The sequence below is a fragment of the Vipera ursinii genome (genome assembly GCF_947247035.1).
Source record: "Vipera ursinii genome assembly, chromosome: 1".
NCBI lineage: Eukaryota > Metazoa > Chordata > Lepidosauria > Squamata > Viperidae > Vipera > Vipera ursinii.
Window position 1 is genome coordinate 319,015,724 of NC_139512.1, and position 144,179 is coordinate 319,159,902.

Sequence of the window (144,179 nt, forward strand, 5' to 3'; positions counted from 1 at the left end):
AGACAAGTAACAGCATAACAGCCTGAATGATCTGAACCAGTCTATCTAATCTCTCAACCTCCTTTTCCGGAAGTTTCATTCCCTCAACTGAAGGGAATCAGTTTGGGAAAAACTGTCCTAGGTCATTGGCTAGCCCATGATTTTTTAACAGTGTATTCCCTAAATTCAGCATTAAATGTTGTAACTTCAAGGTTTTGTGGACTGTACAGAGGGGAATTGCATGTGCTTAACAATAGAAAAATTATCACAATAGTGAAAGCTGTAAAATACAATGTCAAGAGTTATCATCACCATGTATTAATATACCACATTTCCAGTCCAGTTGCTGATGGTGGAAATAAAGAGTATTTAAACATTGAGCCCTGCACATAGAATTTTTTTTGTCATTGTTCTTGCTTAAATTTGACAATATGTTGCAAAGCAAGTATATTTAACTGGCTTTCACAACTCCAGATAATACTGTTCTGTCTCATCACATGAGGCTTAAACATTACTGTATATCTTCCGATTATACAAACCAGTTCATGAGTTGAAGAATTTACATTTGTATCCACTGTAAATATGGTGAAAGAAGAGCAACATGTGTCAAAGTAATTCTTATCTCTTCTTTCTCCTTCTGCTTTGTTTTTTCATACCTGTTGCCTAAGTTAGCAGTTTCTTAGAAAAAGAGTTCCAGGTGGATGAAATAAATCAAATTTGAACAAAGCTATCTTGGGTATAGGTATCTCAGAAGTCCACAATTCTCTGGTTTTTACAGTTTCCTCTGCCAATCACATTTCCCTGAGACATTTGGTTAGAACTGTTTCTAAGGCTTGAAGTTCATGAAAGGTTAAAAATCTATATTCTATTAGTCTAGAAAAGTGATGGCGAACCTTTTAGGGGGCCGAATGCCCAAACTGCAACCCAAAACCCACTTATGTATCATCGGGTGCCAGGTGGGCTGGCCCATTGGGTGGGTGTGGCTGTGGTGGTAACACCAGACTGGGTGGGACTAAAAAGTTCAATCAATCAATTCCAACTTTGCGAGATCTTTTTTTTTCCCCACAAGGAAGTTGAAATTGATTGATTGATTGAACCTTTTTTTTTGCACATGGTGGCGGAGGTCTAAAGCGAAAAGGTTTTATAAAACCCAGCTGAAGGCCTAGGACTGGGGCGACAGTGCACGTGCCCCACAGAGAGGGCTCTGCATGCCACCTGTGGCACATGTGCCATAGGTTCGCCATCACAGGTCTAGAAAGAGCAATGCACCACAGCCATACAGTAGATATGATCAAAGTAGCAAACAATCACAGCTAATAAGCCTGTGATTCTGGACCACTGAACCTCTTTTTTTTTTTTTTGTAAGACATGAATCAACCCTGGCAGTCCTCATGAAACTAGTTCTGATGGTTTGGAGGATGGATGGATGGACAGACAGACGCTGGGACTGATATAATGAAATGGGGCTTTCCCCCTTAACTTTACTTGATATACTCCCAATAGAATCCGTTGTTGAGTAAACAGTCATACATCTGTTGCAGATGGACAAGCTACATCTATTCAAATTGCCTACTGCTACAATTTCAGCTTTAAACTTTAATGCCCAAAACATGAATAACTTTTTACAAACAAGGCACAGATCTGATTAATGATGCTGGCTTGCCAATTGCCATATTTAACAACTACTCCCCACCCTGGCTCTTACACTAACAAAATAAGCAAATTTCAGCACTAAATTATAGAAGAGCGTCAGATCTTAACAAACTGTAGTCTATAAAGGATGTGGTAAATAAGCTTTCATAGCCCCACTGGATGAAGAGATTCAACAGACATGTTCATTTTGCTTTCTACTCTGTAGTATTTGCCAATGTTTCATTTGTTAATTCAAACGCAGAAGGAATGAGTGTGGTTACTTAGTTAATTAACCATCTAAAGCACTGCTTCTTTTATACGCAGATGGGTTCTCCCAAACATGTCAGAATGACTAAAAATTGTGCAAACCTGGATTAACAGTTCTATTAAACATGCTGTATAATGGTGGTGCACTTAATGTTGTAATTATGGGAGAATATGAATGTGGCAGCATAATTGCTTGACTATTTTAGCAATAGCACTTAGACTTATACTACTGCTTCACAGTGCTTTACAGCTCTCCCTAAGCAGCTTACAGAGTCAACATATTGCCCCCAACAATCTGGGTCCTCATTTTACCAACCTCAGAAGGATGGAAGGTTGAGTCAACCTTGAGCCGCTCAGAATTGAACTCCTGGCAGTTGGCAGAATCAACCTGCAATACTGCATTCTAACCACTGCGCCACCAGGGCTCTTTAGCTCAGCTAAAGACGTTTTTTTTCTTCTGACAGAATCCTTATAATTACAAAGTAAGCAAAAACAGGTCTGTTTAAAATCTGTCTTTATGTATGTTTCCATCATAGCTGTCCTCCTCTAAAATATGTTTAGGAGCAAAATATATGAGATAATAACAACAATAATAATGTTGGAAGGGACCTTGGAGGTCATCTAGTCCAACCCCCTGCTCAGGCAGGAAACCCTGTACCATTTCAGACAAATGGCTGTCCAGTCTCTTCTTAAAAACTTCCAGTGTTGGAGCATTCACCTCTTCTTAAAAACTTCCAGTGTTGGAGCATTCACCGCTTCTGGAGGCAGGTTGTTCCACTGGTTAATTGTTCTAACTATTATTATTATCACAACCAACTGAACCCAGTTCTGTTGGGCTGGAATTACTAAAAGGTCCAAAACTATGCTGTGAGCTACTTATCAGAGCAAGGAGCTATATTCATTTCTCCCTGATACAAATGTAATCACCTCCCCATTAGTCTCCCCCATGCTGACTTCCCAGCTGACATACTATATTCAACAACTACTCATCACACAGCGAGCAGTTTTCCAAGTATGGAGAAACTTTACATTTGACTAGGTGACCTCTCAATTCCCTTTTGATTCATGTTATAATTCTGCCTGTTGCCTTCCTATCAGGAGCTTTGAGATCCTTGTAATGATCAATCTTGCTGGATTAGCCTAATGACCCATCCTTTCCTTGCATTTTGTTTCTTACATTGGCCAACAGGGTGCTAACTGAAACATTCAAAATAAGACTGAAGCATCATAGCCTATCTAATCTTCTTGTTATAATGATAGGCCTTATTATTTGTAATAGCAATACCAGTAGCTTATAGGAATCAGCAATAAATCAAAGTGAAGGTAAACTTTCTACAAATTGAGATTGTAGATATCTATGTAGGGCGTGAAGTTTGATAATAGTATTGATGAAGCTTAGTCTCTTACCTCCCTCCCCAACCTTTTGGGCACCAGGGACTGGTTCCATGGAGAAAAGTTTTTCCACAGACCGGAGAGTGTGTAGTTTTGTTTGCTGTCTGCATCCCACGGATGGGGCTTTGCTTGTTTCTGTGGACCGGTTGCTGGCATGCCACAGCCCAGTACCAATCCACGGACCGGGGTTTGGGGACCCCTGCTCTAGGCTATTCATTTTATTTCTTAGTCTACCCTATAGTTCTGGTGGTCTCCCATCTAAATACTAATCACAGTCAAAGTTTCTTAGTTTTTTTGCATTAAGTAAATTATTTCTTAAAGCACCATAATTACAATTGCTATACTATTACCAATTTCCTTTTTCTTTAAGTCTTCTTTCATTTTTAGTCTTTGATGTTTCCTATTATTCTTTACTTATCTGTTCCATGTTAACAGCAAATGTTCTAGCTGTTGCTTTGTCATTTTGTATCTACATCAAACTGACATATATGTAGTACAATTTTAATATTAAAAGTAACCCCAACTATCCATATTCTAGTTGGCTAAATTAGCTTTGACATTGCTTATGACAAATGTTCTATGTGCTCTTGCAGAGTTGTAATTTATGTTCCCTTAGGACTAGTTTACATTCCAAAATTGGCTCTACATTTAAACTGTTACTTTATTATAAAATATATTCCCCAGATAAAAAGTGATCTGAGCAACACCATGTACAAAATATAGTGTGGATATCTTAGAGAAAGACCAACAGAGGCCTTCTCAAAAATGTTTTAATGCTTGCTATAGCATATTGAAAGTATTTACTTATAGACAGGATATGAGAAAGAAACTGTTATGTACATAAAAATTAGGATTGAGATTATTTTAGAGTCATGTCTTTGTACTTGTACTTTAATTTGCAATTGCTTGGGACAGTCAACTCTCTAATTGTTAAGTTTTAAGTTTTCATTTGTGATTTATTTTTCTCCTAGAGCAGGGGTAGGCAACCTCGGCTCTTTTATGACTCATGGACTTCAACTCCCAGAATTCCTGAGTCAGCATGGCTGACTCAGGAATTCTGGGAATTGAAGTCCATGAGTCATAAAAGAGCCGAGGTTGCCTACCCCTGTCCTAGAGTGTTCGAGTGAATACGAACCAGTTGAATTAATTCCAAGGGAAAGGAAGCTGGTTCAGATCTCTGGAGATCAGCTTCTTTTTCCCCGTGGGGAAGCAACCTTTCCATTTGAGAAATGTACCTCTTCCTCGATGCATTTTTCATGCATTGCATGTTAGCAAATTAAAAGGCAGCAGATTTATAGTTGTTTGCAAGAAGAAAATACATAACAGAAGTCAGTTAGTTTATGTCCATGTTTGTTTGGGAATGGTAATTGGTTAATAAAGATGCAGTAATCCAGCTGGCAAGCTGGTTGCATGACAAGTCTCCAAAATATTGAAGCGTGTCTTTTTTGTTCTGCCAAGCCCTCATCTCTAATCTCCAACACATGTTATAGTAATAAAAATCTTATCCACTGAACACAAAGCCATAATGCAGCCTTCCCTAAGCTTGTGCCTTCTAGATGTGTTGGGAGCACAATTCTCACTAATCTTGAATAATGGATGTTGTAGTCCCAACACATCTGGAAGGGACAAACCTGGGAAACTTGGCACTGCATTTTAACTTACCTGCAGGTTTTTTTTTTGGGGGGGGGAGGGTGTCCTTAGCACCAATGTCTAATCTTATACATGGAAGCTGATAAATGATCTGTGATACACAGCATCTTTATTGAAGGTGTTAAAGATTATTCCTTTAGATTAATTGAAAATACATTTTTGCTCACTGTAAGAACTGGGGCCAGCCTACTCATGCGATACTGGGAAATAGTCTCCAGTCCATTTGTTTAATTGATTGAAAATATTGCTCCCACATTGTTTCCACACCTGCACTCTATTCAATGAGTTTGTAAAATACTTTAACAACAGAAGAAATACAAAATAAATGCAACATCTATACTACATTTATTACAACTGCATTCTGTGATTTCAGACAGTGCTTTTGATTGGAACTGATGTGATGGTGAAATTCAAGAGCCGTGGTAGCTCAGTGGTTAGAATGCAATATTGCAGACAAACTCCAATGCTTTGATTGGTACTGATGTGATGGAGTTCAAGAACCATGGTGGCTCACTTGTTATAATACAGTATTGCAGGCAAACTCTGCCCATTGCCAGGAGTTTGATCCTGACAGGTTCAAGATTGACTTTGCCTTCCATCCTTCCCAGATCAGTAAAATGAGGACCCAGATTGTTGGGGGCAAAATGCTGACATTGTAAACTGCCCAAAGAGTACTATAAAACACTGGAGCAGTATATAAGTCTAAGTCCTATTGCTATTGCTATTGTTAAGTCCATAGTGAAGTGATGGAGTACTTTGCCTGCTAATAGGGGCAGGTTTCCAGTTCTGGCACTAATTACTAAAAGAATCTCAGGGAGAGTCTAAACACCAGTAAAATTGCTACCAGTTATGGCTGAGTACAGCGATCTAAATAGTTTAATGATCTCACATAAGAAAACGATCATTATATGTACTTCTGATTGACAGTTTTTTAGGATTTTTATGTGGCTGCTCATTATTTTGTTTGCTTATTTACCACAAAAAGTGGACAAGAAATACAATAAATATAATTTTAAAATATCTCATAATTATTTATTTCAAAATGTATATCTCTCAAAATTGATTTAGTTAAAAACAGAAGCTTATGAACCTGTGTCAGAATTTTTTTTATAAAATCAATAGCAAGCAATTAAAACTATTATTCTAAAAGATTTTCCGGGCAGCAGAGATGAGATACAAAGATTCAGGCTGTAAAATCTAGATAAACGTGGAACAACAGGAAAGGGATTAAGAAATTTTTTAGTCTTTGTTGTCATTTGATGGTCATCCAGATGTTTGCAAACCAGATCTGGTAGCTGTAGATGAGATTAATTAAGAAGCATCATGGCAACCTAAATAAAGGTTGATTTTTTTATTAGTTTCAACCATAAAACCCTGTTACGTTATTCTCTTATATAATTTCCTCTAAGTAACCATGGTTAAGCAATCTTACTAATATTTATTTCAGAATAAGAGAAAAAAAATTGATAGGTCTTCTGTATAAGAGAAAACACCCAGGAACAGTCAACTGTATTTTGTTATAATGTAGAACCCATCAGCTGCTCATGTTTAGTTTATCATGAGCAATGCTCTTACTGGTTAGAATGTTTTTCCTCCAATCCATCTATTTAATCTGACATTTGAAAACACATACAAGTACTTTATTTACTATGGAAACATAAATCAAAAGTACATGAAGTTTCTGAACCAAAGTTACTTAGCTTCCATTGGAAGTGTTGATAAACCCTTGTATTTAATGGATCTTTAGTACCTATGTTGATGCACTTCTAGTTTTGGTCCTTGAAAGTTGAAATTGCAGACTTTAAACAATTTAGAGGTTAGACAGAACACCTTCTGTAAGTTGCAATACAGTAATAATATGATGATTTAATAATACAAACTGCTCTGTGATTGTTTTATTACTTAATTTAATGCAAGTCTGTTGTAATGCAACGTAAATAATGGAAAACTGATTTGAAATTTGAATGAATATTCTGACCGTGGTAGATTTTGCATTACCCCTTCCCCAGTGTATGAAAATATGCTAAGCTAGAACAGATACTAAAACAGTGTATTAAAGTTTATTTAGTTTGGTGAATTTATAAATTAAAAGCTTGCAGATAGATATAGATATATACTTATATACTTCCAAATAGTGTTGTGTATGCAGCTGGACATAAAATAATACACTGGACGTACATTATCTGTGCCAGAGAAATAATAATGCCTCCATTATCCATTTTGGGATAATGAAAAGTTTACTCTTGGCATAGACTCGCAATGTTCTTTGCTTGCCCCTCCCACAAGTGTTTTCCATTTCCCCACCATTACAGTGAAGCAGCATAGGACTACAGGGTGGTGGTTTTAATGTCATCACAGAATGGCTCCTGTCAATCATTCCTACCATCATATTGTAGTTCCAGTACAGGGCTGACAAAGATCAAACAACTAGAACTTATTGGTGAGGGGAGAGATAATCTTTTTCATGCCCTCAGGAAAAACTAGTTAGGGACACAGGGCTATTGGGAAATAGACTGCAGCAAACCATGAAATAAAACCATCCACAATTGGGCAGTGTTACCTATTCTCTCTCTTCCTAATGCACCATATGACACCCCTTGTTCTCACCCTCTTTCTGACTCCTCCACAACAGGTTGCTCATAAAAAAAACCTCTTACCAAAGATCACAGTTGCTTTTGTTGTTAGACCAATAGTTGCAGGCAATTAAGTCAAGGACCGCAAGTAAGCCAAGGGGTCACAGGTTGTTGACCCCTGTCCTAGGGTCTGAGGAGCTTGATTGTGACAGAGCTAGTTTTTCATCTGCTACCTACATTAAATCCTGAAATCTGAAAACTCTGTCTCATATAAAACATAGAATGGGTGTAATGGCAGTTCATTCCAAAGTGTCTGAGAAATATCGACCAGGATACTTAGCTATATATTAAAAAGGATTTAGAGACAGGACACAACTTGTGCTATCTCTAGCAAGAAGACCAACAGAAAGCCTGAAAGAAAGACTTTCAGTTTTTTCTCTTCTTTTCTGCCAGGAGTTGGCAGACCTGTTCTAGATCAGCCCTCAGAGGCAGAGTCCTGCCAGGGATCAAAGTGAGCTCATCTGCCTGTCATACTATAGGTGTCAGTGTCACCTCCAAAAGGTCATTGAAATAGGAAAGTGCTCATGATTTTTGCAAATAAGAGTAAGCAAGCAAATAAGTCAAAATAAAAGTAAGCAGGCAAATATGCCAAAATTGTCTCTATGTGTGAGGGGGATTGTAGTGGAGACAGCTACAAATTATTCTATATATTTTGTCTTAAGTGTATATTTTTAGCATTTGAGGTCCTAGTGTTTTGGAGTTAACCACAGTGACAGTTTCACATCATAACTCAGATGAGCTAAAATATTCATATTTGTAGCAAGGTAAGTCCCTCCCAAGAGCTTTGTAGGCCTGAGAGGTAGACGTCATATAAAGGTAGCTTATCCTTGGATCAGATAGAGAATTGTCTGGATTTAATAAATTAATTACTTTCTACATATGGGAGGGGAAGAGCTTGATACCTTTGACTCAAACATCTCACATAACATTTGAACGTTGGCAGCTTAATTTTACTACCTGTCTGTTACAGGTAATCCTCGACTTACATAAGTTCATTTAGTGACCGTTCAAAGTTACAATGGCACTGAAAAAAAGTGACTTATGACCGTTTTACACACGTATGACTGTTGCGGCATCCTCAGGGTCACATGATCAAAATTCAGAGGCTTGGCAACTGGTTCATATTTATGATGGTTGTAGTGTCCTGGGGTCACGTGATCAGCTTTTGCGACCTTCAGACAAACAAAGTAAATGGGGAATCCAAATGCACTTAATAAGCATGTTGCTAACTTAAGAAATGCAATGACTCACCTAACAATATGGCAAGAAAAGTCGTAAAATGTGGCAAGACTCACTTAACAAGTGTTTCACTTAGCAACATAAATTTTGGGCTCATTTGTGGTTGTAACGTGAGGACTACCTGGACTGTGTTACTGTTTTATATTTGCAGCTAATATTGGTGTTAATTAACTAATTTATTTGGTATGAAGTCATTTTGTAATGGTCCTCAAAATGTTGTCAAGAGTATTTTTAAGCTAATCTAGAGCAGGGTCACTACTTCAACATGGCCACTTCAGGTCAAATAACAGAACTTTTTGTTGGATCCATCTTTGATTCATGTGTGCAGGAAACACCCACTATCATACCTACATTGGTGCATATCTACACAGTAATCAATTCTCTACTTCAACTATATAGGCTTGCTCCAAATATACCTGTCAATTGTTACTACTCTGCTTTGGAGGGGGGCAGTATAGACAATTTTCTGTTAATATTTATCTCCTCCACCCTTCCCAAATCCAGTTTCCTGGGAAATGGATTTAGTTTTAAGCTAGCAAGTCTGTGTGCAGACATGTCTTTTGTGTCTCTATGAAAGAGGAGATTTGTTATGCTTTCCTGCAACAGGAGATACTCAACTGTGTCTTTTATTTTTGTCATTTTTTTAATTCTGTAACCCCCTCCCCAAAAAACCTAAAACATTGAGAAAGTTGATTTCATGAAAACTGTTTTTAATACTCACCTGAAAAGGGTGTAATTAGGGGGGAAAGCATAACCATTTCTTAACCAGCGTACAAGCTTACTTTCAATCTCTAAACAAAATTTGATTTTTGAAAAGATAATCTCTTCTACATTATCTGAGGGTTTATTTTATGTTTGGCAGAAAAATCCTGATGCACATAATAACACAGGGAGAGAAAGAGACAGAATATGATTTACAACTCTGGCTGCTTTCCACAATTGTAGGGCTAAACGCCAGCCCAGATTACCCACTGCCAAAAAGCTTTCTACTACCTTTCTTAGCCCTCAGATCTGACATTTCAGGATAGGGAGAATCTAAGACAAGCTTTTTTGGATTTGGTAATTCCTGGCTCACTTGGTAACTTTCAGACTCAAACAAAAGTCCCTTGAGTTCAGAGAGATTGACTTGCCAACCTGGTGATTTGGGGAGCAAATGGGCAAAACGATGAGCCCACAGTTCTAAGATGGGATGGCAAGGCTGCACACGTGCATTCGGTCCTTACTTTGTATCAGAAGAGGAAGAAAAAAACAACCTTCAGAAAGTCACTCTGGTTAATCATTCCTATTAAAAATAGAAGAAAGAGTTTGCACACTGAAATTAAAAAGGGTTTTATTTTAATCAGCCAAACAGGAGTTCAGCCAGAAGTGTCATGCTCAAGAGTACTTGTATGATGTCATTGAGCTAACAAAGAAAAAAAATGCAAAATTAATGGCACAGAGTATATGTTGCAACATGTAAAAGTGTTGTTGGGGGAGGGGGTTATCATACTTCTTGTGAGCTGAGTTGATGGTAGGGAAAAGGCTGCACATTTTAGCTTGTGAATATTTACTCTGTCTCTCCCAAAGGAAGGTTTGGAATTGTTATATGTTAAGGCTTACCTGAGACAAACAAAGAACATTTTCATAGTTGTAACATCACAGTGTTAATAGAATGGGAAGAGGTCTCAAAGTCCATCTAGTCCAATCCTCTGCTCAGCATATTATCAGCTAATCACATTGTTGTTGTTATTGCTAATACTGTAATAGTTATTTGGCCATGTGATAAAAGTGATTGGAATGTCAGATACAGAATCTGTGCTTGAATCCCATTTTAGATACGAAGGCACCTTGTTTGTTTATTTCTTAGCATGATCTACCTCACAGGTTTGTTGTGGGAAGGAAGAGGTTGAACAACCAATATTATGTTATGGCCTAATCATCTTCATGAAGATAGAATGTAAATCAATAATGTAGAATAACAAAGGCAAAAATTAATTGATTAATTGATTGATTTTCTTTTGAATTTAATTGATTTTCTTTTGAATTTTCTATGGTTTTCTTGTCTCCCATTTCTCGGATTATTTGATTCATACATCATTCATGTAGAGTCATCCCATCAAGCTCACCTTTGTGACCAATAACAATAGATTGTGGGAGTTGTAGCTCAAATAATCTGGAAGCTGCCAAATTGCAATTTGCAAGTTCAAACATGATAACTACTGATTTCTGAGTTGTTATTTACAGAGGACAGCTTTCTGTGTTAAGAAATATTTTTAGGCAATTAAGACTTGCTTGTGCCATATCTGATTTAAAAATTAAGCAGAAAAAGTTGTTGATCAGTACTTACTCAGGTGTAGTTGAGCAGGTATCCAGATTATCTGAGCATGCTACTCTCAAAGTTTATATTTCTGTTTTTATATTTTCGTATATAGTTTTCATCCAGAGGTATATAACTTGGCCTATTCCATTTTCTGTAAGTGCCCTGCTTTTTTTGTTGCTGAATTTTGTTTTTCTTGGAAGTTGAGATATAGCCATTGTACTCCACTTTCTGTGCATAATCTCATGATGCTGTCAGGTTTTATATTAACTTTCTCAGCAGTTAAGTGTATTCACCATCCTATCTTTGCACTTCAGCCACTTAAATCCTCAAGAAAGGATTGCCAATACTGAGAGATTTCAAAATCTGCACATGCATTTAATTCAAGATTATTCACACATACTCCCTCCTCCAGGTTAATCTGCTATTGGAGATAAATTGGCAAATGAAAATGTTCTAATTAATTCCAGTACTTTTCTTTCCAAGTACAATGTGACCTAAAAGTTTATAAAAAGTTATATTTTATATAATAGTAATACAAAATCAAACTTCATTTATACACACCTTTTGGATCAACCTCCTTGTTTTCTATGACATCCACCAGAACTGGATCAGTTTTATTTAACTTTTGTTCTTCTAATTTGTAACTAAACAATTTAGATGTCTGTCAAGGAGGGCCTTTCCCTTTCACATCAGAGTGCTCGGCAAAGAAGATGGGTGAGAGTGACAGGGAAGAGAGAAAAGGGATTGTCCACTCATCACTTTAGCTCTACCATCCATCATCGTGTATGTCCTCTCTGTTGGAATCTCTGTGTAGTACTTCAGATGGGAGTTTTCTGCAAGTAAATAGGAGAACGATAAGGTATCCTTATCCCATTGGAAAGCCACCTGTGCCCTGCAATCCTGGAACAATTGTGCATGTCTAAGAGACCTAGTGGACTAGACCCTGTGCATATACTCTAACTCAGGGGTCCCCAACGCCTGGTCCGTGACCCGGTATCAGGCCATGGAATGCCAGCAACTGGGCCACACAAATAAGCAAAGCAGGCAGCATACAAAACCATGTGGAATGCAGGCAGCATACAAAACCATGCACTCTCCAGTTTGTGGAACAACCTGTCTCCATGGAACCGGTCCCTGGTGCCCAAAAGGTTGGGGACCTCTGCTCTAACTGCCTTCCCAAGCTTGTCACCATCCAGACAGTTTGCTGGAAGGAAGGGAAATATTGTCCCAACACATATGGGAAGATGTCAGTTTCAGGATGTCTAGGCCAGATCCCTTATAAAACATGTAAACTTGTTCCCAAAAACCAAAAGAATTGTAATCCAAAGACTTAATGCTTTTCACATTATCATTTTTGATATGTATTTAAGATCCCTCTAATCTAGTTTTTATTGCTAGTTTTATTTTTGTTTCTGACGGTTTTGCTATTTCTAATGTGTTTATTATTTGACTTTATGCTGAAGTTTCTAATTATATTTGTTTTTAAGCTAATCTAGCAAAGTTTCTCCTATATATATTTAATTTGGACGTTTTTAGAGTTTTATTGTTTTTATTGTTTTAAAATGTTTTTAATTTTAACTGTAATATATTTTTTGTATTGCAAGCTGCCCGGAGTCATTGACTGAGATGGATGGTCATAGAAATTGAATGAATGAATAAATGGGTGAATGAATGAATGAATGAATGGTATAGGGTTTCTGAGCAGGGAGTTGGACTAGAAGATAGGCAAATGCTGCTGCTGCTTCTTGCTGCTTCCCTAGACCTGACAAAGATCACACTTAGTCAAATAGATGGAATTGGATGTGCACTTCTAATATACCAATAGCAATAGCACTTAGACTTATATACCACTTCATAGGCAGTTAACAGAGTCAGTATATTGCCCCCAACAATCTGAGTCCTTATTTTACCAACCTCAAAGGATGGAAGCCTGAGTCAGCCTTGAATTGGCCAGGAACAAACTGCTGGCAGTTGGCAGAATTAGCCTGCAATACTGCGCTCTCACCACTGCGCCACGAGAATCATGATATGGTCGTCATTCACTTGTCCTCCCTTTTCTCTCCACCCCATGTTAGAAAGAGTCTATCTATATAAGACAATGAAATGGTGACTGAAAATGAGAGTAGTGTATGATTTATGCTCCCTCCCTTATGTCTTCATTTCATGAATTTTCTAACATTAGTAGGGAGAAGTGAGGTCAAGAGGGCAGAAGTTGCAAGTATATTTTTCAAGGAAGGAAGGAAAAATTGAATCAAACCATAGGGAAAAAAAGAACCTTTACTGTATCCTGAGTGTCTCTTAGAAATTGACATTTTTTTTATTGCAAACATATGTTGGGCCAATATTTGCCCAGCCAAAAGGCCCCAATTTCACACCTGCAGGTGGTCAGGTTGCGGGAGAATTAACATTTGCTAGGACTAAGGCCTTTGTGACCGGCAACCACCATTCTTGTAATTCAGAATTCTGCTCAGAATGGCATATTGAGCTGCTACCATTCTGAGAACAGCAATCTCCAGGAAAAAGATTGCTGTTGCTCTGAACTAGCCGAAAGTAAATTTGAGACATGTTTTGCACTCCCAGTTGCTGAGCCAGAGAACTTACAGCTGTGCTTTAAGTTTTGATCTCCAGAGACTGGAGGACACATGGCTTGCTTAAGAAGACTTAGGAATTAAAACTAAAATTAGAACAAGGCTTAAAAGTGTGTGTGTGGGGGGAATATAACTATCAGAAGGAATAGTGATTGGTCTAAACTAAATCAATACTTCCCAAAGTTGTGTGGACTTCAATTCACAGAATTCAGAAGTCTAAATCATTCCTGGTGAGGACCATGGAAGTAGCTGCTGCAGGGAGGAATTGCTGAAGCCCTTTTTCCAATAGCTTAATTAAGCCATTGGTCTTTATTCAGCTCTCATCTCTTTTTCCCCCTCCAGTGCCTGCTACATGTTAGAAAAATATTGTGGTGTCATTTTTATGATTTAGGTATGTGATCAAATGCTTGCCAAACACAGGGCAGCGATATTCCTTTTGCCCATTGAATGTAAATACGGCATATTTAATTATATATCTAGCTCAGTGAAAAGACAAAAGCCTCTCATTCAAAAATGCCAACAAAGAAACTAGAGGGAGAGGAACAGCCAAACCAGGTAGGAGAGAAACAAGCAGTGGGATGGAGGGATCGAGCAGCTACATATTTTCTCAGATGCATTAAATTTTGGAAGAAAAAATTTTCAGGTGAAAATTTGGAACTTTACATCTGTGCCTCTTGCGTGAATTATAACCAGCTAATTTATAAGAAGAGGGGTTCCAAGTGGGGAAGGTTATGAATTATGGACTGAGAATCTCCCTCTTCCCTCCTCCTGACTCCCACCCCCTCCACATGCTACACGAGATCCAAGGCTATCTGTTCTGTTTCCATGGCCAGACTTGGCGCTTAGCTGTACATTTTGTAACTCATGTCCTTTTAATTACACTTGGCAAAAGCCTTTTTCTCCACAGGTCTGCACGGTGAGTACGTTGTTTGTGTAGCTGTCAACTATGGGAATGCTTCATATGGCCTACAGAGCCATCTCTAGTCCACCTCAACACATCTTGTAATCACTGCTAGCCGTGATGGAGCCCTACCCTGCCAGGCTAACAGCCACCCCTCAGGTGTGCTTCCTCATTAAAAGGCAGGAATGTGATTTGCTTTAATCTGTTGGTTGGTTTGCTCACATATGTCTTTGTGTGTGCAAGATTTCCTTCGCGCTCGCTGTTCTTTTGCCACATTTCAAGTTCCAGACTAAAAGCAGCTCCAGTTGATTAGTTTGGGTTTGGACATTTAGTGTGCTATTTGTTCTATTGATAGATTGGTCTACTTATGGTTTTGAGCTATAGGCTATTTCTAATAGGCTATTGACTCTCCTAATATCCTAATCCCCAAGGAAATCCAACAGCCTGTAGTATGACTGAGGCAAGGTACCCTACCTTGTTCTGAGCAATGTTTTCAAATGATAGGGAGAGGAGATGTTGAATTCAGAATAAGAACGTATTCTGCTCACACCCCAAAGAGGAAATCGGCTTTACCAATACATATGGGTACACCTTTTTGCCACAAAACCATGGGAGTGGATCAATTCAAGAACGCTATATGGTGTGAGCATATTCTTTTTCCTCTCTGTCTCTCTCCCTCCCTCTCTTCCTCCAGTGTGGGTGTGCAAATGTGTGACACAGAGACCAAATTTATGACCTGATAAACAGGCTGCCTGTTTACAGTACATAGTCTGGTTTGAAGTGCTTTAAGTGGAAAATAAATTCAGATGTACAGAGAACAATTTTTAGATAAGCCATTGCATGGCATTTCAGACATAAAAAAGATTTTTTTATTATTGTCCTGCAGTTCTGGAATGATCTTTCTGACTCTGGTTGATTCAGTAGGCATTAGTTAGACCCATGGAGATTTGACTTCACTGGTCATCTAAGCTGGGTATTAACTGAATTATCAATTGGAGATCCTCTGAATAGGAACCATACCATTTTTATGTTCCATATATCACTTGACTTTTTGTTCAAACTGTGTTTATGAACAAGTAATATTTTAAAAGTATAGAATTGGGTGGAGTTAGGGCATTTATGTCTATTCTATTAATGTTACTCAGTTATTAGGGATGTTACACAGATTCTATTATTAGGAATGTACATTTCCAATATTAGAAATGTAGAAAGCTGAATAGTGATAATAGTAAGATGATTTTCCCTAGGCACTAGAATTTATATATTCTCCTTTGGATACTTATGTGTTATGCTATGTGTTGCTTTTAATTGTACGTGGTCTGAATGTATGTAACCTGCAGCTTTTCCTAATCTGATACCATGGAGATGTGTTGAATTACATTTGGAGATTCACATTGTTCAGGAAAGACTATACTATTTTTTTAAAGATTAAAGATGCATACTAACTCTGCTCTGGAAGTGAGAGTGAGCTGATTGTGCATAATAACACCTCTTTTATGCCTCTTTTGGCACTCTGATTGGCACAGAGGAAAGATCAGCTTGCATCTCTTAACCGCAACATCTGAATATCAGTAATTTATGTATGTCCTCCAAGTTGCCTTAAGTAAGATCAGAGGTGCATAAGCTAAGGCACCAGGCTCTGTGTGAGTCATAAAAGCTTTGGATTCATGTCCTTCCCTGCATAGTGATTTCCATTTTAAATATTCATTCTTCAGTAATCAGCGCATGGAAGGTAACATGGATGGGGGTTGAGAGTAAAAAATGTTTGTTTTCATTCTACATGGATAGGTACTTGGGGGTCTCGTCTTCCCATACACAAAGAACAATTAATTGTGGCACATCTATCAGAAGAACCTAAACCTCATGCTGAAAGACTTTAGAATTTTGGTTACTTTAAAGCAGTGCTTCTTAACTTTGGCAACTCTCAAGTGTAGACTTCAACTCCCAGAATTCCACAGCCATCATGCTTGGCTGGGGAATTTTGGGAGTTGAAGTCTATACATCTTAAGGGTTGCCAAGGGTGAGAAATACTGCTTTAAAGAGTGTCCTATTTGGATGCTTAAGCGTGAAACGATCCCATTTGGCACAGGATGGACACTTTCTGCTGAGTGAGAAAAAATGGCTAAAGCTCTGCAAGCTGGAACTCTGAAGAGAATACTCAGATCTGTATAAGCTGAATAAACTCTGCAATCTCTTCCTCAATACCCCCACCCCCCCACCCCTCAACCACAGGCTATACTTTTTGATATGAACCATGTGTTTCAAATATTGAAAACAATACAGATCACGTCTGTATCAACAAGAAGAATGTTGCTTTATACTACTTCAATTAGTGCAAAAGAGAAGCAGTTCCAAAACTGGCAGAGCACTTTTTAAAATGCAGAAATAAACTAGGTGTCACCTGGCAGGTGGCCAAAGCAATGACTGGTTAACATCATTGGTGTGTGTTTGCGTTATCCTAATCTGACCTGTTTTACAACATTGGGGGGAGCTCAGCAGTGCCTTGTGCTTGGAGCAGCCAGTGCTATCCTGGCCTCCGTGTTATCTCAATGAGTTGCTCTGTACTGACAGAGGCTCTGGGCCAAAATATAGCATGTGGAGAACCAGAGCTTTGAAGAACAAATACAGTCTGGTTTGAGCAGTAGAAGCACAGGGGGCTATGAGGGCCATGGAAGTCATCGAACCACTGGCTTGATGGGAAGGTCATTCCCACTGATCCCTAAAAAGTTCTACATGGGCAGAAACAGCTGGGGAATGGCTTTACCTTGAATCACTCAAGCCCACCATTATGGAGAGGACTTTTGGGGAGATGGGGGGAAGAAAAAAATAGCTCTAAGGGAATATAGATGCTTCTTCTTCTTCTTCTTCTTCTTCTTCTTCTTCTTCTTCTTCTTCTTCTTCTTCTTCTTCTTCTTCTTCTTCTTCTTCTTCTTCTTCTCCTCCTCCTCCTCCTCCTCCTCCTCCTCCTCCTCCTCCTCCTCCTCCTGTTTCTGCTTTTTCTGCTTCTCCATTTTCTGCTTCTGCTTCTTCTGCTTCTCTTTTTGCTTTTTCTGCTTCTTCTACTTCTATTTTTTCTCCTTGTGCTGCTTCTGCTTCTGGTTCTTCTGCTTTCTCTGCTTCTTCTATTTTTTCTGTTTCTGCTTTTTCTTCTTCTTCTCCTTCTCCTCCTCCTCCTCCTTCTTCTCCGCTTTTTCTTCTGCTTTTTCTGCTTCTTCTGCTTCTGCTGCTTTTTCTGCTTCTGCATTTTCTGCTTCTCCTTTTGCTTCTTCTGCTTCTTCTACTTCTATTTTTTCTGTTTCTGCTGCTTCTGCTTCAGGTTCTTCTGCTTTCTTTGCTTCTTCTATTTTTTTTCTGCTTCTGCTTCTCCTTGTGCTGCTGCTGTTTCTACTTCTGCTGCTTCTGCTTCTTCTGTTCCTGCTTTTTCTTCTGCTTCTGCTTCTTTTGCTTCTGCTTTTTCTCCTTTGCCTTTTCTGCTTCTGCTTCCTCTTCCTCTTCTGCTTCCTTTTCTTCCTCCTCCTCCTCCTCCTCCTCCTCCTCCTCTTCTTCTTCTTCTTCTTCTTCTTCTTCTTCTTCTTCTTCTTCTTCTTCTTCTTCTTCTTCTTCTTCTTCTTCTTCTGCTTTTTCTGCTTCTGCTTTTTCTGTGTTTTCTACTTTTACTTCCACTTTTTCTGCTTCTGCTTCTTCCTCTGCTATTGCCTCTCTTCATCCTACTACTACTACTACTACTACTACTATTTGGCCTTCAACAAGAGCCAGATGTGTAAAAGTAGAACTAGATTAAGCTTTCTCCATCCACATTTTCCCATAGCCTAGTAGAAAAAAATTCACATTCTGAGGCAGAGAACTTTGAGGGTGCACATGGGGAAGGGAGGAAAGAAATATTTGCACATCTGAATATTTCAAATTTGGGGGAGTTAGGGCTAAGGTTTGGGAACACCAGGGCTTTTTCTGTCATAGAACGCCCAGAACGGAGTTCCGGCACCTTTTTTGGATGGAACCTTGTAGGGTAGGCAAGGCGGGTTGCATGACATTTGTGAGTTCCGGCACCTTTTTCTTTTACAAAAAAAGCACTGGTGAACACCCTTGTTTCCTTTATATAGTTCTCTCTCTGGTTCAATTGCTCTTTAATTTTGCTGCCTTTGCTTGTTGTTTGTTAAATATATATCCTTCCATGACTTTGGTTAAGCTGTTTGCTTGCTGTGGCAGACTTAACATGCAATGCAGATAAATGGAAGGTATGACTGTAGATTATGGAGCCATTGTAATTATCATCTGGCAACTGGGGAAATGCCAGCATTTGCAGAGTTAAACCAGCAATCTGCTGTAAGTGAGAATGTGTTCAAAATGCCAGTGGTCACGGGACATTTAAAATCTGCCCTTCGTCTTGACCTAAATCCATTTGTGTAAATATTCAACTTGTAAACTGAAGGCAATAGTGCTGTAAAATTCAGAGTCAAGGCAATAAATTGTGAAGGAGACGATTGTGCAAAAATCTAGTTTTCTGACTGTTCCTTTATTGCAAAATATACTTGGGTCAGAAGAAAGCTCACTTATCCAGAAATGTAGTAATCCTTTGGCATTAGGTACCTCTTGACAGCTTTTTAGCACTGCCAATCAGAACACCTATAGAGGTATCGGCTTTTCAAAAACAAAAAAAAAAGATGGCAGAAGGATCAGGAAAAACCAAGATAGTTACAGGTTCACAAGATATTCACATAGGAGTGCACACATACAATTCTGTATGTAATTCCATGAACTTGCAAAGAAGCCCTGGTATTTCCAAGGAATCGTGCTAAGAATTAAAATATTAGGCCTTTAGTTTGACATAGTTCATTTGAACCATTGTGAAATTAGTTTTAAAAATGAGGATACGCATTAATTCATTTGTTTTGCATTGATCCAGTTTGTATTCCTAAAGGGCTGCTATATGCAAAAATACAAGGAAACTTTAGAGACTGGCTAAACAGCAAGTTAGGTCTCTTTGTCCACCCATATACCGATATATTCTGATCTAGACATTTTTTGGCTTGGCTCATCAGCAAAGAGATAGTGAAAGGAATTCTACTGGCAAGACTTTAAATTAGAGAACTGAATTAGTAGTAATGAAGAGGCCCATACCAATGCGGCCTTTTCTTTCCTCTTTATTTTTTTGCTTAGAAAATACAACAGAGTACAAAACAATCGCTGCTGTAACCTCATTGTGCCAATTCATTCCCTGTCTTCTGCCATACTTCATTGGCTGCAAGAGACAAGCCTGACGAAATGAGCAGAACATTCACTTGATACTGTATCATTCACTTGATACTGTGACATAACATGTTGATGGTGTCATGCCATAACATCAAGATGTGGAGAGGGCATATTGGTCTGCCTCAGACCAACATGAAAAAAAAACTGTTGTCTTGCAAGGAACTGCATTTTTATGAATCATCCAAAACATTTTATGGCATTGCATCATGATTACTTTATGGAGAACTGATCACATACATACAGATAGAAATTGAATTCAAGTAATGTGACTGCAGAACCAAGATATATAATCTGGTCACTATTCAGGAAACAATGCCCATTATGTCCTGAATGGCAAATGAGGGCTGGAAGCCTTGCCTTGGAGACTCCAGTTTGCCACTTGCTGATCATTATTTGCACTCTGTGCAGCCATATTTGGAGAAAACCTCCCTCAGCTGAAATCTATGGCAAAACTCCAGTTAAGTCACCCATTAAGTCTAGACAACAAGATTGAGATCTCTTCTACAAATAAAGTATGAGCAGCCACTAATGAAAGCATTTACTTCTAACAAAGGCAGCACAAAGCGCAACAGTGAATGGCATTGGGATTCTGCAAGCAGCAACAGCAGACGTTCCACAGAGATTTGTGGGGGGAGAAAGGCTGCCATAGTTATTAGAGTGGTTAGTGGAATGGAACAGGGAACATGAGGAGGTTATGACATCACCATCTCAACTTGACATGCATCATCTATCAGGGATGGCTTAAGGATAATGAAATAAATCATAGCCTGATGCAATGAGATGGACAAGATGACCCTGCTGCTGCTTGCTTTCAGCAGTAACGAGTCCACAACTAGAAAAGAGTAGCTGCGTTTATCAGACGTGTAGAAATCTGGTGAGCTACAGTTCATCGTTCTGAGAGCACTGTTCTCACAGGGACACAGTTACTTAGTGCCTTGAGACAAAAAGATTGTTATCAATCCTTTTTGACCCACTTTTTCCAATTTTTACATTTTTAAAGTGTCTTTCAGATTTTACTCTTCCCCCGCGTATTTTCTGAAATGATTGTCTGCAGAGACATTATATACAATGGATTCAGGCAGTAACTATCCGAAATAAGGAAAGTGGTTTCAGAGTGCGTACTAATTGTGATAAACATGAGTTTTCTCTCTTGCTACCAAATTCAACTAAACAGGTTTGGCAGGGTTTTTTTTTAAACAACACTAAAACTTAGAACCTTTTTCACTCAGAAGGAAAGTGAGCTACATTTTTTTAAAAAAACAAACATGCTTATTTCCCAACTAGCTCTAAGTTCCAGAGCATGGGATGGGAAGTAGTCCTGTTTCCAAAGAAAAGTGCTCTTATGTTGTTGTTGGGAATTATTTGAACTCAACTGCAATTTTTTTTCTAAAAGCAAAATAAAACTATACCATCGAACAAATATTACTGAGTGGGGAAAAATACCAAAATTAACTCTGTAAAAAAGGAAATAATATACACTTTCTACGCTCTGGTTGCATCAGAAAAAAAAATTCCAAATCTAATGAAACTTGTCATTCATTATTGTTTTCTGCTGGTTCACTTATTAAAAAGGGACTTTATGATTTAATAAAACAGGTGAAGATACGCAGCAGGGTGTAGTGGGAAATGAAAAATCTGCTGTGGTTATGTCAGACCTCCTTAAAGGGTTTGTTGGATGGCAATTTAATTTATTGTCTCTGATAGCACAATTTTAATACCTCTTGCTTCATGTGGTGAATTTGTATTTTGCAGTGCCAAGTTCTCTATCTCAAGACAGAACGTTATATTAAACCATAGTTTTGGTAGAGGATGATCTAAGACGGTGAAAGGGAAGCAGCATCTTAACCCATATAACAGTGGGGGCTTCGTCACAAACAGCCATGAAATTCATAATTTGGGGACAGGATACAAAAAAGTCTTTGTTGAAGAACATTTCAAGCTGCTTTTCCTCAGCAGGGTGCCCTGCAGATATGTTGAGTGACAACCCCTTTTTACTCTTAGAATAAATAACCAATGGGGATTATGGGAGTTATCACACGTACCTTAAGGGTACCAGGTCCAAGGAAGTCATTAATCCAAGCAGGCTGCTTAAGCATATTTGATAAGCTACTTAAACAGAGTATAAAACTGTAGAGAATTGGAAGCAAGAACCAGGATCTTTCAAGACAACCAAAATAATTGTTTTTCAGCAATCCCTTGAAACTATAGTCCCCCTTGAATTGAGCTCAACTCGTAGTGATGACATGGACATAGTCATGGTATTTTCTTGACAACAGTTCAGAAGTGAATTGCTATTTCCTTTTAATGGGATGTTTTCAATTTCCCAGTTTAGCATGCTGTCCTAGAATTTCCTGGTGTCTTTCAAGTAATCATCCAATCCAAATTTAGTTTTTAAAATTCAATTAAAATTACTTAGGCGCCCTAAAATGCTAGTTCTGGTCTTGGGAGGGGGGGGGTGTCTAGTATCCCCCTTAAGATTTTCAGTCATTCCAGTAACCTTTACAATGCAGAATATAATACTTTATATATTCTGAAGTTCTACATGTCACATTGCTACTTTCAGGGCTATCTCCTCCAGTAGAATCAATCTGTTCAATCTGACCTGTAGATGCCCATCCCAAGTCAAATTAAGGTATCTGAACATGAAAATGGCCTTCTCACTGGCAGCTCCCTCATTCTGGAACAATTCAACCACTGAAGTTAAACTTTTGTCTTTGCGGGCTTTTGGGTGAGTGAGAATTATGTTTTAATGTCGCTTTAACTGCCTGAGTTTTATGAAAGACCACAGCATTTTTAAAAGATAATATTTTTTAGTATTTTGGATTTAATTGATTTTAGTGCATTGTTGCAGAATTGTTCAGGTAGGCAGCATACAAATAAATGTAATGCATAAATGCATTTCTAGAAACAGGCTCTTCCACCCAGCAGCATCCAAGGGAGGAATGGAATGAGAGGGAGAGGCAGAATAATGAAATCAGTGTAAGGCTGCTATGATACTATCCACTCTCATTGTGTAAAAAAGCCAACATAGCACTAGGCTGCATTAACAGAGGGATAGAATTAAGATCATGTGAAGTGTTAATAACATTTTATAATACCCTGGAATATTGCATCTAGTTTTGGTCATCACAATATAAAAAAGATGTTGAGTATCTAGAAAGAGTGCAGAGAAGATCAACAGATGATTAGGGGACTGGAAGCTAAAACATAGGAAGAACAGTTGCTGGAATTGGATATTTCTAGTCTAGTCAAAAGAAGGACTGGGAGTGACATGCTATCAGTGTTCCAATATCTGAGGGACTGCCACAAAGAAGAGAGGGTCAACCTATTCTCCAAAGCATCAGAAGGCAGGACAAGAAGTAAAGAGTGGAAACTATTCAAGGAGAGAACCAACTTAGAACTAAGGAAAAATTTCCTGACTGTTAGAATAATTAATCAGTGGAACAACTTGCCTCCAGAAGTTGTGGGTGCTCCAACACTAGAGGTTTTAAAAAGAGATTGGACAACTATTCGTCTGAAATGTTACAGGGTTTCCTATTTGAGCAGAAGATCCCTTCCAACTTATTCTGTACGTGCATTTGGAATATCACATACAAGCTCATTAAGGGTGGAGCTTGTGATGCAACACACAGGGCTGCTTATGCAATTTTGATGAAAACAGAAAGTTTCTCTAGACACCCAGACATTCTTCTTTGCAGCTGCTCAACCCAGTACCTATTACATTAATTCTATGGGCTTTCTTCAGTTGTACAGAGATATATTTTTTTGCCATGATGGTTATCATTAAATAATACACTACAATCTACATCTAACCCATACGGAACATCTGAGATATTTACAGGCCCTAAAACAATATACCGTATATACTTGAGTATAAGCCGAATTTTTCAGCCCACTTTTTGGGCTGAAAAACTCCACTTCGGCTTATACTCAAGTCAACAAAAAAAAAGAACTGTCCCTTCGTTCGGAACAGGCTGCTGAGAGAAGGGAGCGGCAGAGCCTTGCAGAGCTGGCGGCAGTCCAGCGTTGTTTCTCCCCCTCGTGGGTGCGTGTGTGTGTCAGACCCACGGGAATGGCTGGTAGGGAAGCGGCATTCCGGCATTCCCCCCCCTTCCTGTGTGTCGAGCCCACGGGGCTTGACACACAGAGAAACGCAAATGCCGGACTGCCGCCACCTTTACTAGCCATTCCTGCGGGTCTGACACATACACACACACACACACACACACACGCACGCACGCACGAAGGGGAGAAACAACGCTGGACTGCCGCCACCTCTGCCAGCCCTGCAAGCCTCTGCCGCCCCGGCGTTGGTGGTCGAGCTCTTCGGAGCCGGCAGAGAATCTCCCGCAGGAGGAGGTCGCGGCTTTCTCTCTTGCTTCGGACTGCAAGGATTTAAACTCCAGGAACAAATCCCGATGGAAGTTTTTTTTAAAAAAAATACTCCTCCGGGTCGGACAGGGGACCCAGGCTGAGGTCTAGGGGTAGTGGGGGGGGGCTCGCAGACATAGATGGGCTCAAGTGGAAGCCAAGCAGCCCTCCCGAACCTGGGCTTCTGGACGGAGCAGCCGGTGGTGCGTTTCAAAAAGCAGAAAAGTTGGATTTTGAACTTTTCAGCAGCGCATCTGCACCCGCTGCTTTTATGACCGACCTGCCGTTTCCCCCCCCTCCCGGTCCTTTCCCCCGTCCAAGCGGACGCTCCAGGCTCTTTGGGGGGGACGGGCAGGCGGGGGGGGAAGGAAGCGTGCCGAGGCGCCGCTCACCTGCGATCGGCGAGTGCGCTGGACTCGGCTGCGTGTCCGGCGGAGGGTTCAGATCATTCCGGGCCAGAGCGGCTTGGCGGGCGGGGCCGTTGGGCAGGCGGCGTGGTGCAGCGGGGGAGTCAGGGCAGCTCTGCCATGGAGCAGCTGGGGTGGGTGGGTGGGGGGAGGAGGAGGAGGAGGAGGAGGAGGCGGAGAGGAGCGAGCGAACGAAAGACAGAGCTTCCGGTGGCTACCGCTGCTGAATATTGCAATGAGCCGCCGTCTCCCTATGACCGCTGGCGAGGGGATTTCATCAGAGCACGCAATCGGGGCTCCCCCTCGTGGGTGCGTGTGTGTGTCAGACCCACGGGAATGGCTGGTAGGGAAGCGGCATTCCGGCATTCCCCCCCCTTCCTGTGTGTCGAGCCCACGGGGCTTGACACACAGAGAAACGCAAATGCCGGACTGCCGCCACCTTTACTAGCCATTCCTGCGGGTCTGACACATACACACACACACACACACACACACACACACGCACGCACGCACGAAGGGGAGAAACAACGCTGGACTGCCGCCACCTCTGCCAGCCCTGCAAGCCTCTGCCGCCCCGGCGTTGGTGGTCGAGCTCTTCGGAGCCGGCAGAGAATCTCCCGCAGGAGGAGGTCGCGGCTTTCTCTCTTGCTTCGGACTGCAAGGATTTAAACTCCAGGAACAAATCCCGATGGAAGTTTTTTTTAAAAAAAATACTCCTCCGGGTCGGACAGGGGACCCAGGCTGAGGTCTAGGGGTAGTGGGGGGGGGGGCTCGCAGACATAGATGGGCTCAAGTGGAAGCCAAGCAGCCCTCCCGAACCTGGGCTTCTGGACGGAGCAGCCGGTGGTGCGTTTCAAAAAGCAGAAAAGTTGGATTTTGAACTTTTCAGCAGCGCATCTGCACCCGCTGCTTTTATGACCGACCTGCCGTTTCCCCCCCCTCCCGGTCCTTTCCCCCGTCCAAGCGGACGCTCCAGGCTCTTTGGGGGGGACGGGCAGGCGGGGGGGGGGAGGAAGCGTGCCGAGGCGCCGCTCACCTGCGATCGGCGAGTGCGCTGGACTCGGCTGCGTGTCCGGCGGAGGGTTCAGATCATTCCGGGCCAGAGCGGCTTGGCGGGCGGGGCCGTTGGGCAGGCGGCGTGGTGCAGCGGGGGAGTCAGGGCAGCTCTGCCATGGAGCAGCTGGGGTGGGTGGGTGGGGGGAGGAGGAGGAGGCGGAGGCGGAGAGGAGCGAGCGGATGAAAGACGGAGCCTCCCGTGGCTACCGCTGCTGAATATTGCAATGAGCCGCCGTCTCCCTATGACCGCCGGCGAGGGGATTTCATCAGAGCACGCAATCGGGGCTCCCCGACCCTCGGTCCTGCCCAGATGCAGCAGCAGCAGCAAGACCACCCCCCCCCCCCCACACACACACACCTCCGGTCTACCTTACGGCCCGGTGACTTGACCCCGGGTATAGATCGGAAAGAAGGCAACAGACCTGCAGAATCGCGGCGGCGCCCCCGGAGAAGCCTACCCCGAGGCTGCGGCCGATTTTTCCTTCTCCAGGCATTTTTCCTTCTCCAGGAAGTCCACCAGTCATCAAAGGGCCAAGTTTGAAGACCCCTGCGTCTACGCGGTATCTAAGAGCCACCACCACCACCACCCACTAACCTCTCCACGGTGCCCCACCCCTTGGCTCTTCTCATTGCTGGAGCTCCTTCTCAGCGAAGGGGCAGGAAGGTCTGTTGCCTTCTTTCCGATCTATCCCCGGGGTCAAGTCACCGGGCCGTAAGGTAGACCGGAGGTGTGTGTGTGTGTGGGGGGGGGGTGGTCTTGCTGCTGCTGCTGCATCTGGGCAGGACCGAGGGTCGGGGAGCCCCGATTGCGTGCTCTGATGAAATCCCCTCGCCGGCGGTCATAGGGAGAGGGCGGCTCATTGCAATATTCAGCAGCGGTAGCCACCGGAAGCTCTGTCTTTCGTTCGCTCGCTCCTCTCCGCCTCCTCCTCCTCCTCCTCCTCCTCCCCCCACCCACCCACCCCAGCTGCTCCATGGCAGAGCTGCCCTGACTCCCCCGCTGCACCACGCCGCCTGCCCAACGGCCCCGCCCGCCAAGCCGCTCTGGCCCGGAATGATCTGAACCCTCCGCCGGACACGCAGCCGAGTCCAGCGCACTCGCCGATCGCAGGTGAGCGGCGCCTCGGCACGCTTCCTTCCCCCCCCGCCTGCCCGTCCCCCCCAAAGAGCCTGGAGCGTCCGCTTGGACGGGGGAAAGGACCGGGAGGGGGGGGGAAACGGCAGGTCGGTCATAAAAGCAGCGGGTGCAGATGCGCTGCTGAAAAGTTCAAAATCCAACTTTTCTGCTTTTTGAAACGCACCACCGGCTGCTCCGTCCAGAAGCCCAGGTTCGGGAGGGCTGCTTGGCTTCCACTTGAGCCCATCTATGTCTGCGAGCCCCCCCCCCACTACCCCTAGACCTCAGCCTGGGTCCCCTGTCCGACCCGGAGGAGTATTTTTTTTAAAAAAAACTTCCATCGGGATTTGTTCCTGGAGTTTAAATCCTTGCAGTCCGAAGCAAGAGAGAAAGCCGCGACCTCCTCCTGCGGGAGATTCTCTGCCGGCTCCGAAGAGCTCGACCACCAACGCCGGGGCGGCAGAGGCTTGCAGGGCTGGCAGAGGTGGCGGCAGTCCAGCGTTGTTTCTCCCCTTCGTGCGTGCGTGCGTGTGTGTGTGTGTGTGTGTATGTGTCAGACCCGCAGGAATGGCTAGTAAAGGTGGCGGCAGTCCGGCATTTGCGTTTCTCTGTGTGTCAAGCCCCGTGGGCTCGACACACAGGAAGGGGGGGGAATGCCGGAATGCCGCTTCCCTACCAGCCATTCCCGTGGGTCTGACACACACACGCACCCACGAGGGGGAGCCCCGATTGCGTGCTCTGATGAAATCCCCTCGCCAGCGGTCATAGGGAGACGGCGGCTCATTGCAATATTCAGCAGCGGTAGCCACCGGAAGCTCTGTCTTTCGTTCGCTCGCTCCTCTCCGCCTCCTCCTCCTCCTCCTCCTCCTCCCCCCACCCACCCACCCCAGCTGCTCCATGGCAGAGCTGCCCTGACTCCCCCGCTGCACCACGCCGCCTGCCCAACGGCCCCGCCCGCCAAGCCGCTCTGGCCCGGAATGATCTGAACCCTCCGCCGGACACGCAGCCGAGTCCAGCGCACTCGCCGATCGCAGGTGAGCGGCGCCTCGGCACGCTTCCTTCCCCCCCCCGCCTGCCCGTCCCCCCCAAAGAGCCTGGAGCGTCCGCTTGGACGGGGGAAAGGACCGGGAGGGGGGGGAAACGGCAGGTCGGTCATAAAAGCAGCGGGTGCAGATGCGCTGCTGAAAAGTTCAAAATCCAACTTTTCTGCTTTTTGAAACGCACCACCGGCTGCTCCGTCCAGAAGCCCAGGTTCGGGAGGGCTGCTTGGCTTCCACTTGAGCCCATCTATGTCTGCGAGCCCCCCCCCACTACCCCTAGACCTCAGCCTGGGTCCCCTGTCCGACCCGGAGGAGTATTTTTTTTAAAAAAAACTTCCATCGGGATTTGTTCCTGGAGTTTAAATCCTTGCAGTCCGAAGCAAGAGAGAAAGCCGCGACCTCCTCCTGCGGGAGATTCTCTGCCGGCTCCGAAGAGCTCGACCACCAACGCCGGGGCGGCAGAGGCTTGCAGGGCTGGCAGAGGTGGCGGCAGTCCAGCGTTGTTTCTCCCCCTCGTGCGTGTGTGTGTGTGTGTCACACCCGCAGGAATGGCTAGTAAAGGTGGCGGCAGTCCGGCATTTGCGTTTCTCTGTGTGTCAAGCCCCGTGGGCTCGACACACAGGAAGGGGGGGAATGCCGGAATGCCGCTTCCCTACCAGCCATTCCCGTGGGTCTGACGCACACACACACACACACACACACACCAGGAAATCGAGAGCACAGCCTTAAGTTAAAGGTGGCGGACGGGCCCGAGAAAAAAGGCTGCAAAACTCCAATCTTTTAAAGCGTGCGGTGTTGTTGTGTTTTTTTTTTCCTCCCCCCGAAAGTGAATGCCAGCTTTCCGTACTAGTGTATTTGTACTGCCGCGAGTGACAACTGACAAAGCTTGCCGGTGTGATCTTGATTTTGGAACTGATGAAGTCTGTTAACAGGCTCAACTAAGATGGCAGACGTGTCGAGCTGAGCTCCGTGAGCTCCGTGAGTTTGGTGTGGTTTGGTGGTGAGCTGCTGCATTTCCCAGCCTCGGCTTATACTCAAGTCACTAACTTTTTCCAATTTTGGGGGGTAAAATTAGGGGTCTCGGCTTATATTCGAGTCGGCTTATACTCAAGTATATACGGTAATGGAGATATTTTATTAAGGATTTTTTAGTGTTAAAATTGTTTTTGCCCACATCCTTCAGGATCTTTTTGATTGAGCGAAATTGTCACTCACTAGGAGTTCAGTAGACTAAGGAGTTAAGTCTTGGCAAAAAGTTGCCGAAACATCTTGAGTTTGTTTGATGCTAATCTGGAAATGCTGAGATTTTCCTAATTCTCAACAAATTTTGGTTCCCCCCTCAGCAACATATGTGGTAAAATGTTACAGCTATGTGTAGAAAAGAAGTTTTAGCAGGCTTATTTTTTCCATAGCTAAGCCCATTGTTATCCTCCAAATTGTAATCTTATCATGTATACAAGCTGTTCCATATAAATAGCCCCATGTATATTTTCAGTAGTTTCAGCTGAAACCCGTTAAGAGCAGATGTGCCTACGGTTTCCTGGCAAGGCCTCCTCTAAAAAAGTATTTTTCCGTTAGCAGCATTCCCCTATCCCATCCCAACCCTCTTCCTTTCTGTTCTGGGAAGGAGAATAAAGGGAGGGAAAGAGTTTCATTCATCATTAGAATGATTCTTAAATGTTTTTGAAGCTGGTTTGATTTATGACACTTGAGTACTGGCCTTCAGGAACTTTGAGGGCTGGACAAATGATAACTAGAAATTTGCTAGAGAGGTCTTTTCTTCACCTTTCCCTTTCATGCTGCAGTCTCAGTATTCAAGGCCAAAAGAGATGTCATGCAAAGGAGATCATTGAAGATTTGGTTCTTTTTTTTTTTTGAGGCAGTATTGTTCTCCTTTTCCCCCCTCACCTTCATCCTTCTGCTGGATCTATTGGACCCAGCAAAGAAAAATTGCCATATTTCTCATACCTTGATTAGCTATAGTTTGTTTTAATGATATTGCACAAGCCAGAGTCATGCTTTGTTTGGGCAATTCCTAGTTTTCTTTCCTTTTAAAACTATTTTACCCTGCATCTTTGCAGATTGGTTAATGGATTAGGAGAACAGAAAACCAATCAGACAGGAAATTACACTCCAAATACCCAAGTTTGTATTCCAAATCAAACCATGATTTTAAACTGGCTTGCTATCAAAACCAAGCTAACGTTTGTTTAATTACATTATCATGCTGTGCTATGCTGAAAAAGACAATAGTTTTTAGCACAGTATATGAATTTAGTCAATGTAGATACAAAGCTGACACTTTTTCTTCACTATAAATTAAGGATTTTGCGCTGTCTTAGAGTTAAGTCTATAACATGATTTATAAACCTAATCAACAAAACAGAACAAGAGTTTAAATCCCTCTTTTCTCTAAAAAGAATGCTCCATATGTCAAGGCTTAGAGCAACAGTTCTGGCTTGTTCTCTTATTCTTACAACCTATAGCAGTTTCGAAGAGGGGGCATTTCATGTTAGAAGTGTGACTCTTTGGGGAAGTAGGTATAAGCAGAGAATTAAGGACTTATTCTTTTTGCTTTGCTTCCCCTTCACTTTTTGTCTATGTCTATGAGATTGTTATCCCTGGCTCTTCTTTCTTTGCTACCTAGAAAGGCCTGAGCCCGTGCATGCACATATACATGGAGCCTTTTGCTTGCTACTGTCCTTATAATAGGACTTACCTTACTAGGTGCTAAACTTGGCTTATTTCTCTATGTATATATAAATCTCTCTCTCTCTCTTTCTCTCTCTCTCTCTCTGTGTGTGTGTGTGTGTGTGTGTGTGTGTGTGTGCAGGGCTTTTTTCTCATAGAACGCTCAGAATGGAGTTCCGGCACCTTTTTTGGATGGAACCTTGTAGGGTAGGCAAGGCAGGTTGTATGACATGTGTGAGTTCCAGCACCTTTTTCTTTTACCAAAAAAAAACCACTCTGTGTGTGTGTGTGTGTGTGTGTGTGTGTGTGTAAAAATCCATGTGTGTGTATACACACACACACACAAAAGCTATGAGTGGCGCAAAGAGCCATAGAAAGATACATGCTCGGCATCACAAGACAAGAAAGAAAGACCTGCACATGGATTAGAGAACAAACGAAAGTATACAGGTATCTTCAAGAGAGTAAAAGAATTGAAATGAAAGTGGGTTGGTCACATAGCAAGAAGAACTGATGGCAGGTGGACCAAGGCAGTCATAGAATGGATCCCACTTGATAAAAAGCATCCACAAAAGAGACCTAAAACAAGACGGATTAACAACATCAGCAAGTATTGTGGGTCCAATTGGCAAAAGAAAGCTCAGGACCATATTTGTTGGGAACATGCGGAAGAGGTCTTCATCCTGCAGTGAATAGACAATGGCTAAAATGATGATATAAAAGTACTTCATTAATTCTTAGATTATTCCTATTTCCATGAACATTCTGCGCTCTCTCTCAAATGCACAGCAAAATAGCTGAGAATTTTACAAATAGAATTCCTTTTTTGGTGAGGGCACCAGGCTGGGGAAAATGTTGATAAAGTTACCTGTGCAAAACAAATATTGTGTAGCTTGTTCTTGAGAGGCACACTTGATTGAACAATTAGGTTGTTGTATTTAGTAAGCAAACTCTTAAAAGTGTTTTACTGCTACCCATTTGGTAAGTGAGGATAACTGGAGGAGGGGTAAAACTTCTGCATTTTTGTTGTTTTACTGCTTTCTTTAAGGTATACTATAATGTACCCTATTTAAAATAAAATTATACACATTCAGGAATTAGATTTTGTTAGGTTTGTCTTTCAGGATTGCTTCTTGTCAATTATGAAAGGTATGTTGCTTGATGTTTAAAGCTGTTGGTTCTGCTTGGGAATATGCCCACTGTCCTTTACCCTTGGCTCTCAAGCTAAAGTATGAGAGGTTTTTTTTTCCATCTGAAGGTGACAACTACAACTCTATTGGGGAAGCCAGAGCAGCAGTTTATGCTTTTGCCTCCTTTAGAGCTCCAAAGTGTCTGATAAGAGGTATCTGTCCTTTGCCCCGGGCTTCAGTTTTGATAGACAGAAGGCCTGTAAGAAGGGGGAGGGCAGGCATGGTGGTACAGAGTGTTATCTTCCTCTCCTTGCATTGGCAGAAAACTCTCTTGACATAAAAGTTACAGCCCTGCTGCCAATCCCTATCCTGCCTCTTCTGCTAATTCCACTTATTGAATCACTTGACTCAAGACAAGGTCATGAGTAACAAAGCTTAACAGATTTTCTACCCTTTGAAACTGCTGTTAGACGATATTAAAATAAAGAGAAAAACATTAGCACCGATACAACTAAGGACCCAAGGACTCTCTCACAGTTTGAGAATGGTTTAAAAGCAACATCATAGGAATAAGGCAACCTCACCAGAGGTCATCCACTACACGGTCTGTGCTGTCTTGTGTTCTGTGCCCTGGTCTAAAACCTGACTGAAAATGCCCCACATAACCTGTTTCCTCCAGGCCTTCTGAGGCTGCAACCCACCTTTTCAACCACCTTCCCTGAAAGGAAGTCTGGATGGAAATTGTGGGGTTCAACTAGGTTGGGTCCAACAATGACTTCCTGAGGAAGGATAATCTACCACCACTTCCTTCAAGGTAGCAGGACCGTTTACAGTAGGGTCACTAGAAGTACATTGTTGTAGTAACTGTGAGTGTTATTCTGTGATGCCGGTCATGGTTTTCTGTCAGTTTTCTATAATATACAGATAGCTCAGAGCCTGGCTAGTCAGTGTTTTTGTCCAAAGAGAAAGATACATTTGAAAACACAATTCAATTCATTCTTTCCCACTGAAAAATGTACCTGTAGAAAATGTTGGCTTCTATAGTTCTGTTTATTCACACAATCATTGATGGGTGTTTGATTTTGGTATTTGTTTTTTTGTACTTTTGTTTCAAAAGCACCCTTCCTGAATATTTCCAAAAGGAAAGGAAAAAAAGGATAATTCAGCAGGAGCCAAAACATCACTGTGGAACCCTCAACAGCCAATATAGGCCCCTGTAGCTTATGACAGGAATGAACAAATTACAGATTTGTTTGGCTCTCTTGTGCTGGGTTTTTAATTGGTTCCCTGAGATGCCTCAACTACAGCCAGATGAAAAGAAGCCCATTTAGAATTAAAGCCCAGAAGTTTGTTCTGAGTTCCAATAATAACACTTCCATGCAAAAAAATATATTAGTTCTCTCTGTACCTCATTAGTTTTCTTATTTTGTTCATAGTATTCTTATACAATTTACAGTCCTGGCTGATTAACCAAGGCTTTCCAATTTATCTTCTTCCCATTCTTGATACAAGAGGCATATGTAACATAAGTTTGGTCACGAATGCTAGGGGAACAAAGTTTTGGCATGTACCCATGGTTTGGGTATTTCTACAGTTCAACTAAAACTCTTCCATAAAGTGGTACTTCTCTGTAGGCCAGTGTTTCTCAACCTTAGCCACTATAAGGTATGTAAATTTCAATTCCCAGCTTGATGGCTAGGGAATTATGGGAGTTGAAGTCCACCTTAAACATACCTTAAAGCAGCTAAGTCTGATAAATACTGCTGCAGTTTATAGTGAGACCAGAAGTCTAGGATCATATTCTAAGAAGAGATTAATCACTCCGATCTTCTTTATGATAACATCCTTTCCCTCACCACATACTCAGCCTACACTTTTCTCAGATCTTGAAATGTGAAGGGCTTTTTCAATATTCAAATTAAAAGAACAAAAGAGAGGGGGAAAAACAATTAAGAGAGGAAAACCTCAGCCTGGGGTATTTAAACTCTTATTTGGTTCTTAGTTGTTGTTGTTTTTTGGTTATTCTAGCATATATGATTTCTTTAAAAAAAGTGGTTTGAGCTTTACAAATTTATTTAGTGTGTGTGTGTGTGTATCACAAATTGTAATATTTGTATACAAATATACATTGTATATATTAATTGAAATTAATGAACAGAAAGATAATAGATTTTACAAATTTTACTATTGTATCCAATAATTGAAAATATTTATAACTGAATGAAAATGGAGAATATATATTCTTTCATTTAACAGCTGCACTTTAGTGGATAGAGTTACACTGGAAGAAATATAACTTGAAAAAGATATGAATGTAGGGTACAGGAACAAGAAGAGGCAAAACATGCCAATGTTTTGTCAAGTCAAAACTACTGTTTGTTTGGGAAGCTAGCACATTGTAGGTGTCAAGGTTCTGACTGATGATCCCAATGAAGTAAGCACAGTTGAGACATTCCAATCTCTAATGCAAAACTTTATTGAGCACACCATTTCAACACAGATGAATGGAAAACCAGCTCTGGCTAAATTGGCACCAGAACAGTAAATTAAAAGTATAGAAACTCCCCTTCTCCCTGACAGTGCAAGTCACATTCCCCAATTAAAAATCAGACAATTGTTATGAGAGAAATCTTTTGTAACCTCGTAAATAATCTGAATAACCTTGATTCCCAGACTTTGCAGCTCACACCTGCAAATGCACATTCCATTCATCCCTCCTCCCCCCTGGATCTTTAGGCAAGCCAAGAAACAAAAATGGCTGAAGCCTCATGAGATTTCTTTGGAGTTTGACAGTATATGTCTTACTTTAGAGTCCTTCAAATAAATGTTGATCTCTTTTGAAGTACTGCTTATACTCTTAACTTTGCTACTTTAGGATTAGCTTCATGCGTTACCAAAAACTAGTTAGTTTCAACTGCAACACAGCCACTGTAATTTGTAAATCATGGCTTAATGGCTCAACATACTATGCATACAGTCAGGTGTAGTTTATGAGGTAAACTCTGGTTGAACAATCTGAGATTTAGCATAATTCTGTGTAGTGCTTGCTGAGATCAATCAGAATGTACTGTTTCTGACCAATACATCAGCAGAGATGTCAAAGCCAATCAGTGCTCAGACAGTTCAGTTATTGTCTAATGACTGAAATCAAAGCAAGACCATCTGCTTTTGTTGCAGCAATTTTTGTTGCCAAGGAGAATTCCCAGTCTGTTTAAAAAGATGCTCTGAACTGATATGACCATACATGCAGATTGATGGTACCAAGAGCCTTTATATGGTAGTGCCTCCAGATATAGTTAATAAATCAATCGGAAAAAAATAATAATAGTTCAGAGTTGAACTGCGGGGTCCTTAGTGCTCTCTGGACTAGGTTGTTTTCTTGCAGAAATTTCATTACCAAGCTTGGTAACTTCATCAGTGCTAGTAGGGACTGGGGTTGCTCTCATTTTATGTATATACTAGTGGTTCACCCTGTCAGTGTTGGTTGGAGGGTCTTGGTGGTTCCTTGATTGGATTGTTGTTTATCATTAGCTTGTTTGTCAGAGTTGGTAGTTTCTTGACTGGGATATTGTTTGCTTTTTGATTGTTAGACTAATGTTAATCTTTCTGTTAATCTCTGCTCATCTTGTGTTGATTGCTGGTGGGGAGATATTTTGTTTTCTTTTTTTTCTTTTTTGGCTTTTTGATAGTCTCTTTTGAATGGTATATAGATGGTGTTTATCTCAATGTGCCTGTTGATAGCCTATTTGTCAGACAGCCATGCTTTCAGGAATTCTTTAGCATTTTTGGCTTGGCTTGGTCTAGGGTGGTTAGAGTTTCCCAGTTGAAACTATGGTTAAGTCTATGTGTTGTGAAATTAAGGAGTTCTCATCATGTCTGCTGACTGACAGTTGTTGTTCATGGCCTTCTCATTTCTTTCAGATTTACTTTCATCTCTGTGTAAAGTTGCTGCTTACTCAATTTATCAGATAAATCAGCTTGCAAATATTGTGATTAAAATGATGTAAAATAGAGAAGCAAATTTCTATAAAAGCTTTAAATGATCCATGTTGACTTAAAAGAAGTATTCTTTTAAAACATCCAATATCAGTGTTTTTTGTTTTTTTTTATTGAAAAGTTTTACAATACATTTTTGAATACAAAAAACCCCCTCCCCTCTCCCCAACCCCCCCTACCCTACCCTCCCCCTCCCACGACTTCCCAGAGCTGAATACAGGGTATAATAATACAAACAAGCATAATCTAAAATATGCTAACAACAATAATAAAACATTAAATTCTATCACACTTTAACTCTCCATATTCAAAATATTAATAAAATAACTACTAACTAATTATACGTCATAAAAATCCGCTACTTATTCAAATGCTAAATGATACTTTTTAGTCCCATATTTATTCTGAATATATTCAATCCATCTTCTCCATTCCACAATGTATCTCTGTTGCGATTGATCTTTCAAATATGCTGAAAACTTTGCCATTTCCGCCAAGTTTTCAAAGTCCACTCTTCTGTAGTCGGCAGTTCTTCCTTCTTCCAATATTGTGCTACTAAAAGTCTCGCTGCCGTAATTAAATTCAACATCAACTTTATATCTATGACAGTAGTATCTGTAATAATACCCAATAAAAACAATTGCGGAGAAAACTTTATATTTTTCTTAAATATCTTTTGCATATTCCACCAAATTTTAATCCAAAAAGCTTTAACCTTTTTACAAGTCCACCATATATGAAAATACGTTGCATCCTCACAGCCACACCTCCAACATTTGGGCTGGCAATTCGGATACATACTTGCTAATTTTTTAGGATCTAAGTACCACCTATAAAACATTTTATAAAAATTCTCTCTTAAATTTTGGGCCTGTGTAAATTTTACATTTCTAACCCAAATCTTTTCCCAAGTATCCATTGTTATAACTTCTTGAAAATTCTGGGCCCACTTTATCATACAATCTTTAACAAGTTCCGTTTCTGAGTCAATTTCTATCAATGCATTATATATCCTTTTTATATGTGCTTGACCTTGATCTCTAATTTGTTTTACCAAATTTTCATCAGTCATCGAAAAGCCAACTTTATTTATTTATTTATTTATTAAATTTTTATACCGCCCTTCTCCTGAAGGACTCAGGGTGGTGTACAGGGCAATAAATACCAAAATATAAATACAAAAGTTAAAAAGAAGTTAAAAAGGATTAAATAATTATGCCCAATATAATACAATAATAAAACTGTGTTAAAACTAAATCCAACTCCAAACCCATCAGACCAGGCCAGATTGTTCAAATAGATAGGTTTTTAAATCGCGCCGGAAGGAGCGAAGGTCAGGGGCCATCCGGAGCTCAACCGGCAAGCGGTTCCATAGGTCTGGCGCGCCCACAGAGAACGCCCTCCCCCTGGGGGCCACCAATCGACATTCTCTGATCGGAGGCACCCTGAGGAGGCCCACTCTGTGGGAGCGCACTGGACGGAGGGAGGTTGATGCCGGCAGCAGGTGCTGCCGTAGGTAATCCGGACCCATGCCATGTAGGGCTTTATAGGTCATTACCAGCACCTTGAATCTCACCCGGAGGGCAACTGGCAGCCAATGCAGCTCGCGGAGCAGAGGTGTAACATGGGAGTATCGGGAGACCCCCAACACAACTTGCGCGGCTGCATTCTGCACCAGTTGAAGCCTCTGAGTGGTCCTCAAGGGCAGCCCCATGTAGAGAGCGTTGCAGTAGTCCAAACGAGAGGTCACGAGCGCATGAGTGACTGTACGCAAGGCATCCCTGTCTAGATAGGGCCGCAACTGGCGCACCAGGCGAACCTGGGCAAAGGCCCCCCCTAGTCACAGCTCCTATATGATCTTCTAAGGAGAGCTGTGAGTCTAGAAGGACCCCCAAGTTGTGAGCCCGATCTACATGGGGTAATAACTCACCCCCCATATTAAGAGATGGAAAATTCTGCGTTTCCCGAGATGCCAACTCGCACAGCCACTCAGTCTTGTCAGGGTTGAGCTGAAGCCTGTTCCTCCCCATCCAGACCCGGACCGCCTCCAGACAACGGGACATCATGTCGAGGGCATCACTGGGGTGGTTTGGGGTTGAAATAAAAAGCTGGGTATCATCAGCGTACTGATGATAACCAACTCCAAAACCACGAATGATCTCACCCAGCGGCTTCATGTAGATGTTGAACAGGAGAGGTGAGAGGACCGATCCCTGAGGAACTCCACAAACAAGGGGCCTCAAGGTCGACCTCTGCCCTCCTGCCAACACCGACTGCGAACGCCCCAGAAGGTAGGAGGAGAACCACTGAAGAACTGTGCCTCCCACTCCCAACCCCCTGAGGCGCCGCAGCAGGATACCATGGTCGATGGTATCGAAAGCCGCTGAGAGGTCTAATAGGACTAGGACAGAGGAACAACCCCTGTCCCGAGCCCGCCAGAGATCATTCACCAGCGCGACCAATGCCGTCTCCGTGCTGTACCCGGGCCTGAAACCCGATTGGTACGGGTCTAGATAATCAGCTTCCTCCAAGAACAGAGGGAGCTGATGCGCCACCACGCTCTCAACAACCTTCGCAAGAAAGTGAAGGTTGGAGACCGGACGAAAGTTATTTAATACAGCTGGGTCCAGAGCAGGCTTCTTGAGGAGGGGTCTCACCACCGCCTCCTTCAAGGCGGCGGGAAAACTACCCTCCCTCAGAGAAGCAGTTATCACTGCCTGGAGCCAGCCTCGTGTCCCATCCCGGGCTGCATAAACCAGCCAGGAGGGGCACGGGTCCAACAAACACGTGGTGGAGCTCAGCTTCCCCATGATCCTGTCCACATCTTCAGGAGTCACAGGATCAAACTCCTCCCAGATAATATCGAGAAGACTGCCCTCGTCCTCATCGTCAGACTCTGCCCAGTCGGAGTCCAAACCGGTCCGAATCCGAGCGATTTTGTCCGACAGATGTTGACTAAACTCCTTAGCACGATCCTGCAAGGGCTCCTCCCTCACCTCCTGATTAAGGAGGGAGCAAGTTACCCTAAACAGGGCGGCCGGGCGATTATCTGCGGACGCGATGAGGGCAGCAAAGTGATTAGACCTTGCCGTCCTCATCACCGCGAGATAAGATCTCGTGAAAGACCTTAGTCGCAACCGGTCGGACTCAGATCGGCTGAATCTCCAACAGCTCTCTAGGCCCCGTCTCCGACGCTTCATCTCCCGGAGCTCCATGGAAAACCATGGTGCCCATTGGGTCAAGGGCCGCATGGGTACAACTCGGTCGAGTGCCTCCATGGCCGCCTTTTCCCAGGCTTCCACTAGGGCGTCGGCCGAGCTGTGAGCAAAGGAGGCAGGTGGGGACCCAAGCGCCGCCTGGAACCGCTCAGGGTCCATTAAGCGCCTAGGGCGGAACCATCTCATTGGTTCAACCACCCCATGACGGGGAGTGGCAAAACGGAAGACCAACCGCAGGAGGTAATGATCAGTCCATGACAGGGGTATAACAATTGGAGAACCCCCACCTAGATCATGTAACCACCGTCCAGATAGGAAAACCAAATCGAGCATGTGACCCCCCCCATGAGTTGGACCCTGAATAACTTGTGTCAGGTCCATGGCCGTCATGGAAGCCATGAACTCCCGAGCTAACTCAGATGATCCCCCCAGGGATGGTAGATTAAAGTTACCCAAAACCATAAGTTTGGGGAACTCAATCACCAACCCTGAGAGGATGTCGAGAAGCTCAGGCAGGGCTGCTGCTGTGCAACTAGGCAAAAGGTACACCAGCAGCAAGCCCAACTGAGCTCTAGGGCCACATCTCAGGAGGAGGGACTCACACCTGACTATTTAGACAACGGTGGCCTCCCGCGGACATAAGGTCTCCCTCACGACTACCGCCACTCCTCCACCCCTACCCTGAGCTCGAGGCTGGTGCAGCACCCGGAAACCCGATGGACAAAGATCAACCAGAGGGACACCGCCCTCTGGGCCCAACCAGGTCTCCGTGATGCAAGCCAGGTCCGCATGCTCCTCGATCAAATCACGTATAAGAGGAGCCTTATTGGCTACGGACCTGGCATTAAAATACACAAGCCTGAGCTATGGTTCCTCGCTCCCGGAACCATAGGCTGAAACCAGGGGGTCGGAGCGCATCACCGCTCGAAGACAGCGGGGACGCACTCCCAGATATTGATAAGGCCCCCTGTTCATACGCCTGCTGCCATTCCCAACCGCCGTGGGAATAAACCCACACCCCGCTCCGGGGCCAACCCGCATCCAACCCAAGCCTCGTCACGGCGCGATCAATCCCAGGCCTGGTCTGAGAAACGGTTGGTAGAACCCCCCCAGTCTCCAACCAAACCTTTTGAAAACTCTCCCCCCTCCCTAACCCCACAAAAAATTGAGCTAAAAAGTGCACCAGGGACCTCTTATTAAATTTGTGATGGAGGCTCCTGTCCTTGCCCAACCATCTCTCAGGGTCCCAATAATTGGGCCCGTCATCAAGAGGATAGGTTGAAATAAAGGCGGGTTGCGCCCAGGAAGGGGGGGCACCCCTGAGCGCAAATAAGTCCGTGCTTGAATAAGATAAAACCATTTTTCAGGTAGATCCAGCCAGGCAGTCCCATAGTCACTCCAAAAGATGTAAAATAGAAGGTCAACAATGTCCAGTCCACCAGCTCCCTGCCACTTGAGCTGGCCAGGTGACTTCCGAGACAGATCGGGCATCTCCCTCTCACAGAGGGCCCAAACCTATCCAGAAGCGGACAGGATACCAACCCAAATAAAGCATACCTCCCTAGATCTCTCACCTCTAAGGAGATAGGAGATGGTATAGGGTGGTATAGTTGATGGTATAGGTGAGCCACCCTATCACCCTCTCACAACTTTCTGGTCGTCTTTCCATCTTGCCTGTAATTGCCCATAATGGAAGCAAGTTGGTACAATCTTTTCTTCTTTTAAAATATTATATGGCTTTAATTGCCATACATTCCTTTCTAAACTTAAGATTTCCTTATATGCAGTCTCATCATGTTTAAATCCCACATTTATATTTTCTATTGCATGTTTAGGTATTGCCCAAATTGGTATCTTATAATTTAACTTATGTCTAATATCAGTGTTTTTTATCTAAAATCAAAGGAAGCAAACATTTTTGTAAAACAGTTGTTGTTTTTCCTTCTAATTAATTTGTTACATTTAGTTGATTTTTCAGCTGGTAAAAATGATTGAAAATGGAAATTATTTGTCATTATCTGTCATATATGTTTGATGGCCAAAGAGGAACCAGCAGATTGAGAAAAGGGAACTAGTCCTTATCTTGTGGAACTTACCATTCAAGGCATGATATTCGTACTGGATTTATTCAGGGAACTAATAAAGTGAGATGATTTTACTCATTAACAAAATAACACTTTCAGAGGTACAAGAAGCTACTTTTTGACTTTTGGTTCCAGAATCAAGGCATTTTTTATTCTGGAAACTAAGTACCTATGAGGACAGGTTTGACTGGCTCCTTAAAAATGCAGAATGGTGGAAAGAAAGCTAATAGAGTGCCATCTCTAAAGCTCAATAAGAAAAAAATGGATTGCTTATTTTCAGAAAGAGAAAGGAATGAGAAAAATGTTGTATGAAGCAGAATTCATAATATAAATTCTATGTATATGTGTGCAAGTAGACATGCATGCATACACAATCACATGCTTCCATAGTATAAATATTGTTATATTTGATTTTGAAAAATTCCAGACTTGTTTTTATGTAAAAAAAATCAGTGACTAATAATTTTAGGTTTTAATAATAATGTCCATCATTCATAAATGTCTGAAGGACATACAGAACATGGTTCTTCCTTCCATAATCAATGCTATTTTTTATTATTTAAAGTAACCTTACTTAAGAACCCCAGTATATAGGGTATCTTACAAACAGTCAAAGGTTTACTTGATTTCCCTGGGTCTCAGAACTTAAAAAGCAAAATACACACTCCTCCTCCTTGTTGGTATTGTATCTCACAATTTTTAAATGTCCATGGAGATTCTCAGTCATCCAGGTCATAGTTATCGCAAAGATGCTTTTTCACGAGGCAACTGGACTTTGTTTTTCCTTTGGAGATGTTTCTCTTCTCATCCAAGAAGCTTCTTCAGTTCTGACTGGATGGTGGGGAATGGAAGGATTTATACTCCTTGCAGACAGCTGGTCATTTGCATTATTTTAGTGAGTCGTTAGTGCTACCTGGAGCCTTATCTGTGTCTTTAGGGTCACCTGAGTAGTGCAAATGGGTGTGGAGCCTTCTTGAAATTGTTGAAAGGACTGTGTTGTAGACTGGAGATAGATGATGTTGTATCCCTCCTCCTCTGTTGAGAGAGGGCTGTTCAATTTTGACATAAATGGCCTCTTTGACCCCTCTTTCAAACCAGTGGTCATCTCTGTCCAAAATGTGGACTTTGCTGTCTTCAAAAGATTGGACTTTGTCTTTTAAATGCAGACTGCTGAGTCTGATCCTGATGGGTTTCCTCTCCTATGTTGTGCCATGCATTTATGAAGTTGTTGTTTTGTTTCCCCAATGTACAGATCTTCACATGGCTCACTGCATTGTACTGCATATACCACATTGCTCAATTTGTGTCTGGGTGTTTTATACTTGGGGTAAAACACTCAGACACAATTTTTACTTTGAAAAATCTACAGTTACATTATTGACAGAAAGCAAACTGCTAAATATGAATACAGGGAATCAGGATTTTACTTTAATTTGATCCAGAAGGAGACATACAACCTTGAGTAGTGGTTCCAGAAAACAAAAAAGTCTTCATGAACTGTCAAGAAAATGTTTGGCAACCACTGCAAACCATAGTGAATCTACCCAATACTCTAGCAACACAACACAGGGAAGCTGTTTCTCTAAATGAGTAATGAAGTGCTAAATGACAGGCGGGGAGTAATTGTCAAGGTATGTGTAAGCACATGCATATGTATGTTACAGATACACATGCATAAACATATGCGTGAGTATGTGTCTATGTGTGAGCTGCGGCCAGAACTATCCTGTTCTACATGTGGAGATGCAGCTGTGATATGCTTGGCATAACTCTCCACTGGGTGTTTGCCTGAAGAAATGGATCCAAACTCCTTTTACACTTCCAGAATTCAGCCTACTCAGTTTCTGCTCGTAAATCAGGAAAGGGCTGTGCTATACGGGTTGCCAGTGGTACAAAAGAACCACTCTGACAGTTGTTGTAGAATACCGATGACTGTGCCAAAAGCCTCTTTACTCGCACCATGTTTGGACTGTTACTTAACACACTTCTAGCTGACACAGGGTTGGCTCACATCACTCACACTGCATTTACAGCACAGTTTTATCTGATTGTCATCTTCTGTTCCTGCAGCAGTTATACAATAGTGCTACTGTATTACAGGTGCATCCTGCATCACATACACTGAATTGTTCTGAAACAGCTGATCTGTCCCTATGGGCAGCACATGGTTTCAATATTTATTAAGATAAAATTAAAATGAAACAAATTGTATACTTTCCAGTAGCAAGTGGGAAAGGCCAATGCTAAGTGGTATAGACTATGTTTTGTATGTCCTGAATTCTTAGGATTATAGTGGTTGTTATTTATTTGATGTATATGTTAACATTTTGTCTGTAGCTGGTGGCAGAGCATCTAGTAAACAATGGTTATTCTCAAAAAAATCAAATTCAGTCAAACCAGGTACCATTTGGATGTGGAATCATTAAGATGATTGACCACTTCCATATTGTTGCCAAGAAGTTACATGGATGGCTCCAATACGCCACCATGATTTATGCCCAACTTGAAGGAAATGTTACTTTTTCTGCCTTTTGCAAATCTTTTGCTTTGGAGAAATAGAAGCTTTATGAATTAATTAATAAACTGTTGCATTGCATTGACTAATAACAGTTAGGGTTTAGTCTAAGAAATCACAAAATAGGAGTATTAAAAGACCTGTAAAAATACATTTTCTTAAGAACAAAATAGTTAAATTCATATCGTTCCAAACTAATTTCAAAATATTTGTGTCAAGAGTATTACTCCTTAGTAACATTCTGTTTCAGACACACTTGCTATACCGCAAATCCAAAGTCTATCTATAAACTGCCTTGATAAAGGTATTTCAAAAGGTATTAGGAAGAGCTCCAGTCTCTGCACCTGTTCCTTTTTGTGATGTCTTCTCCGTTAATTCATCAATATAGAGAGTGAATCTGTGGATAGAAAAGGCCAGGTTCTTATTCTTCTCATCCTTTTGCGTCTTGTGATTAGGACTCCATTCCTACAGGAAGACAAGTGTCAGGGAAAAGAAATGGCAAGGGTGAAGAGGTGTAGAGGAAAGCTTATGAGTAGGAGGGTTAGGATACTTTTTTGGCAATTTCATTCTTTGCTCCTGCTTGGTACTTTGCTGCCAGGTTCCTACTCTCTACTTTAGGAAAATTTTCTGGAGGCTTGAGATGGGAGGAATTGTGAGCTCTGCTTATTCAAAACCCATGCTGTATTTGCTGGCTAACAAACCTACGGCGACATCAAAGGCATCCAGAACAAGAAACTATCTCTTCCTGGGTGGGAGGGGAGTATTTGATGGAAAGCTTTTGAAGTGGGTAGCAGCCTCTGAGTAGGGGGGGAGTCCCTTTCTATTAATGTACTTTCTGTATGTAACAATACAGCCTTCCAATATTGCGTCTGGAAAGTTTGGAGGCAAGCTGGGTATATTAGTGAATTGCTGACCTTCTTGCAGCTGATCAAAGAATTCCTGCAGGGTGGTTTGGGTTGGAGCATTTATAATGATGTTATCCGCTGATACAATAGAAGAAGCGCAAAAGCATTTTTCCCTTTAGCCATAGAATCAGGTGCACCATAGATACCTCAGGAGCACCACAGATATCTGTTACACTGCATGCTGGCACATAGTAAGAGGAAATGTCCAGTTTTGTAATACTGAGCTTTTTATGAAATACCTTAACTTTCTTTTTTCTTTCTAAGAAAAAAAAGCCTGTGTGTGTGTGTGTGTGATGCCTTTCCTATAAAAGAGTGCCAGTGACATTTAAAAAAATACAGAATAAGGGAGGATTGCACGTGTGATGGGCATGAGAGCAGTTCACTGAATTGCAAAATAGAAAATCCACAACATCCTGAAGATACCTCCAAATTAATGGATATTCTAAATTTGTGCCTTCTTACCATTCAAGAACCCACTCCTGAAATGCATGGAACTTCTACAATAGTTTTTAAAATGCTAGGACCTGGAGACTGATATCATTTATTTTAATTCATTTTGCCAGTCTTCTATACTGATCCAGTCAAGCCTGACTCTGAGCAGCTCATAGACTTCCTACAACAGTTTTTTTTAAAAAAAATCACAGTATAAATATAACATAATAAAATAACAATATAATTAATGTTCCATACCTTGATAAACAACCATAATGTCATACAAATCAGGAGAAACCCAAATGAGACTTTCAGCGCCAGCACTGTGACATAGCCAGGTCTTAGGGAACACCTGCTGCCGGTATCAACTTCCCTTCGCCCTGTGCGTTCCCACAGAGAGGGCCTCCTCAGGGTGCCACCGATCAGAGAATGTCGATTGGTGGCCCCCAGGGGGAGATCCTTCTCTGTGGGCGCCCCGGAGCTATGGAATCAGTTACCGGTTGAGCTCCGGATGGCGTCCGATCTTCGCTCCTTCCGCCGCGATCTAAAGACATTCTTATTTGAACAAGCCGGCCTGGCCTGATAGGGGATTGGTGGGGTTTTTATTGTTATTTTAATATTTGTATTTACTGTTTTTAGTGGGCATATATTTAATTCTTTTTTAACTTTTGTAACTTTGTATTTTTTTATTCTTGCCCTGTTCACCGCCCTGAGTCCTTCGGGAGAAGGGCGGTATATAAATAAAAAATTATTATTATTATTATTATTATTATTATTATTATTATTATTATTATTATTATTATTATTATTATTATTATTATTATTATTGGCTTTCCAAAGATAATACTGTTGGGGCCATTCTGATATTGGGGAAACACTTTTTCAAGGGGAAAAAGGGTAAGGACTGAGAAGTCCTGATCTGCAGGGGGCCCTCTGTAAAGGACAGAGCTGAGAGGGAACTTTCATTTCTAAATCTCAACAGAGGGGGAACAACCATTGGGGAAAAAAGCGAGACCTTGGGCTGGGGCTCCTGTGTATTATTCCCTAATAATGGATAGCATGCAGGGCTGTGACTTATGCCTGTTGCATCCTAGCGACTAATTTTACAAGATAGGGTTATTTTTCTAAGACACTTTTTTCACAATTTGTGTGTAGGTATGTTCATGCTCTGAACATTGAAAATGTAACTGAGCTATAGCTCTAACTGTAGCAATAGCAGCAGAAGAATTACGTCCAGAATTTAATTAGTTCCTTGGGCAAAACCTGCTACTGTTTATCCTTAAATTGCCCATGATGGAAAATAAGTTACTGCTTTTGCACATATAATCATCACTCTACCTTAAATAATTCTATTTTCAAAGCAAGCTTTCTAAAATAGCCTTAAAAGACACAGTGTAGTTGATAATTCTCCCTGCACTCCAGTGTTCACCTCTATTTTTGACAGCTGTCCTTGGTGCAGTCATTATGCACTGTACCAATGAAATCAGAGCAAGAAATTCTTGGACTAATTTTGGTCTTCCTGAGCATATGGCATGAATGATGCCACTGTAGACTTGAAAGTGTTATCATAAAGAAGTGAACTGGGAGCTGTCATGATTGAATGAAATTTGAAAATCTTTAACTCAGCTGAATGCCAAAAAAGTGGCCTGAAATATTTTCAAAAGTTTGGATCTTGCTGTAGGCAACAAGCATTTGAAAATCTGGGCTAAAGTCCAGCCTATAGTTCTATTTGTTTAAATCCCTTTGAAACAAATGAGGTTTAAACACGATTAACCATGGCCTGGATTGCAGCCTTGGCTCGTGCAATCAAAGAGAAAAACTTATTAGTTGTTTGTTTCATGGAAAATAAAAGACTGTTCAAAGAATCTCTCAACCTATTTTTGTTGCAAGGTGAACAATCCATTTCTGTTCTCATGAAAACCACCTTCAGATAGCACAGCTGCTGTGCCTTTTCCTAGAGATCAAATATCTTTGCCCCATACCATGCCATTTTAATGTTTTCCAATCTTAGCATTATTCTTCCTCTTTCACTACATCCATTTCTATGCTGCAGACACAACTGAAATTATTTTGCCTATGGAAATGTACCTCATGCAGCGATTCCCTTGAAAACAGTCCAGAAAATCTACCAGGAATGGAATGTTGCAGTCCAAGTTTAATTAATATGAATTGGGGGGGAAAACCTTTACACCTGTGATAGAACCAAAGCACTGAGCAGAGCAGGAAATTATCACATGAGTCAGGTCTTACAGCAAGAGAGTAAAAGCTCAGTTGAAGAAATAATGATTAAAAGGGGGGGCGGGAAATAGTCCATATTCAAGAAGTTCTTAAAGAGAGGGATAAAGATTGTGAACAACTTAGTCACATATTCCACAACTGTCCTTTTGATGTCTAAATACATTTTAGGTCTTGACATTTCAGGACAAACTTTGTTACATCCCTAACATTCTTTAGATATTAGACTGCCAATCCCTTTAATGTGAAGTTTTCTCTATTCCAACTGCTTGCTATTTTATTTATTTATTTATTATTTATTTATTGATGGGATTTATATCCCGCCCTATCTCCTGAAGGACTCAGGGCGGCTCACAATAAAACATATAATAAGTGCATAAATCAAGATAAAATGAAATTGAGAACATCAGTGCAATAAAAAATTAGAGAGTTTAAAAATGAATTAAAAATACTAAATATAAATTAATTAAAATGCCTGTCAGTCTAGGTCAGCTTGGTGGAACAGGTGTGTTTTGAGGCCGCGGCGAAAGGATTGGAGGTTTTGGGCTATCCGAAGCTCAGGGGGGAGCTGATTCCATAGGGTTGGTGCTCCCACAGAGAAGGCCCTCCCCCTGGGGGTCGCCAGCCGACACTGCCTAGCTGACGGCACCCTGAGGAGGCCCTCTCTGTGTGAGCGCACTGGACGATGGGAATTTGTTCCCGGCAGCAGATGGTCCTGCAAGTATCCCGGACCTAAGCCATGTAGGGCTTTAAAGGTAAGTACCAGCACCTTAAATCTCACCCGGAGGGCAACTGGTAGCCAATGCAGCTCACGCAGGAGGGGTGTAATATGGGAGTATCGGGAAGCTCCCATCACAACCCGAGCAGCTGCATTCTGCACCAGCTGAAGCCTCCGGGTGGTCTTTAAGGGCAGCCCCATGTAGAGAGCATTACAGTAATCAATACGGGAGGTAACGAGTGCGTGGGTGACTGTACGTAGGGCATCTCGGTCCAAAAAGGGGCGCAATTGGTATATAAGACGAATCTGGGCAAATGCCCCCCTAGCCACGGTTCCAATGTGATCTTCAAAACTGAGTCGTGAATCTAGGAGGACGCCCAGATTGCGTGCTTTATCAATGGGAGGTAACATCTCTCCTCCTATAGTCAGAGATGGAACCTCTTGGACTAAACGAGATGACGGTATGTACAGCCACTCAGTCTTGGCCGGGTTGAGTCGAAGCCTGTTTTCTCCCATCCAAATCTGTACCGCTTCCAGACAACGGGACATCACATCGAGGGCATCACTGGGTTGGTTCGGGGTGGAGATGAATAGCTGGGTATCATCAGCATATTGATGATATTTCACCCCGAAGCTACGGATGATCTCTCCCAGCGGCTTCATATAGATGTTGAACAGGAGGGGCGAGAGCACCGAACCCTGAGGCACTCCACAATTAAGAGGCCTAGGGCTTGACCTCTGCCCTCCTGCCAACACCGTCTGCGAACGGTCCGAGAGGTAGGAGGAGAACCAACGCAGAACGGTGCCTCCCACTCCCAGCCCCTCAAGACGACGCAGTAAGATACCATGGTCGATGGTATCAAAAGCCGCTGATAGATCTAATAGGACCAGGACAGAAGGATAACCTCTATCTCGGGCCCGCCAGAGATCATTCACCAGCGCGACCAATGCCGTCTCCGTGCTGTGCCCTGGTCTGAAACCCGATTGGTACGGATCTAGATATTCAGCTTCCTCCAGGTTCAAAGGGAGCTGTCGTGCCACCACGCTCTCAACGACCTTCGCAAGGAAGCGAAGGTTGGAGACAGGACGGAAGTTGTTTAAAACAGCTGGGTCCAGTGCCGGTTTCTTGAGGAGGGGCCTTACCACCGCCTCTTTCAAGGCAGCAGGGAAGTACCCTTCACTCAGTGAGGCATTGATAACTGCTAGGAGCCAGCCTCGTGTAACCTCCCGAGAAGCATAGACTAGCCAGGAGGGACACGGGTCCAACAAACATGTGGCGGCACTTAGTTTCCCCATGATCTTGTCCACTTCATCCGGAGTCACAGGATCGAACTCTTCCCAAATGTACTTGGCCAACTTCATCGTTTTCCTCTCGTTAGATACTGCCCAGTCAGAGTCCAGACCAGCCCGAATCTGAGCAATTTTGTCCACCAGATATTTACTAAATTCCTCAGCCCGTCCATGTAGGGGGTCCTCTCCCGTCTCTTGACTTAAAAGGGAGCGGACCACTCTAAATAGGGCGGCCGGGCGATTATCTGCGGACGCAATGAGGGTGGTGAAGTAGGCGCGCTTTGCCACCCTCATTTTCTTAAGCAGTCCAGCCCAAATTTTAATTTTTTAAAAAAATATATAAATGCCTGAGTAATCAGTTTTTTTTGCATACAGAGTAAATAGATGACCACTCTGTCATGGTCTTTTCTTATAAAATTGCCTGTTTGGCCTTTTCAACTATGATGGCAACTTTCTATCTGAAAAACTGTCCAAGCTATGTTTCCATTAAAAATAATCAGAGGAAAGGAATACAGTATAAGGATTTCCAAGGTGCTCATCAAAAGTTAGTTCTTGAAGAGGAAGATTAAGGTGGCATAAAAGCTTCCTTACTTCAGTCTTTCTTGATACAGTGATAGGTAATTATTTATGAATTTATACAGTATTATACATACACATCAGCATTCCATTCTGTTTCTAAGAACATCTCAAGACATGTTTATGTCAGCAACTATTTGAGAACAATCAGTTGGGGGATATCTACAGTGGGGGATCATGCTATGCACTATATTCACTTTTTCTAGAGGTAAGAATATTAATATAATTGGTATTAAATAAGCTGAAAATCACTTTTCTTTGATACTGTGATTCCATTTTTTATATCCCTGCTAGCCAAGACTCTCGAAAAGTTGTCATTTATTCTAGCAGAGCACTCTCCTACTGATTCTTTTTTTTATAATGTCCTATCGATTTTTTTTTATCCCACTGTGGGGATCAAGTCTTATTGAATGCCAATATATCTGCTTTTTCTTTGAAGTGTTCTGTTTCATTAAAAATTCTGTATTTGTCAGTTATTCATTGTTGCAGTTTTCAAATATAGTCATAAAATAAAATAAATTCCACTTAGAATATCCTTTACTTTGGGGTTCAGCAAATTTTTCAACTATTTTCCAAGCTAGTTTGTATTCTTGACTGGAAAAAACCTTGGTATCCAGTAGGAAAAAAATATTTTTTTCCCCCAAAACTGTTCCAGTCTTCCCTCTAAAAGTTCCTTATTTAGTTTCTTTCCGTTAGTTGAGAAGTTATGAATACAAGGACACATAATTTAAGGAACATTATTGTCAATGAAAAGTTTATTCTAAAACTGGCCTGCTAATAACTTTCTTTTTGGTGTTCAACTCCATTTTTAAAAATTGTTGTATCCCTAAATAGCATCCTCAATACTTGCACATCCTAAATTCACAATTAAGGGTAGGGATTCTTTCTAAGCACAGAAAAGAAATAGTGAAATCTCTTTGGAACACAGTAAATACCCTTATATGAAACTGTCAGTCCATTTAGCTTCATACTCTTTACACTGATTGGTAGGGGTAGCTCTGACAAGGGTCTTTCCAAGCCATTCCTAGAGAACGCAGGTTTGGAACAGGGGCCTTATTGCGTGCATGGCTAGTAATTAATTGAATATGTTTTTACATTGATATTTTGAAGAGTTCTGAAATGGCATTCTTAATGCAACTCTAATGGGGATTGATGCAGTTTCCAAATAGTTTGTCTGAGGCGAGTTTGATACATGGCTCAAGCATTCCCCTCAGTATAATTTGGAATGTGTACTACAATAAAAGATACAGCTGGACATGTGGTTTCTGATAAAGGCAAATTTAATCCTGGATTTGAAGGATTTGTGATTATCTGAGAGCTTTAAGATTCAAGATGTTTGAAACCCCACGGAGTTATATGCAAGAAAGAATGTTAATATTGAGATGAGTTCCTAAGAATAGTTTCTTTCTGACAATGCCTGACCAGAATCCAGAAAAAGGCTATGCTCTGCACAATTTTACTCTTTTTGTTTCCTTAAACATATTTTAATATTAAGAACATAATAACTACATCACATTGCATCAATTACGTACTTACCAAGTAATATAGTAACCTGTTCTTCACAACAGACAAGCAAGCAATCCCTTGGAAAGTCTACATATTCCTGAACAGGAAAATATTGAACTGTGTTTTGGATTCATTACTAGACTGTGCTCTTATGTCTATTTTGCTAAAAATATACCAAGCTCAGGATGGATTAAATGCAATCAGTCATGTATGAATTCTATTCCATTATACTAGTGTTGAGATTAAGAAGACTGTAGAACAGGGGTGTCAAACTGCCGGCCCGCGGGCCAGATGCGTCATGAAGAAACTGCGCCCTCTCCATTGCAATGGGAAAAGCTCCGATACATTGCGTGATGTCACGTGACGTCACGAGTTTGACATGTCTGCTGTAGAGTTAGGGTAGAGGTGGAACCCTTGAATGTTGTAAAATTAGGCAATTGTGAACAAACTCTAGCACTTAATCTTTGGAAGAAGTGCAATAAGTTGATAGCGGGTTGGTTTCCCATTTTGTGTAGACAGAACTTGTAATAACTGGAGATATTTTGGAGGTTGCATTTTGATGGCTGAAAGCAAGGAAGACTTAAGGTATCTCTTGCTGAAAGAATAAAAAGGGAGTACAACACCAGTCTGTTGCTCAATATTTAAAATATTAAGCTTATATGAGGCAGTGTAAGTTTAGTGCATTTATGCAGAGGGGGAAAAATGAGGAAATTACAGACTGCCTTTTTAGGCTCAAAGATGCACAGAAATGAGGACTGTAATCATGGGATAAAGAGACATTTGCTACTTGGAGGAAAGACTGTAACAAGTCTTAGCTCCAAGACAAAATAGTAAAGCATAGAGACATCACATTGATGCATATATGATTTTTGTAGTTGTAATATATGACTAGAATAGATCATCAGAAAGTGTGAATGAATAAAATGTTATACTTTGAATTGTGATGCTGGATTTTTTTTTTAATCCCATTTATATCCCGCCCTTCTCCGAAGACTCAGGGCGGCTTACAATCTAAAGCACAAATCAATGTGCTTAGCAATAGCCTTCATTCTATGTATATGCCTGCTTATTAGGGCTTTCGCGCCCCCCCCCCCAGCAGCATTATTACAAAGTCAGCTTATTGCCCCCAACAATCTGGGTCCTCATTTTACCTACCTCGGAAGGATGGAAGGCTGAGTCAACCTTGAGCCTGGTGGGACTTGAACCTGCACTAATTGCAGGCAGCTGGTGTTACTTAAGGAGGCATTAGCCCACTGCTCCACCAAGGCTCTTGGTTTTTGTTGAGAATATCTTTGACTAGATATAGAATAAATTGTTCAGATGGATTTTTATTGATTATATAGGTAGATTTGCTCCACAAAGATATGCCCCTAACGTGGTCTTTCCATTCCTCCAGTGTTCCTCCACTCCAACCAAATCTATCCACTTGCTGCTGGTCATCCTTTTCTTCTCTTTCCTTCCAGTTTTTCCAGCATGACTCACTTTCATATGAGATGGATGGCTATTCAGATATGATAGATAGATAATAAATGCCTTCTCCACAGAGCTAAGTCCTTGCCTAATGTGTCCAAAGTGGGATAGTTTAAGCTTGGTCATTTGTCCCTAAAGTAAGAACTCTGTTCAGCACTAGACAAAGGAAAACCAGGGTGATCTCTAGAAGCACCAATAATGAACCTGAAAACAAAGTGCAAAGATAAGAGTTACCTTATGGTAAGACAGGTGGGTCAATAAAATTTAATAAATAAAATAAAATGAAAAAAGAGTTATTGGAGAAGATTCTGATATTTGGAAGAAACTGAAGGCAGTCAGAAAACTGACCAACTGTTGCCTGTTATCCCAAATGACACAAGCATGCATGAACTTAGAACTCCAGGAAGCAGTTATTAACAGAAAATCCTGGGGGAAAGCTGTCCGTTGGGTTACAGAATTGGAAGCAACTGAGGTGGTTGGAGTGTTGGACAAGGACTAGGAAAATCTGGATTCAGCTCTTGAAAGAGCCAAACAATTCACTGAATTGCTTTTTCAGTCGCTATTCTTTGGACTAACCTAAGTCTTTGGGTAACTGTGAGGCTACAGTGAAGCAGAGGAGAACATATGTGTCACCTCTGGGGGTGGGGAATGGTGGGGGATAAAGAAATAAAATCTTATTTTTCACAGGCTCCAGCTTGTGGATCTCCTAGTGAAAGAAAACAAAGCAAATCCTGCAAGACTGAACTCTGCTGATCCCTAAAGCAAACCATTGCCAATCATATGTTGCCTTTGCTGATGGCCAGATCCAAAGGAACAGGGAGGGTAGTCCTGCCAACATCTATTGGACTGAGGAGGGTGTGGCCTTGGCATTGCTAGATGGGCTTTCAATAACAAAGGAGATCAGTGCCTGAGCTTCTGGCTTCCAAGAAAGCAGCGTGCCTGACTGTGTGCTTTGTTGGATTTTATATTCAAATTGCCTCATTTTAAAGCCTTTCCATGAGCTCCTCTGGGAACCAACTTATCTTTCACCCTGTCGTGAATTTCATGGTCCTGCCATTGATGAGTCTTATTTCAGATAATAAGATAGTTTCTATAAAACTATCTAAGGATTTATACTGAGGCTGAGCCTATTGCCCTAGCTCCTGCTGTTGTTTGCTTATTAATTGCACCGAGCTTTCAAAACAGCAAGTGTTATTTTTGAAAGTTCCATGGCATTTTTAAAAAAATTCTTTCAAGCTTGTTTTGTAGCTCATTTTCTTCTACCCGGTTACTTTCCCTAGAGAAGCAAGATCGGGGGGGGGGGGAAACACTGCTGGTAACTGAGCGCCATAAAACAAGAAGCTTTCTTTAGTAAGTAACTGCTGTCTTTCAAATGAAAGCCGACTGTTGTTTCCCCAAATCTGTTGGTGATAGTTAAAGACTTTTCTAGCTTTTGAACAAATATCTGTACAATGCTACCATGATCCTCCCTGGTTCTTTCTTTCCTTCCTTTTTCTCACTAAATTCTAGGATATATATTTTTTTTTCGGTTGCAATCAACATCTATAAAAAGTGGCAGAACAAGAGGTTTTCTACAAATATACTAGTTCGCATAGTTTTGAAATAGGTTGCCACTTAAAATGCCAGGCTGGGGCACAAAACGGTAGCAATTCTACATAGATCAGCTTGCTCTTGAAATGAAAGCTTGTATGAGACTATTCCTTACAACTCTTGCCTAGATAAGAAGAAACAAAAAAAAAATCTGCAAATTTAACTTCTTACTTTCAGAGAAACAAAACTCTTGAGTTGCTTAAAGCAGCGGTCCCCAACCTTTCCGGCTCCATGGATCAGCAGTGGCAGTGAGGGGCAGCCGCTTGCCGAAATGGAGTTTCCCACGACCGGCCGCCACTTGCACGGACCGGTAGCAGTCCTTGGACTGGGAGTTGGAGACCCCTAGCCTAAAGGAAAAGCTAGAAGTTGTTCACCATCTAGGTATGAGATGCAATTGCATCAACTCTTCGGAGGAGGAATCACAGAAACTTGATTCTAATTTTCACTGTCATTTTCCCCCTTGTTCATGCCTGAATTTGTCAATCAGACTGTAGAATGATCTGGCCATCCTGTGGCTAGGGGGAAAAAAAGCAGTTAAATTTTAAGTCAAAAGGGATTAACTCTTCCCTTCTTGGAAAGAAGGGCTAACGAAACATTGTAGTTCTATCTTCAAAGATCTAAGTTCCCCCATCATCTGCCACTCTTGAAAAATTATTCTGGGGACCCTCTTAATTATAGAATCTGGATTTGAACCCTGAAGTTGAAATTGTTTTAAACTACAGAATATAAAGGTATAAAAGTACAATAACAAAGGGTCCACAAAGTAAAAATGTAGAGCTAGGATGTGCAATCTTCTTTTTTCCAAAAAGAATTAGAATAAAACCACAAAGTATGTGCTTAGTCCATTCCGTCTGCTCAGGGACATTGGCCCTGAGCATATCATATCTTAGTAGGATCTATGCTTTAGGGACTGCATTACAACTAAGAAATAGAATAAGGTCCTAGTGAAAAAGAGCAGACTCTTCTGTGCAGAACATAATATTGTGTGGATTTATAGGACTGCTCAAGCGGCTTGTTTATTTATCTTTGCACAAAATTATAGTCTTCAGAAACAAGGTGAGCTTCTTTTTTTATCTCCAGCAGAAGCCACGGCTGTTCCCCCTCTGCCCATTGCAGACTAATTGCGTTCATTAGAGCAGACGGCGCAGCAGGTTGCCTCCTCTCTTTGACTGGACTCGTTGCAGCTCCCCCGCTGTTCGTTTACTTGATGTGGCTGGAGTTATTAAATGGTTGTTTTCATAATGACATCAGCTCTGAATTAGATAAGGCCCATCCAGAAAGATAATTAGCTCTGCTTCAGAAAGAGCATGCATAAATACTTGGCAGAAGGCAGGCAGACAAGGCTGGATTCTTGAAGGATAGTTGATTGCAATCTGAACTTCTAGGTTTCACGATAAGATCATTGTTGCACAAGTATTACAAAACTTCTAAAATTGTAATTTGAAAGGGAAAAATGTGTCACTTGGAGAACACTTTAATTTTAAAATATTTCATCTTTTGCTCTATGCTTGATAGTATTCACATGTTCACACTAAAAACAAGAAAAAAAGTTAAGGAAATGATTGGTCCATTAGTGGGAGAAAGTGGCAAGAAGGTGACAAGCAACAGGGAGAAAGCTGAACTACTTAACTTGTTTTTTGCATCCGTCTTTACAGAAAGGGAAGAAACAGTCCAACCTATCAAAAACAGTACCATAAAAAACAAATTAGAAACACAAGTTAAAATAGGCAAGAAAATGGTAAGTGAGCACCTGTCCCCCTTAGACGAGTTCAAATCACAGAGACGATATGGATTACTCTTCAAGGTTCTGAAGGAACTGGCAGATGTGATCTCAGAACCACTGAACTATATCTTTCAAAGATCCTGGAGCACCAGAGAATTACCAGATGACTGGGAAAGAGCTAGTGTAGTTCCCATCTTCAAAAAAGGGGAAAAAGTTCCAGGAAACTGCAGACCTGTCAGCCTGACTTCAATACCTGGGAAGATGCTGGAAAAGATCATCAAGGAACAAATCAGTGAAAACCTAGAGGCAAACAAAGTTATAACCAAAAGCCAACATGGGATTGTCAAAACAGATCATGCCAGACAAATCTTATTGCATTCTTTTGACCAGGTGACAAAATTAGAGGACCAGAGGAATGCTGTAGATATAATTTATTTGGCATTTGCTAAAGTAGACCACAACCTATTACTTGATAAGATAGAAAAATGTCGGTTAGGCAGCATCACTACCAGATGGATTCGAAGCTGGCTGACCAGTTGTACTCAGCATGTGGTCCTCAATGGAACTGCATCTACATGGAGGGAAGTGTGTAGTGGGGTGCCCCAGGGCTCTGTTCTGGGCCCAGTGCTCTTCATCATTTTCATCAATGATTTGGATGAGGGGATAGATGGGGAACTCATCAAATTTACATATGATACAAGCTGGCAGGAATAGCCAACACTCCAGAAGACAGGCTTAAAATACAGAAGGATCTTGACAGACTTGAACATTGGAATGAAATTCAATGGTGAAAATAGTAAGGTTCTATATTTAGGCAAGGAAAACCAAATACACAGGTACAGTATAGGTGGTACCTTGCTCAATAGTAGTAACTGTGAGAAGGAACTTGGAGTCCTAGTGGACAATCACTTAAATATGAGCCAGCAGTGTGCTGCAGCTGCCAAAAAGCCAACGTAGTGCTAGGTTGCATTAATAGAGGGATAGAATCAAGATCACATGAAGTGTTAATACCACTTTATAACCCTTTGGTAAGGCCACACTTGCAATACTGCATCCAGTTTTGGTCACCACGATTTAAAAAAAGATGTTGAGACTCTAGAAAGGGTACAGAGAAGAGCAACAAAAATGATCAGAGGACTGGAGGCTAAAACATATAAAGAACTATTGCTGGAATTGAGTATGTCTAATTTAATGAAAAGAAGGACTACGGGTGACATGATAGCAGTGTTCCAATATCTCAGGGGCTGCCACAAAGAAGAGGGAGTCAAGCTATTCTCCAAAGCACCTGAAGGCAGGACAAGAAGCAATGGATGTAAACTAATCAAGGAGAGAAGCAACCTAGAACTAAGGAGAAATTTCCTGACAGTTAGAACAATTACGGAATCAGTGGAACAACTTGCCTCCAGAAGTTGTGAATGCTGGAAGTTTTTAAGAAGAGACTGGACCACCATTTGTCTCAAATGGTATAGGGTTTCCTGCCTGAGCAGGGGGTTAGACTAGAAGACCTCCAAGGTCCCTTCCAACATTATTATCATCATCAGTAGTAATAGTAGCAGTAGTAGAATGAAAGTTTGATGTACCTTTCAGTGCCACATTAATCTTGGATTGCAAAATTCAAAATCATCAGAAGAGGATTTTATTGTTAGAAATCAAGGTTTTCATACTCTTTATCACCAAATAAAAAATTCTATGTAGCTAGGCAAAAAGGCTGTCTAGGAAAATGATTCCTAGCTAACCCAGTTATTTATCTACTATGCATTAATTCTGTTGCAGTAATCAAATTGCTTGCATTGCCTTTGTAAGGAATACATATCATGTGTGCCTCCATACTTCAGTTTCTCCTGTAAATGCCAAAGTGATAAATTGAAAGATAAAAAGGACAAGTATAAGAAGTGGAAAGAGGGGCACATAACTAAGGCAGAATATCAGCAAATAGCCCGTGTCTGCAAAGATGAAGTGAGGGAAGCCAAGGCTCAAAATGAACTAAGGCTTGTGACCAAAGTCAAAAATAACAAAAAAGCTTCTTTCAACATATAAAAAACAAGAAAAAGGTTAAGGAAATGATTGGTCCATTAGTGGGGGAAAGTGGCAAGAAGGTGACAAGCAACAGGGAGAAAGCAGAACTATTTCATTCGTTTTTTGCATCTGTCTTTGCACAAAGGGGAAAAATAGTCTAACCTACCAAAACCAGTGCCATAAAAAACAGAATAGAAACGCAAGTTAAGATAGGCAAGAAAATGGTAAGTGAGCACCTGCCCAACGTAGACGAGTTCAAATCACCAGGACCTCCAAGGTCCCTTCCAACTTATTATTATTAATAATGCATATTTTTCCTTTCACAAACTGCTTTGAGCTGGATGCAAGCTTATGTGGGGAAAATCTCTCTGCTTGCAATTCACAGTGTTGGGGGTTAAAATGTTTACACCAGAACCCATGAAAGCTGTTCTCCCATTGCAAATTGTAGTTGGGAGGCTGGAGATAGCAGTGCTCATTGTCCAATTTAGCTCTCTGTCCTTGGACTATTAGGGACTCATTCATACAAAGATAACAACAAACACCATGTTATGCTTAGCCCCAGTGCTATAAAACTAGGAGCCAATATACTATGTATGAATAGCTGAGAGTTAAAATGCCATTTAGATCTTTTTTCCCCTCATCCATGTATTTACTGACACCTTCAGTGGCATCCTAAATTGATGAGAAGCAAGACGCCTATTTGCAGAAACAATGGGGTTTATTTTTCAGCAAGGTTGCAGTCTGGCACAGATTAATATACCTGAATCTATCCCATTAGAGACTGCAAATTGTCTATTCCTCTTACTATATAATACTGCCAGTTTCATTATTAATGTAATACAAATAAGAAGGCTGCATCATACTTTTTTCCTTTTGAAAATAATTTTCTGCTGGAAGACAAGAAGAATTCAAGCTGCATTTCTTATATGTTATCTTTTGTAGTGGTACATTTTCAGAATTCTGTATAGTATATGTAAGTTATTTGTTTATAAACATCGCTTTTTGGATGTCTAACAATAAATCAAATAACTTGAGCTAGGCCTCTAATTTCCTGAAATCAGCTTAGGTACCTTTTAAAGGATGTGTTAAGCGCTTTCAAGCCTCTGGTAAAGTGAATATATTGAGCTGCTGATAATTTAATAAAGGATAATTAGGAGTGCTATGTTGGGAAAAAGGTAGGCTATAAATAATTTTTGAGTACCTCATCAAATACACAGACACACACACACACACATTTGAAAAGAGAAAAGAAACCTTAATTAATGCCATTTTCTTTGATACTGTAATCAATTGTTAGTTTACCAGTTCTGAACTTCCATCTTTTACCATTTTTATAATCTTTCCATTATTTTGACCGCAAAAGATATTTTTGTTTTTAATGCCTGTCTTTTATACATTTTGTCATTCTTTTATACCTTGTCAAGAGGTGTTCTTTTAGTTTCTTGCGGCTAATATATTTCAAATTAGTTTTTATTCATGTTGTATATTTTACTAAATTGATTCCCAAGTTTCTTCTTGCCTTGTGGTAAATTTAACGTAATGCTTTTCCAGAGTACATTTATCATCAGATAAAGGAGAAGGCTGAGGAAGTATTTATTTTATTTATTTATCAAATGTATTAGCCGCCCATCTTACCATGGGTTGGCAGTACAAGGGATTCTCAAGCTGGCCACTTCAAATTTAGCACTAGTAGTAAGTAAGCAAAACATTTTAATAGGCAGCACCAAGACATGCTGCTTCATTCATTTGTAGCATAGAATATTTCCAAAATTTGGGCTTCCTGAGGACTCAAAGAGCAAATTAAATTTTAGGGGGGGGAAACAAACCCTTTCCCATTGTGCTTTCTCTTTATAATGCCAATCATGGGTCTGGAGATCCATTTATATACCTGCATGTGAATTGCATTCATACTGGAAATCCTGCTGCTGCTGGTCTGGCCAGGTTAAACGAAGTGAGTGACAGTCAGGGAGAAAGCTTTCCCAGGCTCAAAGTGCCCCTTGTGGAATGCTCTTCCCAAGCTAATATCTTTTGGCACAAGGCTGGGACATTCTGATTCTCCTGGGCATTTTTCTGCAGCCTTGCACTCAGTTTGCTTTTCCTGTGTTATTTAATAATTGCATTTTATTGTTTGAGTAATATTATCCTCTGGAGAGCTATAATTATGGGCCCAATTAGAAGTAATTAACTGAATGAATGCATGCATGCAGAGTGGAATCTGTACTAGATAGGATATTCAGACTTTTCCCTGGATACCTCTGAACATATTTTCTTTTCACAGAAAGTGAGCTTAGAAGCCCGGGTGTGTCAGTAATTATGGAGGGTGAAGCAAAGGACTTTATGACAAATATTCAGGGGGGATAAGCAGGAAATCCTCGTAAGTCCAGCAGATCAGGCACACTTGCTTTTTGAAGTCAAGTAGTATCCCTGATCATCTAAAGAATCTCCTATTGCTGTAAACTAAAATTATCTGAGCTATTGAATTGAGGCAATATCCATGAGGAGAGCCTAAAGAATGACTGTTTATCTCTCTTATTTCCAACTCTGACAAAATATTCTCTTTGTCCTTCCTAAGTTGAGGGAATCAAGGTACTAGTCTAGATGATAATATAATATAAAGATTTGTTTTAGGTGATAGCACAGCATGTTCTCAAACACACTTAAGACCAATCACCAAGTCATGGTAGAGGAAAGAATTCTTTTTTTTTCACTCTTGTTTATTGAGAATGTGTTTTTACGGCACAATGTAGAAGGATCATCTATTCACCAGCCGCCATTCCATTCACACAAATATTTGCAGCCACAATTCTGTATGTACGCTAGAACTGGAACAAAAGAGAAAGCAGGGATGGAAAGGCAAATAAATCTTTACTATTCATTGTATTTTGGACACATTTGTTAAGTTAGCCCATCCGAAGTACCTTGATTTAAAAACTGTTTCCCTGTGATGCACCAATTCACTCAATTGAAGGTTATGAACATACAAAAAATGAGAGTTTTAGTAGTATACAGATATGTGTTACCACAGGAAGAAAGTTGAAGAGGAACCAGGCTTACACCATAGCAGAAACATATGCACCCATTCTTGTTTGAGAGTACCAGATATACTCAGCAATATTCAAATTCATTTTTTTTATTGAAAAGTTTTACAGTACATTTTTAAATACAAAACCCCTCCCCTCCCCCTCCCCTCTCCCCAAACCTCCCCAACTCTCCCCTCCCCCCCTCCCCGACTTCCCAGAGCTAAATACAGGGTATAAAAATACAAACAAACATAATCTAAAATATGCAAACAACAATAAAATATTAAATTCTATCGCACTTTAACTCTTAATAAAATAACTACAAGCTACATCATATAAATCCTCTACTTATTCAAATGCTAAGTGAAACTTTTTAGTCCCATATTTATTCTGAATATAATCAATCCATCTTCTCCACTCCACAATATACCTCTGTTGCGATTGGTCTTTCAAATACGCTGAAATCTTTGCCATTTCCGCCAAATTGGAAACTTTTAAAGTCCATTCTTCTATAGTCGGCAGTTCTTCCTTCTTCCAATATTGCGCTACTAAAAGTCTAGCTGCCGTAATTAAATTCAACATCAGCTTAGTGTCCACAACGGTAGTATCTGTGATAATGCCCAGTAAAAACAATTGCGGACAAAACTTTATCCTTTTCTTGAATATTTTTTGCATATTCCACCAAATTTTAATCCAAAATGCTTTAACCCTTTTACAAATCCACCATATATGAAAATACGTTGCATCCTCACAGCCACACCTCCAACATTTGGGCTGACAGTTCGGATACATGCTTGCTAATTTTTTAGGATCTAAATGCCACCTATAAAACATTTTATAAAAGTTCTCTCTTAAATTTTGGGCCTGTGTAAATTTTACATTTCTCACCCAGATCTTTTCCCAAGTATCCATTGTGATAATTTCTTGAAAATTCTGAGCCCATTTTACAGTATCATGCAGTCTTTGACAAGTTCCGTCTCTGAATCAATTTCTATCAATGCAATATTCAAATTCAAAGTAGCTTAATGACTTATGCTTTTTTAAGAAGCATTTTTAAAAAAATTAAAAATTGAGACTTTGCATTAATTTCCTCATGTGGTGGAATTTGTCCCAAAAGGGTTTTTTTGGCAAATAAATAGCTCAGAAAAAAGTTCTGTATTCTGAACTGAGCCAGAACAAATATTAAAATGTGAGCTGTCTTTTTATTCAAAGTATAAATGGCCAGGTTTTTTTTTAAAAGAGAGTATTGTTACATATTATTTGGTCTATGGTTGTAAGATGGTACTGGACATCCTTTAGTTACATAATACCAATAGTCTTTGAAGTATATCAGATTTCCAGGCTACCAGAGAAATATTTTTAAGTGATGTACCAAATAATGCAAATTATTTATTTGGGGATGTAAAAAGTTTCAACTATTGTCTTCTACAGCTAGTGTCATCTGTGAAGTAGGGTATATTTTAAAACACTACTTTTTAAACATTGTTTTCTCAAAATTATTCTCTTTACTGTACTCTCTGAATTAAACTTGCATTGATAGGAAATAGAAAATATGAACATTTTAAGAAGAATGGGATCTGTATCTTAGCTTGAATTGATCCAATAGCTACAAAGGAAGGAAATTATATTTTAGCTTTCATTTTAGTTGATCATCTAGACATCATGATCCTTGTGGTTATATCAAATGTATTACCTATTGAGCTGACTTTGGATAAGGTACAAAAAGCTTTATATTTCAAAGGCAATTCTACTAAGATCAAAATGCTATACTAATTTCATTTGATGAGCAATGAAATGGAGCTGTTAAAAAAAGTAATATGAATGTTCAAGGTTGACTCAGCCTCAAGGTTGACTCAGCCTTCCATCCTTCCGAGGTAGGTAAAATGAGGACCCAGATTGTTGGGGGCAATTAAGCTGACTTTGTAATAATGCCGCTTGGGGTGTGTGTGAAAGCCCTAATAAGCAGGCATATACATAGAATGAAGGCTACTGCTAAGCTTGTAAGCCGCCCTGAGTCTTCGGAGAAGGGCGGGATATAAATGGAATTTTTTTAAAAAAAATCAAATAGGAGGGATGATATCACATTAAAGGTAAAGGTTCCCCCACACATGCGTGCTAGTCGTTTCCAACTCTAGGGGCCGGTGCTCATCTCCATTTCAAAGCCGAGGAGCCAGCGCTTGTCCGAGGACGTCTCCGTGGTCATGTGGCCGGCATGACTAGATGCCAAAGGCGCACGGAACGCTGTTACCTTCCCACCAGAGTGGTCCCTATTTTTCTACTTGCATTTTTACGCGCTTTCGAACTGCTAGGTTGGCAGAAGCTGGGACGAGTAGCAGGCGCTCACTCTGTTACGCGGCACTCGGGATTCGACCCGCCAAACTGCCGACCGTCTGACAAGCTCAGCGTCCTAACCCACTGAGCCACCACGTCCATTGATATCACATTAGAACAACATTAGAAGAAGAAAAAAGTCTGGTTTTCTTCCTCTTTTCCCCCCACAGTCTTTACTTTTTGGAATAGCTCAAAAAAATGCAAACTTTTGGGTTCATCTCAGTGCAAAAAAGTATTTTTTTTTCTTACATGGTGGAAAGCAACTAAAAACAATTAACCCTAAAATGTTTTAATATGACCAAGCCTGCCTTTCCATTACTTTACATCTGACTTAACTAATAGGGACATTGCTCTTAATAGTGTTAGACATTGCTAATTAATAGTGCAATTAGTTTCCTTTTCAGCTGCTCTTTTTTTAATAACCCCATTGAGGGAGTGTATCTTATAGTTAGATAACATTTTGAAATGGCTGGATTTCCCGTGAATCTGTACCAAAGAGGTTGGCTGATTCTTAATTAATTAATGGGGGGAGGGGGTTGCTAAGCATAGCTATTAGCTGTATATACTAAAACCAGCCATGACTCATGAGGATGTACACAGGTAAATTCAGGCCGCATCAGAGGAAGCAAAGTACAAAACCCTGGGGATTGTTTATAGACTACAACCAAGGGGATGACAGCCGCTGGATTGAATGCATGCTTTCATCTAGGTAATTTCCAGTCTCATATGTAAACAGCCTCAAGAGATTATGAACATCCCTCAGTAGCCTGTGTCAGTTTCACCTGAGTTGAACCAGCCAATAGCTATTCTTGTCAGCGTTGCATGTTCTTCAGCAAGCATCAGGCCAGCCTGACTGTTGGCCATCAGAGCACTTCTTACAGTTCCATTAACTAAATTGCCATCTGCAAGGTGTGCTTGTTACATTTGAAGCTCAGTTTGTTATCATCCATTTAGCCCAGTTTTGAAGAAAGGAAATGTGGTGCTTTGCAGTTGCCTATCATAGAACTATTAGCAAAAGCAAAGGAAGGGGAGTGGAGAAAGCAAATTAGGGAAGAGGGGGAAAAACAGCTGGAGATCTATGAACCCAAGTCAGGAGGAAGAATGGGAACACCTCTAGTCTTTCTTCTCCCAGGGAGCTGAATTGCTAAAAGACATATAATTCTTCAATCTGACCACAAATTTTAAAAAGGTGCAAGCACAGAGATATGTATGCATCTATAATGAAGTCCCATAATTCCAGAGTTTTTAACAAGTGTAAAAACATGTAAACAGTCCCCAAAGCATGGCAAAATATGACAGATTTAATTAACCTCCTCATAGATAAAAATGTTGGGATGAACTTCTGTGGCTGAAGGTTTTCCCACTCCATGTCCAGTGCCTTAACCATTACACCTGTTCTATAGAGTAGCCACAAAGATCTGTCTCCTGGCTCTTAGTCCAGTGGCAGAAGCATCCTCTTCTGGATTGAACAATATAACAATTAGATTCAATTCAATGGAGATGGTTCTGAAAGTAACTAGGAACCAAGACATGCAGGGCCATAGAGATTAAAATAGGAATGCCAGAATGGTATACTGGTTAAGGTGCCTGGACATAGAGTGGGGAAACCTTCAGCAACACAAATTCATTGAATAGCTTTGGCTTATTCATTCGCTCAGCCTAACCTACCTCACAGAGAAAAAAAGTGAACACATACGATCTTCTCTCAGTTTATGCTCACAATTATCTGTTGGGCCAAAAGATTATGAGTGGCCCAGAACAACTGAACTCCAGCCATGTTGAAATTAGAATTTGGGATTCCTAATTCCTGGCCAACACTAGGCTCACATCACTTGACAGAAGTAGTCAGCATCCAAAATATTATTAGTTCACACAACTCTGTATCCCACTATCTATGACTCCTTGCCTTTTTGACTCTTTCTTTTCACATCTAAAATTGAAAGAATCCTTCTTGCAAGTATACCCTAGCCATTCATATAGCTGCTATTGGGAACAAGCAACCAATCTCTCTAAGAAAAAAACGTATTTACAATTTCATCGGTACTCTCGACTCTATCAGTACCCTCCAATGAAAATCCTACAATAATATTGTGACTCTGAAAAGATATAACTAGCTTCCTGAGCCCACTATTAATTTCTTGGCACCCCATTCCTTCTTTCTGAATGAATGGAATGTAAGTATATCATTACACTTATCATGATCGATAACTGAACTGTAAATGTTTATATATGGTGGGACAAATGTCAGTTTAATTTTTAACATGTACAAACTTTATTAATTTGTCTCAAATATTTGTGGTACAGATCAAAACCACAGCAGAACTATAAAAATAAGACCAAAAACTGTTTGTCAACCATTTAAAGTATCAACAGTGTCAGTTCATAAGTTTCTATTGTGCATTGATCTGCTTCCAGAAGATTGAAGCAGTAGACATTAGAAGGCTGATATCAAGGTTGACTTGCAAGGCACTTGCAAGGATTAGAAGACCTCCAAGGTCCCTTCCAACTCTGTTTTTCTGTTGTAGTCTATTCTATACTTCTTTCCGCTTGCAACTTGACAAAGAAGCTAAGGGAGGAAGGGGGGCATGGGTATGATTGGAATGTGTGGGAAGCTGAAAGGGAGGAAAGGAATTTACACGAGCTGTTTGCAGCTTGAGAAGATCTTGCATCCCCAAGGTCAGACACTGAGGACTGTTTTTCCAAAATAAGATGCTTAACCTGGCTTGGTGGACAGTGGACATTGGGTGGCCTGGGGAAGGAAAAGGGAGTTTTACTATGCTGCGCTTTGTGCCAAAACCTTAGAACTGGCTTTGCTTCTTCTGTGCCTGTATGGATCTGTCAGTTAAGTTTTACTCTTGGTAACAAAAAATGCCCTAGGAATTTCTTTTGCTGTGCATGCCAATGGGATGGTTGACAGCTTATTTTATTTTCCCAGTAACCCACCATCTTGCAAGGTAGATTTATGCTGAAAGAACATAATTGACTACAGTACTGTAATGGTTATTCAGAGTTAGAGGAAATTCAGACTCAGCTCTCTCCTCTCCATACCCATTCTTCCAATCATAAAGCAACACCTTGACTTGCAGTTCTCTGTTGAGTATCTGGTGCCATTGGCTAATTGAGTCTGACGTTACACAATGTTCACATAAATATTCACACTTGTGAGGGGAAGTGTTCTACTGTAAACAAAAGTACAGCTTCTGTGACAAAACCATTGTGGCAGAAGGAAAAAAACTCGCCAGATGTGTTGTGCTCATCCTGAAACAGGAAATGAGAGGTCTAATGCCTGAGATGTCTCTCATCAGATGGGGGAAGGGATTGGAGATGAAGTAGTTCTTTTAGAGTATAAACAAGGCTCTTCTCTCTATTCCAATAAAAGCCTTTGGGTATTTCAAGTTCAAGTGCCCACCCATTCATAGTAGCATCATTTTCTTGGGAGGAAACACTGGGTAATTGGGCCTTTGAGTGCCCTGTCAGGACAAGTTGTGAGAGTGCTTATTTGGAGGGGGATGAAAGATAGAGAGCTTTCATGAAACCACACATTGAACTATTGACACCATCCTTTTTAATCCAGTAATCTCCACCCCTTCCCTGTTACCATCATCTTTTCAGGAACCTTAGAGAAATGACTCATTAGGTCATTTGTAATTTAAAACACTGTTTTTCAAGAAATTAAGTTACAGAAAATAGGTGATATAGCAGAATAGCTGTATATATGTCAAGGTTTGGTCCACTCTTCATTTGTACCTAAACAACTCTTCTTTCATATTCATCTTCTTTTGCAAAAGGACATATTATTGGTTTACCTTACAAGATTGAATTATTGTTCTTATTAAAAAGTGTTATGTACATTGAAATGTATATAAATGCAAGAGATTCTTACAGGATCTGGTCTACCTGTTTAGGCAAGTAGACCACAAGCCACACAAGCCTAAATTCTTCCTGGTTAACAGAGCAAGACATCTCCTCAGTCGACTCTTAATACCTGTCCCACCAAAATCCAATTCTGAGTGGATTCCATAACTTTGTACATCAAATACCTAGGATATTCTTCACAAATGTCTTGTGAACTTTAAGCCTGAACCTAAACACAAAACTAGAAATTAGACCAGATTTATGCAGCATAAGGCTAAAATGGAGTTAGATAGTTGCTACCAATTTTTTTTGTGTTGTATAATTAGACCATCAATTCAAGGTACTAGTCATGGTGTTTAAAGCCCTACATGGCAGGGGTCCGGAGTACCTCAGGGAACACCTGCTGCCGGCGTCAACCTCCCTCCGCCCTGTGCGTTCCCACAGAGAGGGCCTCCTCAGGGTGCCACCGGTCAGAGAATGTAGATTGGTGGCCCCCAGGGGGAGGTCTTTCTCTGTGGGCGCCCCGGAGCTATGGAACCAGTTACCGGTTGAGCTCCGGACGGCGCCCGATCTTCGCTCCTTTCGCCGCGATCTGAAAACATACCTGTTCGAACAAGCCGGCCTGGCCTGAGGGGGGATTGGTGGGGTTTTTACTATCATTTTATTGGGGTTTTATTAATGTATTTATTGTTTTTTTATGGGCATGTATTTAATTACTTTTTAATTTTTGTAGCTTTGTGTTTTATTCTTGCCCTGTACACCGCCCTGAGTCCTTCGGGAGAAGGGCGGTATAGAAATATTAATAAATTAAATTAAATTAAATTAAATTAAAAACCTGTAATATGGCTTACTTATTAGAATGTAGCATGCTATATGGAAACAGCAATTGTATTTCTATTTTATTAAATGAGGTTTGGGGTTTAGTATGTTTGACTCCTGCTAGGGAGAGGCTATCTATTTTTTAATGTTTATTTACAGCTGGGGAAATCCAAATTTTACAGAGATATCCCCTAACAGAGAAGGGAGTTTTTATACTTCCTTCTGTAACTATAGTTATTGTGATAATCTTTAAAATTGTTTTTAATGCCAGAGATTTTTCCTGTGTTATTTTAGAAACTGTTAGAAAGAACAATTATTTAACAATTATGTCTTAGAAAGAACCATAAGGCTTATTTGAGAGGCATAAAAATACACCATCTTTCTCTATGATGGGTTTTCTCAGGGACAACCAGTTCCAGAGTTCCTAATGTACATGCAGGTTGATGCAACTGCTGGTTCCTGTGGTCAGGGATATTGATCCCAAGGATACTGAAAACCAATGGTGCTGGTAGAATTTACAGATTCAAAATCTAAATTAAATGTTACCTGTACAAACATACTAAATTGCCATAAATATTTGTGCTTAGAAATATAAATCAAATAACCAAAATGTCAGATTAAATCTAATAAGATAAAGAAAATTAATTCTCCAATTTTTCAGAAGAGACAAGGACTTGTTACAATTTGTTGTTGTAGGCTCCAAGAACATAACACTGTCCTGCAGGTTAGTACATGGGGGACTTTGTGTATATAAATTTGCATTAGACACAAGGATATCTACATCTGGATGGAAGCAACATTTCCATTTCTGTTTGCTTCTTCACATCCATACATCAACTTTAATATTATCTTTTAGTCCAGCAGTGCTGAATCCTGGCTCCCAGTCACAAGGAAATAGCTCAAATTACAGGTTGAGTCCCTTCCCTCAAGTAAAGTGAAGATTTTTTCCCCCTGGTGATCTGTTTAAATATGGTTTAGAAAGGTGAATTCTTATTTTGGGCAAGTTGTTTAATTATATACTAGCCTAAGCCGTGTAATCCCAGCTTTCAAGAGAGATAAGCAAAATTTGCCAACTACTTATATACTAATAAGCCTCTTTGACATTACAGCTAAGCTATGTTCCAAACATGTTTTACATAAACTAGAAGATTGGGTTATTGATAACAGACTTCTTGACAAGGAACAGGCCAGATTCCATTTGGGCTAGTCCTCTATTGATCATTGTTTTGCAATGTTCCATCTGAATAATAAGTAAACTAACATTGCTAAGATAAAACCTTAGGTTGCATTTATGGGCTTCTGTTCAGCTTTAATTCTCTAGACTGAAACAAATTATGGCTTAAGCTCAAAGCATAATATATGGATATCAGTCTGTTGGATTTGATAATGAGGCTTCATACAGATTCCTTCAAGGAATTCATTCATTCTTCAACAGGCCTTCCATCTGATTCTTACAATATTTCAATTCCATTAAGGGTGTTAGTGTTGTGTTTTATCTCTGCACATTCAATCTCAATGATATTATGACACCAAGTTTTTCCAGCCAAAATTGCTGACAGTGAACTCTCTGCTTTGCTCTATGCCAGGGGTGTCAAATTGCCGACCCACAGGCTGGATACATCATAGTGAAACCACACCCACCCCATTGCCGTCAATGGCAAAAAGTCATGATACGTCACAACACATCATGTGACATTGTGAGTTTGACACCCCTGCTCTATGCCAACAATCTAATCTTACTTTCTACTACATCCATTGGTCTGCAAGGATTGCTCTCTCATTTAGATCAATACAGTTCAAAAAATAATCCCTGTTTATTAACTTGCAAAAAAACAACAACACCAAACATGATGACTCTTGAGCCAGAGTCTCCCCATAAATAAGTGGAAAGAGGGCACTATCTCACACTGGTTAATCAAGCAATCATCTACAGTATTGATACTATCTCTCTTATGTGCATCATCAGGTATCGGGCTGGCCCAAACCACACTCCTCAAATTAAAACATCTTGGCAACTAAATGTAATGCTCAAATTTACATTTGAGCCTTTAATTCCCCCAGTGCTTCATCTTTTCAAAATGAGGCTTGCCTCTTTTTTTTTTCTTTATGGAGCAGAGCTATGGGGCATTTCTCCAGCATTTAATCTTGAATCCTTTTAAAAAGATTTTTTAAAATCCATCTTGTCAGTCCCAAAAGATACTTTCATAGCCTTTCTTTGAGCAGAGACAGGCATTCAGTCTATCACAATATTTATTTATTTATTTATTTAGTTACATTTATATACCGCCCTATTCCCTGAGGACTCAGGGCGGTTTACAGGGAATTAAAAAATCCACCATACAAAAGTTAAAAAACCAAATTAAAAAATATTAAATTGACCCTGTATACTTAAAACCCCAGTTAAAAATTTCTCCTCAGCCTGGTAATATTGATTACCCTTAGAGCTTTCAAATATTGAATAAATCTCAAGTCCCTTCCAGACCTTCAACTACCCAGGCTCTGTCTGATTGAAAAAGGGACTTCTACCCTTGCATGGATATTCACCAGATGTTCTCGCTCATGAGAACAATTTGATAGCCCCCCCCCAAGCCTTTAAGAGGATAGGAAATATTTCCATACAAGTTAATCTAAGTGCAAACAGTAAAGTTGCCCTTTTGTATGCCATAATAAAAACCATTGTGGAATGTGAGCCATATTTAAAATCTATCCTTATCCTCTCTCGTCAATCAGCTTTAACAAAACTCCAGATGCAACAAATTCCTTCTGGTGTATTCTTCACTCCCTATGAAAATCTAGCTTCTTTGATTTTATTTGCTACTTTTAAAATGATCATTAAGGGGTCATTTTTAAATCCTTATAATCTGAATTTTGCCCATCAATCATAGTTTTGTATTTTTATTATATAATTGACATATAACTAATAGACATGTATTCTTACACTCCATGGGTGCAATAAATAAATAACTGGGGGAAAAGAAGTTGTATGCATGCTTGCACACAGATACAGGCACATAAACTAAATCTCTTGAAGTTAATGAAAAAGGCAATTGGCACCATCTGATTCTAATATAGTGATTTCAAAAGATAAAGACTTGGGAGAAATAAAGCATGATTTTGCAGAGAAAAAGTGAAAAATTGAGCTTTAAACTGAATTGCTCCATTTAAAGGTAGTCCTCCATTTATGGCCACAATATGTAAATAGTACAAGATGTTTGTTACATTATGATCTCTTTATCAATATAGCTGAAATGAAGATCTATTATCTGTATGTTGAAATATATTAAAACATTTCATTGGGGTGTAAATACTTTTTCACATGTCTGAATTTCAATCCTTAGATATAAACATATTCAATAGTTACTCCATAGTTCTCATTTTTAAATGATGATTGTCATCTGATTATGATGAATTTACTAATTTATATTCTGCTTTTTTTTTTTTACTAAAAATGGATTACCAAATATCATGTACCCAATCTATGTAGTATTTCACTTCTCATCCAAAAAGCTTCTTCAGCTTTAACTGGATGGTGGAGAATGGAAAGATTTATACTCCTTGCAGACTACTGGTCATTTGCATTCTTTTAGCGAGTTGTTGAGACCACCTGGAGGTTTATTTGTATCATCAGGGTTATCTGAGTAATACAAATGGGTGTGGAGCCTTCTTTTAGCGAGTTGTTGAGACCACCTGGAGGTTTATTTGTATCATCAGGGTTATCTGAGTAATACAAATGGGTGTGGAGCCTTCTTGGAACTGCTGACAGGAGTTTGTTGTAGACTGAATATAGATCAGGGGTGTCAAACTCGTGACATCACGTGACGTCGCACGACGTATCAGAGCTTTTCCCCCATTGCCAGCAATGGGTGGGCGCGGTTTTGTTGTGATGCGTCCGGCCCGTGGGCTGGCAGTTTGACACCCCTGATATAGATGATGCCTTATGCCTCCCCCTCTGTTGAGAGAGGGCTGTTTAATTTTGACATAGATGGCCTCTTTGACCCCTCTTTCAAACCAGCGATCCTCTTTGTCCCCCACACATTTGTGGTGTCACTAATGTAACATAGACTCCTAGCTGAGTTAAATGACTTGGATCCTTGGAGCCATTGTTTTAGATAACAGTTTGAACTTTTTTTAGGATTTAGAATATTATCTATTTTGAAAAGGATAAAAAGCTTAAAAGAAGCCATAGACTATACTATATCTTTGTCCATCAAAAACTAATAATCATTAGTTTATAATAAAACCTAATTTTGAAAGAATATACAACTGACATCATCAGGCTGTTTAATGTCTCCCGATTTGTATACTTACCATAGGAAAAATGGTAAATATGGTAAATATAAGGAATCTGGACTATTTCTCCTCTAACACCTCAGTTGCTGTCTAATCATATTGATTAGATGTACAACTGAACTTACTCATTTGCTTGGCCTGATGTACATCAGCTGTTTTTGTTGTTCCTATCTGTAGTCTTGGTATAGGTAATGTTAACTGCATGAATGAATCCAATAATCTTTATATTTTTCTTATTTTGAACCAATCCGCCTTTAATCCAAATATGCCTTTAGGAAGACTGTTTTACTTTCCACCATATATCATTAATGAGTGCTGCTGCTTATGGCAACCCATTTCAGTGATCAAAAGACCACTGAATTAATTTTTAGGACTGCTTCCATCCTGCGACGATAACTATAATACCATCAAACACCCACATCTGCCTATCCCCGGTCCTTGGTAAGGACTCGATAGGTAAACAAAAATGCCAAACCAGTCTGAACATCTGGCTAACTGTGCGATGATCAATAATAAAAACAACAATAATAATAAAGTTGGAAGGGACCTTGGAAGTCATCTAGTCCAATCCCCTGCTCAGACAGGAAACTTTATACCGTTTCAAACAAATGGCTGTCCAGTCACTTCTTGAAAACTTCCAGTGTTGGAGCATTCACTGTTTCTGGAGGCAGGTTGCTCCACTGGTTAATTGTTCTAACTGTCAGGAAGTTTCTCCTTAGTTCTAGGTTGCTTCTCTCCTTGATTAGTTTCCATCTGTTGCTTCTTGTCCTGCTTTCAGGCACTTTGGAAAATAGCTTGACTCCCTCTTCTTTGTGGCAGCCCCTGAGATATTGGAACACTGCTATCATGTCCCCCCTCGTCCTTCTCTTCATTAAAATAGACATACCCAATTCCAGCATCCGTTCCTTATATGTTTTAGCCTCCAGTCCCCTAATCATCTTTGTTGCTCTTCTCTGTTCTCAACATTTTTTTTACACCATGGTGACCAAACTGCATGCAGTATCCCAAGTGTGGTCTTACCAAAGCATTGTAAAGTGGTATTAACACTTCACGTGACCTTGATTCTATCCCTCTGTTAATGCAGCCTAGCACTGTGTTGGCTTTTTTGGCAGCTGCAGCACACTGCTGGCTCATATTTAAGTGATTGTCCACTAGGACTTCAAGATCCCTCTCACGGTTGATACTATTGAGCAAAGTACCACCTATACTATACCTGTGCATTTGGTTTTTCTTGCCTAAATGTAGAACCTTACTTTTTTCACCATTGAATTTAATTTTGTTAAATAGCGCCCAGTGTTCAAGTCTGTCCAGATCCTCCCGTATCTTAAGCCTGTCTTCTGCATTGTTGGCTATTCCTGCCAGCTTGGTGTCATCTGCAAATTTGATGAGTTCCCCATCTATCCCCTTGTCCAAATCATTGATGAAGATGTTGAAGAGCACTGGGCCCAGAACAGAGCCATGGGGCACCCTACTTCGCAGTTCATTTTTGTTCATATAAACCCAATGGGAAAAATTCTAGACTTTTTAGAAGCCTGCTTCAATACATGTGTGTGAAAGTTAATATTGCTGGTATTTTCTCTGATCTGAATGCTGCCATTGAGGGAATTTCTGTAAATCGACACAGAGTACTGTCTGAGCTGAGATTATGGAGGTATTTTGATAAGAAAACCTATAGAAAGAGTTCAATTAGGGTACAAGATTTTTTAAATCTCTTAGCATTTGATTTAATCTACCAAGCATCCTTTCAAAGCAGTTCTGGTAACATGATGTCGGAATGATTACTACTTACTTGCCCTGTCATTTTTTAGAAAGTTGTGGTGAGGAAGTTTAACAACTTGGTATTTTTGCTATAGAAATATTTAATGTCTATAAGAAAGTACTGAATGAGGTCACCTAGGGACTTGATAAGAAGGGATAACAATATGTAGATGACACCCAACTTGATTTTTCCTTGTCATCAATGACAATGAGACTGAAAATGTGCTTGGATTCAGTAGCAGATTGGATGAGGCAAGATACAGTTTTAATTCCTATGGGCTGGAAGATTATATTTAATCAATTTTGAATGGAGTTGAGTTTTTTTCTTTTGAAACCTGGATGAACTTTGTGGCATGAAGTGTCTTTCACCAGATTCCATTGATGTTAACCATGCTGTAATAACATCCCATCTGGATGACTGCCATACATTTTATAAAGACTTGCCTCTAAAAACAGTTGGAAACTATACATAGTGTTGAATGCAATAGCTAGAATTCTGATTAGCACTACTTGCCTGGATCATGTCTCATCGGTCTTAAAATAACTTCATAGACTGTTGCTTATTTGCTTTCAGGCCCAATTCATATAATGTTGCTTATTGTCAAAGCCCCATGAAGAGTTAGGGATTAAGTACTTGGAGGAGAGTTTCTTCTGTTAGCAACCTGTCTGGTGAAAAGGTAACTGACCAATATACAGTATTCTCTAAGTAACATCTTCATCTGTGTAAAAAAAGGTTTTTTATCATAGTGGTGTCCCAATTGTAGAATGCCCTTCTCCAAAAGAGGTGTCTGATACCAATTTTGCTACTCTTTAGACTAGTTTTCGTTATTTATTAAGGCACCTCCAAACATACGTACAGCCTTAAATATTTTGAATTCTCCATTTTTCATGCATTTTGATGTTCTGGTTGACTTGATGTATGTTGCCATAATAAATAACATGCATCATGTGCAGTTTTTGCTATTGGTTAGTATAATCAGAATGATTATTGTCTGCTTAAGGTAGCCGTGAAAGCCCAGCTGAAAGCAATGCCGGGCATCCTTCTTTGGGGAGTGACATTGCCTGCAGCAGTTGATATAAACCCCTCTTGTTCTCTTTCCATGAGCCTATGGAATTTCACCCAGTTGTACAAATAACGTGGAGTGTTTAAATCCCATGCTGTCTTCTATTCCCAAGAGTCTGAAATAATGCATTTCAGATTTTCTTTTGCCCTCTGACTTTAACTATGTGCCTGCAAAGAAATCCAATCAATCATAAGGACCAATGTGACATTCTCCCCCGATAACAGAGGGCACTTTCTGGTCAAGTCATAGCACCAGGTGGTGGACCCATGGCAGCCCTAAGGGTTCCAGTTACATCTAGTTAATGGCCAGTCCACCCATGACAAATTTGCACACAAAGGCGACTGAAAACCCTGCCCCAGTTCAAACTCCGTTGAAGTTAATGGGGCTTGTGCTTTGACGGTGGGGCTGTCCAGCAGGGAACGCTTAATCCCAGCCTCAGCTCCATTTTATAGACTACACAGAAGATGGTGCAGAGAGATAAGGTGGCATTTTGGGGGCAGGCAGAGGGGGGAATGAAAGCGAGGGAGCTGTTTTGGAAAACACAGGTGCTGTGTGTAAACAGAGACAGACTCCTGTCTAGACAGTATGCTGCAGGCCCACGAAAGGGAACTGCAGAGAGTACATCCACGTCCCTTGAATGATGGCTATTCATGAATTTTAGCATTTCAGCATTTATATAGGAGCTGAACTTAAAAGAGACCAAACTGGCTAGACCAGTAGGGTGACTGACCCGACCTCTTCCAAACACTTTATCAAAAGGGTGTATAGTCAGGGAGGATGAAGTCACTGGTATTTTTATCCAAACATTGGCTGCGATAAAAGTGTTTTTTTAGAAAGAAAGAAAGAAAGAAAGAAAGAAAGAAAGAAAGAAAGAAAGAAAGAAAGAAAGAAAGAAAGAAAGACCTCATGTTTCTTTAGCTTTTGGGCCAAAAGAGGTTCCTGGGAGAAAAACAACTGAATTATTAAGGATGAGTGGCAATGTTGATTTGTTGGGGTTTTAAAATAGAATTTTTTTGAAAAAAGAGAGAGAATACTTTTTTTTCTTATTTTGTTTTAATATCTTGCTCTTTTTTGGCTTTAGACCTAAAGAGAATTTTTTGCTGATTTATTAGGAAACAGTGACAATATGATTTGCTACATATTTACTACTTGGGATAATTCTAGGTATTTCTGCTTCTCTGGCAGTGTAGTGATGACTTCATTGTCACTCTTCCCAAGTTGACATGGGGAAATGTAGTATTTTAAAATCTGCCTTCATCAAACTGATTAGAGATCACCAGTCCCATCATCACTAGTCAACACTGGACATGCCAGTCCAGGAGGATAGAAATCACAATTCAACACATTTGGGGGGTGCTAACATAAAGGAAGGCAGCTGGGAAGCAGCAAAAGCACTTTCATATTAGATTTATTTTTATTTATTTTTATTTTAATAATATTTCTATACCGCCCTTCTCCCTGAGGACTCAGGGCGGTTCACAGGGCAAGAATAAAATAGAAAGTTACAAATATTAAAAAGAAATTAAATAATTGCCCGATTTACTATTTCTTTAGCAATGTTCCAAAGAGCCTTGGTGGCCAAAGAGCCTTGGTAGAGCAGTGGGCTAATGCCTCCTTAAGTAACACCAGCTGCCTGCAATTAGTGCAGGTTCTCATCCCACCAGGCTCAAGGTTGACTCAGCCTTCCATCCTTCCGAGGTAGGTAAAATGAGGACCCAGATTGTTGGGGGCAATTAAGCTGACTTTGTAATAATGCTGCTTGGGGTGTGTGTGAAAACCCTAATAAGCAGGCATATACATAGAATGAAGGCTACTGCTAAGCTTGTAAGCCGCCCTGAGTCTTCGGAGAAGGGCGGGATATAAATGGAATTAAAATAAAAAAAAATGTTTGGTAGAATGGGCATAATCCTGCCCTTGTAGTGAGTGCAAAGAGGCAAGTGTTAGAAGTTGCTCGTATACAGAAGAAGCCAGACTAGACTGCCTCTTTCTGCTTGCTCCTCTTCACATTTACCATGAGAGAGTAAGTTACTTTTTTGGTTTTCTATCAAATGAAATGGGTTAAAATTAAATAACTCTATGTTTTCATAATCCTTCAGTGGTCTGTAATGTTTGTTAAGTGGTATTAATTGCCTGGCTCAAGAATTTAATTCCCATTAGCTGGAAGCTCAGATCCTGCTTCAAGCACTGTTATCTTCATAGGTGAATCATATAGGAATAAACATGGCATCTTTTGGGTGGTGGCACCACACCTGTGGGATAATCCTGCAAAGATCCTCTGTTGATATTATTTCTCTAGCCTTTCACCCATGGTGTGAAGACAACTTTTACCTCCCAGGAAGTTTCATTTTGCTCTATACCTCTTTCTATTTTGGACCCTGGTTTTTCTGTGGCCTTTATAGATTTGTTATCTTAAATCCAATATGGAATTGTATTATTCTTCATTGCTAGGTCACTTAAAAGTTTTTAATAAAAAGCAGGATCAGAATGTTTTAAATAAATAAGGCAATAATAGGAGGAAGGAACAAAATATGTGGCATCATCACCCTATCTTCCTTCTTCCCCAATGCAAAAATAGTGTGCATCTCTTAACAAACTAAATCAAGTCAAAGAGAATGAGGCAGTGGGCAAACAGGTGATGGAATTCAAACAGTCGAAGAAGCTAAGTGGCAATGAACAGATCTAACTTAGAGTTATGACTATTTCTTTTAAGTAAAATCAACAACAACAGCCATATCTGATTTGTTTGACTTTGCGCAGAGAACACAAGCACTCTGATTTCAAAAGTCTTCAAAAGCAGTAAGTTGAACTTCTTTTGTTCAAACTACTGTAGCTTTTTTTTTTGCTCAGAGAAAGAAGAGAAGGGATGAGTTTTTCTGTTCTGGATTCACTACATTTGCAGTTCCATGAACTTTGACAGAGAAGTGTGTTCCCGACACTAAACATATGCACTCTGTAAGAGCCAATGTGATTGCATGTTCATGCTGATGTCATGGAATTTTTACCAGAGAACTTCCTCTTTTGTGTGCCATACTTAACAAAGTCCTGATTTTACCCTTCTTCCTCCCAGGTTGTCCAAGTCATAGTTGGGTTCTTGAAAGGCCTTTTTATCTGTAAGAAAACAAACAAGAGAAACAAGCTCTTCCCTCTCTGCAGTGCAGTAAAGTCAGGACTCAAACTTTCTGTTATTTCTGACTTGAGGTCTGCAGTGCCATATTGTGTAAAATGAACTATGTTGAAACACTCAAGATACTACATTTCTGTGACTGAGGGAATACATACAGGCGGAGGTACCTGCAGTTTCACACATAAAGAGCTCTCTAATTTAATCAGCCTCGGTGGCTATCATCTAATGCTGCAAGACAGAAATAGCTGATCTACGGCATTCTTCATTAAATTTCTATCCTGGGTTTTCATGAGGAACCCTCACAAAGTAATTTGCAAGAAATCCAGAAAAAATGCTCTTAAACACAAAAGCCATTATGAGAGATGATGCTAAATAGCACTAGATTATGGATTGATCATTATTAAGAACATTTATCAGTGAAATAAATTCAGGTGGGGGATATTTATAGCACTGTGCAGTTAACTGTACCATATGTGTATCAGTTTAGAACAGGGGTGTCAAACTCAATTTCATTGAGGGCCGCATCAGCATTGCGGTTGCCCTCAGGGGGCCGGGTGGGTGTGGCCTGGGTGGGCGTGGCCTACTGGGTGGGCATGGCTAGAGTGCGTATGGCTTACTGGGTGGGCGTGGCCAGCTCTACATCGTTGGCATCAAGGGTGCCTATGGGGGGACCTGGGCAGGAGTGGGACAGATCTGAGGGTCTCTGGCAGAAGGGGGGGGTCTCTGGGCCAGGGCCAAGGCAGTGGGGGCCGTTCCCTCCCTGTTTCCAGGATGGCTTCGCGGGCCGCATGAAACCACTTCGCGGGCCGGATCTGGCCCCCGGGCCTTGTGTTTGACATGTCTGGTTTAGAAATAAGTCTTATCTAAGTTTCATGAGGTTTATTCTGAGATATGTACAAGGTTGTAACCTACAGGATTCAACTTAAAACAATGATGAATACTTGCCTCTTTGTAGATACTGAAGCATATGTGTGAGATAATGGGCAATTTAGGGCCCTATATGGCACCATCAGGACCATAGAGATTTTTGTTCCAGCCTCTCCTTGATTTTGCTTTCAAAGCTGGAAAATTTGGGGTCTTGGAAGGAGGGAGGGGCAGAAGTGGGAGGGATTTGCACTTCCAATCCTCTGTCCTGTTTTCAAACTCAACTGTATTTATTTTATCCCAAGGATAGGCTTAGATACATTCCTTTCCACTGCACAAAAAGAAAAAGGAAGAGGGTTTTGTTAATGGGGGGCGGGAACAGTTGCTGCTACAATATTTCTTCCTCCTTATTTTCAGCTTGATGCAATGTAACCAGCAGAATTTTGGAGAAGCTTTTTGGCTTCACTACAAGGTTGCATTGCCCCAAAAGAAATTTTCATGGTCCAGAAGAAGAGCAGCAGAGTTGGATGAACAACTGGAAGTGCGCAGGGGACAAGAAAAAAAGAAAGAAAAAGCGTGTGATTGTTCTGTGTAGAATTGGGTTAATTATGTGCATAATAAATATTCTCTTCAATATTTTATTTTACCTTTGAGGATTCTTGGATAGGAGAGGGGCTCTTTCCTTATTTTTCAAGTCCACAGAATAACATTTGCCCTGGCCAATTAAAGTCAGTCTAAAATGGTCCTTTTTCATTGTGTGTTTCATTGCCCATCGTAACTTAAGCAAAGCGCTTTACGCTTGTTCTATGCATAATTGTTTTGGTCCCTATAAACTTTGCAACGTGTGAAATTTTCCTTTCCCCCGTTGAGCCCCTTATCCACATATTTCCAGTCTGTTATCTTTCCTTCCTTCCAGCTCTTCTCTTTTGCTTGTTTGTGCCAAAAGGTTCTAATTTATTTGAAACGTGAAACCAAGAACTGTTATCATACAGAGTTCATTTTATTCTAAGGATAGAATCTCAGTGCATCTCATGCAAGTGTTCTGCAAAATATGGATGTTGTTTTTTAGTCATGTGGAATAATTGCTCTGCTATATCATTCTAGGATCATTAGAGCCACCGCCACCACCCCCATTGTGCCATTTAAACTGTACTTCCATTTAATTGAATTGCTAGTTATAATAGCCACTTAATTTGGCCATAATATTTTAATACTTTTATTAGAAAACAGAACAGTTCCCCATATCCTAAATTGGTGTTATCAGCTGTCTGCTACCATCTGGGATCTGAGGAGGCATGAGTAGTAAGAGACCGGAACTCAAAATAATCTAATCTCGTATGTCTTTGTAGTACTTACCATGAATTATACCATGAAATTGTAGAACTAGAGAGAGAATCAAGGCTTAACCTACTAAGGTGAAAATGAGGAGCATAGATGACTGAAATAGAGAAATGACTTGCGTGAGAGGCATAAGAAAAACAGAGGCAAAGATCAAAATGATGAACTGGTTTCCTTTCCTGCCCTGCTTTCTGTCCTTTTGTGTCTTAATTATTTTAGCATTAAGCAATCCCTCCGGTCTGCTGCTTTTTGTTACAGAATTCAGCCCCTTCAGAATCTTCTTGTACCAGCGGCTGCCAAACTTATGTGAACTATACAAGTTTGAGAATTATTTTGTACAAGAAGATTTTGACTCAAGAGTCAAACAACGGCAGTTGCTATAAAATTTCTTCAGAACATTTCTGTAGATACGAATTGGCAACAGTTCCAGTATCACAGTAAATAAAAGACATATTTTCACATTAAATGTATCATATGCTTTTAAATAGCAATAAATACATGCAGCTTAACCCTTCACAGGAACTGGTTCTTTGTTCTTTAGACAGATGAAAAAAGTAATATCATAATCAATGGATTAAAACCAGGGACAATTTACAAAGAACTTATGAACTATTCACTGTATTTATGGAAATCTCAAGTTGCCATAGCAGATATTCCATTTGCTTACTATTAAATGGTGTAGGGGCATTTTGGTATGTAGTAAGAATCATCTCAGGGATGCGATGGCTCAGTGGGTTAGGACGCTGAGCTTGTCGATCGGAAGGTCGGCAGTTTGGCGGGTCGAATCCCGAGTGCCGCATAACAGAGTGAGCGCCTGTTACTCGTCCCAGCTTCTGCCAACCTAGCAGTTCGAAAGCACGTAAAAATGCAAGTAGAAAAATAGGGACCACTACGGTGGGAAGGTAACAGCGTTCCGTGCGCCTTTGGTGTCTAGTCATGCCGGCCACATGACCACGGAGACGTCCTCGGACAAGCGCTGGCTCTTCGGCTTTGAAACGGAGATGAGCACCGGCCCCTAGAGTCGGAAACGACTAGCACGCATGTGCGGGGGAACCTTTACCTTTAAGAATCATCTCTCTTAGAAGCCTCATATATCTTTCTCTGTATTCCTGAGCACTTGCTAGATTTCATCAAGTTATCTTAAGTTTTCCTATTTAGTTTTCCCAAACATGGAGAAATATACTTTCCATAGTTCCTCAAGACTAAATAAAATTCAGGCCTTTATCCTCTATCCACATATGATGTGAGTTACATTTTTCATTAAGAAAGTCTTAAGAAAGCAAGAGGACCAGAGTGGAAACACCATAAGAGTTTTCTACCAAACCACGATTATTTGTTGTTTGCTCTGTTCTTATAAACCATGAACTATTACATAGACTGTTCTGTTTCTATTTTGGAGAGAAATAGCAAGAACTGAATGCTAGTATGGTACCTATGATATCTTCCCCTAGAATAGAACAGCCATGCAAGCAGGTTTTAAGCATGAAGAGCATAAATGTTATTATTTTACTGATTTCTACTTCTTTGGGTACTCCCAAAATAGGTTTAAAAATAAAAAATGGCTTAAAACAAAACAGTTGAACAAATAATATTAATACATATATATTACTATATAAAGCCATAGTTGTTTGCTCAATGTTTTATGGCACCTTTTCTATAGATAGATAGATAGATAGATAGATAGATAGATAGATAGATAGATAGATAGGTAGATAGATAGATAGATAGATAGATAGATAGATAGATAGATAGATAGATAACCTTTATTGTCATTTTTTACTGTATGCGCATTGGCACACATTAAAAATGAAATTTTCTTGCTTGCTCTCAAAAGTTCAGTGTGGCATACAAAGCAGATTGGAATAATATCTGCCTTCCCTAAACCACTCATCTCATGTCCCAAAGGGGCTTTTCAAAAGGCAACTGGATGTTCTTCGGCTTTTTTTCTTTGAAAACGTTTTCCTTTTCATCCAAGAAACAAAATGTTTTAAAGGGGGGAAAAAACCAAGAAAATCCAGTTGCCTTTTGAAAAGCCCCTTTGGGACAACCATGACCTGGATGATTGAGACTTTCCATAGAGACTCATCTCATGATATCAGTTCCTTGTATTAATGCATCTTTTGTCTTTGTACTCTACTATTGTTAGATCGAAAATATTTGCCATGCTTTTAAATAAATAACTACAGTAGTGTGTTTTCATAATAAAAATAAAATCTGCGTAGTACAGGTTTAAGTGCGCTGGTAATCAAGAGGAGGATACAGTTTCATATTTAATCAGACTGAAAATGGGCGGTTTTGCAAGATAGTTTTTATACTGGGGAAAAAAATCAGCAAATGTTAAGCAGATGCCAAAGATTTTAAACATCTTTTTATATGACTTTTATTTATATCCCATTCTTCCTCCAAGTCTCTGAAGGTGTCATGACTATTCCTAGTCAATCACCCTCTTTTGTTCACATATTAATCCTGAGAGGTGGTATGGCTGAAGGAGAAGGGACCAAAGAGGCCATAAAATGTGCTTGGATACAAGTTCTAGAGCATGCTGGCTGAGGAATTCTGGGAGTTGAAGTCCACAAGGGCCAAGTTTGAAGACCCCTGTTCTGGAGTGAGAAGGATTTTCTTGAAGGTTTTTTTCTCTGCATTTTCCTCCTAGCCTTGCCTTGATATTGGACTTTAACTAAGGAGAAAAAGATCCAAGGAACACATCGGAGGGAATTACATAGAAACCCACAGGTTTCTATTGATTTCAGAACCACCTCTAGTTTATGTGTAATCAAGATGAGCCTGAATTTAAACAGTTTATACTATCTTTTCTAGTCTCACTGTGAGAGATCATACAGAAAATGAGCCATGGATATGGGGTGAACTTTTCTTAAATTTTTGCATGCAGCATTTAAAAAAATAATTAAGAGACATGTAGCTCCAGTTTAAAATCCTGTCTTTCATTCAAGCACTGTGCCATATAATTTGATGAACTGTGTATCTTAGTCTTAAGTCACCCAATCATAGCTATAGTAACAGTTGCTAAATTGTAAAGCAGGAATGCAGAAATGTCTTGTCCATTAAGTCTATTAAGTCCCTTAATTAGCCTTTGCCAAGTTCTTTTCTCTGCCTCCTCCATTGGCTCTATGGAAGTTAATACTGCCAAGCCTTACAGTATCATAGGAATTTCTTGGATAACACATGAATCTCTTCAAAGTCCTAATCATTTTATGCTGTGTGTAAGTCAAGATTCTTCACCTATCAGCTACTTTGGGAGTTGATTCAGTGCTTGAATTTTAAAACAAAAGTCACAAATACCTACCGAGGCTTATATTTCTTTTTTTAAAAAATCATTAATAGGCTGGTACAAAAACAAACTGCCCTTCTTCCAGAGAACCATCTAATTTATATTCTATATTGGGTGAGCATCACATATTTTTATTTGGATAAATGCTTTAGGCAATCTACATATGGGAAGTTTCCTCTCTATCTTAAACAAAAATATTAGATTTGGAGCTATTTTTAACCTACTAATTTATTTTCACTCCTCTCCAGTGATTTTCCAGAAACCAGTGAAACTATTGAGGGGGAAATCAAACACAATGGGGTCTGAGGCACTCAGAGGTAGACACAATGGGGCAGACAAAAATGTGACAGAGGTCATAGACTCACGGCTGTTTAACTCACAGCTGTTTATAGGAGCACTCTTGGGAGTTACTAAGTAGAAAATGGGGTGGTGATAGTTTTCTTTGTTTTTGAGGTGAAAAATGAAACTATGTCTTGTTTTGCTCCTTTTTGTTTACTTGCAACTAGGTTTAGAGCTAATTGAGTAATCTCTCTGGAGGAGCTAAAAAGGAAAAGCATATTTGCTTCTAACTAATGAAACTCATTCTTTCAGTGGTTATTGTAGTCAGATTTTAGGCTACTGGCTTAAAAAGTAAGGAATTATGACTGGATTAGTGATTTGCTGTGGAGCAGAGTGTATGTATATATCTGTTCTACAAAGGAATTATTGAGTCTATCATTTGCACCTCTATAACTGTCTGGTTTGGCACAGCAACCAAACAAGACAGACACAGACTTCAACAGATAGTTAGAACTGCAGAAAAAATATTGCAATCAGCATGTCTTCCATTGAGGACCTGTATACTGCACGAGCAAGAAAGAGGGCTGTGAAAATATCTACAGACCCCTCACAACCTGGACATAAACTATTTCAACTTCTTCCCTCAAGACGCTATAGGCATTGCACACCAGAACAACTAGACCAGGGGTAGGCAACTTTGGCTCTCTTATGACTCCTGGACTTCAACTCCCAGAATTCCTGAGCCAGTGTTGGCTCAGGAATTCTGGGAGTTAAAAGTCCAGGAGTCATAAAAGAGCCAAGGTTGCCTACCCCTGAACTAGACATTAGGACAGTTTCCCCCGTCCATGCCATCACTCTGCCTAACAACTAATTCCTACAACACTGTCAAACTACTTAGTAAAGCTGTATTACTATTATTCTCCTCACCTTTCCTATTATGTATCCTTATCTTCTTATGACTATAACTTTGTTGCTTGTATCTTACGATTTATATTGTTTTAGTATCCTAGTACAGTTTATGTTGTTTGCTTAGCTAGTATTCTATAACTATCACTAAGTGTTGCATCTTATGATTTATGATGAAGTGTTGTATTTTATGATTTATGATGAATGCATTTTTATGTTTATGATCATGATTGATCACTATTACTTGTATTTACACTGAGAGCTTATGCACTGGAGACAAATTCCTTGTGTGTCCAACCACGCTTGGCCAATAAAGAATTCTATTCTATTCTATTCTATTCTATTCTATTCTATTCTATTCTATTCTATTCTATTCTATTCTATTCTATTCTATTCTATTCTATTCTATTCTATTCTATTCTATTCTATTCTATTCTATATTCTCTTCTCTTCTCTTCTCTTCTCTTCTATTCTATTCTATTCTATTCTATTCTATTCTATTCTATTCTATTCTATTCTATTCTATTCTCCTCATACTGGTACTTAAAGGAATCACACACTTCATAGGAAATAACATGCTATAAAACCTAAAATATCTGAAGTGTTGCAATAAAGTATGTTATTAATGAGATCATATACTAGTAGCTATGTTTACAGGATGTCAGTATGTTAGACTCAGTGATGCTTTTTTAATGCATAGATTCAATTAGTAAAATGCTTTGATCTGCATAGCCCTTATTTATTTATTCTTCATATTTATATAAGCCACCTATCTCATAAGCAAGTGACTCTGGGCAGCATACAACAAAGTTAAAAATAAAATAGACGAATTAATAGTAGTACTATTAATATTAAAAACTTTGGTAACATTATAACATTTTACAGGTAGACCTCCCATATGATGGCAATTGGGACCAGAAGTTCTTTCACTAAGTGACGTGGTCATAAAGCACAAGTTCACTCCTCTTAGCAATGGAAAACCTGGTACTTGTGGTTACTGTCATTAAGTGAATCACCACAAGTCATTAAGCAAGGACATCACATGGTTGTCATTTGCAACCTCCTGTCAGCTTCCTCATCCAACTTTGCTTGCAGGAATTCAGCAAAAAAAAAAAAAAAGGTCACAGCTGCCGATCACATGACCAAGGGGTGCTGCAATGTCATAATTGCAACCTGGTTGACTGTGCCCAGATTGTGATTACATGAAGCAGGGATGCTTGCGACGGCTGGAGCTTTGAGGACCAGTTGTAAGTACTACTTGTAAAGCACTGTCGTAAGTTTAGTCACTGAATAAGCAGTATGCTGACCTCCTGTATTATAAATACAGAAAATCTTGCATGACTACCATTTCAACTGTTGGGAGTAAGAGAAGGTGAGGAAGAACAGCTACCCTGCATCTGCCTGTTTTTCCTCATTCTCTTACTCTGTGCCATCATTTCCCAAACCTTATGAAAGCTAACGTGGAATTCTGGACAATATCGTCTAATGCATCTAAAAAACATTCAGTTGGGAGAGGCTGCTTTTCACTATTGTATCACAGACAATAGTAAAATTTGAAAGTCTTGCTAATAGCAAGGCCCACAGGATTGTCTGGGACACCACACATCTTCTTCACGACCTGTTTTCCTTGTTACCTTCTGGGAGGAGGCTCTGTGGTATCTGAAACAGAAAATCCAGAGATTCAGTCACAGTTTTGTTCCACATAACATCAACCTTGTAATGTGTGTTATGTATGGGTATGGGTAAATACATATTTTCTTTTGAGAGCAGGCAACAGAATTTCATTTTTAATGTGGGCCAGTCTGCTCACAGTAAAAACATCCTATCCTACCCATCTTGCCTTGCCTTGCCCTGCCCTGCCTTGCCCTGCCTTATCATCTTATCTTATCTTGTCTCAAAAGAATAGTCCTTTAATTATTCTGATGTTCCAGCAGGGAACATCATTGAGCTTCCTGAAAATATACCACCACCAAAATAAGATAAAGTATGCAGAGCATGGCTTCTGGAATTCCTTCCATGCCCTTTTACCAGAAATAGCCACAGGAGGCATCTTTATTTTATTTTGAGTTGTCTTTAGGTGTGGGCATGTTTCTGCTCTATGTTGTGTCTATATGTGTTTGTGGGTCTGGGTGCGCAGAGAATCACAGATGGCCTGGGTACATTCCAGTCTCAGCCACCTGACCAAGAAAGGGGGTGGGAATTAGAATGGAAGCCATTTTGGGGGGGGGGGGTTTCCTGGAGTATTTTTCTCCCTAGCTACAAGCTGGATCAAGTTAATTTTTTTGAACCCAAAATCTCTTTTGTTGACTTTTCCCAACATACCAAATTTGATCCTGTCCTGTTTTTGGAGAGTTATCCTGTTCATGAATTGACTAATGAAGGAATAGGCATCCCACACCTCTTTCTTTCCAACTTGCTACTGGATTGGAAATAATAGAAGAAGCCACGTAGACAGCACAAATAACACGTGGAATATCCCACTCCGAGCACCACACACCACCACACAGTTTAGCCAATCTAATTACCTGCTCAGAGAAATCTTTGCTGGGTTCAGAGGAAAGGAGAGAGGAGGAGAGGGCAGACTTGCAAGTTGCTATTCCAGAGAATACTTTATTACTTTGGGGTTTTTTTGTGTGTAAAGCATCATCGGAGTTACTCTTGCTGCTCTCCATAAACCCAGAATAAATGTTTGTTTAAATGTAGCCCAGTAATAAGAACAAAGGCAAGGGCAAGCTACCCTTCCCCTCATGACCCCTTTTGAAGTGCTGGGAATTGCCTTCAGCCAGACCCATTCAAGCAGGAGAGAAGGAGGGAGCCAGTGCAGGGGCCTCTGTCAGTGAAAGGGGCCTCCAAGAAGGGAATGGAGCTTGCTTTCTTGTCTTTTCCCTCTTCTATGATTAGGGTTTCTCGCTCTTCCCCAAGGTAGTATGCGTATTGCAAAAAATGGTCCTGTGGGATAGGTTAGGCCAGGGGTAGGCAACCTTGGCATAGCTGACTCAGGAATTCTGGGAGTTGAAGTCCATGAGTCATAAAAGAGCCGAGGTTGCCTACCCCTGGGTTAGGCTGAGAAAAGAGACTGTCAGCCCAGCGAACCTCATACAGGTAGCTTTTGACTTAACAACCACAATTTCTGTTGCTAAGTGAGACAGTTGTTAAGTGAATCGCTGCAGTTGTTAAATTAGTAACACAGTTGTTAAGTGAAATTAAGCTTCCCCGGTGACTTGGCCCGACAGAAGATTGCAAAAGGCGATCACATGACCCTGGGACACTGTAACTGCCATAAGCATGAGTCAGTTGCCAAGATCTGAATTTTGATCACATGACCAGGGGGATGCTGTAAGGGTGAAAAACGGTCATGAGTCGCTTTTTTCGGTGCCATTGTAACTTTGAACTAAATGAACTGTTGCACGTCGAGGACTACCCCCGTACATGTAAACTACCTGAGATGCAAAATGTGTGTCATGCAGCTACTTTTCATTTTTTGCAGGGCAGTGCTTCTTCCCCTTGGCCAGTTTAAGTGAGGTGTGGCCTTCAGCACCCGGCACTCTTGCAGGGGAATTCTGGGAGTCCACATATCTTAAATTGGCCAAGGTGGAGGAACACTGCTCTAATGTAAGTACATCTTTCTAGATTAGGAGCTCCCAGCAAGCTTGCTTATAAAATTTCCACTGCCCTCAGGGTCACCTACATGAGCTCAGCTCTTTTTCTAAACTATTACTGGCACAAGCGGATTTTCTTGCTTTTTTAAAAATCATTCCTGGCCTGTGCCAGGATGCTGTTGGAATGTTTATAAACAAAGAGGCTGGCGGGATAGAGGGTGCTTTCCTTTGAAGTGGCCCTGATTTGGATCAGGCCATTGTGTATTTGTAGGACAGAATGGGGAAACATAAAAGCCAGAAGGGCAGTGGCACAATGCGTATTTTGTGGATTATATAGTTGGCCCCAGTGGGGATTTAAGTCTAAGCAGTCACCCCAGTCCTAATTCAAAAGGCTAGCTGTTGTGCCACCTTGCCTTAATAAGCACTGATAAAATAAAGCTAATGTTTTAAGGAGTTTTATTAATGTTTTATGAGGAAAGCTGCATATCATAACAGCAGCAAATAATTTTAAAAATGGATGTGGATTGGAGTATATTGCTATGATTCCTGCATACGTTTTCCCTCTATAATTCATGTCCTCATCAGCATCCCCAACCCCAAAATAGGCTACTTTGGTAGTATGTACTTTTGAGGCTCCTCAGAAGCTGTAACTCTTGTTACAATTTATGGATGTCTGTGTGCTGATGGGTGAAAGCTACTGTAAGAGGTGTAGATGTTTTATTTGCTATCTAAATGCTTTTGATACAATTCCAAATGTTGTTTTAGATCTTTAAATCCCTTAATAGCTTGAACCATTGGCATCTGAGGGACTCCCTTCTTCAGGTACAAGTGACCCATCCAGTCTGCTCAGCTCAGATGGGGTTGTGACCTCTTCTCGGTCCATGTGGAATAAGTCCAATGGCAGCTGAGTGACATTGTTTTCGATGATGGCCCCTGCTGTATGGAATAGCCTTCCATTTAAGTCAGATTGGGGATATTTACAACAATTGCCAAAACGCCTTCAACAAGGTAAGGTTCTACATTTAGGCAAGAAAAACCAAATGCACAAATACAGTATAGGTGGTATCTGGCTCTATAATAGTAAGTGCAAGAGGGATCTTGGACTTAAATATGAGCCAGTAGTGTACTGCAGCTGCCAAAAAGGCAAACGCAGTCCTAGGCTACATCAACAAAAGGATACCACTTTATAATGCCTTGGTAAAACTACACTTGCAATACTGCATCCAGTATTTTTATATCATGGTTGCCATGATATAAAAAGATGTTGAGAGTAGAAAGAGTACAAAGAAGAGCAACAAAGATTATTGGGGAACTAGAGGTTAAAAGGGACGCGGTGGCTCAGTGGATTAGGAAGCTGAGCTTGTCGATCAGATGGTCTGTAGTTTGGTGGGTCGAATCCCGAGTGCCGCATAACAGAGCGAGCGCCTGTTACTCGTCCCAGCTTCTGCCAACCTAGCAGTTCGAAAGCACGTAAAAATGCAAGTAGAAAAATAGGGAAGGTAACAGCGTTCCATGCGCCTTTGGCATCTAGTCATGCCGGCCACATGACCACGGAGACGTCCTCGGACAAGCGCTGACTCTTCGGCTTTGAAACGGAGATGAGCACTGGCCCCTAGAGTTGGAAACGACTAGCACGCATGTGCGGGGGAACCTTTACCTTTTAGAGGTTAAAACATGTGAAAAACAGTTGCAGGAATCGGGTATGTTTAGTTTAATGAAAAGAAGTACTGAGGTCACATGATATAAGTGTTCCAATATCTAAGGGGCTGCCATAAAGAAGGGTGTGTGTGTCAACCTATTGTCCAAAGCACCTGAAAGCAGGACAAGAAGCAATGAATGGAAACTAATCAAGGAGAGAAGCAAGCTAGAACTAAGGAGAAATTTCCTGACAGAACAATTAATCAGTGAAATGACTTGCCTCCTGAAGTTATGGGTGCTCCATCACTGAAGATTTTTAAGAAGAGATTGGACAACCATTTGTCTGAAATGGTATAGGGCTTCCTGCCTGAGCAAGGGGTTGGACTAGAAGACCTCCAAGCTCCATTCCAATTCTGTTATTTTGTTAAAGCTTTTGAAAGTTGATGTCATCTTATGCTGGATGATATTATTAACAATTATTATAAATATTTTCTATTGTTTTGTGCTTTTTGTCTGAATTCTTTTTGTATGTTTTTTAAAGTTGTAAATCACCAAGAGTCTTTCTTATTCTGGCAATATATGCATAGATATATCAAACAATTCTGTATAATATATGTAGGTAAATTAGACAATAGCCTAAGATATAGAATAAATATTTATTGAGCAGTGACCATTTTTAGTTACTGTAAGAGGAAGACAAGACTTGTTCTTGTTGAAGAATATATAATGTTGCCTCAGAAATATCCTATTACCTGATGCTGCAATACAATCCTAATTAAATTTCATGTTTCATTTAGTCCAAAATATATCTTTTTTGCTCAGCGCCAAATCACACATGCTTATTCAGGATTCAAGCAGAGAGAGAGATCCCCTTTTCCTTAATTCAAGTTGAATCAATTGTGGACGTGTCCTTTTATGCACATGTGAGAAATACTACCAGACTTTTTATAATTTTCCTTTTGGAATATAATTGTGCTCTCATGTGAAAATGGTTAATGTTTCTCTGTTTCAAATAACTATGCACAGCCAAACACTGATGATTTCCTGTCCTACCCAAGAATTTGGTTGCTTTCTACTGGTGCCAGCCGCATTCCTCTGCCCATCCTGTCTGGCACTTGAGAGCCATTATTTGCTTCCCTTTTGTGACAGGTGGCTACCATATATTGGATCCTCTTGCTCAACCAGTCTAAATTCAGTGCCAAGTATTATTTGGATTTGCCTGTAGGGAACTGTATTATGGCAGCCAATTGCTGCACACCAGAAACAAACATGAATTTAGCTTCCCTTTAATTAGCATTCAAGGACTGATTATTTTTTTTACTATTAGACAAGAAATGAACTGGAGAGTTTAAGCCTTCACCTCAAAGTAAACATGAAACACAGGAGTGAACAAAATAGTTTTCTTCTTCGTGAAGGAAAGAATGGAACTGCTCATGGCAAGCTGGAATTTGAAGGGGTTAAACGAGGAGAGGGTGATTCAAAGAGATCTGGGTAGCATTTTTATCATCTTAATAGCTTGTATGCAAATATACAGAAATGCTTTCCATGCTGATTTACCAACACCCCCTTGATTTAACAATGTCAGTACACTGTTACTATGGGCAAAAGGAAACAAATTTTGGTCATAGTGTTCTCTCTGGTTGTCAATGCCAGGGTCCAATGAGAGGGAACATCAAGAATGCTATGAACTTATTTAAAATTAAAACTCTGCAAAATTCTTGTTAATTTTCAAAAAGGAAATCAATTAATTAAAAATATCTAAGTGATAACTGGAACATTCAACCCCAATACAACAACTACTGTCTACCAATGATGACAGAAAGTTGTGGCCTTTCCTAGATCAGTAGTCCCTGGGCTTAGTCATTCAAGCCCTAGTCATCTTGCATTTGGACTATTGCATCGCATTCTATATGGGGCTACCCTTGAAGAGTATTCAGAAAGTACAGCTGGTGCAATTGCAGTGGTGTGGGCAACTTTTGAGGCCCCAAGAGTGGCCCATGTAATACTGCTGCTCTGCGAGCTTTACAGGCTGCCGTTTTGCTTCTAGGTGCAATTCAAGGTGTTGATAATCACCTTTAGAGCACTTCATGGCACGGGTCCAGATTACTTGAGGGACTGTCTCATCGCAATGGGATTGGCCCATTCATGCTGGCTGAGGCAGCATGCTGCGGGCCTCATTAGCCAGGATATTCCGGCTGACAGGATCCAGGAGAAGAGTCTTGTCTACTCCTGTCCTCCTACTCTTCCACAAGAGCTTAAAGACTTTGCTCTGCCAGTTGGCTTGGGGCACCAATAGGGGAGCTTCACATTGATAGATTAATAATAGATCCCACCCCACCCCTCCTACTCCCTCCCTCCCCATTTTTTAGTTAGGGTTGAGAATTTGTATTTTTATAATATTCCATTTCTATTATATATAGGTTTTGTGTTGTTTTATTCTTTTTAACCATTGTAAGCCACCCAGACTTAGCCTGTGGTAACATGGACAGCCAATAAATGTATTAAATAAGTAAATAAATATACAGTCTGCCCACTAGTTTTCTTACACCGTGGAAGTCTCCCATTTTGATTAATTTAAAGAGCTGTACAAAAGCTGTGGCCAATACAGAATATAGGAAGTCCTTGATTTACAACAGATCATTTAATGACCGTTTGAAGTTACAACGGCATTGAAAAAAGTGACTTATGACCATTTTTCACACTTATGACCATTGCAGCTTCCCCCCATGGTCATGTGATCAAAATTTGGATGCTTGACAACTGACTCATATTTATGATGCTTGCAGTGTCCTGGGGTCATGTGATCCCCTTTTGCAACCTCCTGACAAGCAAAGTCAATGGGGAAGCCAGATTCACTTAACAATCGTGTTATTGATTTAACACCTGCAGTGAATCAGTTAACAATCGTGGCAAGAAAGGTTGTAAAGTGGGGCAAAACTCACTTGGTAAATGTCTCACTTTACAACATAAATTTTGGGCTCAGTTGTGGTCGTAAGTTGAGGATGAGCTGTAATTATTTTTAAATAAGTTTTGAGAATTTGTTTTTAAACACTGGAGTGCAATAAGTGCCAGCTAGTGGTACGAGAAGCACTATGATGTTTGTGGACAATTCAAAAGCACTGCATAAAACACGGTGACCTCTTAATAAACGAATTACTCATGGGGTAAATTTGGCATTGTGTTTCTGCAAATAGATGGTTGGCTTTTTCAGCACTAATTAAACATCAGTGAGGTTCATATTATCCAGAATGGATGCATATACAGGTAGTCCCTGATTTACAACCATGTGAGTTAGTGACCTTTTGAAGTTACAGTGGCTGAAAAAAAGTGACTTGTGACCAATCCTCACACTTATGACTATTGTATCATCCCAGGATCACCATTTGCAACTTTTCCAACCTAAAATTTTCTTAACGATTCCCTTAACAACTAAAGTGATTTGCTTAACAATCGTGGCAAAAAAGGTTGTAAAATTGGGCATGACTTACTTAACAAATATCTTGCTTAGCTATGGAAGTTCTGGTCCCAGTTGTGGTTGTTAAGTCGAGGACTACCGGTATTGTTTAAAATAATTATTTAGAACGCTTTATTGAATTAATATGAAATCCTCCAGTCCTTCTGCACAAATACATGGCTTTTATATTGTTTTTAACTTCTTGTTATATCGTGCATATTGGTGTGCAGTAATAGCTTCAAATATAGGGGTAAACAATATAAAATAGCCACCCATAAATATCCATTTTATTATAGAAATACATTTATACAGAATAAATGAAGAGTAGCTGAATCTGCAGACAACTTAGCATTTCTGTGTTAAGGAAGGAGGGTTTTAAAGGCTAGCAGTATCTCTTTATGATAAACCTGGAGAACAGATTAGCAATTCCAGGGTCTTAAAACTAGAACAGAGTTGCTCCTGCTGTTAACAAATCCAGAAAAATTTATCTTGCTCGTTTAAATATAGCTTTATAATAGGGACAAACGCAAGGGCGAGCTACCCTTCCCCTCCTGACCTCTCTTGGAGTGTGGGGGGGGGGGCCGCAGCCAGGCTCATTCAGGCGGGGAGGGAGGGATGGCAGGGGCCTCTCTTGGTGGAAAGGAGCTTTGTCTTGGGCACACTGTGCTGAAAAGTTGTTTTCCTCTTGAGAAGTTTAGAAGTTCTACTTCTAAACTTTAGTCATGCTTTCCCTTGACGATCTGAACCTGCACTTTCTGCAGCTGCACAGACGCTACAGTGAACTGCACTGTATAAGGCAGTATCCCTCACAATATAGATTAAAACAAAATAGAACGTGTTTTTGTGTATAAAAATGCATCTGATTAGCATAAAAAGAGAACACAGCAAGAAGAAGAAGAAAAGGCAGGCATTCTGCTTAATTGTTCTTAGATCATTATACTTCTATATCAAGGCTTCCATGACAGTAAAGTGGGTTATCTTGAACATTCCACATTTGGATAACAAATGTGTTAAATTATATAGCAATTATTAGTTATGCCTCCAAAACAATTTTAAGAAAATCCTCTTCAAGTCAACTTTGACTTCTGGTAGCTGATCTCTGTTGTTTTCTTGGAACAATATCAAACTGGTTGCTATTGCCTTCCTATTTAAACTGTCCTTGTTTAACTTCAGCCAAGGGCAGTGAAATGCTGCCATTTAGCTGGAGCAAGAAATTTAATCTAGGATAAGAGTAGTAACTTTTTGTTATAATCTTTTAGGAAAGTATGGTCATGATTTTTTTAAAAAAATCAATATCTAGCCCTAGTACATAATTTAGTGAGCAATTCAGGGATGTTAAGACAGTGGCTGATGGTTCATGTAACCCATATGTAATTCTAAGAAGCTCTTTAATAGAGTAACAAGATCCCATCAGTTTTGAAATCCCTGTGTTACAACTTTTCTTTTGCTTCTCCTTTACACCAAAGTATTTTCACTTGGTAGTTCTTGGAGAGGGTGTGTACTCTTTTCAGGTTGCTGTTGTGGATCCTTGGGCTGTGCACTGACTTGATCCTTAAATTGATCCTACAGCAAACATTATGAAGGACCCCAGCCTAGGAGCTTGTGAAGAGTTCATATAATTCATAACTTTCCTGGAAATCATGTGGCTTAAATCAGTTGTTCCTGTGATGAAGTGGTAGCCAATAATTATTCCGTATGGCAAACTTAAATACTGTCTCCACTCGAGAATTTTAGGAGAGACACATTTTGAGGTTTTGGGTGGATGCTGAAAAGAGACCAGTTCTGTTTCCACAATTTATATCTACTCACATTTCTAATTTTATTTATTTGAAAATTATAATTTGCTTTTCAGTCGAGAAGCATTGTGATGGAAAACAATAGTGTGGGTAGAAATTTAAACTTTAAACACTTTATGCTAGTTGCAAATTTAAGCTTACTTATGTAGACTCAAGGAAATGACTGGGCCAAGGTCAGTATAAGTAATTTGCACCTAGGCCTTAATGAATTAAGTGCTAAATTAGGTCTAGGTTATTTTAAGTATGACTAAATGTAGTTCAACTTAATTCTAGTAATTCAATAGTGGAATCCACAAAACTCGAATCACACTGAGTACAGCAGCTTCAATGAACTCTGTAACATGAAATAAATAGTTACCTTTTTCTCAAAAAAAAATAATCATTCTGCCTCCAAAGCTATTACTGTTGTATAAATATGAATCCACAACCAAAAATGCTTTGTTAAATGTTGTAGACTGGCATCAAGCTAAGTTGGTCCTTTAGTAGATATCTGTAGTTAGAAGTAACTACATGTCAGCAGACTCTCCTTTGTGTATCAAGTTTCAGGATCTGCAAATCTCACATTCAGGATCTTGCTTTTAGCTGGAATTGAAGTCTACATATCTTAAAGTTGCCAAGTTTGAGAAACACTGGTTGAAATTGTTCTTTGCCTGCACAGTAGAGAGAGTTCTATTTATTGGTACCATAGCATCTGAAATGTAAGGAGAGCTCCTGGATTGTATAAACAGTTACTGCTGCTGTTTCCTTAGCACCTGTGGGATATGAGTTGCTCTGGGCTTGGAAAGACATCTCCACTCTGCACCACAGCTGTTGTGACTGTTGCAGCTAACTGTAGCAGTGCTGGGTCATGAAATCACTCTTGACAGGACTTAATGGAATACAAATGCTGTTATTACAACTGTCCAAAGAATAGATGGCTGTATATATGGCCCACATCAGGGGGGGGGCTGCCCTATTACATTGCACCTCAGCTGAAGTGTTTTATGATTGCACAATACTTTTTAAGGAGCCACAGCAGTTTAGATGAAACATAGCACAGCTTATAACCAAGCTTTCCTCTGAAATTCGAGTATGCTAAGATGGTTTTGCATAGTTTCCCCCTTTTTTAAGTGAGAAAGGTTAAATTAATCCACTCTGAGTAGGATTCCTTCTGTCTGCTTCTCACTATGTGTAAAGCCTATAGGAAAGGAGAATTGAATCAGGGTATGTAATTTACAAGATAGATTGGTAATGATCATCCTTCCTCTTCTTGTATCCAGTTTGGAATTAATCAGGAAAAATGTGTTAATTTAGCTAACATCTAAAATTGATCAAATGATTACAGGGAACACTGGATTAATCCTAAATTGGCCAGGCTGGCCTGACCCTCTTTATAGCGTGAATGGTAGCATGTTCCTCAATGCCCTGTACAACTTTAAGCAACCCATGCAGAAATTAAAGCTAATACAGGGATGGAGAGACCATTGGAAGGAGGCTTTTTGATGCCCTGTCAACATGGTTATTGAGAAGATGAGTTCCATGACTAGATCAGATACCGTCTTCTTTTCCATCAGTGTCACTGTGGTGCTAGAACACAGAACTCCAACTTGGCTCCAGCCCCAATTCCTCTGAGATTATCTTAGGTCTAGGAGCCTTATTAATTTTAAATGTCTTAAAAGTAAAACTTCTCAACTCAAATGTCCCAATGGAATTTTTCCCCAAGACTGTTCCTGCTAAATGGGATATTGTCGCCATACTCGTATATCACATTACCTGTAAGAGTATCCTATGCAAACAGACCCCATTTACTTATAATTAGATAGTTGGCCCAGAGTGCATGCTCAATACCAAGCACATTTTGGGTTTGGTTATGAATTCTATAGAGAAATACCCATTTTTCCCTTTAGATTAAGATTAAAATAACTTGGTATCATTATAAATTATCCTTTTGACTTATAATATCCAGGCTCATGCTTTCACCTGGCCATATTTTAACCCTTGGGGTCTGAAGCAGGGTTGCCTGGCAGGTTGCACAAGGGGTAAGGGTGTCGTGGAGGCCCTTCAGTGAAGGCATAGTGCCAGAATTCAAGCAGCCTGCTGATTCAGCACAGCATTCAGAAGCTGACTGAAACCGTATCACTTTCTGTTTCTCCATCAAAATGCAGCTGCTTGGAAAGGCAGACTATTTATCAGCGTGTCCACATCTAGAAATTCAGCAGCAGCACACATTTGCCTTCAAGCAGTGACTGGATTAACTAGACTTTTTAGGGCAGCAGTCTTTGGATTTTTTTAATTTTAGAGGATGGAGTGATAACATCTTTGCTTGTGTCCAAGTTGGTTTATAGATTTATAGAACTCCGTTCATTTTTTGTCACTCAGATTACGCAATATATGTGTTGACCTAGCTCCTACAACAATGGTATAATACGGCAATATCAAAACTGGCCAGTAAGCATACAGGCTGTTGCACTTTGGAACCCAGTGATGCCCTTGCCGTGATGTCCCGTTGCCTGGAGGCGGTCCGGGTCTGGATGGGGAGAAACAGGCTTCATCTCAATCCCACCAAGACTGAGTGGCTGTGCATACCGGCATCTCGGACTAACCAGTTCATTCCACCTTTAATGATGGGGGGTGTCCTCCTGGATTTGCGGCTCAGTTTTGAAGAACATATAGGAGCCATGACCAGGGGGGCCTTTGCCCAGGTTCGCCTGGTGCACCAGTTGCGGCCCTACCTGGACCGAGATGCCCTGCGCACAGTCACTCATGCGCTCGTGACCTTCCGATTGGACTACTGCAACGCTCTGTACATGGGGCTGCCCTTGAGGACCACTCGGAGGCTTCAGCTGGTGCAGAATGCAGCCGCGCGGGTTGTGATGGGGGTTTCCCGATACTCCTATGTAACACCTCTGCTCCGCAAGCTGCATTGGCTTCCGGTTGCCCTCCGGGTGAGATTCAAGGTGCTGGTTATGACCTATAAAGCCCTAAATGGCTTGGGTCTGGGATATCTGAGGGAACACCTGCTGCCGGCATCAAGCTCCCTTCGTCCTTGCGCTCCCACAGGGAGGGTCTTCTCAGGGTACCGCCAGTAAAAGATTGCCGGCAGATAATACCCAGGGGGAGGGCCTTCTCTGTGGGTGCGCCTGCCCTTTGGAACCAGCTGCCCGTAGAGCTTAGGACTGCCCCTGACCTTCGCTCATTCCGCCGGGACCTGAAGACTTGGCTCTTTGAGCTTTCTGGCCTGGACTGAGAGTATTAATTGGGGTTTTAATTGGATTTTAATTGGGGTTTTATATTTATTCAAGGTCTAAATGTAATCATTTTAACTGTTCTTCATTTTTGTAATTGTTGTATTGTTATTTTAAAAATCTTGTGAACCGCCCTGAGTCCTACGGGAGAAGGGTGGTATATACAGTAAGTCTAATACAGATAAAGTTGAAGTTTCCAAATCTTCAAGGATTCCGTTATAAACTGAAGAGCGAATTAGAATCATTTAAGCAAGAGATCCCAAAGATGCTTTTTCAAGAGGCAACTGAAGTTCCTTGTTTTTCCTTGAAGATGTTTCACTTCTCCTCCAAGAAGCTTCTTCAGCTCTGACTGGATGGTGAAGAATGGAAGGAATGATATTCCTTGCAGACAATTGGTCATTCACATTCTTTTAGAGAGTCATTGCATGTTTATCTGTGTCCTCAGGGTCACCTGAGTAATGCAAATGGGTATGGAGCCTTCTTTGAATTGCTGAAAAGACTGTGTTGTAGACTGGAGATAGTTGATGTCATATCCCTGCCCCTCAGTTGAGAGAGGGCCATTCAATTTTGACATAGATGGCCATTTGACCCCTTTCAAACTAGTGGTCCTTTGTCCAAAATGTGGACTTTGCTGTCTTCTCAACAGAGGAGGAGGGATCCAGCTTCAAATATCAGCAGTTCCAAGAATGCTCCACAGCCATTTGCACTACTCAGGTGACCCTGAGGACACAGATAAACCTCCAAGTGGTCTCAAAGACTCTCTAAAAGAATGCAAATGACCAGTTGTCTGCAAGGAATATAAACTCTTCCATTCCCCACCATCCAGTCAGAGCTGCAGAAACTTCTTGGATGAATAGAATAGAGCTGGAAGGGACCTTGGAGGTCTTCTAGTCCAGCCCCCTGCTGAAGCAGGAGAACCTATACCATCTCAGACAAGTGACTATCTAGGCCTCTTTTTAAAACTCTCCAGTAATGGAGCACCCACAATTTCTGGGGGCAAGCTATTCCACTGGTTAATTGTCCTCACTGTCAGGAAGTTTCTCCTTAATTCTAGGTTGCTTCTCTCTTTGGTCAGTTTCCAACCATTGTTTCTTGTCCTGTCCTCTGTTGCTTTGGTGAATTATGTGATCCCCTCTTCTTTGTGGCAGCCCCTCAAATACTGGAATACTGCTATCATTTGTCCCCTATTTCTTCTTTTCTTTAGACTAGCCAAACCCAAGTCCTGCAGCCATTCTTTGTATGTTTAGTCTCCAGGCCTTTGATCATCTTAGTTGCTCTTCTCTGAATTTTTTTCCAAACTCTCAACATCTTTTTTGTAATATGGTGACCAAAAATGGCTGCAGTATTCCAGGTGTTGCCTAACTAGGGTTTTATAAAGCGGTACCAATACCTCACATGATCTTGATTCTATGCCTCTGTTTATACAACCCAGGATTGTATTAGCTTTTTTGGCTGCTGCTGCACACTGCTGGCTCATGGTTAAGTGATCATCCACTAGGACTCCAAGGTCCCTCTCACAGTTACTGTTTTTAAGCCAGGTCTTGCCCAATTTGTACTTGTACCTTTGATTTTTCCTGCCTAAATGTAAAACTTTGCTTTTCTCCACATTGAAACTCATTTTGTTGGATAGGGCCCATTGTTCAAGTTTGTTAAGATCTTTTTGGATCCTGAGTTTGTCTTCTGGGGTGTTGGCTACTCCTGTCAGTTTGGTGTCATCTGCAAATTTGATGAGTTCCCCTTCAATTCCCTCATCTAAGTCATTGATGAAGATATTGAAGACCACTGGGCCTAAGACAGAACCGAGTGGTACCCCACTGCTTACTTCTCTCCATGTGGATGTAGTGCCATTAGGACTACTCATTGAGTACAGCTTGCCGGCCAGCTACAGATCCATTTGGTAGTGATGTTGTCTATTCCACCTTATTCTAGATTACCAAAGAGTAGGTTGGGGTCTACTTTATCAAATGCCTTACTGAAGTCTAAGTATACTGCATCCACAGTATTTCACTGGTCTATTAGTTTAGTCACTTTGTTGAAGAATGAAATAACATTGGTTTGGCATGATCTGTTTTTAAACAAACCCATGCTGGCTGCTAGTTATAACTTACTTTGCTTCTAGATGTTCGTAGATTTTTTTTATTATCTTTTCTAGGATCTTATTGCATCTCCTATCTGACCTGAAGAAAAGCTAAACAAAAGCTAAACTGATTGGTCTGTAGTTTCCTGGGTCTGTTTTTTTTTTTTCCTTTTCTTGAAGATGGGAACATCAGCCTTTTTCCAATCAGGTACTTCCCCGGTGCTCCAGGATTTTTGAAACTGGTGAGAAGCAAAACATCTTCAAAGAAAAACAAGAAAGTCCAGTTGCCTCTTGAAAAAGCACCTTTGGGACAACCATGACTGGGATGACTGAGAATCTCCATAGACATTAAGCAAAAGTCATAAACTACTACTTAGCATATCCTCTTTTAGATAAGACCAGAGCTTGCACACTAGACAAATCTGGGGAAAGGCCCTCCTGGTCATGTCCTTTACTGCCTCCTCTAGTAAAACCTCTGAGCTCTGAGAATTCCTAGATTGCAAGCCTGGTTGCTCTGAGGAACCACAATCCCAATCAGATTCTAAAATAGTATAGTCTTGGAATCAGGTTGGCTTCTGAGTTAACATTAAAACCATTTTGCATTGTTCAGCTGGAATCTGAACCTATTTTTTTCCTCATCTAGCTTATAAATGAGGTTAGAACTTTTATTGCATCTCCTATCTGACCTGAAGAAGAGCTAAACAACAGTATATTGATGTCCCATCCCAAAGAAATGGATTTCCTCTCCATGCCAATTTAGATATGTTAGAGAAGACCAAACCCTTTAGTATCCCATAATAGACCTGTGTCTAAGAATAGTTCCTTTAGCCACTTAGGCTATAGCAGAAACATTAGAATAGTGCCACCAACTCCCAATCTTTGTAGGCAGTACAGAAGAATACTGTGATGAAAAGCATCAAAAGCCACTCAAAAGATCTAGAGCAAGAATAATTGTCCTCCTTCAGTACAAGTCTCTCCAATGGTCATTTGTAAGAGGTTGAAGCCAAGAAAGAAGTAGCAAATTTGGGGTGTGTGTCCTGTTACAGATTTATCTAATAACAATCTCTTAGTTTGTCATGCAAACAATCTGGGGGAAAAATTCCAATGCTTCAAAGAAACCCTGTCCTAATGAATTAATAAAGGAGGGTTGGAGGGTTCCTAACTCAAATCTCAAAACATTACTCCTAATTCTTGGTATTAAAACTTAAGTCTCTGAATTTTGCTTCCTTGATGTGGAGGTAAAGGCTTAACAATGAGAATCCAGACTTCCAGGTCCAGATAATCTCCTCCAAAGCTCCCTATAACTGTGCCATGATAATGTTCCTACAACTTTCTGCAAGGGGGAAAGACTGAAGATAGAACATTTGCTCATTTCCATTGGATTCAGGCTTGATTTGTTGAGAAGCAAAGACATCAGCAGGTCTTTCAATGATGCTGGAGTCTCCAATTCCCACAAAGAAACATTGATTACAGCCTTCTTGGCCCCTTTTACCAGGTAGGTCAGGTAGAGATCCAATGCAAATAACAGAGGAAACTGATAATTTCCCTGACATCTACAGGCTTAGAAAATCTCTAAGATAACATAAGATAGGGTCCCTGCCGTCTCAGTATATTTTGTCAATCAGTTTCCAACTGACAGCAAATGATTTTATCCAGAAAATATTTGGCTGGGCATTAACAATTTATACTAATTGATTCTTCCAGTATCTCTTTTCTTAAGAACCTGGAGTATTCCAAGTAGTTGCCATCATTCCACAGATTCAGTAAGAGTGGAAATTTTAATCTGGAGTAAAAATTTTTGGTTACAGTATTGACCTAGATCAGGGGTGTCAAACTCAATTTCATTGAGGGCCGCATCAGCATTGTGGTTGCCCTCGGGGGGCCGGGTGGGTATGGCCAGGGTGGGCGCAGCCTACTGGGTGGGCGCAGCTGGAGTGCGTATGGCCTACTGGGTGGGCATCTACATCATTGGCATCAAGGGTGCCTATGGGGGCCTGGACAGGAGTGGGACAGATCTGGGGGTCTCTGGCAGAAGGAGGGTCTCTGGGCCAGGTCCAAGGCATCGGGGACCGTTCCCTCACTGTTTCCAGGATGGCTTCAGGGGCCACATGAAACCACTTCGCGGGCCGGATCTGGCCCCCGGGCCTTGTGTTTGACATGTCTGACCTAGATAATTGGCAATCACTATGGGATAGAAATAGGAGGTTAACGCTAGCCACCTCCTATAAAGAGAATCTGAACAAGATGTTTTATAGATGGCACCTTCCCCCTACAAGGTTAGCAAAAATAGATAAAAAAAAATCTGACCGACGTACTGGAAATGCAGAAGGCTTCCAAGGACTTACTATCATATGTGGTGGGAATGTTCAAAAGCGCAAAATTTTTGGCAGCGGATAAAAAATTGGTTGGAAGAAATATGACTACAAAAATTTATTTAAAACCAGAAACTTTCTTATTAGGGATTATTAATGATAAACTCAGCAAAGCATCTTTCTACTTATTATTGCATATTTTAACTGCAACAAGATTGGCATATGCCCAAAAATGGAAAAGGAAACACCCACTGAAGAAGAAATAATAGATAAAATTTTATCCTGCGCCGAAAGGGACAGGTTAACCCCTAGAGATCAAAATAAGACTGAAACAAGAGTATTATGAAATTTGGCAAAATTTGTACGATTGGCTAGACTATTGTTTGATTAGTTGATAATGTAAGGATTTCTTATGAGCACCTATATCAGGACACAACTGAAAGATATGTAAATATAACGCTGATGACAGTTTACCAAAAACTTTACAGGTGTTATATGTACAGTTTGTTATACTGTCCTGTCATAGAATGTATTTTAAGTTTTTGTTATTTCTTTCTGTAACATAAGGTAATACTAATAGTAGTGTTGTAACCAGGGAAGTCCACTTTTGTTTTTAATTGTACATTTAATAAAATGTTCTAATTTTTTTTTAAAAAAGAGTGGAAATTATTATTAATATACTCTGGCCCATCTCTGAAACAGTTTGATCTTACTTACCAAAGAGCAGGTGAAAAATAGTGACTTTTTACTTTGGTCTAGATCAGTGGTGGCGAACCTATGGCACAGGTGCCAGAGGCGGCACTCAGAGCCCTCCCTGTGGGCACCCGCGCCATGCCTCGGAGGTGGCAACTGTCCCTCTTCAACCAGCTGCCCCCCACAGGTGTCCCTTCCCACGAGCGACATTGAGGTGACCACACCCACCTTGGCCACACCCACCTAATCTTCCATGACCACCATAGCCACACCCACCCAGTAGGCCGTGCCCACCTGGCACCCAGTGATAAATAAGTGGGGTTTGGGTTGCAGTTTGGGCACTTGGTCTCTAAAAGGTTCGCCATCACTGGTCTAGATACTATTTGGAGTGTCTGAAACAGCAGACACAGAAATTTCTTCAAAGAAAAATGTACAGGAAGCAATCCAAATGGAGAAATTTGCATTACTCTGTAATTAGGTATATGCTGCCTTCTATTCTTACCATGCCAATACAACAGCATGCCAACTGAATCACAGTTCATTCTTCCATTATAGCATTAAGTATGGCTACCACTGGACTGAGAGGCCAATGGTCCCACTCTTTAAACTTATATTTATTATGGATGTAACCATTTCTCTTAATTTTGAAGTCCTTTTAGAATTGCATTAGAATATTTTAAGCTGAACTCTGAAATACTTGGAAGGCACGTCTCAAGAATCTTCTGTAACAAAAATTTGCATAAATTACTTTTACCCTCCCTGCATATCTTTAATAATTCATTTTATACTATTTCTATTCACCCCATGCCACAACTCTGCAAGCCTTATTAATAAAAATGTTTAAAAGCCTAAAACTACAGTACAATGAAAAAATAAAAATTAATGGACCCACACTGCAAAATATAGTGACAAAATTACTGTAAAAATTAAGATCCAAAAGGAGAACCATCTTTAAAAGATCCTTCTTAAATGGCAGCAAGGATAGGACAATTCTTACCTCAGGATCCAATTCCAAAAAACGATAGAGCAATGAATTACTGAACAGATTCAACCCTTTGCATTAGAAAGGACAATTTAAGAATATATTAAATTTAAAATTAACAAATATGCCAACATGTGAATCTTATTAAAGATATTAGAAGCAATTGCTGATCTTCCCAAAGATTTTCATTGTTGATTATTTTGTTTCCAAAATTGGCTCTGTGATGCATATCTCCCTCCAGGTAGCCCATACTAGCCACCCCTACTACTTGTGTCTATCATCTACTGATCAAAAACATTCTAAATATACATGTTCCACGTAGTCATTGAGGTTAAAATGTGGAGAAAACAGGGAGAAATGTAAGCTTCTAAAGGTGGGGCGCAAAACAATATTCCCTGTAGCGGTTTGCTAAAATATTCCTTTTATAAAGAAATTTCACTTTAATTAACTAATTTGTACTAACTTGTTTTTACCTATTTGCCCAAAAGGAAGGCATTTCTGGATTTTAGAAAATCTTTCCTCAAGATCTAGTAGAAAAAGCAAATATATTACACTCTTATGTTTTTAATTCACTTTTGCCTACCTCTGCTTTAAAAAACATATCTTTTTCAGATTGAGAGACTTTTGTTTTAACTCCCATGTTCATTTTGCTGCCTCCTCTACTTTAGCAGTAGCTAGATACTATGTATTTTAAAAATAATATTACTAGTCTTACTTTAGCCAGACTGGTCTACCTCCAGCCTCATGAGTTATGTTGTATGGTGTTGAGCTGTTTAAATCAAACTGCATGCAGATTTATGTAGTGCGACTATAAACATAAGCAAATTTCTGTAGAAAACTCCTGATAAATTTAAAAAGTACACAATAGTAGTTGAAAAGTTTTATTCATATAAAATTCATTATTAAGAACATAAAGGATTGCATCTTAAAAAAAAGATCTGCAGTTATTTACAGCAGTATTGCACAAGTAAAGTGGCAATTACCCTGTCAAATTTTCATCAGTGCAAAACACAAGTAAGCCAGGGAAACTGCAATAAAAATGCTACATATGCTGGGTTCTATGAAACAAATTAGTGATTAATCAGTACAAGATCAGTGCTACATTGATGTTTGTACCTGATGACGAGGTCTTTCATACAATAACTAGTGGTCTTTAAACTGGGGTGCAAAATTTCATTCTTCTCCTAAAAATTTAGTAGTTCTTGAATAAATTGTAGGTACTTCTTGATCATGAGGTAACAGCCGTATATCCTGTGCTACACAAACTGAGGTCAAGGGATGCAGTATTAACAGCCCTTAATATTAGCACAATTCAAGAAAGAAACAGGAAGCACCAAGGTTGTCATCTGGTATTTCATGCATTTTCCAGAGACACTGATTTTTGTGGTGGGTTGCTGGGGTCAGCTGAATTCTGACTGAAGAACAACATGCCCATGCAAGTCTCTGGATCATGTCTTATCATTTTTGAAGACTAATTCAGAGCACTGCATGTTGCTTTAGTAAAAATTCTTTGAAAACCACAATCAGTCCCCACAAAAAGTTATAAAAAAAATTCAAAGCTTGAGTATGGGGCTTTCCTAATGACACAATGGAATTGTACTCTCTGCTTGCACTGTATACACTGTATACTTGAACGCTGTAACAAGACAGAGAAAGAAGAGAAATGAGAGAAAATAAGTGGGTTAATATCTAAAATAGCGCCAACTATCTCAAACTAGTAGACAGTGCTCTAAACTGATCAATCACTATTTTCATATATGCTAAGTAAAATTTAAAGAAAAAAAGACTTTACAAGAACTTAAATAAGCAGAAAATAAATATACAACATTTCTACAAGTTACAGCATTATGAAACAGTAGAGTGCATTAATTACAAAGAAAAGGGGAACCTACAGTATTTAACAAGATCAATTTTACAAAAAGTTTAAAGAAATTTCTGCTACTATACAAAAAAAATCTTACATGAAATAGTAAGAAAAGAGGAAACATTGCACACAGGTAACATTTGGCTCAGATGAGAAGAACTGCTCTAATCTAATAAATATTCAAATATTTACAATCATTGAAAGAAAATAAAAAGCATTGAAAGTCTTAGTAATTCTCTGGGAAGAAATTTATATCTGGTTTCTCCACAACCAAAGGAAATTCTTCATAAAAATGTTTTGGCAGGCCATTTAAAAGGGAATTTTATTTTTTTTAAATCCTCTAATAGACAAAAAGGTTATATATGTTAAATTACATTAAGATTTTAAAAACCCACAAGTCTCACTAAGTTCACAGTGGGGTTGTCAAGGCACAAAACCTGCAGTGAACTGGAAAACCAAATGGGAATTATTTGATTTAGTTTTTTAGATATAGTTATCTATATAGATAAAAGTCTGCGGAAAAAAGAAAGCTTGGGTTTGGGCCACACAGTGCCAATATTGTGTCATTTACTGTTTACGTTATAATTCACAGAATTTTAAAAATATGTATTAGGTTTATAATGCTTGCCTTAAGCCATGGCAGCAAGCTCATTGCGCGTCCATGCTATCAGTTAACACATATGGATGTGTACATAACTCAAGGCACTGGGCCAGCCAAGCCTTTAAAGAAATTGGGGCGGAGGGGGGAGAACCAGGGATGCAAAAAGGCAGCACAGACACCACTGCTCATGCACTGGACTTTTCAAAGCCCCCCTTTCCTACAGCAGCTCCCTATTTCCATATACCCACCCCTAAGAGAAAGCCACTCCTCAAATTAGGGTATCCTAAGGAGCAACATCTGCTCCAATCCAAGGAACAAAGGAGTCTTCCAACATAAGGTGCATGCATGGAACTCCCAACCATGGTTGAAGTCTACAGAAGGATTTAATTTTAACACTGGAGTGCTCCAGGTTCAGAAGCAGGAGCAAAGTTTCATTCGTGCTTTGGTGAGTAAAGAAAGATGATGTCTAGGCACATTATTCTGGGTCCATGTTGGCAGCCAACATAAGCCAGTTTGTGCTGAAAGATACTTCTGGTAATTATTCCCATTTAAAATATGGTCAAATTTAAATACAGGATCTTATGACACACTGAATAATAGCAAACCCTTAATCAGAAAGTTTGTGTCCATTGTTGCATATTGGCATCACTGTAGTTGGAACAGAATTAAATTTCTGGCATTTTGCACAGTATCAATCTGAGCAGCATAATGCTACCGGTAGCTGTTAAATCCATTTCCTTTCCTCTTTCAATAAATCAGATTTTGCAGGCAACATGCAAATATACAGATCAAATTTCTATTAACAGCATTGTCATTTCTATTTGAAATTAAAATAACAAATCAAATTAGGAAAGTTATGGACTGACATTATCAGATAAGGAATCTCCCTCTTATACAGCTACCAAAGAAATGCTTGATTCAGCAAAAGCGAAGCATGTAAAGCACCATCGTGTGCGCCTCCCTGGCTAAACCTGTTTCTGGATGTCAGCAGTGCTTCAAATACAATTCCAAATGGTGCTTCAAAAAAAATATCAGAAGGACTCCAGTAGCACCTTTTCTGAGTAACACGTTTTATTAAGTCATATGCTCTTGTGAGTTGCAGCTCACTTCATCAGATGCACAAGTTACATGTGAGATAAAGCTGCTTCTGCATAACCTGTTTTTTTCCACCACCTCCCCACGATTTAAATCCTGTATCAATCTAGCCATTGTATGCGCATCAGATTAAGTAAGCTGCAGCTCACAAAAGCCGGTGTCTTTTAATAACATGTGATACTGAAAAGTTTCTATTAGGGCTCTCCTGAGTTTTTGTTACCATAGACTAACATGGCTTTCTTCCTAAAAAATGTGCTACAGAATGCACGGGAGAATGCACCTTAGCACTCGTGAAGGCATCTGCATCTTTTTCAAGACATCACACACCTGTTCTACGATACAGGCAACAGCTGCTTTAAGGAGTTGTAGTCAAGGGCAATGTTCCTCTCCCCTATGCATTCTCAAGCACTTTTGAAATTGAATCTGAAGTGCTGCACATAGCCCTATAAAAGATGGACAAAAAGAGGATGGCATGAAGTTGTTCAGATTGTTCTTAAAATTGAGAGCACTGCATACAGCACCAGCTGATCAACCCTGTCAGTTTGGAAAGACATTGGCCTGTTGAGATGGGTAAGGAACTTTAATATAATACACCCTTAATATGCCCATTTCCAAGAGATGGGTAACAGTTTCACCAAGCAATTCTGTGGACAACTTTCACCTGCATGTGTATTTTGCTTGTTGGGAGATCTTGGGTGTGTTTTAATTTCACTGGGCTTCTGAAACAAGGGGTTAAATTAATGCATACAGGGAACAGATGAATCTCCACTAGGCGGGCTAACATTCCACACATCCCAGGCAGGCACAGGAGTTAAACATTTATGAAACAATACAGAGAAACCACAGAGGTGTTGATAATACAAAGAATCATAGAGTCTAGATTCTACAAATGCACTTTAGATGGCTTCGAGAGAAGTCAAAGCCTATTTAACTTTTTGAAGGTAGTTACACATTTTCAGTGGTGCTGATGAAATCAGATGTGGCACAGTATTTGGAATCATGTTTATAGTCTGTACCGGTATATATAGCTAATCAAGGACCAGATAAAATTTTATGGCAAAGAGCAAAAGGGACGGAATCTTCCATGCAGATATTCATTTCCAGTTGCCTCACGTGGCCAAATAAAAATGACATATGAACTACCTGACCATAATGTGCAGCACAGCTTTACTGCTCGTTTAATTTTTAATCACTGTTACTTTCAGTTTTGAATTTTCCCAAGCTAGATCTATTATTTTACATTTTACTATCGCCTTTGACATTTGAAGAGTCAAACATTTTATATTTAATAAACTATGATGGGTGACAAAATATTTCTCAGATGCAAAAAGCCTTTTTAAAAATAAGTCAGCATGCACACCTGCTAACTACCAGTTACATTAGAAATTTACTTGCTATATTTTGATTCAAGGTTGAGCTTATGTGCATGCCATAATTTACTATTTTATAAATTCAATATTCTGAACTTTATTGTTTTAAAGCAAAATTTTAATCCTTTTGGAAGCAACTGACTCCCCTCTCAATAAAAAAAAAATAGAAAGGTTTAATCATCTCTCCCGTAAACACCAAAGGCAAAGTAATGCTAAAGATGATTTCCATTAGGCCCCTTATTGGTCTGTTTAAACTTCTAAATTGTTTCAAAGGTTGCTCTCTGGAGCAACGTGCTCTGTCTTTACTAGGTCCAGTTCATAAATGCTTAGTTTCCAATCGGTGCTAATGTAACGAAGAGTTATCTTCCTTTCAACTACAGAAAATACCACCTTGAACTGGACCTGCTGCCGTCATGCCTTCTCTTATGTTAATCAGGCTTTGGGACAGAATGGTAATCACTAAGTGGTCCAGCATATACTTTGCATACTAATATAGGAGCTATGTATCTCTGCGAAGGGCTGGCAAAGACCCAGCCAATAACCACTAGCCTAAACAGACCAGTACTTTGATTCAAAATGAGACAGCTTCCTATGCTTATGAAGGCTTCTGTACCTTGCAAATGCAAGAGAACCTGAACCAGGAACCCTAGAGAGCCCTTATCTTGAGAAGGATATTTATTTCCATCTCCAGGCACAGAAAGGGGATGACGCAACATCAAATATGGCAGTTTCTTTTTGCAGACACACTTCGTCTCTCCCATGGCATATGACAGACCTTCAGTCTACAGTTTGGGAATCACTGTCTTTACCACTATCTATGGCTCAGAGAAACAATTTGCTTTGTTTCAGTTATTAAGGTTGCACAACTCAGCTTTTTGGAATTCGTTATCCTCGGTTCAAGATTTTTTTTTCCTAAGTATACTACAAGTAGTCCTCACCAACATAGTAGGTAAACGCAGCTACAATGTTTCCACAAAAATAAGACTCAGCCTTTTTTTTTTGCCTCCAAAAGAGGCACCAGGTCTTATTTTCAGGTGTGTGTGTGTGTGTGTGTGTGTGTTCCCTTTCCACTCACCTCCGACACTGACAGCCCTGCCCAGCCAGCCCACTTCTTCTGCAGCCAAAGGAGCAGCTTCATTCTGCAGCTGAGAATGGAGCTCCGGCCTGCATTTCGCAGCCAAAGTCCTTTCCGGAATCCAGAGCTCGCTTCTTGGCTGCAGTGGACTTCCAGAAAGGTCTCTGACTGTGAAATGCAGGCCTGGGAACACCGCAGAAGACGTGGGCAGGCAAAGAGAGGCCAAGCTGCAAGATAGGTGTGTGCGGGGCATGTGGGGCAGCTCCACACCCCCACCCTAGCTTGATTTTCAGGTGTGCCTCGCCCCAAAAACTAGGGCTTATTTTTTGGGTAGGGCTTATATTAGGCCCACCCCCAACCATCAAACCAGGGCTTATTTTCGGGGTAAGTCTTACTTTCGCGGGAACACAGTACTTTCTCACATAAGGATATGAGGCTGAACTTGGGAGGGAAAGATTCCAGAAATTCTGCTATTAAAACCTATAAAAGAAAAAAACACCTTGTTTCCGTCTTTTGGAATTTTTACCCTCAGAATCAATTTGAATACTGTGCTGCTATCGACCCCAAACCTATGCATTGAGTCAGTAGTCCTTGTACATTCCACATTATGGTTACTAACTCATCCCTCCAGATAATTTATTTTAAGAATAAATGCAGCAATAACTAAATCCAGAGTGCTTACTTAAAAAGACCCACAGACACCCAAACTGGATTTAAACAACAGTAAAATACCATAATGAGGATCAAAACAGTGCCAGGAATCATGCAGTAGGACCCTGTTTTAACAACTTGGGGCAATATTGCACCGGTGTAGGAACTGCTTTCACCCACATGCAAAAACTTATTGCTACATTGCCCCCTCCCTCCCATCGCTTTATGCTATAGAATATACAAGTTCTATACAAATAAAGGAAGAAAATTATAAAAGGCAACCTGGTGTCATTATTTGGACCATTTAAACTTTCACAGTTTAATTTCAACTTTCAAATCAAGATTTCTTCCTCTGGACTGCAAGAAGCAAAAGCTCTGCACAAGGAAAGATCCAATCGGGTACTTGCACAGCAGATGGATACATGTTCTGTGTAAATTCCTTCTGGTGTAGACGCACAAAGGCAGCTGACTTTAATGGCAGAAATTTGGGGAGAAGTAACTGGAAGTATCAATTCCAATCTTTCCATCCTGTCTCCACCTACTTCATTTAATGATCATGAGCTCTTCTGCATGGAAGTCATCTGGAATGAATGGAGGACCTAATATACTAGAGTTTGGCCTCTCACTGCTTGGGAAGATTTGTTCTTTAAAAAGCTGTACAATATGTCTTTAATATAAAAACTAAGGCAGCTTTACAAAGTAGCTGGCTCAGTCAATTCCATTGTAAGGTAGAGGAGCAGCCTACACATTTCCTAATGTGAACCCAACATGATTCAATGGTTTCCTTAAAAGCTTTATATAGCAAAGATTTTTTTTTAAAAAAGTTTCATCACCAAAACATGGTGTCAACTCTGTCATATGAAATCTTTTCTAAAAAATGTTGACCCATTTCCAAAAATCCATCATAATTTGTTAATTCCCCAATATGGAGTCCTGCTGCTCCTTGAATTTACTGGATGTCCCAAGTCAGGAAGGGCTATTAGCTGCATCCAAAGAGATTGTTCATGGGCTTTGTTGCTAGAACCAAGTAAACAATCTTCATGGCCTCTTGAAGTCCTAGTCACTGCATTCTCCATATGAAGCGGACGATGTAATGCAAGAGGCGCAAAATTATGATCTGATGATTTACTCCTTGGTAATCCAATAAACCCTGAAAGTAGAAATAAAGTTATTTTAAAACAAGGACCTTTAATATGAGGCAGTAAAAATTATCAAATGTATAGGCCAACTTAGGAATTGCAGTACTAACACATAAAGTACTTTGAATAACTTTGAATGATAAAGTGTTAAGCTGGCCAATAAGACAACTATTAGGGCAGAGGTCCCCAACCTTTTGGGCACCAGGGACCGGTTCCGTGGAGAGAGGTTTTTCCACGGACTGGAGGGTGCATGGTTTTGTATGCTGTCTGCATCTCGCAGATGGGGCTTTGCTTGTTTGTGCGGACTGGTTGCTGGCATGCTGCAGCCCAGTACTAGTCCACAGACCAGAGGTTGGGGACCCCCGTATTAGGGTACAGGTAGGATTTTAACAAAGCAGCATATCTTAATTGATTTTTGAGGTTTTTCTATTGCAATCATATGGACTATATTTTTATCCTTACATCTCAAAGAGAATAATGCGCATGTATGACAAAGCTTTAGTCAGATTACTATATGAGTAGGTTTTGCATGAACACTAAACCATTAATAAATGGATACTGTCTATCATTTATTTTTAATAAATGATATAAACAAGAAAATATGCTTTTTCATGCTTCAAGTTTTCTTTTTCTTAGCAGGCAATCCTCATGTTTTAAATTTAAGCACAGAATTGCTAGCTGATAGCACAGTATAAATTTGTGTAAATCAAAATTCTGAAAGGAAGAGATCAGAACATAATGGCAGGATCTTGCTTCTAGAAAGATCCAGTTGTTGTAGTTGCTTAAGCTGCTCTAGAGCTTCTGTAAGCCAAAAAGGGACTGGATGGGCAAATAACCTGACTGAGCTGGTGTTAAGACAGAGAGGGACTATTGTTATTTATTGGCTGCAAATCAAATACAGCATGGTTGCTATTTATGAATGAGTTTCAAGTATGTTGGAAAGGATTATTAATCCCTAGCCTAAATTGTATGCATGTCATATTCAACTGAATATATTTGCTTTTGGCCTTATAAAGTGTAAATAACAATGTTATACCTCAATTCTAAAGTCATTCTTTCTGAGACGTGTATTTTATTATTTCATTTTTTATTTAAGGTTCATATAGAGTAAGAGTCATAGTGGCACAGTTTAGAATGCAGTATTTCAGGCAAACTTTGCCCGCAGTTTGAAGTTTGATCCTGATGGGGCTCAAGGTTAACTCAACCTTCCATCCTTCCAAGGATGGGGCAATATGCTGACATTGTAAACTGCCCAGAGAGTGCTGTAAACCTCTACAGAGTGGTATATAACTCTAAGTGCTAATGCTACTGCTATGTTAATGTGATGCAAAATAACTTGGGGACATTCAGCAAACCATGGAAAAAAATGATTAACTCATAGCATTTTGTATTTCTAGCTAATTCTTTTTGCCTATGTCCATTGTCTGTCACTGATTGATGTCCTCGTTGTCTGCCTCAATCATGCTTGCACCCTCACTGTATTCATTCAAATGGATAGAACACAAGCCCATTTAACATGCTCTAAAACTCCTGTGACAAGAAATTAACAAAGTAAAAAAAACAACTATAGACAGCCTAATTTTCCTCATGAATGGCAATTTTTTGACATTTCACCTTTTATGTGAAGAGAGACTCCAAAATCCAGTTTTCTGATTCCAGTTGACTTAGAAATAAAGGCAGAAGAAAGTCTTGTGAATGAATTGTATCTTTAACACTGTGTTTGGAGTAACTGTTACTATATTTAATCTTGTTCTGTGCTGGTTAATGTGAGGTTTGTTACCAGAAACAAATGGTATATAATTTATGAGATCTGGTAGAGCACACAGAAAGGGGGAAAAAACAGGAGATGCCAAAACCAAGATGGTATTCTCAGAACATAATTGTGTCATTGTTTAAATTGTTGACTCTTGAAAATGTTACAGAGATTCCCAAAGGATGAAATCTGGTAGCTATAATTTATCTGAGAAACCAGTGATTTGGTGTAATGTATGCCAAGAACCTAAATACAGCTATTGGCAATCTGTGCCAGAGCTAATGAACTAGTGAACCTCCAAATTATTCTCAAGTGACTCCACCTGTATAAACACCCACTGCTTTTTTGAGTATAAATACATGCAGATACAGTTGAAAAGATGCAGTCATGTAAGAAAAAGAAGGCACACACATTTGTGTGCTGCCTGACTTCAACTTCCACAAGTCTCCTTGATGAGAGGAAATAAAGCAGATAATCCAGGGGACAATCAAACCAATTATTTCTCTTTCAACACTTTGTTTAGAAAAGGTTGTTTTAACCTAATTAAATACAATTAGCATATGGGTTAGAGATTTTAACTTATTTGCATCAAGCAAACACTAAAAAGTTTCAGAAGATCAGCTACAGTACATATAATATCTTGAAATACCTCAGACTAGTAGATTTATTGTGGTATAAGTTTTCCTGTAGTAAAGCCTATTAGGTCAAATGCAGTCATAAATCTGTTTCAAAGATCTTGAGTCTAGCAAGAAGGTACAAATTATTTTATAGTAAGAGATGCACAATTTAAGAGTTCCCCTAAAAGCTATTACAAAATTGGGAAGTTAGTAAATTCATGGAAAGTAATTATAATTACACTTAATTCAGATTAAGTTAAAAAAGATTGGTTTGCTGCTTATAGTCATTTCTTTGTCCTATCCACCAGATTCTTGCACCGCTGCAGTTGCCTTTGGTTTAGCTAGAAAAAGTCAGATGGTGCAGCTCAACCTAAATTTGAATTGTTTACATCTTTCTTCAGTTTTCAAGCCAACCAAAGATATTTGGTTGATATTTCTAAAAACCAAGCAAGGGAAGGATAGCAGCAGCAGCAGCAAACTCTTTTGCTCAATCCACCTGACATAATGGGATTCTGGCAAAGCTATGGCACTTCCATCCCAACATAATAAGATGAGAGGAAATCACTTCATCCTGCAATTCCTCTAAGAGCATTCTAACAACAGCTTGTGATTTTTACCTTGGAAGTACAGGATTCTTCCAAAATTAGCCTTTCACAAATTTACTTTCAAAATAATGCTTATTTTAGCTTGTTGTTTCAAGGAATTACTATATTGCCTTTCAAGGCAAACTTAACTGCAGTATCAATCATAACAGAGAGAATGCATAGGTTGCAGGGGTTATGTTTTTCTCCATTGCTAATTATGGTGAAGCCGATGGGAAACCACAAAAGATGGCAATGTCTCCAAAACCTGGCACAAACATCAATTCATAAATACAAAAAGCATACTACTCCAACAAAATCCAAGAACCAATATAGATGTGAAATGACAGGCAGTCTCTGTGAAAGGGCAGAAGCAGACATGCCCCTTCCTCCATTCCACATATGCACTGGTACTTTGCATAGACTTCTGGTTCCTATGATGTAACTTTTCAAAGGAGAGAGAAGAATACAAGAGAAACATTTCTGGGGTGTGCTTATGGGGATGCATATTGAAATGCACAAAAAAGGTATGTTCTCTCTATGGAATCTACAAAAGACAAGACATTATTCTGTGGTGGAAATTATAGCTACAGTACTTACAAAACAAAGGTAAGTCAAATGACTGCAGTGTAAGAGATTGATTTTCTATATTTTATTTTTCCCCATCTGCCAGAGACTTGTTAAAGCTCAGCAGATCTAGGAGAGTGTTTTACATGTAGTAGCTTTTTTCAGTTTAATGAAAAGGAGTCTCACCTTACTGTGTCCATAGCCTGAGTTCTAAAAATATTAAAATATAGTAAAGCACATCGTGTTTTCCCTAAATATCCACAAAAGAAAACATGTGTGGGAGAGAACTTTTATATATAAATAACAGAATCAAAGCTGTTTAGTCTGTAGAAGAACTAGGAAACTGGCCTCAGATAAATTTATCTTAGAAGCCAAAGTTTAAGATTGGAGATAAAAGGATATCATCTTATCTGTTATAAATAATTGACCATCAACTCTAGAAAAAGAGACAAGCTAATTTACCACAATACAGTGCTCAGTTTTAAAGAAAGACTGAATTCAAATGTTTAAAAAGTCTAGACAAACATCTTCCTTTCACTAAAGTGGTATAGTTGACATTTGTTATGCAACTACAACATAGCAACACAGAGGGCAGAGTCCAGATGTTACTTTAAGCTACTTGGCAATTTCATTCAAAACAGCAAGTACATCTTTATGTTTGAATACTTACATGTACAGGGCCATTCATCTTTGTGTGTGTGTGTGTGTGTGTGTGTGTGTGTGTGTGTGAAACATTGGTCCAAATTAAGTAGAAGGCCCCAGCTAACCACACCTTTTAAAATATTTGGATTGTTTTAAATAACAGAGCTATGGGATTAAGGGCAGAACTGAAGTAAAAGCAAATGGCAAAAAGAGGGGCCAAAATATTCAATTGAGGTGAAATAAGCAGCTATAATAAGAAAGATGGACATGGAAATGACAACAGAAACAACAGACCAAGGTGTAAAGTCTAATGAAACTGTCAATGAAATCTGATTTCTGTCCTGGAAACACCTATCTGTCATGAAAGTGTGACATACTGTACAACTATATTTTGAGAACACTGACATTAACTATACGTCTCTTGTATTATTGCAGTATCTCCTGAGAACATGCTGCTTTTGCCAAGATCATCACAACATGAACTTTATTCATGCTTTAGGAGACTCCAAGTATGTACTTGTTTCCTCAACTTAGCAGTTTCTAAGGGGTTAATTTCTGCACACTTGTCACTTCCATAAAGCTTGATGTAATGTAAGTGTCTGCATCGGCACAACAGTGGAATGAAGAAATATCCAAATCAAAACAATCTGCAAGTTCAATCCAGGGAAGCAGGTGCATAGGAAACAAAAACAGACCTTGAAAGCCACTTGCTCTTTCTGAAGTCTCCTGTGAATTTACTATTGTTATCAGTTATAACATTTAGCTGCACATTCTACTCAGGTTTCCAGATATGAATGAGGAAACTGTCTAAAATCCAATTCACATATAAACTATATGACTCATCATAACATTTCGTTACAGAACACCCTTCTGCACGTTATTTTCGTGTATGACAAATCAGGTGTGTGATGCTCTGCCAGCTGAACAAGAAAGCTACATAGTCCAAAATAAAGGCGTGAAAAACCGGAAGGAGCTAAATATAAAACATACTAAATAGCCAAAGAGGTTTAGCCAAAACAAATATCTAATGGGAAGCAAAACAGTATTGAGGAAATATTTCTCAGGCTGAAAACAGCAGCCTGGAAAAAATCGGTACATCATTGGTGCAAATTTAACCAGTGATGCAAATAACATGGGCAATAAAAGGAGAGAAATGGTAGTGGGAAGCTTAATCCTTTCTTACTTACTTCCCCCTGCCTACTGGTTGTGGTCCTTCACGGTGAAGATTCAGCATCACAAGCCCACCACCACCTTTCCTACGCAAATGTCTTCTTCCCCCTAGTCAACCTATGAACGCTTCACAGACACTGTAGGAAAACAAAGAGGAGTCTATTCAATGCTGCTATCACAAATCGGTTTATGGTAACAATATGTGAACTTCTCAATAGGAGTATTAGGTCTGTCAACCTAAAAGCCAAAGACCCTCACCATATACAAGGACAGTAAGAGGACAGGATGAATGCCATAGAAATCGAAAAGACATTTAAGTATAGAGGAAGATAAGCAGTTTATATGTACATTTAAGACATACATATCTTGCACATACAAAATTTCAGCAGAAGGAATCAAGCTTCAACTGCTATTTGTAAGTGGGCAATATTAAATTGGACACATTGAAATCCAAAAAGGATCTACTTATGTATGACCCAAAGCAACACAGAGCTTCCATCTATCTAAAGATGCCACATACAATACAAATTTCCCATACAGTAGCAGAATGCATGGAACTATGGTATATTATTTGATTCTCATTACTCTTAAAACAATTAGAATCATCCACAAACTCTTAATTACACAAAATTATGATCCATAAGCTATTCCATTTACAAAACACACCAAGAACCAATAAGGAACCTTAAAGTGACATGCAACACATGCATCAATTGTCAAGATATAGCATCTGTTTTGTCTCTGAAAGGCATTTATCATTTTATTGGTCAAAATTGCCATTTTTCTCCCTTAATTGTAATCCGGCTTACTAATATTTCACAACTCAGGCATTTACTATCACTTTACCTCCATACCAGAAAAACATTTTGTACTTTAACTTCTTAACATAGGGCTGCTGTTAGAATATTGGGAAGAAGAAAAAAAAGCATCTTCCACTTCATATTTCCTTTGATGCCCTTGTCCCCTTCCCCAATCCAGTTAAAGGATACTAAAACTCAACCATCATGTGAACAAAAAGTTCTAGAACAATTTGTTTCCTGCTTGTTCTTCATCTATAGAACCCTGTTCAGAATTTTATGGAGAAAAAAGGGAATGGGTACATGCAATTTCAAAACTGTGAACTGAGTATTATATCTCAGAATACATATTACCATTTTAACTGAAAGTTAGTAGACACATTTATTTTACATTGCTTGTGAGGTTTCCTCTGGCACATTCAGTATGCACCAGAAGAATGGGTGCATACCAAATTGAATTGGCAATAAGGTGCAACGCCTTGGTGAAGGAAGATGCATTATTCGATTCCTGTGACACTAAGCACAGCCACTTACACAAGCATGTGGAAGATTACTCTCAGTATGCTTTTTGCCCCCACCCCCAGAACAGAAACAGATAGTGTTTATCCTGTTGTATGTAGAGTGTTTCTCATGTTACAATTACTGATAACATTAATTGTATTATGATCACACAATTCTTTTTTAATGGGACTTGTTGTTAGTTGCGAAGTCGTGTCCGACCCATCGCCACCCTATGGACAACGTTCCTCCAGGCCTTCCTGTCTTCTACCATCTTCTGGAGTCCATTTAAGCTCATGCCTACTGCTTCAGTGACTCCATCCTTCTTCTATTGCCCTCAATCTTTCCCAGCATTAGGCTCTTCTCCAGTGAGTCCTTCCTTCTCATTAGGTGACCAAAGTATTTGAGTTTTAGCTTCAGGATCTGGCCTTCTAAAGAGCAGTCAGGGTTGATCTCCTCTAGGACTGACCAGTTTGATCGCCTTGCAGTCCAAGGGACTCGCAGGAGTCTTCTCCAGCACCATAGTTCAAAGGCTTCAATTCTTTGGACTCTAATGGGACTAACAAGATATAATGCACTACTTTTACTGTTAATATTTAAACTATTTTAAAATAGCTTATTTATATCTAAAATAACCAAGACCTCCAAGGTCTCTCCCAGCTCTGTTGTATCTGTATCTCTTCAGTTCCCAAGACAATCCTGTCTATACTCAATATTTCCACATATATCCCAACCTAATGGCCTTTCAAGTTTCCGTCATAGGAATTTATTTCATTCATCAGATGCTGAACATAATTTATAAATACTTATGTGATAATACAGTTGATTGGCCTTTGATATTTTCTTTTATAAAAAGCTTTCCTTGTTTCTCTCTTCCACTACAGATACCAATGACTTACAAAGCATATCAAACTATCTCATACAATATATAATTAGCAATCACACAAAACAGAAATACATTGTGGGGTTCATGCATTCAACACATGATGACAACCACTGATTTAAAATAGAAATTAGGAGCACTGATTGATGATAAGGCTATCAGGCCCATGAGCATGTTCATCCAATCCTAGGAAAAGCTGCCAAGGCAGGCTATGAATTTGATCATTGCAATAGAAAGAGAAGTTGTGTGATTCCCTAGAAATCTTTCCACCTAAAAGAGGGGAAAAATCCCCATAGGTTTTCCCTCATGAGTGGAAAAACATCTTCTAGGGGACCCTAAAAAAGCAGCCCATCAACATCCTCCTCTCTAAATTAGTTTGGTCCAATCTGCAAATTTCTGTAACTGCTTCAAATAAGGTCAGGTTTTCAGTGCTTTTTTTAAAAGAATCTGTATTGTAACATTTCAAAAATCCAAGAAAACAGATAAAACGAAAACACTACTATCCCACTATCCAAAAAGATGATATGCCACTTATTTTAAAAAATATATATATTTTAAATTTGCTTCCATTTTCTCCAGACTGAAGAGTTGCTCAGTTCCCAAAATTCAGTTTAAGGAAACCAAGCTTGGTCCTAGGTTCTAAACCATAAATTTCTCTTACCTTAGTTCAGTAGCCTAAACTGATTTCTACATGATCTCCTGCCAAATCCAGTGCTACTTGGTTTAACTTTCAATTCCCAGCAGGAACTAAAGTCGATGCCCATTGCTGAGCTAATCTCAGTATGCTCCTGGCATTAAAAGGAGTTTTTACAACGAGTACAAATAGTCCTCGACTTATGATCATAATTGAGAGCCCAAGATTTCCATTGCTAAGCAAGGCAGCTATTGAGTTTTTTCCCATTTTACATTTTTTTTTTTGCCACAGTTAAGTGAATCGGTGCAGTGATTAAGTGAATCATGCAGGCGCTAAGTGTATCTGGCTTCCCCCATTGATTTTGCTTGCTGGAAGACAGCTGGGAAAGTTACAAATGGTGATCACCATTTGTAACTGGGACAGTACCACTATCATAATCACATGCCAGTTCTAAGCCCCCAAATTTTGATCACGTGAGTATGGGATTACAGGAAGGCTGCAATAGTCATAAATGTGGAAATCGGTCGTAAATCACCTTTTTTTGGTGCCATTGTAACTTCAAATTGTCATTAAACAAATGATGGTAAGTCGAAGACAACTTGTAAATGCCAAGCTAAGAACACTGGAGGAGGAAAATGAAATTAAATACTAATAATGCAGATCCTTATGCTGTTCTAAAAGGAACTGTGTAGTATGCAGTTTCAAAAGGTTCATCAGTTCAGAGTTCAGTAAGTTATATCCTTTATATATACTACTGGTTTGCATATATATATAATTAATATATCACACAATGTAATTAAAATTAGTTCATACAGATTGTGTAGAATCCATCCATCCATCTTTGTTGTGGTGATTGATACAGAGCCTATCATAAAACAGTCGTTTTCTTTTTCAGGCATCCATATGAGCCTGAAAATAATGTCTTTTTTCAGGTCTCCACTGAAGCCTAAAAAGATGCTTTAATTGGTAGTAGATAGGTGCTGTGTATGCATGAGGTCCAAAGCACAGGCCTACTGTGTAAGATGTGTGTGCTTCTTGGATTGTAAATACACCAGAAATAAATAGTGTGCTTTCAATGTAAAAAGGTAAAGTATTCAAATGTGTCATGTTTGAAATCAGATATATTTGAGGACAACTCCAGTAGTTTAGCAAATGTTGAAATATTTACATAACACTCCCTTAACCTTTGTTTAAGTAGACAGAACTACATCACTAAAATAAGCAAAAGAATTTAGAACAATAAAAATATTAAAAGTTACCCTTCTTGGACAGTAGGAAGCATTAAATTCATCTCCAATACGTCGTAATTCCTGTGCAATCCATATTTCTGGCTGCATATCCTCAGGTATTGGCCGTGACTGCCATCTGGAAGCTGTATCGAAACAACACAATTTTTTTTTTTTACATTTCCAAAAGATTTTCCATATCCATTTCCCACAGTGCCCATGCATTCAATGATTTTACTACTTATTTCTCTTAAAGCTATAATGATAATATAGAAGAAAACTAATTTACACTAAAGATGTCATCGTGATATCTAGAATTAATTTTATATTAAAGATATATTATCTAATTCTATATTCCTTTATTCTTTATATCAACTGAATCTATTAAACTGTAATCTTTTTCACCTATAGTAGTAGTAAATTGTGCAAAGCTATGTCTTTCCACTCAGCTAGGATCAGACTCTTTTACAAACAATTCAAGAGTGCTCCAATAGCTATCTGGGAAATCAAACTCTAAAACACCAGTAAAATAGTATACAAATAGTCCTCGACTTAGGACAATTGAGCCCAAAATTTAGGTTGCTAAACAAGACAGTTAAGTAAATTTTGCCTCATTTTATGACCTTTCTTGCCACAATTGTTAAGTGAATCACCAGTTTTTTAAGTTAGTAACATGGTTGTTAAGTGAATCTGGCTTCCTCATTGACTTTGCTTATCAGAAGGTCGCAAAAGGTGATCACATGACCCCAGGACACTGCAACCGTCATAAATTAGTCAGTTGTCAAGCATGTGAATTTTGATCCTATGACCTTGGGGATGCTACAACAATCATAGGTGTGATAACAGTCATAAGTCACTTTTTCAGTGCCATTGTAACTTTGAATAGTTATTAAATGAGCTGTTGCAAGTTGAGGACTACCTGTATAAAGAATCACAAAAAAATCCCATACAATTAAACAGAACAAAAAACCCCCAGAGGATTATTTCCCCCAAATGATGAAATGAATCTACAACATAGAACTTTATATTCTGATGTCATGCTTATTTAAATCCCAATTCCCTCACAAGTCAGCAATCAACAGTAGCATTTCTACCTGTCATTTCTCTGATTTCCAAACAGCACATAGTAACATTATCTCTGGACTAAACATTAGAGAATTATGATTAAGTTTATGATTCTTCACTGTCCCGGGGTCATTTGTTTGAAATGGGCAGCTACAAAAATAAATACCGTATTTTTCGGACCATAAGACGCACCGGACCATAAGACGCACCCAGTTTTAAGAGCAGGAAAACAAGAAAAAAAATTCTTTCTCCTTCTCTCTCTCTCTCCCTCTCTCTCTCTCTCTCTCTCTCTCTCTCTTTCTCTCCCTCCCTCTCCCATTGTCCCTTCCTTCCTTCCTTCCCTCCCTCTTTGTCCTTCCCTCTCTGCATTAGAGCAGTACCCGCGGAGGCGGCCCTGCAGCCCAGCTTTCTCTTGCAGAAAGCAAGCAAACTCCCTCGCTCAGTTTCAGCTTCCCTTGCTACAAGAGAAAGCAGGCTGAAACGAGGCAGATTGCAGCAGCGCGAGATCAGCCGATTCGCATTCCTGGCAATCTCCCTCACTCCGTTTCAGCCTGCTTTCTCTTGTAGCAAGGGAAGCTGAAACTGAGCGAGGGAGAGTGCAGGAGCGTGAGATCGGCGTTCCTCAGCACGTGCCGATTCGTGCTCCTGGCAATCTCCCTTGCTTTCCACTTGCGGAGGTTGGAGCTGGCCATACGGATCACCTTCGGACCATAAGATGCACCCTCGTTTTCCCCCCCACTTTTGGGGGAAAAAAGTGCGTCTTATGGTCCGAAAAATACGGTATTTATTCTAGGCTCTGTAACCATGCAAAACCTGAGGAACAGTTTCTCATATAACCTAGCATTGCGGAGATGTGCTAAAGGACTGCATATCACATTAATCAAAATACTAGTATGTACTAAATTTATTATGGCTTCCTATTATTAGCAAATTATGAAATGTTTGGAACCAGGTTTAAAGCTGTCTTCCAAATTATGTTTAAATGCACTCTTTTCAAAGGTCAAGGAGTATGCTACTTTCTGCTCTCAAGTAGAAGATGTCAAGCAATTTCAGCTGAAACAGTATATAGTCCTTAACTTATGAACATTGTTACCTGTTACTTCACTATTCAAAGTAATAATAGCCTCCAAGCCAGTTACAACCTAAATTCATACTTAAAACTGCCCCCATGGTCATATGATCACAATTGGCATATTGGCTGATCACTTTGCAACCAGCTTACATTTATAACAGTTGCAGCCTCCCTTAGTCATGTGATTGCAATTTCGGAAGTTTTTTGCAGATTTCTAACAAAAAACCCCACCATTAGTTAAGATGAATTTACTCTTAGGACTTTGATAATTCCACTCTCAACTGGAGTAAAGTGGTCGTAAAAATGGGTCTGATCATGTAGTAAGTTAGAACTACAACAACTTAATAATGGGAATTCCAGTCCCAATTGAGGTTGTAAATCAAGGATTATACATATCTGTAATCACAGATACACTGGATACATGTATTCAAAACAAAAAAGGAGGCAGTATAGCCTTAAGTGCCACTTGAGACAATTACTTTTTCTTAAGACATGTTAAAAAAATATCTATTTTAAGCATGCAGGCTCAGATAACTTATTCACAGACACTGAAGCAAGCCATCAAAACTCATATACATGATTTGTTTTATTCCTTACAAATCCTTCATCAGAACTCATCTTTTCCTTGGAGTGGTTGGCACAATACACTGATTCCTATGCCCAGTTACAACTTAGCTGTTAACCAAGGCCAAGATACGTAACAAAATAATGCATATTTCTCTCATGTATTCTGCTTTATCCCCCTCCTTCCTCTCTCTAATAATATAGGGAGTCTCTGCAGGTATTACTCTGCTACTTGTGGTGGTCATTTCTGCTTCTTTAAGCCAGGACTGTTTAAAGATGTTTCTGCAGTCATGTGGCCCACATGACATCACACTGCAGCACAAAATGTACAGCGAAACATGGAACACCATTACCCCAATAACATAGCGTTGCAAATTCCTCAGTGTGCAGAATGTGGATGAAGAAAAAAACTGACGTAATTTAAAAACCGTATTGGGATTAGGATGCACCTAGGTCAGTGATGGCAAACCTTTTAGAGACCGAGTGCCCAAACTGCAACCCAAAACCCACTTATTTATCACTGGGTGCCAGGTGGGCGTGGCCTACTGGGTGGGTGTGGCTGTGGTGGTCATGGAAGATTGGGTGGGTGTGGCCAAGGTGGGTGTGGTCACCTCAACATTGCTCATGGGAAGGGACACCTGTGGGGGGCAGCTGGTTGAAAAGGGACAGTTGCCACCTCCGAGGCATGGCACAGGTGCCCACAGGGAGGGCTCTGAGTGCCGCCTCTGGCACCCGTGCCATAGATTCGCCACCACTGCCCTAGGTGCATACATCACACTAAATATGGTCCTTTTTTGACTCAATACAAGTTATCCTTGTTCAGCCACTGCAATTGGTTCCAGTGACTCAATCATTAAGCAAAGCAGTCACTAAGTGAAAAATCACATGATCTTTATTTTTCTTTTGCTTTGCAGAGTTGGAAATGTACAACCCCTAAACAACTGGGTAAGCCCAAATGGAGGAGGTTTCCAAACCTTCACTCATGAGGAAGCCAGGTAAAAGGGAAATCTTATAGCTCTTTCCCCTCCCCTTTGGAATGCTCACCCTGGGGCTGGGATAATTCGCAAAAGAATTAATATTTGTATACATTCATTGGAAAAGATTACCTGAGAGTAACCAGATATACAATGCAGAATAGACATTGAAAGGAATGTGGTAGCTTTCTTGAGACTGCAAAACGCCAGCCTCTTAAGAGGCAAACAAAAGCCTTTAGCATGAAACTAATTAAGAGTCTTGTGTCAGACACAGCCTCAACTGGCCTGAAGGTTGTAATCAACTAATTAAGGCCACAGAGCTGAGCTTTTTAACCTGTGTGGTTAGCACTTTTTAGGGATGTGCTGCAGCACAGAGGAAAGCAACTTAGGAACAAATAGCTTCTTCAGGTAATCTCTCAGCTCTGTGAAGAGTGAGAGGGGGAAAAAAGGGTCAGGTACAAGACAACAGGTACTAAGATGTGACTGAGAGATGCTGCAAAGCCTATGAATTCTGGCCCTGGTCACAAAGATAATGGTTGCTGCCTAAAGCAGTCCCTAAATGAGGATTATCTGTACGGGAATCTGGCTGCTATTATCTGTAAACTAGGTTTTATGGGGGGTTGTTATTGTTTAGTCACTAACTTATGTCCAATTCTTCGTGAGCCCATGGACCACAGCACACCAGGCCTCCCTGTCCTCCACTGTCTCCTGGAGTTTGCCCCAAATGTTTTATGGGTACTATATATGAATCTAGTCAAGGGTGAACAACATATGTGAACATAGCCTATGATGTACAAGAGGCAATCTTAATTGTTTTGAGATGCGTGTATGTTCTTACTAGACATCTGAAAAACAGCAAGGGGTTCTTCAAATGAAAGCATGAACTTTTAACTCTATCACATTTATCATTTGTAGGGAGAGTTCCACACATCAAGCGCTTGGGTTATATTTGATATAGGTAAATAAAGGTTTATATCTTGCTTAGGACAAAAACACTATTTGGTATCTAATTATTTGTTATTAGATATGAAGAGGAAAAAAATACTGCCTGGCAATTGCTTGCATGTATTAATGTAGGAGCGTTGATAACATTATCATAAAGCTGCAGTGTCCATAACGAATCTCAGTGATGTCAAAAGTTTACATGTGTCATAATGCAATCCCACTAAGAATACAATTTTATAATTTGTATAATCTTGTCATTTTCTCCCCGCATCACTCAGTTCTGGCCTAACTTCTCCTGCCAACAAAAATGAATAGAGAATACAGGCACATACAACAGCTCTTTTTACACAAATTATTCTACAAACTTGGCATTAAAATCTTTATAAGGATCATAAGGGAATATCCATAACTCTCAATCTCACAACAATCACTCTCAGAGCACTGAAGATGTTAAGCAAATGTGCCTGGCTGCAAACTGGGTGGAAAATTTATTTCAAAGCCAAACTAACATTTCATTGACCTACAAATGTATTGTTTTCACATTATAATTGAGAAAGACTATTATCAGATTTCAAAATAAGAGTTTATATCAGGCTCAATATTAGTGAGTTGCTTACTAAGCTGAAATTCATTCCACAGTCAATTCATTCAATTGAGTCATCCAATACTGGTTGACTCAATTCCCAATTTTTCAATCATTTTAAAGGATAACTAGCTTAATTCATCATATCTGAGGAGTTTTTCTACAATTATATTACAATGCCATTTTTCCTGCCTAAATTTAAACTGCTTAATTCTAATTTGATCATCATACCTGTACAGGTAATTGTATACTAATAATACCATCATAGAAATCAAAACAATACTCAAAATGTTCCAACAGTGAAGGAATGGAAAGGACAAAGCAAAGTAGCATTTAGCAGTGTTTGCAGGATTTGGCTGCTTTTGATGTAATGAAAAAAAAACAGCTTCAGTGCTGCAACCTCTGCCCCTTTGGACTATAGAAAGGGGTGAGGTTGCACCACAACACCACAATGCTGGGGTTTTTTTTGGTCTGATCCGTTTTGTGTCTCCTGTGGGACACCTGTGGCATACCTGTATTCCTTGAACTACTTCAGAGTATTCTCTTCCTAGTTCTGAATCTATTCAGTTGCACTAGCCAAACAAATACCTTATTTATGAATGAAGAGAGGTTAGCTGAGCTATTCAAGATTACATTGAAACAAACAACATCATTAGAAGACTTTTAGATGAAAGTGCACAGAGAATAGGAACTTAAAGGGCACTGAAGATCTTAATAGCTTTTGTTTCAGCATGCAAAATAACCTAACCCGTGTTATTGAAACAGGCTGAATGTTATGCAAACTTTTAAAGATTTTCTTTAAACAAAAACATTCCAGACATTGACAAAATATACCAACATATACAACTTGTATTACCCACTATGATGCTTATTAAGCAATGGATTATGCATAATGAGGGAAAGCATTAAATAATATTTTCAGTATATACTTTATTTTTCCCCTCCTGTTTTAATGAAACCATCACAGGATTACTTTATTAAAAATAATCTTATTTGTTGTTCTGTTATTCAACTTGCATTTGAATTAATGAAACATATAAAAACAGTTTTTCCCAACTCTAGCCCAAATATATCAGAACTACTAGTTGTATATCTCCTGGTAGTACAGAGCTATTTATAAAAAAATCCCAAACTATAAAATGCCACTTAAGCAAGTTCCAACACCAATGTAGTATTCAAGTTACGTACGTGACATCTAGTGCCAGCCAAAATATTTTGGTGCCTGAGGCAGAAAATTGGCAAAGCAGAAATTAGAGCAGCCATGGCCAAAAATAATACTACTATTTCTGCCAATGGGAATGTGTATGGTAATAGGTACCTCAGCAGTCTGAGAAATAAAGTATAGCTTCAAAAATGTCATTTCACGATCTGTTTATAAGTAGCTCAGAGGTTTCTGGATGAAATCAAACTAACTAGACCAAGAAAGTAATATCACTTTGCATTTAATAATGTAGCACCTAATTTCAGTAGTAGAAAGGACTTTTCAAAAAGAATAAAATTGTTAAAAAAATTAATGTTATACTATGCAGTGTCAAAATATAAGAACAATGTAGGTTGTTTCATTAGATTTGGGCAAAAACCTATCAGTGAAATTCTTCATTAGAACAAAAGGCAACAACTTACTCTGTCCTCAATTATATAGTGAGAGTTTTGCATATTACACAGAAATCAAACTATACCAAGAAGCTGGTGGATCAGAGTTTGAGAGCCACCTGCTTAAGCTTTGTATATCACTTGACAAGATGTTAGTTTCACATAAGCAGACAAAAACAGAAGTGTTCAACTAGCTACCAAAATCATATAAACATATAATGGGACCTATGAGACTACAAAAGTATAAAAAAGCCTTAATTGATTATAAATCACAGTCTCTGTAAGTCAAGAAATTAATATAAATGTTTCATGTGGTTAACCATGAAATCAATCTGAGATTTTCATAAAGGACTTTTTGTGGGGCTGCAAGATCAAAAAGATTAGGAGTGTCAAGTCATTTAGTTATGCAAAATACAAATAAATTTTCTAGTCATAATATCCATTCAAAATACTGAAACTATATTTAAACAAAAGATATGTCACACTACCTCATTGAAAAAAATACAATCATTACTGTAAAGATGTCCATCGTGCATTACAATGTATCTGTTCTATTATATACAATACCCTTCTTGCTAGTTCTCAGCATAACCACAATTTTAAAAAAAGTTTGAAATATGTCTACATCACCACTCTCATAAAAATTGTCACTGTAATAAATGTTTCAGTAAAATTCTGGTTAACTTGAATAAATATTACATAGGCAATATTTAAACATCTAACATTACATCCTGCCAAGCATAATTAACTTAAAGGGGTTATTCTTAGCTTATCTTCTCTATTGCAATAATCCCTTCCTGATCTGCCAATCTCTAAATCACTTTTGTGCAAGGTACCTTGGATTAAAAACATTTGCACTGTATAATATATAAACCTATGTCAAATGAGGAATTTTCTGGAAAGATCAGGAAATGGTCCTTGAAATACTTCTGAAATACTTCCAATCTCACACAGGAGAAATGCAGAAGATAGCATGTAATCATCTCACTTGCATACTATTAAAAACTACAGTCATGATAAATATTAAAATTGGAACATACACCCTATGTCAGCAATTTAGGAGACTTGTGAGCATTTATGTTTTATTTTGAAAGTAGGTTAGGATTTCATTGAAATAGTGATATTAATATAGTGGAAAAGAAATGAGGATCCCACATATGAGAACTTTTATTTTTAAAAAAGTGTTTTGTTCCTCCCATTTCCCCCCCAACCCCCCACCAAAGCTGCTGCTACAGAGAAGCACAGGTATTCCACATACTCCAGGCGCTGCTAATACAAGCTCAGAAAACCTAGTAGGAAAGCAGTAAAACCTACGTTGTACTAAACTTACAAAAAAATCAACGCTTTATCCATTATAACCAATTTCTCAACATAACAAATAATACAAATATAGTTCTCAATCCGATTAAGCACATAACAAAAAAGAACGGATGCAGGTATGCATGAAACTTGGAGAAAACAGAAGACAGGAATCTTTCAACATTCTTAGCATAATGAATTGCTATATGCATAAGGGCAACAGTCGCATTAATTGGCAACACACTGAACAGCTGCTGGAACTTGATGCCACAGTAATCTGAGAAATGGAGCCGAACTCTTCATGCTTTGGGAATGAATTGCATACATGCTTTTACTAACCCTTATAGGTTATTTACATCACTTTCATCTCATAAATATACTTCAATCAAAATATAGGGGACATTAAAAGCAGTTTTTATAATATTCCCAAAATACTTTAAATTTTTAGTAAATTTTGCTTTAAAGTTCCTGTCAGGAAACAAGAGATTCTTTCATTCAACCAAAAAGCGTTTAAATCACACAACTGCTAAGAGCCAAGAAATACGGTGGAATGACTTAGAAACACAGGAAACTAAATATAAAAAATATTTTAAACACATTTGACTCATTTCAAACATAGTATGAAAAGCACAGAATCAATATGAAACTAGCCTATAGTAGAAAGCTCTTTATACCATAAAGGATTAAGATATAAAATTCTTAGAATATATTATTAAAGTGGTCTATTTGAACAATATCGTGAATGTATCAATGTTTTAAGAAATCAAAATGCTCCTACAACCATTTCCCTGGCCTTCAGCTGCTCTGAATTTTTTTTTTGCTTACATTCTCCTCATAAATGTTACACTAATTCTGGAAATGTACACAATATTTTGAAACTACAAGAAGTACAACTAAAAGCTCATAGTTTCTGATCAGAGCAGTGGGAATTAACATCTTCTACACTCTAGAGCACTACTGTACTTGAAGCAGATTCTTTATCACAAACATAAAGAGATCAAAAATTATAACCAGCCAGGTATTATTTTTTCAAACTTTGATCTTTTGTTTCTTTGCAAGGATTTATTACAGATATGGCCACATGAACTTCATTTCACATTAATCTATATACTACTAAAACTCTCATGTATGTAACTTTTAACTGGGTGAAGCGGTGCATCATAGGGCAAAACTTTTTGAAAAAAGGTATCTCAAATGGGCTAACTTACAGAATGTGTCCAAAATCCAAGACCCGTAATTTCCACGTCATAGAAATTTGGCAAATTTTATAAAACACTTTATGACTTAATTTAAAATAACATATTTCCTGTAGTCAACTCCTGACGTTTGACTGTGCTATACAATTCAACATGGGCTATTTTTCAAGACAGATATATCTCTAAATATCCTCCTAACTTTTCAGAATTTTTCAAATACATTATAAGCTCTGCCACTGTTGAAGGCATTGAGGAATCTGGTAAGGAAATATCTCTGGAACGATTGTCTAGTAATCGTATAAAAGCACTAGGTGTATTAAACTCTTCAACTCTTCAAACAAATTTTGAACGTTGGCTGGAATGTTTGAAATATTTTACTATGTAACACTGTTGGTGTTAACAAATAGCTAATTATTATACTGAATTTGAAAATTAAATTGTACAAATCATAATTATGAATAGATTTCCATAATCAAGCACAAATGCTAGATATGACTATTTACTTTTTGTTCATTATTAAGCGTCTAAATCAAATGCAATACAAATCATTTCAAAAACTTGAGAAATTGGACCATCATCTTTTTTACAGGATGAAAATCCTAGTAAGAATCTAATTACATTGTTTTGCAAGTCAATTAGTCAAAGTAGATCAGCTGAGATAAACAGGTAAAATAAATTACCCACTTTTTTATCGGTTCTTTTTTTACCTCTACAAAACAATTCAAGAAACTGAGAGTTGGCACAGATGTACTTCAGCTACTACCCACAAAGCAAGTAAATTTGTGCTTCCAATTGTCAACAGAGACTGGATTGGAGTCAGAAGGACCTCTAGTGAATTTCAGGAAGTGTAGCAACTGGGGAAAAATAAGGAAAACCCTGCCACAACTTTCCTCATGGAAGCCATAACCCATTCAAACCAGAAGCAGTTTTTTAATAGAATCATATATTACAAAGGGGTTATATATAATGCAAAAAATATTTAGGTATAATTTTTTTCACCAACTTAAAATCTATGCCAATATTTTGGCCATTGATCAAGGGACTTCACAGATCTGAATGTTGAATAAATACATAAAAGAATATTGTATCTATCATAATCATAATCATAATAGTAAAGTTGGAAGGGACCTTGGAGGTCATCTAGTCCAACCCCATGCTCAGGCAGGAAACCCTATACCATTTCAGACAAATGGCTGTCCAGTCTCTTCTTTAAAACTTGTCTATCCTGGCACTTGTAAAATAAAAAAGTTCATTTTTTAAATATAATCTGTATTTACCAGAAATCATTTAAGCAATCTACACAAAAAGAACGGGTAGTGTGCATCTCATAGCCATTTTTAAAATTTGTTCATCACATACAAAATGTTGGATATAATTTGGCACGAATAGTATGTCATCTTGATGTGAAGATTGCTCCTTCTGTGAAAGCAGGCATTCTTTTTGGTGAGCTTGTATGACTTGCAATAGTTTCAGAAAACAGACAAACTGGGAAGCAATATAAAAAAAGAACAAGCTCCTTTTTCTGACTTAAAAAACTGCATAATTGTGCAGGTTTTTTTAGTCTACATTACTTATTCTTTCTGTTATCATTTCAAATGACTTTTCAATATTCTATTGGCTCATATTACGTATCTCAATTAGTATCATCATTGTGAAGCCCTACTTCCTATTGAAAATAGGAAAGCAATGTGTTTTTAAAACAATTCAAACATAAGATCAGTTTTACCTGAAATATAAAGGATTATATCAGGGGTGTCAAACTCAATTTCATTGAGGGCCGCATCAGCATTGTGGTTGCCCTCAAGGGGCCGGGTGGGTGTGGCCAGGGTGGGCGTGGCCTACTGGGTGGGCGTGGCTAGAGTGTGTATGGCCTACTGGGTGGGCGTGGCCAGCTCTACATTGTTCGCATCAAGGGTGCCTATGGGGGCCTGGGCAGGAGTGGGACAGATCTGAGGGTCTCTGGCAGGAAGAGGCTCTCTGGGCCAGGGCCAAGGCAGTGGGGGCCATTCCCTCACTGTTTCCAGGATGGCTTCACGGGCCGCATGAAACCACTTCGCGGGCCGGATCCAGCCCCCGGGCCTTGTGTTTGACATGTCTGGATTATATAAACAGCACAATGCAGAAAAACTCCCCCCCCTTTATCATTTTAAACTCAGATATAAACTTTGCTGAAGCTGCAAGAAAGATATTCAGAACTTTAAAAAGAAAAAGACACAAGAATAAAATCTTGATTTAAACTCATCATAAATGAACATGATTAAAATTCATAATCCCTGTTACATAACTGAAAGAAGATGTGCACTTAACTTGGCTAGTTAACTCAAAATGGTTCATTCTGCATAATTTTTCATACATAGGTAACAAACAATAAACAGTATTTAAGGTATCACAAGTCATTTGTTGGCCATTTTCTTCAAAAAAAATTAGCACAGATAACTTTTAAAAAGCTTTACATTAAAGCAACAAAAAATCAAGTTGTAGACTTAAAGGCAAAAAAGAAACCCTAAGAACTGGCTCAGAGTAATAAAACTACACATAAAAGCTAGAACAAGAGCAAAAACAAACATCTGTCATTTTGTACTTCCAAGCTATCTCCTTTGAGGTTTGTAAAAACCACACTGCAAGACTTGACAATCTTCACAAATTGAGTGAGTTTGCACGGCTTATAGTAATCATTGGTTTGAAATTATTTAGTTTTTGAATTTTATAAAGATGCAATTATTTTTCAGTTAATATTTTCAAAACTCATTTGCCCATATTCATTTTTAAAGAAATTTGTAAACTAAAACATCCATTTGAAGAATAATTGTTGACTACCAGGTTCCATCCAGACTACATACTACATGGGTCTTACATACTCTATAAATTGTACATCGATAGAAGCCATTTTACTGGTCTGCTGAACTTTAACAAACACTAATTTTGTTCTCCTACACTATTTCTAGAAAGTCTGCAGAAGGTGGGCTTGATATCACAGAAGTCCTTATAGCTCCCAAATAGTTCTCTGAAACTATGTTTATGTTCTGTTCTAGAGGAGTAACTTGATTTATCAAGAATACCAAACTCTTCAACTTAGAAAATAAACTCTTACATCCTTAAAAATCTTGTGTGTACTGTCCACGGCATACATTCTATTCAACAATCCTAGCATTGCAAAATGTGTAAGATCATTTTTCATTATCACCATTAAACAAAATCTGAGCCCATCTGTACAATCATAGAACTGTAGAGTTCAAAAAGATCATGTAGTTCAACCCTCCCTCATGTGGTGGAAAAATAATTAAACCAGACATGTCAAACACAAGGCCCGGGGGCCAGATCCGGCCCGCGAAGTGGTTTCATGTGGCCCACGAAGCCATCCCGGAAACAGTGAGGGAACGGCCCCCACTGCCTTGGCCCTGGCCCAGAGACCCTCCTTCTGCCAGAGACCCTCAGATCTGTCCAACTCCTGCCCAGGCCCCCATAGGCACCCTTGATGCAAATGATGTAGAGCTGGCCATGCCCACCCAGTAGGCCATACACACTCTAGCCACGCCCACCCAGTAGGCCACGCCCACCCTGGCCATACCCACCCAGCCCCCTGAGGGCAACCGCAATACTGATGCGGCCCTCAATGCAATTGAGTTTGACACCCCTGAATTAAACCATCCATGAGGTGGTTCACCCAGGGATGAAGCACCCACAACACCTAAAGTAAACTTTCTTCCTGGCAGGGTCCATTTTTTCAGATTAACTGAGTGCTGATTGATCAACTGAGAAAGAAATTGACAAGACCTGCTTGTCACCACAGGCAGACATAGTGTATTGGAGAGACTGACCCAAAGTCACCCAGATAATTAATTACCCTGTAAACCGCCCTGAGTCCTTCGGGAAAGGGCGGTATACAAATCTAATTAAATAAATAAATAGCTTTCATACCTACAATGGAACTAGAACTCACAGCTTCCTAATTTCTAGCCTCGTTCCTTAACCATCCGACAAAACTGGCTCTCCAAAGTAACTATTCCACATCTATACTGATTTCACCAGCAGAAAGCTTTTCCTTATATTAAAATAAAGCTAAATATCTACAATTTATGCCCATTATTTCTGGATCTAGTTTCTTTGGTAATGAACATTAATTCCTGGCCAGCTTCTACGTGGTTGGTACCTTTTTATGTACCTGAACAAAACTGAAGAATAACTATATCATTTGAGCAACAACGATAACACATCATCTTTGATAGCTGCTCTAAAATTGGATTTTTCTCCTTAAGAGGTCGGATAAATCTATCTTCTACACGAATACTTCATATAATTTCATTTAATAAAATAATTTAAGATGATACATTCAATTTTCTTGTTACTTTCATATATTATATAAAGGCAACAAGGCAACAAATACAGGAGCTGAATCATTTCTAGTAGAACCACTGGCTTAACCAATCCAACACAAGCAGGATGCTGAAAATACTCAGTAATGTACATACCGTATTTGACATCCAATAACATGCAAGGTCCCTTTTCTACTTGTTAACTTCATTCTTTGCTTTGCTACTGTTGCCATCTTTTCCCAAACAAAGCTCCTCTGTTTTAACTGCTGTAGGCAGAGATTCAGCAAGTGTAATTTTCCCCATTACTGCACTTCCTCACCAGAAAAACCAGCATTTTAAAAATGCTACAAAACCTTTATGATTAAAGGTAACAATTGCTTGCATTACATGTTATCTGCAATACAAAAAAAAATCACTCATTTTATGCTTTACATATTGTCACCATCTACCACCTAATCAATAGGCTGTACAATTTCCTGAGATGTATTCAATATTCTAATCTTTCAGCTATGTCAGGCAAATTAAGCCCCAACAGAATCTATTTTAAAAACCAAGGGATTTTTTTTTCCTCTCTAGATTCTGATTGGTGGAATTTTCAGGAAGTACTTTCAGTTTCCATGGTAAAGAGTGGAAGGTAAACATGCCTGCAATATAAGGTTAAGATGCCTAAGCCACTTTAAAAAGGGTATATGCTCTTGGGAGTATACTGGCTTAAGTGCATATCTGTGCAAAGTAGCTTCTCTTACTCCTAGTTTAGTGCTATATAAACACTGTACTCAAAGCAGAAAATCAGCTATGCTGAAGTACTGGGAACAGGATGCACTATAACACCTCATGCATACATATCCCAAATGGGAATCTTGTAGGAACATACTTGAATCAATTTGCAAAACACCTAATTGGTGTTAACCTTTTTTCATTAGACAAGCCTCTTTTTAAAAGAATCTTGGACTGGACCATAACAAACATGTTCTTTTTCCAAGAAGAGTCTGTGTGCCTTATGGGAGGCTGCTATTACATGACATAAAGATACTTAGCAAACAAAATTAAACATTTTCATTTTCAAAAAAAATTAACCAATTCATTTCAAAAAGAGAGGAAGACTGGTGCAGCTTAAAGCAGCAATGGTTCAGTATCCTGTACAGAAACTGTATATTGTAGTTATCTGAAAGCACCCACCCACTATTTTTTTCAGGAAAAAGAAATAAAGATAGAGCTCTTGACCACTGCATGCTTAAAAAAACCCTCCATTATAGTAAAAGAAAATTTAGAACTCACTTACCCCACACATCTCTGCTCAAATTATGCAAAAAATGTTCTGAAAACCAATTATTCATTCAGAAGCCAAATAAATTCTTATTTTAACTAGTACAAATCCATTGGTTATAGTCCTCATCTAGGGCCAAACTATAGGGATCATAAACACACTGCTTCCCATTTCTTCTAGTTTTCACTAAGGGAATGAATAGGAACAGGAGGCCCACTCTGAATAATAGCATTGACACTCAACACTATATGCCCCAAGATGGAAGTGCTTTTGGCATCAATGGAAACTCCCATCCTGGAGATAATAAATGTGAGACTGTGATCTTCACTTGTACCATAATAAAGGAATGTTTAAAATCAATTCCTGGGTTCACTATAATCCTAATCCTTGACAATCATCTCCATTCTACTACATCATTTTCAAACATTCACACTGCAAATGACATTTATATGCAGTAATACAATTTATGTTTTACTTCTTCCAAAGCCACAAACATTAAAATACTCTCCAAACAAAAGGGCACAATATTTTCAACAAGCTGTAAGACAATTTCAGGTTCATTTCGATTTTCTCCCCATGCTTTTCTATTACAAAAAGTTATCCTTATGAAAACTTATCTTTTTACTTTCATTCTAATTACTTTCATTTTATTTATGCAAGAGTCAAAACATTTCCTATTACATGGTGACCTTTACAAAGAGCTCCATAAATTGGCCAGTACTCTTATCCTAGTCATCATTATGAGAGGGTTAGCTGCAAAATTTTCAAATGCTAGGATTTATGTATTACATTGGTACCCTATCTTTCCTTCAAAAAGCTTCATATTGTCTTTATTTCCCCTATGTATATGCCTATAAAGTAAGCTTAAGCTGAAAGAAAATGATGAAATCAGGATCCCAGTAAGCTTGAAGGCTGGGTAGGGATTTGAACCTGTATCTCCTCTATCCAACATTTTAATCAGTATAGCTTGCCTTGAACTGGAGTTCTGTTACTACACAAGACAAATTATTTCTTAGACCAAAGCTCCAAACCACACACACAGGCTTCAAAAGGGAGTAGGAAGTGTTGATTGTATTTCAAAAATGAGCTAAAAGTTTCTTACCATGCTCTTGCTTACCCATTGCACTTAGATAATGATTGATAGCTTGACACGGGGGACTTGGAGTCTGTGTAGCTTTGTCACAATTCATAGGTGCAGAACTCCTGTCGATGTCAAAAGAGAAATACCCACTGGAGGATCTGGACAGCAGTGGGGATCTTCTTACAAACATGAACAACGGGGATCTGGTAGCAAATGGACTGGGACTGGAGGGTGGTACCAGTGGTCCCTGAGGGCTAGTGGGTGATAAACTGTCCAGTTCACCCAAATGATTACCTTGATATTCAGTTTGTAAGGAGGTAGGGGCCCCAGGTCGAAGGTGAGGAGGCTGTGCTGGCCTTTCAGCAGGCTGCAATTGTCCACCTTCTCTCTCACACTCAGAATTTAAATCAGAAGATTGTTTTGCCATTTGGTCTTTCTTTTTCACCAAGCCCTGGAAGAAATATTGGGGGGGGAGAGAGAGAAGAGAAAAACATCTCAAATTACACATAAAGTTCATTCAAACTTGGTAACAGTGATGACTGGCAGTAGATAGAAATCAGTATCAACATATTTGCATTGCAAATTCCATGACATTTTACATTCCCCACTGGATTTCAAATCTATTAATTAATCTTCATTCCCTGCGTGTCAAACTTTAAAAATAAAATACAGTAATTGATAAAGGTGTTTTGCTATATTCAATACAACATATCTCAAAGGGTAAAAAAAAGGCTTGTTGAAAAGAAAACAGTAACAGTAGTTTGTAAGAAAAAAAAACCGGGGGGGGGGGGCAACTAAGCAATATTCTAGGTCTGATCTTTGGAGGAGAGGGCAAAGGAGCCGGCTGGCTTTCTTTTAATTAGAAGGGGGAATGAAATATTTAAGCTCAGGATCCGCACCCTCCAGCCTTCCAAGTTCTATACAGGAGAGTCAGATAAGAGTTTTGAAATGTTAGAAGTAGATGCGGTGATTGTGCAGGACGGGGAAGTCGGCCAGGCTCTCTCGCTCCATTGTTCTATCGAATATGCTGATCGCAGCAAGTCTGGAAGGTTTGGCAAGAGCAATCAGTTGTAAAAGTGCGTCACAATAGTTTGTACACTGCAAAGTGCTCCTCTGTTCACTCCACCTCCCCTCATCCTTTCACGTCTACGATCAAACCCTTCACTACACTACACGCAGGGGAAAACGTCTCACTTCGCACCTTTAGAAAAAAAAACCACACACACTCTTTTAATGAGTTGTTTAGCGGGCGGCGAAATCGCGAGGGGAAAAAAAAAAAAGGCACGAGTGAGAAACGAAGCGCCGACAGGTCACCCCAGTCGCCAGGCAAGGATCGCAGGCTGCCTCCCTCCCACCCGCCCGCCCGCCGCGCTCTTAACTCACCTTTATTTATTTTCGCTCAAACGCCTGTGTGTCCCGCGACTGGACTAGGCGCTCACGCAAGCAACAACAGGTTGTAGAAAAGGCCAGCGCAAGCCAAGCACCCACCCCCGAGTTGGGGAACCATCACAAGCAGGGAACAAAAAAGGTGATGGTGTGGGAAGTGGCCCGGGGGGGCGAAACAGCCCCGCGCCGAGAGTTGAAAAGAAATCCCAATTACGAGGCCAAGTCACCCCCAATTCGCCTCGGCAAGGCCTCTCCCCAGCTGCTTGAGCGACACCGGGGGAAGAGCTGCGGTCGGGGCGGCGAGAGCCAGGTCGCTTCCCAGCGAAAACCCAACAAAGGGAGCGCGAGTGCAAAGGCAGGAGAATAACAGAGCCAGAGAGAGAGAGACACGCAAAGGGGGAGGGGACAACCAGAAGAGAGGGTGGAGACACCAGCGCACACCAAGATACCCCGGCCCCCAATCCCGCCCTCCCCACCCCGCAAGCCGGCAGGACTTACGCCTTAAGGTTCCTGAATCATCCCAGAGGCGAGCCGGAGCCTTCCCGGGCACCGAGGGCGGTTGGGAGCGAGACGCTCGCGCACCTTTCGGAGACGGCTGGCGTCTGGTCGCGCGGACAAAAACAGCAGCCAAGCGGGCGACGGCGAGAGCCCCGCACTCTGACTGCCTCTCCGGGCGAAGAGGAGAGAGCCCTCCCCGTCGCCAATAAAAAATAAGGCAGCGAGGCCAATCCCGCCTCGTTAGAGGCGGTCCAGCTCCGCCCACAGCGCGAGGGCACTGTTTACATTTATATGCTGGGAGGGGGGGGAGGCGCCCACACGCGCGCGCGCGCGCGCGCACACACACACACACACACAAGCAAAAAAAAGCGGCCTGCCACAACCCTGCGCTGCGTCGCGGCCCGCCCTTCTTCCCTCCTTATGTCCTCAGGAGCTTCCTGAAGCCGCCGCGGTGACGACGGCAACCGTGATCGAGAAAGGCTGCTGACTTGCAGCAGCCACGCTGAGCTCTGCTGTGCTTTCTCTACGGACGCCCGCTTCCAGTTCTCTTGCTTAAACCTGCCAGCAACAACGAAGAAGAATCCGAGAGTCTAGCAACTGGCAACTCGCTTCCGTAGAGAAAAACATTTTCGTTTGACAAAAGCAGAGATGTAGCCGCATCCCGCAATATCTGTTACTCTCCCCCCCCACCAACAAGCTTTTTTAAAATAAAATAAAATAAAATAAAATAAACCACTAGACTAGACGCCACCTCCTCCCTGGCTTAGAAGCTTCACACCCCAAGATGATTCATTCTGTCCAGGGAGAGAATTCTAGCCTTGTGGAAGAGTAGACGTGACCAATGATTATGATTTGTATTTAGATGACTAGCACCTAAACATTGGGAATAGCTTGTCACAATAAAAGCGCAATGCAAAATAGGCATAGGCATCAGAGGCCAGAAATATAATAATCTGGATAATGAGGTGCAGACTTTGAAATGAACTACAAGTCATGCTTGAGGGTCCAAGCAGGAGTTCAGCAGAGATGTTCAGCAGCAATGGTGGCATCAGCCTCCTGGCATCAGCTAAACACAGCACCAGGACTTTTGTCCCCTCCACACTTCTCAATACCACAACCTTTATCCCAGAATATATCAGAAAAAAAATTCGAAAAATTCCAATATCAGAATAAACTTCTAAGACATGGATTGCTAGGGAATGCTGCAACCAGCACATCATCTAAATCCCCCAGGCCAGGTGTCCCATAACAAAGCTGGACTGAATATGTATGTATGTATTTATCAAATTTATATGCTGCCTGACTGCCAATGACTCTGGGAGGCTCACAACAACTGAAACAAGAAAATTACAATAAAACCAATTAAAAAGAAGAGGGGAGGATAAAAGAAAGCAAGAACAACAGGTTGAACAGAAACAAAGCAAAGGGTCTCACTCTCCCTTGTCAAAGCCCTGGGTTAAAAAAAGGATCTTCACAATCCTTCTAAACACCAGAAGAGTGGGGGCAATCTGGATCTCAGGGTAGCCTCATTTCACAGGGTAGGCATTGCTAGGAGGAATAAGTCCTTATAGATGACACTGCTTAATCAATGGAAATTGAAGCATGCCAATCCTACACAACTGAACTGGCCAGCAGTATGATGGGAGATAGTGGTCCCTCAAATAACCAGGCCCTGTGCAATGTAGGACTTCAAAAATTATGACTAACATCTTGAATCACACTCAGAAACAAATTGACAACCAGTATGTCTCACAATAGGGACCATTACGGTGGGAAGGTAACAGCATTCTGTGCGCCTTTGGCGTCTAGTCATGCCGGCCACATGACCACGGAGACGTCCTCGGACAAGCGCTGGCTCTTCAGCTTTGAAATGGAGATGAGCACCGGCCCCTAGACTAGCATGCATGTGCGGGGGAACCTTTACCTTTTATGTCTCACAAAACAGGGATGTTATAGGGCATATCAATATGCTGTTGTGATCTGGACTAGTTGGAGCCTCTGAGTGTTTTTCAAGAGCAGCCTTATGCAGAATGCATTGCAGTAATCAAGCCATGAGGTGACCAGAGCAAGAGTGACTATCTGAGAAGTCCCCAATCTAGGAAATGGTACAACTGATACATCAGATTAAGTTGTATAAAGGCCTTCCTAGCCACCTGCTCATTGTGCAGAAGACATGAGTTCAGGCCAACCCCTAGATTTTGCATTGTTCTTAAATGGGAAAACGCAAACTATTGTACAAATGGAATAACTCCAGATCTAGGTGGTCCAAACACCTACAGCCACTTGGCCTTGGTAGGATTCAGTTGGAGAACTACCTCCTCATCTAAAACTCACAGCCTCCAGGCACTGGAACAGAACTGTAACAGCCTCGTTTGGCCAACCCATGGTTGAAAGATTCCAAACCAACAGATGATCTCACCTAATGATTTCATGTAAAAGGAGGAGAGACAAAGAGTAAAACCCTGTCGCATCCTACCCACAAGGGGCTTAGGAAGTGATCTCATCCCTCAAATCAACACCAACTGAAGCTGGCTCCAGAGAAAGGAAGAGAAACACACAGAACTTGTTCAAAAGGAAACTGTGATCAATAGATTGCTTTCAAGGCATGAGGTACCACTCCCTCCTACAAACAGGGCAATAGCACAGAATGGACCCAATTGCAGGCCATTTGCCTGGCCATCTTTATGACCTAGAGAGATCTGGATTCAGTAAACAGGTGGCCAAGCAGACAACACATAGAATCCTATGGACTTCCTTAGTAGTCAGCAACTCATCCCAGATCATACTCCCAGATTGAAACACATGCACCTCGGCCTGCCCAGCCCAGTTAGTGTCCAGTTGGAGTGAATTTCATTTTATTTGCTAGATCTTATTTGCTCTGTCTTATCTGATTCAGAGGAAAAGTCAGTCATCAGAATATTGATGGTGTTGTGGCCTAAATCTTTTGACTTTCCCAACAGACAGATCCCTCAGTACTCTGCAGCTTAAATGCCATAAGCTCAGCAACAGTGTTCTGCTGCTATTTTGAAAGCTGCCTGACAGAAAAGACTGTAATCCCTTTATTACAATGCTACAAATTCTCACTTAGTCACTCCTGGAGGATACTACATTTAATATTTTCAAAAATAACTGAGAACTAACAATCAAAAGGCCACACTCCTTCTTCCTCTTCCCAGAAGAAATCATCTAGCAAAGTAGCTGAGGTAATTTTAAATTAGATTGGAATGATCTAGCCCAATCCAAATCTTTCCCCTCCCAATATATTTGTCACTTTTGTTGTTGTGTGTCTTAACATATTCTCTGAACCTCCCCAGCTCCATTCATCTTAATACATGACATCCTCACCAAGATTACATCACTCCACCAATCAGCAAACACTCCCATCAAAAAAATGGGGGGGGGGGGGCAAATCCAGCTTTCCTCCTAGCAAATCCTTGTCCTATATTACTTGTTTTAAGGTTCTCTATATGTGGAAATTTATAAATATTTTAATATTGATTTACATTCTAAAATGTTTAACTTAACGATTCCCTGCTTTAATATGATTTTAACATTACGTAAGCCATAAATTATATTAATTGTAAAAGTAAAATGACTGGGCCGTACAGGCATTGATTATCCACCAGCAACTTGCATCAACAGCCATCTCATACCTCCAAACAGGATCTCAGCAATTAGCACAATGACTATACTACATGGTAGCTAGGTTCACATAACAAATTAACATATAGTCAACTGAACAGTGGTTTACTGATCTATATAATCCATTCATTCATTCCTCTATAGCTAACACTGTCTTGATTCAGCCATACAGGATTTCAAAAAGTGTCCTTTTTCCCCATCCTGTCCAATTTAAGCTTCCCAAAGACTTGTGACATGACATGCCATCTTTCCTTCTTCCAATCCCCTTTTGCTTTTACCACATCAGAAACCCTCTTCATCAGTCTTGCATTTCATTCCCATCACAACTAAAAGCACACACATCATTTCACAACAATATTCCAGTAAATTCCTCCAGCATGAACTCCACACTTTGTTTTCACACAAAATCCACTGCGCCAGTCTTACTAAAACATGCCTTGCCTCAACACAATTAAAATGATTTCTCTTGACTTGATTCACACATTGCACTAAACCCTGATTTTGCTTTGCATGATAGGTAACCCAGATAGGATTTCAGAAGTGCTATTTCTCAATATAAGAAACTCAGGTTAACCCCCTCATTCAACTACAAACTTGAGGGTTGGCTTCAAATATTTCTCAGCCTAACTTTCCACATGCAGCTGTACTCTTACAAGGTCTTTGGAAGAAATGTAAAATAAAAAATGTACTTTAGCATTCTTTCTCTCACAGAGTCAATCCAATATATCTACAGTAGCTGGTTCACAAATAGGCCTCCTCAACTGATGCTTTCCAGCAATTGGAATATACTGGTAGAATCCTTTTTTCATGAATTTAATCCCTTCTTGAATTAATTTAAATTAGTAGCTATTATTACATCTTGTGTCACATCAGATGGCAGCACCTGGACAAACGTACCTGGTTCTTGTCA

The 144,179-nt window shown here is 39.9% G+C and overlaps 1 protein-coding gene and 1 long non-coding RNA gene across 4 annotated transcripts; one reads left to right on the plus strand and one right to left on the minus strand.

The window, feature by feature from the left end:
• The first annotated feature begins 21,683 nt into the window (after nucleotides 1-21,683).
• LOC310633085 lies at nucleotides 21,684-79,648 on the plus strand. Of its 2 annotated transcripts, XR_014490980.1 has the most exons (4): nucleotides 21,684-21,787; nucleotides 22,394-22,558; nucleotides 77,764-77,849; nucleotides 79,459-79,648. It is a non-coding gene; the product is annotated as an uncharacterized lncRNA (long non-coding RNA). The 2 variants fall into 2 exon arrangements; XR_014490981.1 differs by lacking the exon at nucleotides 79,459-79,648 and having other exon boundaries at nucleotides 77,764-78,557.
• A 25,847-nt stretch (nucleotides 79,649-105,495) lies between these two features.
• On the minus strand, nucleotides 105,496-139,801 carry BCL2L11 (BCL2 like 11). 2 transcript variants are annotated; one of them, XM_083349537.1, is made up of 4 exons: nucleotides 139,628-139,801; nucleotides 137,765-138,194; nucleotides 121,825-121,937; nucleotides 105,496-112,434 (listed from the first exon to the last, which is right to left on the minus strand). In XM_083349537.1, the coding sequence occupies exons 2-4, from the start codon at nucleotides 138,168-138,170 to the stop codon at nucleotides 112,345-112,347; spliced, it is 609 nt and encodes a 202-aa protein (XP_083205663.1). In that variant the 5' UTR covers nucleotides 138,171-138,194; nucleotides 139,628-139,801; the 3' UTR covers nucleotides 105,496-112,344. The 2 variants fall into 2 exon arrangements, with proteins under 2 accessions (XP_083205663.1, XP_083205664.1); XM_083349538.1 differs by lacking the exon at nucleotides 139,628-139,801 and adding an exon at nucleotides 139,127-139,341.
• Nucleotides 139,802-144,179: the final 4,378 nt, after the last annotated feature.

What these genes read in the sequence shown, in the direction of transcription:
- BCL2L11 (XM_083349537.1), bottom strand. Translation starts at nt 138,170, where the DNA reads ATGGCAAAACAATCTTCTGATTTAAATTCTGAGTGTGAGAGAGAAGGT. An exon ending in AATGGGTAAGCAAGAGCATG is followed by an intron (nt 121,938 to 137,764) that starts GTAAGAAACTTT and finishes GTTTCGATACAG; the next exon opens with CTTCCAGATGGCAGTCACGG. An exon ending in CTTCCTACTGTCCAAGAAGG is followed by an intron (nt 112,435 to 121,824) that starts GTAACTTTTAAT and finishes TTCTACTTTCAG; the next exon opens with GGTTTATTGGATTACCAAGG.